The 144,179-nt window shown below is 35.5% G+C and overlaps 2 protein-coding genes and 2 pseudogenes across 3 annotated transcripts; 3 read left to right on the forward strand and 1 right to left on the reverse strand.

Moving 5' to 3' along the window:
• Nucleotides 1-22,870: 22,870 nt before the first annotated feature.
• On the reverse strand, nucleotides 22,871-24,310 carry LOC149241710 (chaperone protein ClpB1 pseudogene; annotated as a pseudogene). Its single transcript, XR_016245998.1, has 3 exons — nucleotides 23,542-24,310; nucleotides 23,189-23,358; nucleotides 22,871-23,028 (listed from the first exon to the last, which is right to left on the reverse strand). The product of XR_016245998.1 is annotated as a chaperone protein ClpB1 pseudogene (transcript).
• A 341-nt stretch (nucleotides 24,311-24,651) lies between these two features.
• LOC149241711 (putative histone H2A.1) lies at nucleotides 24,652-52,694 on the forward strand. Its single transcript, XM_089370631.1, has 3 exons — nucleotides 24,652-24,721; nucleotides 47,743-47,853; nucleotides 52,423-52,694. Exons 1-3 carry the CDS (start codon nucleotides 24,652-24,654, stop codon nucleotides 52,692-52,694), a joined length of 453 nt encoding a protein of 150 aa, XP_089226757.1.
• A 3,352-nt stretch (nucleotides 52,695-56,046) lies between these two features.
• On the forward strand, nucleotides 56,047-57,477 carry LOC149241712 (cysteine-rich repeat secretory protein 38-like). Its single transcript, XM_089370633.1, has 3 exons — nucleotides 56,047-56,881; nucleotides 57,043-57,183; nucleotides 57,284-57,477. The coding sequence occupies exons 1-3, from the start codon at nucleotides 56,047-56,049 to the stop codon at nucleotides 57,475-57,477; spliced, it is 1,170 nt and encodes a 389-aa protein (XP_089226759.1).
• A 761-nt stretch (nucleotides 57,478-58,238) lies between these two features.
• On the forward strand, nucleotides 58,239-58,888 carry LOC149241713 (cold-responsive protein kinase 1 pseudogene; annotated as a pseudogene).
• The last annotated feature ends 85,291 nt before the right edge of the window (nucleotides 58,889-144,179 follow it).

Here is a 144,179-nt window from a genome sequence, read left to right on the forward strand (position 1 = left end):
TTATGCTTTCATACAAGGAAAAAATAATTCTGCTTTATTACATGAAATTATCAACATGTATGTTAGTATCCTTGAAAAATCAAATATACAGAATCATTTTGTTGTATGTCTTCAAAATTATCAGTTATTGTTGTTTTGATAACTTGTCTTTACACTTAAAATACCATGACTGTATTTGTACTTGGAAAACTATTGTCGGTTTCCACCTTCTTCTGGTACTATGAGAAGATATGGTAGTAACTGTTGTTTGAATTAATTTGTTTAGACTCTTGTTTGTTATCACAATTGAATTCATTCACGGCCTCCGTTGTCTCACCATGTGGACTTGCATAATGCCTTCCAGGTCTCATCTAGGTATGTTCTTTGATCTTCAAGAAGACTCTTTGCAGGTTCACAAAATACACAGAGAGACTCTTTGTTGTTACTAACTCCTTGATTAGGATTTCAGCTTTCATGCCCAACATTTGATTTAATGTCTCAAGGAGCTTGGTCCCTGGAATGATTATGATTTTTGAAGAAATGAAGCCAAAGTAGGACTTCTCCTTGATTAGGATTTCAGCTTTCATGCCTCGCATTTAATTTAATGTCTCAAGGAGCTTGGTCCTAGGAATGCATATGATTTTTGAAGAAATGAAGCCAAAGCAGGACTTCTCCTTGATTAGGATTTTGACTTTCATGCGCAACATTTGATTTAATGTCTCAAGGAGCTTGGTCCTAGGAATGCTTATGATTTTTGAAGAAATGAAGCTAAAGCAAGACTTATTTTCAGAAGATTAGGCTATTTTTTTTATCAGTCCCTTACGGGTTGCACCTATTCATTTAGGAGAATTCTTGAGCTTTTTTATGAAAATAATGTGGGGTTTTAGTGGGTCCCCAAAGGCTATTAGTAAGGTAGAAAGGTAAGAACATTGTATCATGCCTTCCATGTAATTGAATCAATTTGCTTGGGTCTTTAGCTGTACTAGGTTTGTTTACAAGTTCTAATTTCCAGTTATAAGAGTGTTTTGATTAACAACATGTTTCTAATGCGTCGGCGTCTCGATTTGATATTGGACCCTCATCAATGGGTGTAATAGTGACTAGCTCTCGATCTCGCTTTCAATAGAGCCTATAGTTCCCAAGGGAGCTTCTATCCATAGGATTCAGTTATGACAACCAAGTGTCTTCACCAACAGTGTGATGTCAGAGTGAGAGGACCGAGTGCTTCTTCTAATGAGGATGCTTTTAGTGCATAAGTGGATGATAGAGATCCTATGGGTATTGTGGATTATCGCAAATATGTGATGAGGATATATGATTTTCAATTGACTGAGAAATGGCTTGCAAAGATGAGTTGTTCGAAGACAAGATTGAAGGAGTGTGGATATACACGAGGAAAAGACTTTCATTAGATACCTTAGTTTCCTCGAGTCTATATAAAATCTTTTGTGTGAGGGATGACTGACTTCCTTAGCATAGAAGTTTCTCTTGCAAGATTTGATCCAGTATTTCTAGTGTCAATATTGTAGGCTTGTCTTGGTGTTTTCATATATTATAGCCTCTGCCAACAGTAATGGTTTGAGTTACCATAACCAACTTGAGAACATATTGAAGGGAATGATGAGCACATTAATTGACCAAGTTCAATCTAATTGTAATACATCATAATTTTTTGAGGAATACATAACATTTCATTCAAATATTTAGCACAAGATTAATTTCTCATAGGTTCTGTTATTTTTCAGAATATAGAAAAATAGAAAAAATATATATTTTCATGAAAATGAAAGTGTAAGAACTGAAATAAAAAATTGTGAGAAATGAAAATAGAACTATAAGAAAAATGTGTTGTAATTGAAATAACTAACCTAGATATATTGCCAATTGTTCTATGATGTTTTGTCTCCAAGGTTGGTGAATAGTTTGAAAGCATAACATGCAACTTCAGTAGTGGTTGAACTTCTTTGATAGTTTTTGGCACTTGAATTTAATTGGTGGTAAGGATGGACATGGATTGCAATGGCCTCATTTTGAATGTGTGATATAGATTTAATTTGATGTGATCCAATGGTTGGGAATTTGTTATTTGTTGATCCATGTGCTTTGATCTGTTTTAACGAGAAATAGAATTGGTTGGGTGTCATTTATTGAAGTAATTGGGTTGGGTGTTATTTATTGAACATGTGCTTTGATATGTTTTAATGAGAAATAGAATGGGTTGGGTATCATTTATTGAAGTTTTGGGTTGGGTGTCATTTATTGAACAAAGTGGGTTTAAATGTGCATTCTTTTTTTTGTCTTTCTTCCATTGTTCCCTCTCTTCATTACTGAGGGTTTGTTTAGTTGTTTCATCTTTAGGTTCTGCAAATCTATCTGTGACATAATCCTAAACATCATGATCCTTCAACGTGGTCTCCATCTTAATGGCCCACACATCATAATCCTTCCTTGTGAATGTTAAAAACTGCGACTAAAAACTAGATGAAACATCTCTAAAAATTATCTCTTCTTCAAATATCAAAATCCCTTCCCTTTTCATAAAAAAATCTTTAAAAACCCTTTTAAAAACTTTTCTTAATAAGGCTCTTTCTTAAAAACTACCTTTAAGGCTTTAAAATTTCAAAAACCCTTTTAGAAAATCCTTATTGAAAAAAAAAACTTTCAAAACACTATAATCCTTTTTATTCCTTTTGCATATAAAAAAAAAATATATCCTAAAAGGATGGTTACGTAATTTCATATAAGACAAAAAAAACACAACCCATGTGACCTTTCAAAGCACATTTTATGAATTTTGTACTTGGTCACCAGCTTGTTTATGGAGTTGTCTACAGAGGCAGAAGAATTGCCCAGACGGCTAAAAGTGGTCGGAATCTGCGCAAAGAAAAATAAAAAAATCTTGTAGATGCAGTGTTTGAATCATGTTTTTGATGGTGGAAATAGATTCAACACCATGAAAAACCTTTAGGCCACCTAAAGTGATAAAGTTTGACAACTTTTAATTAGATTTACAAAAATCCCCCCTGGTTTTCTCAAAATATGGTGGGAACTTTCAGGGAAAAAAAGCATAATCGTTAGACTACGGCCTTGTTTATGGGCCTTTTAAAATATTTTGAGACAATGATTTTCATGTTTTAACATTTCATGCGGCTTGCGCACCTAGACGCAGCCAAAACTGTGCAGATATTGCAACAACAAACTATCATATTTTTTGCATTATGAAAGTGTGGATTTCGTTTTTGATTTGCGTACTTTTAATTTTCTAAGGGTGTGACAATTATACAATGCAATTTACAAAAATAAATTTTTGGCCCTCTTCACTTGGCTCTTTTCTTACTGGCTCTGAGGCACCACAAATCTTGTGCTTCTTTCTCGACTATGATACCAATTTGTTGGAAACGAAAAGGAGGAAAGGCGCAAAATAACACAAAAAATCATACACACAATAACACGAGTTGTGGCTCTTCAATTGATCACACAAACTTGATTATTGCAATGAACCTTGTGAGGGTTATTTAAACTTTTTCGTCTAGCGACTCACCCAAAATAACTAAACATACAAACACATACTAAATTCCTTGTTGGATAAGCTACAAGACCCGATTCATGAAAGAATCGATGTCCTTTGTTTCCTTCATCTACAAACTTTCAAAATATCTTCTAATATTCTGCAACCTAACAATATTGACTTTGGTCATACCTTTATAGCTTGTCGCCAATGTCTCCCATGTTGTCTTTGCTGAAGACATGATCATAATTTTTTGGAACACTGCTCGGTCCACTCCTTGCTAGATAAGCTATAATGCTCGTGCATTCTTCTTTTTGTCTTTCTTCCATTGTTCCCTCTCTTCATTACTGAGGGTTCATTTAGTTGCTTCATCTTTAGGTTCTGCAAATCCATCTGTGACATATTCCTAAACATCATGATCCTTCAACGTGGTCTCCATCTTAAGGGCCCACACATCATAATCCTTCCTTGTGAATGATAAAAACTACGACTAAAAACTAGATGAAGCGATCTCTAAAAAGTATCTCTTCTTCAAATATCAAAATCCCTTCCTTTTCATAAAAAAACCCTTTAAAAACCCTTTAAATTTTTTTTTTAATAAGGCTCTTTCTTAAAAAATACCTTTAAGGCTTGAAAATTTCAAAAACCCCTTTTAGAAAATCCTTATTAAAAAAAAACTTTCAAAACACTTTAAGCCTTTTTATTCCTTTTGGATATAAAAATAAAAATAAAAATTCCTAAAAGGATGGTTACGTACTTTCATATAAGACAAAAAAACACAACCCACGTGACCTTTCAAAGCACGTTTTATGAATTTCATACTTGGTCACTGGCTTGTTTATGTAGTTGTCTATGGAGACGGAGGAATTGCTCGGACGGCCAAAAGTGGTTGGAATCTAGGCAAAAAAATTCAAAAAAACCTTTAGATGCGTTGTTTGAATCATGTTTTTGATGGAGGAAATAGATTCAGCACTATCAAAAACCTTTAGGGCACCTAAAATTATAAAGTTTGACAACTTTTAATTAGATTTACAAAAATTCCTCTTGGATTTTTTCAAAATATGGCTGAAAATTCCATAACTTTCAGGGCAAAAAAGCATAATTGTTAGACTACGGCCTTGTTTATGGGCCTTTTAAAATATTTTGGAACAATGATTTTCATGTTTTAATATATCATGGGGCTTGCGCACCTAGACGCAGCCAAAACTGTGTAGATATTGCACCGACAAACTGTCATATTTTTTGCATTAAGAAATGTGAATTTCGTTTTCGATTTGCGTACTTTTAATTTTCTAAGAGTGTGACAATTATACAATGCAATTTATAAAATAAAAAAATTGTTGGCCTTCTTCACTTGGCTCTTTTCTTACTGGTTCTGAGGCACCACAGATCTTGTTCTTCTTCCTCGGCTCTGATACCAATTTGTTGGAAACAAAGAGCAAGAAAGGCGCAAAATAACACAAAAAATCATACACACAATAACACGAGTTGTGGCTCTTCAATTGATCACACAAACTTGATTATTGCAATGAACCTTGTAAGGGTTATTTAAACTTTTTCGTTTAGCGACTCGCCCAAAATAACTAAACATACAAACACATATTAAATTCACCTTTACCCAAAATATGACTTAACTCGATTTGACTCAACTTGACTCAACTAAGTGACTCTCTAATTTTAGCCAACACTTTATTTGGGAATAATTAACCATCTTTAACAGAATGTTCGACTCTCAAACGTACCAATTATTTTAAATATCAATTATACATATCAATTATATTTATATATATATATATATATATAATTTGAAAAGTGTTATTATTTTTTGATATATACATATTATTATAACACTTTTCCAAATTATTTATAAATTACCATAATTACAAATAGTGAAAATGTGTAAACGGGCGTCAATTTTAAAACATGACGGAGAGATTTGACGCAACAAAAAGTGTTGAATTTCATATAAGCCCAACCACCTAGACCACAAAGCTCCGAGCTTCATACAAGCCTGGTCACGTACAACATAAAACTCTGACCTTCAACAAGCCTTTATTCAATGCATTCTATTTGTATAATTCTACATATATGTAGTAATCAAAGGAAGAAAGTAGTAGTGCCAGAAATGTACTGAATGGAAAAGATTTGAATCAAAGACCATTCACTATCAAAGTAATAACATGGAAATCAGCAAATTGTACAATACAAAATATCTACAATTTTTATCTAAATTTTATTATTTTTTATAATGCTATTCAAATTATTCCAATAAAATCTTAGAACAAAGAATATCACACTTATAAGTATAAATTTTCATATTTTAAATTTATACGCGTAAATTATAATATTTTTATAATAATAAATTATTAAAATTATTATAAATCTTAAAATCATAAGCATAAATTTTATATCGCATCAACACTGATGACTCGACTTGCTTGAGCGTTTTACACGTAAAGAGATGTCAAATTGGAGGGGAGTGCTATTGCTGAACTTTAATCAGAGCATGTGCTTGACCTTAAAATACGTTAAAGAAAACTTCTTTCCCATTTTTCTTTCCATGTGGTTTATAATATAGAAAAAACTAACACTGATGATGGCTTGACTTGCTTTACCGGTCAACACGTAATTGAGGGAACTCACGGAAGTACATTATCGAGAAGTATGAAAATAGACCAAGGATGACTTGACTTGCTACTTTCTTTACTAGTGCACTTTTCAAACTAGACGACGACTGACTTGACTTGCTTGAGTGTTTTACCCGTAAAGAGGTGTCAAATTGGAGGGGAATGCTATTTGCTGAACTTTAATCAGAACATGTGCTTGACGTTAAAATACGTTTTCAAAGTACGTTAAAGAAAACTTCTTTCCCATTTTTCTTTCCATGTGGTTTATAATATAGAAAAAACTGACACTCATGATGGCTTGACTTGCTTTACCGGTCAACACGTAATTGAGGGAACTCACGGAAGTACATTATAGAGAAGTATGAAAAGAGACCAAGGATGACTTGACTTTCTACTTGCTTTACTAGTGCACTTTTCAAACTAGGCGACTGACTTGACTTGCTTGAGTGTTTTACACGTAAAGAGGTGTCAAATTGGAGGGGCATGCTATTGCTGAACTTTAATCAGAACATGTGCTTGACGTTAAAATACGTTTTCAAAGTACGTTATAGATGATGACTTGACTTGCTACTTGATTTACCAGTCAACACGTGGAAAAGTCGAGAGTGAGGGACGTGCGTTATAGAAAAGTATCTGCTTGAAGTTTCCATTTGTCTTCCTATTCGAAAGAAAGGCGACTCGCAAATATTATTCAGATTGGAAAATGAAAACTGAAATCAAATACTTTATTGTATATGTATCCCATACTAAATAGCATTAACTTTTTTTTTTAAATACATTGATAATTTAGGTTAATAGGTTAATATTGCGATGAGACTTACTTTGATTCAGCTACATAGTTGTCATAGTTGTTTTTCGAAGTTAGTTCTTGTAACTTTTGTTTTGCAGCATGGTGTTTTCGCTCAAGAGTATGTGGATGACCATCCACAAAAGGTCGAGGAGTGCTAAAGGTGACTTATAATATAGAAAAAACTAACACTCATGATGGCTTGACTTGCTTTACCGGTCAACACGTAATTGAGGGAACTCACGGAAGTACATTATAGAGAAGTATGAAAATAGACCAAGGATGACTTGACTTTCTATTTGCTTTACCAGTCAACACGTAGAAAAGTCGAGAGTGAGGGAACTGCGTTATAGAAAAGTATATGTGCTTGAAGTTTCCATTTGTCTTCCTATGCGAAAGAAAGGCGACTCGCAAATATTATTCAGATTGGGAAATGAAAACTGAAATCAAATACTTTATTGTATATGTATCCCATACTAAATAGCATTAACTTTTTTTTTTTTGGTAAAATACATTGATAATATAGGTTAATATTGTGACGAGACCTACTTTAATTCAGCTACATAGTTGTCATAGTTGTTTTTCGCAATTAGTTCTTGTAACCTTTGTTTTGCAGCGTGGTGTTTTCACTCAATAGTATGTGGATGACCATCCACAAAAGGTCGAGGAGTGCGAAAGGTGACGGTGACTTATAGTGGGCTTTGTCTATAAAAACTAAAATTTATTACATTTGAATTTTCAATTAGTGTACATTAATATAATGTGTCACCTAACTACCCTATCTACGATAAGGAGCTCTATGCCATGGTGCAAGTTGTGAAGAAATGGAAGCACTATCTGATGGGAAAAGAGACGGTAATCCACACAGATCACCAGGCGTTAAAGTACTTGCAGGCCCAGAGTAAGCTATAATAGACTATGCATTACAAGTGGATGGGGTTTTTACAACAGTTTCATTTGGTGATTAAGTATAAGAAGGGCAACACAAACAAGTTGGCCAACATGCTTGCAAGACCACCCACATCAAAGATCACAGCTTTAGGGACTCTTATGCACATGGATCAATTCAATCATGATGCATACAGAGAGGCATATTCAGAGGATGAGGACTTCAAGGAGGTGTACCAACAATTGCAGAGTCCGAGTCATGTGAATGATGGCGACAACACAACTGACTAGCATCTCTAGGATGGTTTCCTGTACATGTTGGATAAGTTATGTGTTCCTAAAGGTGAGCAATTACAGCTGATCAGAGAGGCTCACACCTCCAAGGTTGCAGGGCACTTTGTCGTGGGGAAGACCATGCCTAACTTGCACATGTATGTGTATTGGCCCAAGATGAAAGAGCGGGTAGCTAGGTTCATAAGAGGATGCATGCTTTGTTGTACCAACAAGCCTAGCAACATGAAACATGGTCTATATCATCCCTTACCTATACCTACTCATCCTTATGAAGGCATTTCCGTGGACTTTGTGGGAGGTTTACTCACAACTAGGAAGAGGAACATGTCCTACCTTCTGTGGAGGATTTGGCACCAGACGCTCAGGCAAAATTGACAGAAGATACAATTTGGCAGAAGAGGTCCAGAACTACAAGATAGGGGTAGCATGACCTTTGGAAGATTGGGTTGAAGGGATAACCTCCAGGCAAACCTAAATATCACAATAGAGAGAAGGTGGATGAATTTTTTATCATCTCATTCAATTTAAGATTTTGGGGACCAAAAGCCTCCCAGAATGGGGAGGTGTGATCAAAATTGGATCATTATATTGGTTTTCATCCATCTTGATGCATTCATAGTGAAAAAAGCTCACGGGACCGTTCCTACTAGCAGGACCCAGTTTGGAAAAATGGGATTTGAAACTTTCCAAGAGTGTTTTGAGGCATCAAACAATTTTTTCAGAGCTAAAACTTTGTCGCTTTGGTGCACACCTTTTCGTGCTATTCTACACACAAATATATTTCCAACGACGACATAATCGCGTCAATTGAAGTCCGTATGCAAAAATTATGCCACTTAGAAGCTGACTTTCCTGTTTTCACACCTATAGTTCGAGAGGATGTCGTATCAGCCCCCATTATTCACAAAATTATTTATCACAATGACAAACTTCAATCGATGATTCATGTTTCATTCTTCCCTTTCAAGCCTCACTAACCTATACTTGTTGAGATTCTAGCCTCTATTTACTTACAAAGAACTGAGAAAACAAAGCTTTGTATGTGGGTGATGGAAGTTGCATAAATCTTGGAGTGGCATAGAATTTAGCTAAAAGAAGCATTATTTATTATGCTCCAATACACGTGTAGTGAAGATGGAAATAAGACAGTCAAAATATGAACCAATGGGAGGATTAAAAATTAGTTTTTCTAATAATTTTAAAAATATGTATAAAGTTAAACATTAGAGAATATATTGGTCAAAGCTGAAATAGTGGATAACCAAAAGCAAATCCTTGCTAGAGTCCTACCGTGCAAGGACTGATAGCACTTCAAATAATATTATTAGTGGCATTTTCTAATGTAAGGGAATCTTGAATTTTAGACAGTATAACACAATTCACTCTAAACCGCACTAAGATATTGAAATCATGGAACAATATGGCTTCACACTAATTTGGGAGAAAATTTAAGATTTTCATTATGTTAAATTTAAAACATTATCAATGGTAACAAGTTACCTTACTAAAGATGAAAAATATTAGAGATGCAAAATAGGTATACTTTTTATGGAAATAAAACAATATAGTAAATATAAAAGGTAGATTAACATTATGTGGTGAAAGTTGCATACCTTCACTCTAGTATTCCAACACGTGTGTTTTATGAATTCAATGTGTTTGAGAATCAAAGAAATGTATTGCAAACTTTCTTTCATTGAACCAAAACTATATAGTGGAAAACGAGCTTTAACAATTTAAAATTGTAGTACTCAATATCTTCTCTTCTTTCAATTTTTATCAATGACTCATGTTGATCTATGTTTTCCTTTCGACCTCTTAGGAAATTAGGGATATATTTAGTGACATAGAACCATTAAGGACGGTGTTTGGCTTGAAATTCTAAATTAGAAATCTTTTCTCCCAGGCCTCTATTTGTTATTATTGCATTTTTCAATAAATCTCTTTTCCAATTCCATTTCTTACCGCATAGATCAAAATGTCAAAAATATATTTTTCAATGCAAGTTCATCAATCATGATGTATATCATTGTATCCTAGCTTCAATGTATAAGAAATATAGACTTTTATATAATTATTTTTAATAATTTTGATGACATTATTGGGTTATTCTGATTGAAGATGATTTTCTTAATTTTAAAGAAATACTTGTATTCTTTCTTTTCTAATGTTTTAAATGATGTTATTGAAATGGAAGAGCACTTGCCTTATAAGCAGGATGTAATTGGTTTGATTTTTTTTTGCCCTAACAATATTAGTTACTATGTCAACAATAAAAATTTAAAAATAACGAACACAATTTATGTGACTTTAAATAGGCTTATAGATCACTCTAGTAGTTTAGTAAATACAAACTCCTAATTATTTAGTAAGTGTTAATAGTTAAAATGACTAATAATAAATATTGGACACAATATTATCATTATCATTAAATAGATATGTAGGTAAAAAATTTATTTCACATTGATCTATTGCTAATAAACTAAACATTGATCAACTTAGATTTTAATACAAAATATAAATAATAATAAAATAAATAAATAATATTTATATCCTAATTCATAATTTATTTTAATGGTTAGAATGGTAAGTCTAGACTGATAAAATAATTTCTCTTTTCTTCCAACTTCATATCATAAAATATAGTGCTCAATATGGAAAACGTTAGTTATTATGAAACTAAATAATTTTTTTATAGAAACAACCACATTGGTATTATGCATAGTTGTTATTAGGGATACAAATAATACATGATCAGTAGTCATAACTATTAAATACACAACAACCACACTACATATAAACCAGGCACACCATGATTTCATGTGGAAAACCCTATCTAGAAGAGAAAACCAACCTAATAAAAATTATAGCATTATCATATGGCTTAAATGCAACCATATCTTGACTTAAAAGAAACCAAGGATACCAATATCCTAGCAAGGCCAATTGAACCAGCTTAACTTAGGCACATTACAATGGGGAATCTCCAAGTCATTTAAAGGTTCATCACATGTAACTCATGGACTCTAATACCTCAAGTCACCAAAACCATGTACTCAAAACCACTACTGTGGACCTAACAACTTTAACTCTTTCACATAGTCAAATTTACCCTACCTTAACATTCCTCCCTTTAAACTTGATTGAGGAAACCCTCATACTCTCCTCCCATTTCACATAGGACTACTCCAAGGCTTTACTAGTAAGGGTATGCATGCCTAACCAAGTCTTATGCTCATATGCCCATATAAATGTATTTTATAATTTAGTTATTGCTATCTCACATTCTCACACGTATGCATACTTTCTCCTTCACCTCCTTCTACAGGCCATGTAGCCTTAGCTCTCATACCACTTTGAGGAATGAAAAAGGATATGAGAGAAATAATGATTAAAATCACACACACAACAAAAATACCACATATAAAACATGCACACCATGATTTACCTTGAGAACATCCAACGAGGGAAAGGTCTATTATTATCAAGTAGCTTAAACGCAGCCACGGATGATTTGAAAGTAGCCAAGACTTCCAAAATTTTGGCCCCACCAAGTGAGCCTTTGCTCAACTCAAGCACATTACAATGGAGAATATCTAGGTCTTTTAAAGTCTTCATCTTATGTAACCCATTGGCTCTAATGTCCAAGTCTTTTAAAGTCTTCATCACATGTAACCCATGGGCTCTAATCTCCGAACCTTTCAATGTCTTCATCACATGTAACCCATGGGTTCTAACAGGACAGGCTACGAAAACCATGTAACCAAAGCCACCACTATGAACCTAACAACATTGACTACATTGACTCTTTCGCCAATTCAAAACCACTCATGGAATTTCTTAGACTCTTTCATTCCATTTAGTTTCTGTGACTCTAGGAACGAGAATGAAACATGTGCAATTTGCTGATACTTTGAGTAAACTTCAACTTCAAGAAAAAGGGAGCTTGGGATCGGGTTGTAGAATCAATGATGGATTGTAAGAAGGATTCTGGATCGAGTGCGATGAACAGTTTAAAGCAAACCGTCGATCCTCCAACGAAAACGAAACTGAATAGTCGACATAACAAGTCAAATGCAAACACAGTTTTGTCGTGTTCCATAGCTTCCAAAGCCAATAGGGTCGATCCTCTTAAATGAATGAATGGGATAAGGGAAACTTAGTATAACCTACGAAATTTGATTAAATTAATGTGAAGTTAAATTTATTTTTAATTGCAGAAAGGGACTGGACGAAATGTGAAACATCTTGATTGACTCACTCAGCAATCCATAAGTATGATAGCATTGGTACCTCACACTTTACCGACATACAACTGCTACTTTTCTCTAACTCCACTTTAAACTAGCATTTGCACCAGATGTTGCAAAGGAATCGCCATAAGGCATAAATTGAAGAACACAAATACAACAAAAGAATACTTTGATAAAGAATAAAAATATATTGAATGCTCAAATCAATGCCCCATTAACTGAAACCAGTTAGTAGACATATCTATCAACATTAGGATTATACACAATGATCAAGAAATTTCCCATATACAAACAACACCTTCCACAACAACCTTTTGTCACATACACATTTTAAAAAATGCCTTGGAACGTGATTGGAATCTCCCATATTGTCTTTTTCATTATGCAAATAAATCTTCCATATTGCTATTTTCATCATGAATATTGTTAGTTCATTGTTGTAAAGTGTTAGTGTATTAAATTCAATACTATAAGTTTGACAAGCGAAAAACATTCCTCAATTAGCATAATATGCATTTTTCTCTCACCGTGTATTTTTCAGTCATGCATTACAAAACTTCCATCAAAGAGCACAAGTAACAGATTAACATGTATTTTCCCTTCACTATTTTCATCATAGAGCCAAAAAATCTACGCCTTATCTATAGAGTAACAAAAACATTTTGAAATAAGTTTAATATTTCAAGCCAGTGTCTAACCTATAAAGTAACAAAAACTTTTTGAAATAAATTTAATAGTTTAAGCAATTGACTAACCTAATTTAATAATTGAAAAATTCTCAAAGATGAATTATACTCCATAATAAGAGAGCCAACATTGGAGCCCATACTTTCATTGAAACGAAAAGAAACACAACCACTTGTTAAGAAGAAATTCAAGTAATAATAATGAAACAAAAATAATAAACATTAAAGTATAAAATGGTATGAATTTCTAAAATAAAAATACTTGTGCCATTTTGACTTCTTTTGAAGTTGAAAATTCTTCGGAGAAAGACGAATTTCAAGATTTTTTCAATTTTAGGACTCGAGCTCAGACAGTCAAATTGCTGCCACTCCTCCTTCCATATTTCCCTGCAGATTTGATTGAATGAGGCCTTCAAGCATCAATGTACCATTACAAGGCACCATGGCCCGCTGGCAGAGAAAGTAAGTTGTGAGCTAAACATCCCATGGCTAAACACCGTGGCAACACCTATCTCCTATGTAGCGTGTGCATTACACTGCAACCCTTGAAAGCACGTTGGCTCCTAAGGAGTAGGGTTACTGACTAATGATTGATCCACATACATGGTGGACCAATTTTTGTTGAAATTTATGATTAAATGGATGGAAATTGTACAGCCTGATTGGCACTGATGGACTCAGTAACAAATATCTACTTCACCCTGATTATGCATTGTGGGTTTCATATACAATTTCATGGAACAAATAAAAAATTTGGTTAAAACTGTAGATTGTGATGGTATAGCTGGATTCAACAATAAACATATAATGCATCCTTATTTCTGCAAGATCATGAAAATAAACAAATAATTTGGCTGTAATTGTATTTGTCAATTTTGATAGCATAGAAGGATTTAGTAACAAACAACTTACTGCACCTGAATTATGCCAGTTGTGACATACAATTTTCTTAATCAAAGAAACAAGAATATTTTTAGAAATGAGGGCCAAGGTCGCTATTAAATGCACATTCTACATAACAGATAGGTAGAGCCAATTTCTTTAAATGAGATTTTTTTGAGTTTCCTAGTGAAAAAATTTGTGGCCAAATCTTGATTTGTGTTGTTTAAACTAGTTTTTTAAGTGCATATATAGATTCAACACCCTCAAAAATCTCTGGGGCACTTTCTTTGTGAAGAGTTCACCTCGACAGCATGTGATTTCAATGAATCCCTAGCAGATTTTAGACAAATTTAATCAGAAAACTTTCCAAAAAATCACATTTAAAAACTATTAGAATCTAAAAATATCTTGCAATCCTAAAAATAAGAGCAAGTTCAAACCATTAACCTTGTTGTTATCTGCCATATTCCTGAATATATAAAAATGCCCATGGTTGCCCCTATAAGCCCCTATAAACAACATTTGCTCACCTAAAAACAAAGCACTGTTATGAAAGAGAGGGGAGACTGCAGGAATCACAAACAAATGAAAGAGATTATTAAAAATTGTTGCTTGTTGCAGATTCTGTTTCTTTCTTGCTTGCAGTTATAGTATATGTCCTTACCTTTGAGTATATTGGTTGTCAGATAAGAAGTGAAGAGAAGCTGAGGACACCATTAAAGCAGCAGTAGCAAAGGAGGTTTCGACTGGGGCGACCTGGGAACACATCCACATTACTCTAAACTCTTGATTTCTCCATTAGTCCTGTGAATGTGTTGCAAGGTCACCCCAGTCGAGCTTGCTCTGTCTCATTTATTCAAGTGAGCCCGATATACAGGGGAAACCCTTTCTGAAACTGACTCAATGAATCTCTGTAATTTATAATTTATTGAAATGAGATTGATAGAGAAGGAGAAAGGAACCAGAATCTAGTAGTACAAGCAGTACACGTGAAGTGCATATATGACCCTAAGATTTATGTTGAGTTAGGTCGAAATTAGATGGTTTCACACACTGTCGGTGGAAGCAATGAAAGGGCTTAATCTCCTCCATATTTAGGTTGAAAGGACAGCGCCACGATGGGAGGTCAATATGCAATTGCAATGTATGGAATGTACTCCAGTACTATTTTTACCAGAAAGAAATTGAATAGTACACACAATAATACTTTATTATAATAATAGAACAAATTGAAGTATAGTAAGGTTTGAAGGTGTCAAAGCCAGTGTGAATGCTGACGTGTCTATGAGACTCAGTTAATACAGTGACTATTGAGACTATGACATTAGCCAGGGACTTGTACACCAAAACCAGTTTCTGGCCTGATAAATCTTTTGTTCATGGATGATATGTTATAAATCATATACATTTCACAACTTGCTTGACCACGGTAAGATAAGCACCGTACATACCTAATGTATAAAAGAAGACTGATAAGCAGGAGGAGGGGCAGGCAGTCCACTGCCAAACTGATGGTTGCTGCAATTAGTAGAGGAATTGTAAGAACCGTGCTCTAATATGTCTGATTTTGAGTCTGAGTCAGTAAAGAAAAATTCTCAAATGTAACTATGTGCTCCTTCAGCAACCATGATGTCATGGTGACTTGGGAGCTCCACAGGCAATTTGTGAATTTCTAACCATTACATTAACCCACTTGCAACTTCTCTTGGTAATTATTTCCTCGCATCTCTATTAGATACTTAATAGACATTTTAACATAGGATAATGTCTAAAACACAGGGAGAATATCAAGGTCTACAATGGAATTTATTGTGAGTATTAAAATGTTTAGATATTTGTTTTCAAATTTCTAATATAATCCCACTGCAACAGAGTGAGGTACAAATGTTGGATAATTCCTAAAACAAAAAATACTTGTGCCATTTTGACTTCTTTTGAAGTTGAAAATTCTTCATAGAAATAATCCCAACAGCAATGTTAAGATACACACAATAATCCCAAAATAGGGACATCCAGTTATGCCACTGCAGTAAGATCACCTGAAATATCACATAGAAAACAGCCACAAACCAAAGATCGCCCATGTGGCATGGCACTGAAACTGTTGACAATGTTAGTAACAAAGTGAGGAAGGATACTATGACATTAGCCAGGGACTTGCACACCAAAACCAGTTTCTGGCCTGATAAATCTTTTGTTCATGGATGATATGTTATAAACCATATACATTTCACACTTTGCATATGTATAGAAGTTTAGTTCGGCTAAACTTAACAGAAAGGAAGTATATCTCTAGGTGATAATGACAACTCTTCCATGTTACACTTAAGCTCAGTACCTTGCAAGGATTTTGTGCTAGAGGGTGCAGATTTGTGTAATAGTAAATAAAAATCAACTCTCTAATACCATTTTTAAATATTTCTAATAAAATTTTATATTTCTAAATCAAAATTCCATGAATTTGCTAGAATTCTTAATTCCATTGCTAATTTGTAAATAGCTGCACACAAATGTTATTGCAGTTTAGGGTGGGATAATTGTGTACACTGTTCCAGGTGGGAGAAATCTGTGCATACATTTATAAAGGAAAAAAAAAACCACTTGCTATTCAGAAAAATACCAAAAAAAGTCGTGTAAATAAATTAATATAAATACATACTGGCCTTGATTTTTTAACCATTAAAAAAAATTAGCATTTTTTTTTTCAATATAATATAAAATAACAAACAAACATCTTCAATGAAACGAGAATCGATAGAAGGAAAATCTTGAAACTGAAACCATGTGGCATGTAAGTTGTCTGATATTTGAATATACAAACTAAAATTAATGAACATCAGTGACATTATTTCGCCAAAGCTCTACTCATTGGAGCCAATGCACAATATATTCATTCACAAATTCCAAATACAGTCAAAGGACACACAATAGACAGACCAAACGCGGAAGATAGTCTTCCACAATTTTCAAGTATTGATATCATTATCTGATTGGATACTCAATCAAAGTAGAAAAATAGACAGATGCATTCAGACTATTCACGTTTAGTGCAAATATGTAAAATGCAAAAGGGCAACCCTTACACTACAAGGTGGGTCAGTGCATCTCAAGAACTGAACCAATAAGAAGCAACCCTTGCAGCCACCAAGGAAAAGACATTGTTTTCAAACAAAAGATCAAGCAGTGTACGCATATTGCCTCATGATCTCAATAGAACAGGAGCTCCAGTAAAGCACATGTCCACATAATAGACTATCATTTCAACACATTATCAAAAATAATATTCTTTCGTATTGTTCTGTTGATGAAAATTTCCATATAACGAAGTTCTGAATAGGATAAATTTACTTTCTAATTTAAAAATGGTTTATGAATGGAGCCTTCCATAACTTATTACTTAAATAGGAAAATGAAAAAAACAATGGCATCTCATCAATGACCCACTATATCAATTTGTACTCTGCCAAGTGAATGAAACAACACTAAAAATTATGGGCGTATGCTTTCTTCTTAATGAACCCGATTACAGAGGGCATTATGCATTAAAAAGATGTGAAATTTAAACAATATAGAAAGGTAGAAACGATTTACAGTGTGCCACAACAGAAAAGCTAAGATTAGTGACATGAACATGTCATCAGATTAAATACTTCAGAATGTGAAGAACACATAAGTCAACTGCTTTTGTCAAAGCTCTACTCATTGGAGCCAATGCACAATATATTCGTTCACAAATTCCAAATACAGTCAAAGGACACACAATAGACAGACCAAACGCAGAAGATAGTCTTCCACAATTTTCAAGTATTGATATCATTATCTGATTGGATACTCAATCAAAGTAGAAAAATAGACAGATACATTCAAACTATTCACGTTTAGTGCAAATATGTAAAATGCAAAAGGGCAACCCTTACACTACAAGTTGGGTCAGTGCATCTCAAGAACTGAACCAATAAGAAGCAACCCTCGCAACCACCAAGGAAAAGACATTGTTTTCAAACAAAAGATCAAGCAGTGTACGCATATTGCCTCATGATCTCAATAGAACAGGAGCTCCAGTAAAGCACATGTCCACACAATAGACTATCATTACAACACATTATCAAAAATAATATTCTTTCGTATTGTTCTGTTGATGAAAATTTCCATATAACGAAGTTCTGAATAGGATAACTTTACTTTCTGATTTAAAAATGGTTTATGAATGGAGCCTTCCATAACTTATTACTTAAATAGGAAAATGAAAAAAGCAATGGCATCTCATCAATGACCCACTATATCAATTTGTACTCTGCCAAGTGAATGAAACAACACTAAAAATTATGGGCGTATGCTTTCTTCTCAATGAACCCGATTACAGAGGGCATTATGCATTAAAAAGATGTGAAATTTAAACAATATAGAAAGGCAGAAATGATTTACAGTGTGCCACAACAGAAAAGCTAAGATTAGTGACATGAACATGTCATCAGATTAAATACTTCAGAATGTGAAGAACACATAAGTCAACTGCCATACTTTGTTATTAACAGCATAAAAACAACAAACCAACGAGGCTGCAAGTACTTGAAGTTTGATCATAACACTTTCGGATCCTTTGTATTGACATATATTGACTCTCTTTTATTAGGAATTCCTGTGTATTGCCATATATTTACTTTCTCATCTACCAATACACCATCAGATGAGGAATCCCAAGCACAATCAGAGAGAGGGCCTTTCATCTACAAGGATGCCACAAGATAAGGAATTCCAAGCACAATCAAGGAGATGGCAAGCAGGCATGAACACCTCATAATACCTCTTGGGATGACAAGTTGGCCGAAGAATCATAGTATATTGAATCTTATATTTTACCATCGACTAATCTTCACAACTAATGTGGAATTGTGGAATTGTAGAAACTCTTCCAAGAAACCACAAAATAAGTATCTGTCACACATCGATTAAAAAGGGTACACTGAACAAAAAGACATAATCCAGTTTAGTGCATCCAGTGTCCACATATATAATAGACAAATTTGGTGTATCGAGGTGGTGTATAGTTGGAAAATATAATAATTCAAGTCATTTTGCAACTATCAAGTATCATACAACATCAATATAACAGTAAGGTAAGCTAGTAAATATAACATTAAAATGGGTTGACTGGTATGTTTTAATCAATACCACCATCCATAGTAAGAACCATTTTAATCAAAACCATGGCTTTTCTCTTGGATCAACGCTTTTCTCTCAACTTTCAATTAAAAATAGATTTCATGTTGAAAATAGATTTTCAAAAAGTGGTTGACCAAATTGCAACTTATCCAAAATCAGTGTTAAGAATAAATTCAATACAAGATGCATGTGTGTCCTCGGAGGGTAGAGATCCTAACAAGGTCTCCCACGAATCTATAAACATGATATTATTTTAGTCTCTGTCATGCATCTCCATTAAAGAAAAAAAGAAATTACTAAGCAGAAACAATATAAATAGAATAATAGTGATGTACTTCAGTATGGTCTCAACTGGTAACTAAATGTAACGTAGTTGCACCTCGGCTATTTTTTCACCAAATAACCACATTGAGAGGATAGTGGTTGACTTCCTTAACAGCTCTGTTAAGATCTGCGAGCATCTTCCTTTTAATTCCTTGGGTTTTTAGCTCTATAAAGATCTGCTTGCTTTTTCCTCTTGATCCCCTAGATTTCAGGTGAAAATAGAAAACAGAGATCACATTTCCTTCTTAGCACCCCTTCTAAGTGACTCTTCTCTTCTCCCATTCCTCCAAATTCTCCTTGCCAATGGAAAACTAGATCTTAGTAGAGTTTGAGCATTGGAAACAAGAGGATGGACCAATATTCGTCTATCCAATGGGAAAAGTGCCTGGGCTGGGATTCAAACCCTCGGACGTGATTCCAGGATTCTCAGGTTCCCTCCAATTTCTCCTTCCTAATGGAAAAGTAGGGCTAATTAAAGTTTGGGCATTGCCCAGATTGGTCTATCCAACGGGCAAAGTGGCTGAAGTGGAATTGAAAACCTGCAAAGTAGCTGAAGTGGAATTGAAAACCTGGGATGTTTGCTTCTCCTTCTTGATCCCCTGGTTTTCAGGTGAAAACAGAAAACATAGATGATGCCCACATTTCCTTCTTAGCACCCCTTCTTAGTGACCCTCTTCTCTTCTTCTCCCATTCTTCCAAATTTCTGCTTGATAATGGAAAACTAGGGCTTGGTTGGGTTTGAGCAATGGACACAAGAGGATGGGCCAATATCGGTCTATCCAAAAGACAAAATGTCTGGGGTGAATATCAAACCAAAGACGTGACTCCAAGATTTTCAGGTTTCCTCCAAATTCCTCACTGCTAATGGAATACTTAGGTTTCACATTGCTAATGTCAGGATTCTCAGGTGATTCTCAGGTTTCCTCCAAATTTCTCCTTGCCAGGATTGCAGCATAGGCCCAGATTGGTCATTCAAGCGGGCAAAGTGACTGGAGTGGAATTGAAACCCTAGAACATTGTCCCAGGATTCTCAGGCAAAGCATATATACTGGAATGGGGGACGAGATTTGAACCTCAACTAATTGTGATGCTTATACACTGGAATGCGAGAGGAGATCTGAACCTGAGCTAATTGTCATGCTTAATATACTGGAATAGGGGAGGACATTTGAACCTGAGCTAACTGAGATAAACTGTCACATATCTACCACAAAATCACAGCCTAATCTTGCCCAATAAAACCAATCGTCTAGATAAGTAGCCTAATTACATAATCTTTGTTTATAAAAAGATTTCTAAAAAATAAATAAAAGATAATGACATTTCTCTACGTAGCAAAATTGCTTTGTCACCAAAGTCCGGAACAAAGATTAAGAGGTCAGGAAATCCACAATACATTTTGTTAAAAAGACATTTTCCATTCAGCCAGCAAAATATCCATAAAAAGCTAAAGAAAGAAGAAATGAGAACCAATCCAACTGTCTATTATACATAATTAATTTACTGTAAATTTCTCACATAGATTCTATCCTGTTAGACTTAAATTAACAACTAACAGCAATCAGTAGACTTCTAATCATTGATAATGATGATTCCAACCTGTGTCTAGAAGAGGGGAGATCTACACAGAGGGCAACTGTAGTTCTCATAGTCGATCCACTTATCCAAACACTCCATATGGAAAACATGGCCACATTTAGCTAGCCGGCTAGAAGAGGGGAGATCTACATAGAGGGCAACTGAGTAACCATCTCACTCATTTTTTAACGATTCGAGAATGAACCGTATGAGGGTTTACCCTCCGGAACAGAGCACAACATATTTTCTGAACATCTCCCCTCGAGCTCCGTGACCCCGCTCGTTGATGTGCTCTAGCTGGTAATAGCCCTAGGCTATTTCTCTGTCTCTGGCTTTGTCACCAAAGTCCAGAACAAAGATTAAGAGGTCAGGAAATCCACAATACATTTTATTAAAAAGACATTTTCCATTCGGCCAGCAAAATGTCCATAAAAACCTATAGAAAGAAGAAATGAGAACCAATCCAACTGTCTATTATACATAATTAATTTACTGTAAATTTCTCACATAGAATCTATCATGGTAGACTTAAATTAACAACTAACAACAATCAGTAGACTTCTAATCATTGATAATGATGATTCCAACCTGTGTCTAGAAGAGGGGAGATCTACACAGAGGGCAACTGTAGTTCTCATAGTCGATCCACTTATCCAAACACTCCATATGGAAAACATGGCCACATTTAGCTAGCCGGCTAGAAGAGGGGAGATCTACATAGAGGGCAACAGAGTAACCATCTCACTCATTTTTTAACGATTCGAGAACGAACCGTACGAGGGTTTACCCTCTGGAACAAAGCACAACATATTTTCCGAATATCTCCCCTTGAGCTCCGTGACCCCGCTGGTTGATGTGCTCTGGCTGGTAACGGCCCTGGGTTATTTCTCTGTCTCTGGCTGTGTCCATGGATCCCTGGAGGATCAAATTTGTGCTGCTCAGGGACTTAGGGAGTTGCAACTACCTCAACATAATCGAACGACTCAACATGGCTCAATCGTCTAACATATCATCTAATGGTGCAAAGTAATGACACGTAGGCGGAGAGCATAGTTGATTTCAGAGGGAATGCCTTACGGTGTAATAATTAGACCTGTTACCCACCAATGTGTAGAATAACTTTGGAAAAGGATGAGGGATGTACAGAGCAAAGTTGTTCAACTTTGGTAGAAAATGGGAAGACAAACTATGAGAGTTAGAAGCTACAAGCATTGCACCTCATATCATGGTAGTTCAATGAGGGCATGGGTCGAGGTAAAAGTGTGTATTTTAGTTTACACATAATCCTCATTCACTGCCCAAGCTGTAAAACATTGACATCTCACTTCTCTCTGTGCAGAAACTCTAAGCTACCCAGCTGGTAGGTAATTCTAAAAGTATGCACTACAAAATTCTTGGGCATTGAACATTCATACACATTTCACATTCTAACATACAAAACATATGACCATAACTTTCAAAACTGGTTAAAGGACAATCCCAGGAAATAAGATAAGAGGAAACAGGTAATAACAGAAAAAACAAGATAACAAAACAACCCAAATAAACACATACCATCAGAGATCCAGAACTAATATAGAATCCATAGTTGATTGAAAACTTGCTCCTCAGATGTCTCTTCATCAGAGGAAACAGGTAATAACAGAAAAAATAGGATAACAAAACAACCCAAACAAACACATACCATCAGAGATCCAACACTAATATAGAATCCATAGTTGATTGAAAACTTGCTCCTCAGATGTCTCTTCATTTCTACATTCTGCATTCAGTAATTGGAACGATTAATCTAAAGCATACACAGTTTCCATCATCACTGGAGCATTGAATCATGACGCATCTTCCAAAAATACAATAATACCCGAAGAAGCTTATTCCATCTAATACGTCTAACAACTCGACTAAGCACTCACTTGCTGGAATCGTCGCTCAAACGCAGCATCTTTCTCCACATACTTCCGGTACTCTTCCAGAGTAGTTGCTCCAATGCACCTAAGTTGGCCCCGAGCAAGCATCGGTTTAAATAAATTGGCAGCATCCATTGATCCCTCAGTACGCCCTGGAAACAAAACAAAATTCAATTCGACACGATTACTTCACAACCAAAGCTTAAAACCAATCACTTAAAAGGACCTTTAATCAATCAAGGCTAATAACATATATAATATTTGCTAGATCAAAAAATTGAATCGTAGGTAACCAAGATAGGTTTCTCTTACCGGCACCCAGAACCAAATGTATTTCGTCAATAAAGAGAATAAGTTTTCCTTGAGCTTCTTCTACCTCTTTCAATACAGATTTAAGTCGCTCTTCGAATTCGCCTCTGTATTTGGCACCAGCCACTATAGCTCCCATATCCAAGGCTATCAATCTCACTTCTAGCAAATTGCTGTTTAAAACCATTTGAAAAACAAAATGAATTAGCGGCTCTACCAAGCTTGCATTCTGAAGATAATCCCGCCCAACACACTGTACCAGTGCGGACCCACAAAAGTCCCCAAATTTGGGGAAGGCAACCTACAAACCAAAATTTGCAAACAATATATATTTGTGTGCTTGCAAAAGAGCTTACCTTGGTACATCCCCTCGAACAATTCTTTGTGCCAGCCCTTCCACCACAACAGTCTTTCCAACACCAGGCTCTCCAATGAGCACAGGATTGTTCTTGGTCCTCCGAGACAAAATTATAACTACTCTCTGAATTTCTTCATCTCTACCAATGACAGGATCAAGCTTCCCAGCATCTTCAACCAAATCGCGGCCATATGTTTTCAAGGCCTGAAAATTAGTATCACCAGACGCAGTATCTACCTTTTTTCCCTCTCCTCTGAGCTTCTCCACTTCAGATTTCACTCTCTCTATCCTCACACCTGCCTCTGTAAAGCAATCTGAAACCTGGGAGTGTTTTAGCACTCCAAGAATAAGATGATCTACTGCCAAATGAGTGTCCCCCTTGCTCTTTTGTAAATACCGAGCACGGTTGATGCAGTATCTTATTTCAATGTTAGGAGGAATACTGTCGGGGGCAGGATCTTGGGATGGGAGTTTCTTCAGGGCCTGGGATGGGAGTTTCTTCAGGGCCTGTCGAAGGACTCTCTGTACTGCTTCCACAGTTTCCTCTCCAGCTGTAGCAGCAGATGAAATCGCTTGATGGAGAATACCCCCTTCGTCCTCGGTAAGAGCTATGGCCAAATGTACAGGAGTGTACTTGGCGTGACCAGATTCTGTAGCGATCTCTCGAGCCGCGGCTAGAGCCTCATTTGTTTTGTGTGTAAATTTCTCGGGATTCATTTTATATTGCGCTCTGTGAAATCGGTTTTGTGCGGTATTATGGAGATCCTTTTCTCTTCCTTGCACCTACAGCATCATCAGCCAGAAATTGATCAGCATTACAAACAGGTTGTGATATCCCCATCCTAGAGTGGGATGCCTAGAGACGCGGCCTGCTCGGGGAGATTTGAAGCAGCAAAAAAAACTGTGCTGAAAGAATATAAGAAACTAACTTAAACTATATCCAGTTTCTTAAACTATATCCAACGGTCTGGAACGTTTCAATTGTCTAGCATCTGATCTAATGGCTCAAACAAGTACACGGTGGCAATTGAGGGAGTTGATTTCAAAGGGGAACGCCTTACGGCGTAAATATTAGAGGAGCACCTTACCTCATCAAATTAAAAAAGAAATGGAGAAGGGCGTTGAGCTCGTGTCCTGCCTTGCGATGGCGCTGAAGCCGAAAACATTAACGATCAAGTGTATGTTGCTTGCGATGGCGCTGAAGACGAAAATCAGAAAAACACTAAATTATACATAATTAGATTTACTTATAAAATTTAACTAAAACTAAATATTTTTTTCACCTACATAAATTGTTTTACGTGTCATCTTATACTCCCTTTTTTTTCTCTGTAACACAAATTATTTTATGTATCATTTTATTCTTTTCTCTGTAACATGCCTAAACATAATATAAACCGCACTTAATTGACATGTTAAGTTCGTTACCCACTTTCCAGCGAACTCCAAGTTGTAACGATGATCGTAATAACAAAACTCCTCACACTTTCTTCAAGTTTTAGTTTTGATTCTCGTTACTCTTCTTTTTATTTTTATCATTCTTCAATTTAAGAACTTTCGAAACCTCCCAAACTTTCAAGAATTCCAAACATAAATCTTATTTATTTTTATTAAATATTACATTTTCTAAGTGATATTTTAAAATATTCCCTCTGAAATATTTTATAGGACTCATTTTAATAATTATATTACTTACATATAACTTTTATTTAAAGCTTCAATGTCATAGTTTTCACCATACGAGGCTGCCACAATTGATTACAAATTGTGACTCTTGAAACCTTCAGAGTAGTTATCCTTTATTGTCAGTTTGATATAGATTGCATTATGAGGGATGGCATAATAATAGATTGCATTATGAGGGATGGCATCTGATACTAGTATATTTTCAGCCATAACAAACAATGTGAGGGGCAATCATTAATAGTATGTTTTTTCAACCATGGTGAACATTGTGAGGGGCAACCGTCATTCTGGTTATAAACATCCTTTTTTTGTTTGTTTTATTATTTTGTATACCTCTTGTGCATCAAAGGGTGCTATTTGGTACCTGTCCGATGTACTCGATAGATTATATTTTTCTTGCAACGTTATGATTTATATCATGAGATCATGTAACTTCATTGATCCTTAGGTTAAACCGTACAAAATAAGATGAAAATGGTAGTTTGATAAGTTGTGATAGACTCCCAACATATAGAGAACCATCATATTAACTGATAGAAAGAATAATGCAGTATGATAAAGCAATATGTTCTAACTCAACAATTACGGATTAACACACTGAGAAGATAGAACGAAAACACCATGACTTCAAAAATCCAAAATAACAACTTGTAAATAGCTTGACAATTCATCAATTGAGAGCTAAGATGTGAGGCCCCAAAACAATATTCATTATTACATATTATTGTTAGAAAGAGAAACAACATTGTCAAACAACTACAAAACAAAAAGCATTCTATCAACGACGACAAATACACAAGTATATACTTGGGAGGCTGGGACTAGTGAACTCATGGAGATTCCGCCTTGTACGAGAAAACTATAAGCCTGATTTCTTCATTTCAAAGCATAATGTGGGGATAACCACTCTTCAAGAATCCATTGCTATGTTTGGAAAATGTAACCCGCCTACAACAATCCATTCACCCGCTTGGGAGACGTAACATGCCCACTCATGGTGTTCTCGAACCTCTTCTGGATATTTTCCTCTCACCATTCATGTCTCTCCTCTTTCCTTTTCCCTTCAAATAACAACTCACTAACTCAAAGAGCGGGGTTAACAAAACTGCTAGAAAAGGAGAGGGGGCCTATATTGAGATCCAATAATGAATTGCAAAGATCACAGAAATATCCTCAAACTTGGGGAGAAAGAACAAGATATCAAAAACCAAAAAAATACCAACATACTTATACTCCAATTTGAAAATGAAAAACGATAAATACATCAACGTACTTCTATTCTATCTAAATATAAGCCATGCATGCGGCTTAATCAATTTTTACTACAGTCTCACAAGTCCCACATGATCTGGGCATACTTTTCTATCTGTCATTGTATCGAGATATTTCATTCAATAAAATATCTTAACCTGTACTAGATGCAATTAAACTAGACAAAAAATAACTAGCCTACTATTGGGTAGTTAATTCGAGGGGTTGTATATGCTTACCGTTGGATAATATACTTGCTTAAATCCAACGGTGGGCATATACAACCCCATGCATTTACTGCCCAATGGCATGTCAATTATTTTCTGCCTACGTGTTGTCGACCAAAATATGAGTGGTGAATGATTTCACGCGATCAAGTACCACACCTATTTAAAGGGTTAATACGGTCAGCATAATGGTGAATCTATTGGAAAGGCAGATTAGGAAAGGCACAAAATAACACAAAAATTCACACTCTTCAATTGATCACAAAAACTTTATCATTACAATGAACTCGGTGAGGGGTATTTAAACTTTTTTGACTAGCGAGTCAACCAAAATAACTCAACATGCAAACACATACTAAATTCAACTTTACCCAAAATATGACTTAACTCAACTTGACTCAGTTAACTGATTTTCTAATTTTAGCCAACTCTTCATGTGGGAGTAATTATCCATCTTTAACGCTCCCCCTTAATTATGACTACTAAACTAGGACATGACTCAGCTCAAACATGCATGTTGGTCTGAGTCTCAGCTAGGCTTATAACACCTAAGTTTCCTTTATGAAACTCAAATACATCTTTTTCTAATGGCTTAGTGAATATATCATCTAATGTGGTTCAAGTAGACTTCTCCATTGCTCACGAGTTCTTTAATGAAGTGATACATTGTATCAATATGCTTGCTCTTTTGGTGAAACATAATATTCTTGGATAATGCAATGGTTGATGTGTTGTCACAATATATTATTTTTGATCCTTGTTGTTTATGCTTGATTCCATCCAATACTCATCTTAACCACACTTCTTGACATATTGTTGATGTTGTTGCTACATATTTTATTTTCGCTGGCGAAAGTGTCACAATAGGCTACTTCTTATATGCACATGATCTCACACTTGAACCAAGATGGAACACATAACCAGAAATGCCCTTCCTATCACCCAAACTGCCTACAGAATCACTATATGTATATCAAATCCTTCTTCTATGTGCTTGCATACATTGTGCCAGACTCTGTAGTTCCTGCTATGTATCTCAATATTCTTTTTCCTACTCTCCAATGTGATTTTTTTGGAGTATCCATAAATCTGGAAATCAAAATAACTCCCTACATAATTTCTGGTTTATAGTTGTGAGACACATGAGGTTTCCAACCAATAGAGTTTGCAATTTTCCATCCTGAATCTTTTCAACAAATCTTTAGCATATTTATTTTGACAAATAAAAATTCCCTTCTCGGATTGCTCAACTTATATTCCAAGAAAATATTTCATGAGGCCAAGGTCTATCATCTCAAATTATTTATTCATGGCTACTTTAAATTCATCCAATTCAAGATCACCCATATAAATCATGTCATCAACATATAAGCAAACAATCAAAATTTTTCCATGCTCATTTACCTTTGTGTACAAGGTAGGCTTAATGCTACTTCTACAAAATCCATTATTGATCATGTAGCTATCAATTCTTCTATACCAAGCTCTAGGTGCTTGCTTGAGTCCATAGAGTGCTTTCTTCGACCTGTAAACTTTATCTTCTTGTCCTTCAACTTCATATCCTGGAGGTTGCTGCAAATAAATTTCTTTTTCTAGAATTCCATTCACATCCATCTGATATACTTTCCACTTTTTTTGCGTTGATATGGCTAAGACTGCTCTTACAAAATCTAATATGGCTACCAGAGAAAAGGTTTCTCCGAAATTTATTCTCGGTTTCTACGAGAATACTTTTGCTACAAGTCTTGTTTTAAATTTGTCAATTTCTCCTTTCTCATTCAACTTTGTCTTATACATTCATTTCACACCAATGAAATTTTTATCCATTAGTAAATCAACCAAATCCCATGTATTATTCTTTTTAATAGCTTCAATTTCTTTATCCATGGCTTGCACCCAATTTTCATATATGATTGTTTCTTCAAACAAAGAGGATTGGAATGAAAACAATGCAAAGTTTGAGCTAACATCCAAATCATCATAAATATCTTTCAGACTTCTCATTTTTCTCTTACCGTTTCCTGATTAGGGAAAATTTTAAGGATGGAAATTTATTTAAAGTTTAGAAACCTTGGTGAATCTCACTAGTACATAATAAGTTATTTGTAAATTTTTTGGTAATGTTTTTGTAAAATTATTCAAATTTCTAATAATTTTATATAGTCTCTATATAATTTTTTTTGTGATTTTTAAGGTAAAACAATTTTATACTATAAAATTTGGGTGAATAAGTTTTAGAAAAAATGGAAATTAATGAATCATTTTTTAAGAAAAATATGGAAAATTAGCCCACTTGCGAGCATTAGCCCCTAAAATTTTCACTGTTCCTCATTCATTAGTTGATTGACTGCTAGGAGAATTTCGCTATGTTTGCCTGCTTGAAGATCCATGTTGTTCAGAATATCTTGGAGTTCTTGATGGCATGGCTATGTGTGGTGTCTTCACCTGTGAAACTGGCTACTCCTTTTCTGATACATCCTCTTCTTCCATCAGTGGAACTCTTGCATCAACTGTCTTATATATACTTCCTTTACATGACTCTTGTTCTTTGCACACAACATCTCTATTGATTATGGTCTTCTTGGTGAGAGGGTTATACAGTTTGTAATCCTTTGACTCCTCACTATGACCATTAAATATGTCATTTTCACTTTTATAGTTCAGCGTACCTCTTAGCTCTTTAGGCACTTGTCCATAAGCTACACATCTAAACACTCTGAGATGAGATACAATTCAAGACATAATTGACCATTATTCTTCTGGTACTCTATTCATCACACTCTTTGTAGGAGAATTGTTTATCACATTAACAACACATGCAATTGCTTCTTCCCAATACTCATTAGACAAGTTTCTTCCTTTCAACATTCTCCTTGCCATGTTCATAATTGTCTCCTTCTTTCTCTTTGCTACACCATTATGTTGTGTTTTGTATCTAGTCGTAAAGTGTCTTATGATTCCATGTTGTGTGCAGTAATCATGGAATGCCTTTGAGTCATATTATCCACCACGATCTAACCTCAATACCTTGATCTGCCAATAAATTTGGTTGTTTGCTAAGACTTTGAATTCTTTGAACTTTGAAAAAGTTTCAGACCTCTACTTCAGGAAATAAACCCAAGTCTTTCTGTTATAATCATCAATGAAAGTGAGGAAGTAACAACTTCCACCAATCGAATGTGTCCTCATAGGTCCACACAATTCTGTATGAACCAACTCTAATGGTTGCTTTTCTCTATATGCAAATCCCTTTAGAAAACTCTCATGGTGTTGCTTTCCGAAGATGCAACACTCACATGTACTAGAAGGTTCGTTGATGGGAGGTAATCCTCTAACCATTTGTTTCTATTGCAACAATCTTAAACCAGATAAGTGCAAGTGTCCAAATCGAAAGTGTCATAACCAATAATCATTAGAACGTGCAACTATAAACGAACTGACCTGATCAATGTAATTCATAATTAGAGGAAAGAGTTTTTTCCTCATCATTTACACCTTTGCTATCAACTGCTTGCTTGGGGACTTGTCCTATATAACACACTCTTGTCCTTGAAAGATAACTCTGTATCCTTTTTGAATTAATTTACAAACAGTTATCAAATTATGTTTGAGACCAGGGACATAATATACCTCTGAAATTGTCTTCGGCTCCCCTTGTTTGGTTAGAATGTTGACCACTCCTTCTCCATCTACATCTATAGCCTTTTGAGTCCCCAACTTTAACTTTGTCTTCATATATTGATCCAAGTTTTCATCCAAATTCTTGTTGCTTGTCATGTGATTACTGAAACCACTGTCTAATTGCCACACATTATCTAAAGGTTCATGCATGGTATGGAAAGCTAGGAACATGGAGTCGGTATTCTCTATAGTGGCATTAGCTCTTTGCTTTCCTTGATCAACTATCTTCTCCCTACAATCAAGGAAATAGTGACCAAATTTATTACAATAATAACACCTTACCTTGGATTTATCAACGCTTAGATTTTTGTTGCTTCCACTTTCATGTTCCTCCTCTTCTCTTCCATCTCTCTAACCATCATGTCTTCTCCCTCATGCTCTACATATTGATCTACCTCTGCGTTGACCTCTATCTCTTGAAATAAAAACTTGACTTTTGAAAGTGGTTTTAAAGTGGAATCCATATTTTTGTCTATCCTTACCTCATGGGATAGAAGTGATCCCATTAACTCATCAACTGTTAGCTTTTCCAAATCCTTGGCTTCTTCTATGGATGCTACCACAACATCAAATTTGGTAGAAAAAGATATTAGGACCTTCTCAACCATTGTTTGATCTTTAATATCATCACCATAATTTTTTAATTGATTTATGATAGTCAAGACCCGGTTCATGAAGGAATCGCTATCCTTTGTTTCCTTCATCTGCAAACTTTCAAAATCTCTTCTAATATTCTGCAACTTAACAATATTGACTTTGGTCATACCTTTATAGCTTGTCGCCAAAGTCTCCCATGTTTTATTTGCTGAAGACGTGATCATAATTTTTTGGAACACTGCTCGGTCCACTCCTTGTTGGATAAGCTGCAATGCTTGTGCATTCTTCTTTTTTTCTTTCTTCCATTGTTCCCTCTCTGCATTACTGAGGGTTTGCTTAGATGTTTCAGCTTTAGCTTCTACAAGTCCATCTGTGACATATTCCTAAACATCATGATCCTTCAACGTGGTCTCCATCTTAATGGCCCACACATCATAATCCTTCCTTGTGAATGATAAAAACTACAACTAAAAACTAGATGAAGCGATCTCTAAAAATTATCTCTTCTTCAAATATCAAAATCCCTTCCCTTTTCATAAAAAAATCTTTAAAAACCCTTTTAAAAACTTTTTTTAATAGGGCTCTTTCTTAAAAACTACCTTTAAGGCTTTAAAATTTCAAAAACCCTTTTAGAAAATCCTTATTAAAAAAAAAAACTTTCAAAACACTATAATCCTTTTTATTCCTTTTACATATAAAAAAAAAAAAAATTCCTAAAAGGATGGTTACGTACTTTTATATAAGACAAAAAGACACAACCCATGTGACCTTTCAAAGTATGTTTTATGAATTTTGTACTTGGTCACCGGCTTGTTTATGGAGTTGCCTACAGAGGCGGAAGAATTTCCCAGACGGCTAAAAGTGGTCGGAATCTGGGCAAAAAAAATTCAAAAAATCTTGTAGATGCAGCATTTGAATCATGTTTTTGATGGTGGAAATAGATTCAACACCATCAAAAACCTTTAGGCCACCTAAAATGATAAAGTTTGACAACTTTTAATTAGATTTACAAAAATCCCCCATGGATTTTTCAAAATATGGTCGGAACTTTCAGGGAAAAAAAGCATAATCGCTAGACTACAGCCTTGTTTATGGGCCTTTTAAAATATTTTGGGACAATGATTTTCATGTTTTAACATTTCATGCATCTTGCGCACCTAGATGCAACCAAAACAGTGCAGATATTGCGACAACAAACTGTCATATTTTTTGCATTATGAAAGTGTGAATTTCATTTTCGATTTGCGTACTTTTAATTTTCTAAGGGTGTGACAATTATGCAATGCAATTTAAAAAAATAAATTGTTGGCCCTCTTCACTTGGATCTTTTCTTATTGGCTCTTGGGCACCACAGATCTTGTGCTTCTTTCTCCGCTCTGATACCAATTTGTTGGAAACGAAAAGGAGGAAAGGTGCAAAATAACACAAAAAATCATACACACAATAACATGAGTTGTGGCTCTTCAATTGATCACACAAACTTGATTATTGCAATGAACCTTGTGAGGGTTATTTAAACTTTTTCGTCTAGCGACTCGCTCAAAATAACTAAACATACAAACACATACTAAATTCCTTGCTGGATAAGCTGCAAGACCCGATTCATGAAAGAATCAATGTCCTTTGTTTCCTTCATCTGCAAACTTAACAATATTGACTTTGGTCATACCTTTATAGCTTGTCGCCAAAGTCTCCCATGTTGTCTTTGCTGAAGACGTGATCATAATTTTCTGGAACACTGCTTAGTCCACTCCTTGCTAGTTAAGCTGCAATGCTCGTGCATTCTTCTTTTTGTCTTTCTTCCATTGTTCCCTCTCTTCATTACTGAGGGTTCGTTTAGTTGCTTCATCTTTAGGTTCTGCAAATCCATTTGTGACATATTCCTAAACATCATGATCCTTCAATGTGGCCTCCATCTTAATGGCCCACACATCATAATCCTTCCTTGTGAATGATAAACACTGCGACTAAAAACTAGATGAAGCGATCTCTAAAAAATATCTCTTCTTCAAATATCAAAATGCCTTCCCTTTTCATAAAAAAAGATTTAAAAACCCTTTAAAAAACTTTTTTAATAAGGCTCTTTCTTAAAAAATACCTTTTAAGGCTTGAAAATTTCGAAAAACCCTTTTAGAAAATCCTTATTAAAAAAAAAGGCTAGTGATAATGCCTATCAACTCAATTTACCACCATATATGTGCATTTACTCAATTGTGAACGTAATAATTTGAAACTCTATGAGCCTTTCATTCTAGATAAGGAAGAGGAATAGGTCGTAACTTCTGTGGAGGATTTGGCACCAGACGCTCAGGCAGAGTTGACAGAAGATACAATTTGGCAAAAGAGGTCTAGAACTACAAGATAGGGGTAGCATGACCTTTGGAAGCTTGGGTTGAAGGGACAACTTCCAAGCAAAACTAAATTTCACAACAAAGAGAAGGTGGAGGAAAATTTGTATCATCTCATTCAGTAAAAGATTTTGGGGACCAAAAGCGTCACAAAATGGGGAGGTGTGATCCAAATTGGATCATTATATTGGTTTTCATAAATCTTGATGCATTCATAGTGGAAAAATCTCATGGGATTGTTTCTACCAGCAGGACCCAGTTTGGAAAAATGGAATCTCAAACCTTTCGGGAGAGTTTTGAGGCATCAAACAATTTTTTTGGAGGTAAAACCTTGATTATTTAGCGTGCACCTTTTCATGCTATTCTACACACAAATATCTTTCGAACTGCGCAAGAATCGCATCAATCGGAGTCTGCCTGCAAAAATTATGCCACTTAGAAGTTGACCTTCTTGTTTTCGCACCTATAGTTCGAGAGGGTGTCGTGTTAGCCCCCATCATTGACAAAAATATTGATCACAATGACAGAATTTAATCGATGATTCATATTTAATTATTCCCTTTCAAGCCTCACTAACCTATACTTGTTGAGATTCTACTGTCTCTATTTACTTACAGAGAATTGAGAAAACGAAGCTTTGTATGCTGGCGATTGAAGTTGCATAAATCTCAGAGTGGCATAGAATTCGGCTAAAACAACCATTATTTATTATGCTCCAATACATGTGTAGTGAAGATGGAAATAAGATATTCAAAATATGAACCAATGGGAGGATTAAAAATTAGTTTTTTTAATAATATTAAAAAATATATAAACTTAAACATTAGAGAATATATTGGTCAAGGCTCAAGTAATGGATAATCAAAATCAAATCCTTGCTAGAGTCCTACCTTGCAAGGACTAATAACACTTCAAATAATATTATTAGTGGCATTTTCTAATGTAAGGGAAATGTTGAATTTTAGACATTATAACATAATTCACTCTAAACCACACTAAGATATTGAAATCATGGAATAATATGGCTTCACACTAATTTGGGAGAAAATTTAATATTTTCATTCTCTTAAATTTAAAGCATTATCAATGGCAACAAGTTACCTTAATAAAGATGAAAAATATTAGAGATCCAAAATAGGTATACTTTTTATGGAAATAAAACCATATAGTAAATATAAGAGGTAGATTAACTTTATGGTGTGAAAGTTGCATAACTTCACTCCAGTATTCCAACAGGTGTGTTTTATGAATTCAATGTGTTTGAGAAGCAATGAAATGTATTGCAAACCTTCTTTTGTTGAACCCAAACTATATAGTAGAAAATGAGCTTTTACAATTTAAAATTGTAGTGCTCAATAGCTTCTCTTCTTTCAAGTTTTATCAATGACTCATGTTGATCTATGTTTTCCTTTCAACCACTTTGGAAATTAGGGATATATTTAGTGACATAGAACCATTAAGAATGATGTTTGGCTTGAAATTCTTAATAAGAAATCTCTTCTCCGAGGCCTCTACTTGTTATTAGTGCATTTTTTCAATATATCTCTTTTCCAATTCCATTTCTTATTGCATAAATCAAAATGTCAATGCAAGTTCATCAATCATAGTGTATATCATTGTATCCTAGCTTCAATGTATAAGAAATATGGATTTTTATTATAATTATTTTTAATCATTTTGATGACATTATTGGGTTATTATGATTGAAGATGATTTTCTTAATTTTGAAGAAATGATTGTATTCCTTCTTTTATATTGTTTTAAAATATGTTATCGAAATGGAAGAGCACTTTCCTTACAAGCAGGATGTAATTGGTTTGATTTTTTTATGCCCTAACAATATTAGTTACTATGTCGACAATCAAAAATGTAAAAATAATGAACACAATTTATATGACTTTAAATGGGATTATAGATCACTCTAAAATACTCTCAATAGTTTAGTAAATAAAAACTCCTAATAATTTAGTAAGTGTTAATAGTTAAAATGACTAATAATAATATTGGATACAATATTCTCATTATCATTATCATTAAATAGATATGTAGGTAAGAGAGTTGTTTCACATTGATCTACTGCTAATAAAGTAAACATTGATCAACATAGCTTTTAATACAAAATATAAATAATAGTAATAATAATAATAAAATAATATGCCTATCCTAATTCATAATTTATTTTAATGGTTAGAATGGTAAGTCTAGACTTATAAAATAATTTCTATTTTCTTCCAACTTCATATCATAAAATATGGTGCTCAATATGGAAAATGTTAGTTATTATGAAACAATTTTTTTTTTATTATAGAAACAACCACATTGGTATTATGCATAGTTGTTATTAGGGATACAAATAATACATGATCAATAGTCATAACTATAAAATACACAACAACCACACTACATATAAACCATGCATACCATGATTTAATGTGGAAAACCCTATCTGGAAGAGAAAACCAACCTAATAAAAATTATATCATTATCATATGGCTTAAATGCAACCATATCTTGACTTAAAAGCAACCAAGCATACCAACATCCTAGCAAGGCCAAGTGAACCAGCTTAACTTAGGCACATTACAATGGGGAATCTCCCAGGCATTTAAAGGTTCATCACATGTAACTCATGGCCTCTAATACCTCAAGTCACCAAAACCATATACTCAAAACCACTATTGTGGACCTAATAACTTTAACTCTTTCACATAGTCGAATCTACCCTACCTTAACATTCCTCCCTTTAAACTTGATTGAGGAAACCCTCATGCTCTCCTCCCATTTCACTTAGTACTACTCCAAGGCTTTAGTAGTAAGGGTATGCATGCCTAACCAAGTCTTACGCTCATATGCCCATGTATATATACTTTATAATTTAGTTATTGCTATCTCACATTTTCACATGTATACACACTTTCTCCTTCACCTCCTTCTATAGGCCATGTCTCCTTAGCTCTCATACCACTTTGAGGAGTGAAAAAGAATACGAGAGAAATAATCATAAAAATCACATACACAACAAAAATACCACATATAGAACATGCACACAATGATTTACCTTGAAAACCACCAACTAGGGAAAGATTTATTATTATCAAGTAGCTTAAACGCATCACAAACGCAGCCATGGATCCATGTGAGGCTCTGCTCGACTCAAGCACAATACAATGGAGAATCTTCAAGCCCTTTAAAATCTTCATCACATGTAACCCATGGGCTCTAATCTCCAAGCCTTTTAAAGTCTTCATCACATGTAACCCATGGGCTCTAATCCTAGGATTATGATTTTTGTGGAGAACAAGATCTACGATAGATTGTAAGAAAACTACTGTTTGGAAGACAGGACATTTTACTTCGAGAGTGGAAAAATGTAATAACTGAGCGAGTTCAAATAAATCAACGTGTGAGCAGCTTACAAATGGAGTATTTATAGATGTGGAAGTAGATGGATGACATGAAATATGATCTGAGATTATATGGTATTTTGTGGCTTGACAGGCTTCTTGTATTCTTTTGCAATCCAAAGTAGATATTCTAGGGAAGAAAAAAGTAGCTTTAGTTGGTCCTTCTTGTATCTAAGAAGTCGTAATACTTTGAACTTTAGGTGATTGAGGTAGATCTACTACCCAATTTTCAGGAAAGTTGAGATCTTCCCATTTGATGGTCTGATGCTCAATTTTTGTATTGTGAGCATCAGTGATTACCAAGGTGCTGGATTTTGACTCTTGACTGGGTGCATGCAGAATGACTGGATATAATGTGTTGGTGTGCATGAAACACCCTTTAATATGATCTGCAATGTTTGTCCTTTTTCTTTTCATATCAAAACCACTAGTTTTGATTTGCAATTGGAGGATGTCCTTAATGTGTTCATCATACACATATATTGAGAAATTTCGGTGGTAATCAAACCATACATGACCATTTGAGCCACGATACCACCAATTAATGAATCTATATATCTGTTATGCGTGAGATCTCTGATAGTAGCCAACACATATGTATTAATCCCTCTGTGGGTTAAAGAATTTATGCCCACTCGGATACAACCAAGATGTAGATAAGAAGTACCATGCCTTCGAGCTCCTTCCTGAATCTTTTTAGGATCTAAAAGGGAAATGGTTTGAATGGATTTGACATTTTCTTGGATTTGAGAGACACATTCTTTAACAGTGACTCTAGTTATAGCTTTGAAATGAAACACAGATAAATCACCATAAACTTCTGATGGGATTATGGAAGGGGGAGCCCATCGGGCTAATGGATGAATTTCTATTGACTCTATTTCTACAGAGTTAATCATTGAAGATGATGCATTATGAAACAAATTTGCTATATCAAAATTATTTTCTTGTGTTTCTTCTTTCTGAAGTTCTCTGAATGAAACAGATCTTCTTCTTGGTTCCATGTTATCTTTTGAGGGAGTTTAAAAGATAAATACCCGTATGAACCAGAAGTTACTGGATATGATACCAATTTGAAGAAGAGGATTCCTCCGAAAGAGAAAATGAAGCTTCTTGTGCAATTTATGTGTTTTCAATAATTCTCTTCAACAATCTCTTCCCAACACAAGCAAAACATCTCTCCATCCTCAGTGAACCTCCAACAAACCTCAAATGAACCTCAAGGCATTTAAAAATAATCCAGGCCTACCGTGACCATTTTTATTACTTTAAACCCATAACAATTCCACTCCCATGTTACAATTCAAGTGAATGTTATGATACATCATTCACAGGTAAATTTGAACCTATTTCGTTGTTATGCATATCACGAAACAATAAAACATATTTATGGGAAAAAAAAATCTCGTATTAGTACAAGTATGGGAAGAAATTTAATTAATTAAAAATTATAATTTGAAAAATAATAAAAGTGGTAAAAGTTTAGAAAATGATATGGCAAGTTTGAAATTATATCATTAGATATTAGTGGTAAATTTTATCTTTTGGCTCGAATTTGTGTGTTTTGAACATTTACTTTTATAATTTAGTTTAGGTTTAAGTGAAAATACGTTTTCATTCTTAATAAAATAATGTTCTAGTTTGAATTGTTGTATATTTTTATTTTGAAAATTTAGGTTTTGGTGAAAAGATTTTTCTATTTAGTTTTTGGTAAAAATATTTTCATTTTTATTTTGAATGGGGTATTGTGTTATTGATTATGCATGATGTTTTAGTTTGAATAGTTAGATATTTTGATTGTTTATACAATAAATTTGTAAAATTTATATCATTTCATCAAATGTTAATAAATTTTTTGTTTTTTTTTATTATTAATAATCTATTTCACGTTATTCAATAATAACAAAGTCTTTGCTTTCTTTATTAATAGTCTATTACGTTCTATCAATTGAAAGTAAAATCTTTGTTTCCTTTATCAAAAGTCTATATCATTTTATTAAATGACAATTCTTTTTGTTTTGTTTCTTTTATCAATTTGACAATTGCACATTGTGTGGTTGATTGCAAATGATGTTATAATTTAAATTGTCATATACTTTGAATTTTTTACATTATCATTGGAAAGTCTATCCCCTTTAGGAAAGATTTGAAGAATGAAAATTTATATTAACATTTAGAAATATTGGTGAATCTTACTAGCCCCTAATATACCAAATGTAAACTTATTGGCAATATTTTTGGAGTCATGTTCATATTTCTAATGATTTTGAATGGTCTCTATAAAATTTTGGTGATTTTTAAGGTAAAATAATTTTATAATATAACACTTGGGCAAATCATTTTTAGAAAAGATGGAAATTTATGAATCATATTTTTAGAAAAACCATGCAAAATTATACCACCTGGGAATATTAGCCCCTAAAATTTCCCCTAATCCCATTACATCAAGTGACAATAAAGTATTTAGAGTGTGTGGAGTTTAAAACTAATTAGAGGTTCTGGTGTTATATGTGGAGTTAATGTTATTAAGGATTCTAGGGGTTATAAGCATTTAGGGTTCATGTTAATTATGACACTAGTCAAACTTATAGGGTTAGTGTGTTATATGGGTTATCGGTTAGGATGTTATTGACTTCATATTACTTAAGGGTGGGTTAGTAATAATGGTTAGATGTTAAGTAGTATAAGGTGTAAAGGGGTGTGTTTGTCATGGACCTTGAAGGAACAAGAGAAACCTCATTGACATGTAGACTTGGAATTTTTTCCAATGATCAAGTAGAAGCTCATGCTCTATAGAATGACATGAGAATAGCTAAAAGCTCTTGCATCCAATTGTTGGTTGTGTTGGGAGAAAAAGGAAATCATCAACCATATAGTTCTTAACTTCATGCTAGTAGATAATATTTTAACATCTATTGTGTTTAAGCAAAACAAGAGGCAAGTAATTTCATTAAAACTCATCGTATGATATTTTGTAGAAGAACAACTATGAAGCAAATCAATTTGCAAATATGGCATCAACCTTAAAGAAGGGGTTTCAATGTCAATGTAACAATTAATCAACATTTCATTCATTACTCTAGGTACAATGACAAGTATCAGGCATTAAATCCATCGCATAACTTGCAACACTTGACTCATTCTCATTGTCAATCTAGTTGTGAGAAGAAGTGTGATACCCGTATTTACACATTAATTATAAACATGAATGTGCATGAGGTTGATATTCCCTGCTTAGAATGGGATTATTGTCATGTTGAATGGAAAACATTGGTAGGAAGCTATAATTTCAAGTCTACTTAAACTTGTAAGGTTTCACATTGGTTTAATTCTAATTGTGTTTGGTTTGTTGTTTATGATATAGTGTAAGTTACCAAGCTAGCCCCCTCATTGGATTCATTAAATAAAGGGTGATTTTTGAGTCTTAAATTTTTCCCTAGTTTGAGTATCATAGGCATAAGATACTCCTTGGCCATTCCTCTAGATATATTGCATTCATCTAGTTTTTACTTGAATACTTGGATTCATCCTCTATTATGGAATTCAAGTATTATAAGCATTGTTTGGTACCTAAATGTTTGGCAAGGGATTTAGAATTTAAGTAGAATTAGGAATTTGGAACTCGGTGAGGATATTGGTTTATGTGCAAACCTGATGGACTTCAAAGAGTTTCAAGAAATTAGAAGAATCCTAGAAGCCATAAGAAGCATATCCAATGCAATAGGACTTCTATATTTACAATCACCTCAAAATTGCATGAGAGTGAACTCTAGGTAACTTCACAAATAGTAGCAAGTATGGGGACTCCTATGAAGTTGAACTAGAGATAGGAATACTGGTAGCATAGTGCAATCTTCTCATAAATTTGGCCCTAGATTTGAGAAAGGGGGATCAATTAAGGGATTCTAACCAAAGATTGTCTATTAATTCAACCTAGGGGGAACCAAACAAGAAAAAATAGTGCACTACCTTGTCAAAGATATGGAAATGATAAAGAAAGACCATAAGCCTCTAATTATAAGGAAATAATAAGCAATTAGTCATCATCCCTTCTATTAGGCATCACGTGTTCCAAGGTTATTAGAATTCTAGGTTTATATTATAGAATATATAGCATCAAAAAATACTAGGATGTTTTGTACAAATAGATAGACATACTCTACTATCATAATGTACTTGTCAAAGTTTTGGTGTACCTCGTTAATTGAAACAAACATTATGATGTAATTTAACTATATGCTCAGCTATAATTTTATAAATATAAATTCCCCTAGTCATGGTTAAAAAAAGTAATGGTTATAGGTTAAGAAAAACAAAGGATATGATAGGTTATAATGGTAAGGGTTTAAGGTTAGTTAGGGGATAGTGGTTTCATAAAAAATAATGGTTATAGGTTAAGAAAAACAAAGGATATGCTAGGTCATAATGGTAAGGGTTTAAGGTTAGTTAGGGGATAGTGGTTTCATAAAAAAATCTTCTTGTCTTGTAATCATCTTTTTATAGTTGCACCACGTGCAAAGGAAAGTAAATAATAAATTAAAAAACTGCTTGGTATGCATGGAGGAACAAAATCATTAATATATAACATACAATAGACATTATATTCTAGAGAGCTCAACCTGTGCCCCAAATTATCCTTTCATGTAGGATTTAGAGAACAACCTTACACTATCTCTACTATCCCTCTAGACTCTTACTCATCTTTATCCTATCATGTTTGGCACATATGTGTGGATCTCTTACTTTTTGGCTTTGTTTCTTTCTTGAAGGATTGTTATTTTATCATTAAAAACCTCCATTTTCTTAGTCCCATTTCACACCTTGTACGATTAAATTCCTCTACCTCAAGGGAAATTCTATTATAGCGAGACTAATGTTTTTATCGCTATTCTAAGGGCAATTCAGGTCATTATAGAGCACTTCATTCTTACATTATTTATATCATAGATCTAGGATGTTTTTTGATTTTTTTGGAGATTAAAATTAAGTATGTTTTTCAACCAAAACAAGATGATAATAAATTTAATATTAATTTTTATTTATTTATTTATTTTTTTAGTGTGGTTCACGAACACCTTGGTCAGTGAGTGGTCACTATGTCCATGGAAAAATATGGGCTAATCGCCCCTTAGCCTACTGGCAAGACCTAACCCCAAGGGCTTTGGGTAGAATTGACCTTGTGACCTCCCAATGGCGAGGCACAGTTTTTGACCAACTGAGCTAACCCTTGGGGCTAATTTAATATTAATTATATTATAATCATTAAAAAATATTTGTAAATTTAAAAATAACACTATTTATAATAATTAATAACATTCACATTCACACATTGTTTTATATAATGAAATTACATTAGAAAAATAGAATTATAACAATTAAGGAAAAACAAATTTATTTCACTCTTTTGTTTATTATATTCCAATACGTATGTCAATGTCAAATTACATAAACAAACTTATTTAATATTTTTTTATTATATTTTAATATACATGTCAAAATTGAATCACATGATCCAAAGTTTATGTACATACAACAAAACAAGAGGAAATTGCATATGAAATAATTTCTTTAATCTAATGTAAAATCAAATTGAATCTAATTTACCTGACATTTAATAGTCTTTTCTTACATTACATTGCAAGAGATTCAAGACAACTCAATCCCAGATTTTAAATATATGTTTATGTGTTATTTCCTTCCTATATCAAATATATATATATATATATATATATATATATATATATATATATATATATATTAGAAATCAAAGATCGACAACAATGTTTTATTAAATTTTAATATATAGATGACACATGGTCATTTCCACAATTTCACCATCTTTTTTTAATCCTCCATCAATGCAACTAAAGGGCTTCACTTCCTACATTTCCTAATAGGAATGGCGTCTCTTCCTTTCTCAATTTTCAGATTCCAATCCGAGGGTGATTTGCTAGCTTTTCAATTTTTACATCTCAATCCAAGGTAATTTGCATGTTTCCAACATAATTAATAGATATAATTGGATCTAAAGTGCGACATTTGGGGTTATAAATCTTTGGGTGCCTTAAATTTTGATGGAAGAGACATTGACAACTTCGAGAGGTTGGTGCTAATGCATGTATCATCATCAATTTTTAAATGTAGGAGACCAATAAATATTCAACAATCCAATCCTTATCATATGGTCTAACATCATCTACGATTAATAAAGAAATCATATGAATGGCATCGATATGATGTACCTATGAAAATGTATTTTAAATTTTTATGGTTGCTTTGACCAAACTGTGTGATAGGCACCCTACCAAGTCTTTGAAATCCAAATGCATCCAACTCCTGTATTAACTGCTCTCATGGAAGCATGTTCTCAGAGGGAACAAGAAGAGCGATAATCACTGACAACCATAGAAACAAATTCAACCTGAGTGTAAAAGTTTAGGATGCACTCTGTTTATATCATCAACTTCTTGCCCACTAGAACTTGAAAAAAAAAACATTGAACACACTATTTTGCACCATAAAACCAATTGTTTTTTGGTTGCAAAAGATATTATCATGCATGTAGAATTACATTAGCTATGCCAGAAAATAGTTGAGTATTGTATAGCATGACAAAGGACGCTAAATAGTTTATATTGGTAAATGCCATAGTTTCTCTCAATTCTTAGAAGCAGTTGGGATAACCTGTGCGGCCAATGACAGAAACACAAGCATTTAGAAGAATGCCTTGCATAAAAATCAACTTCTCAAACAACAAACAAACCATATAATAAAATGAACATACATTCCATTTTTTAACAGATTAGGTGAAGGGGTATATTAATATTATTGGGCTTACTTAGGCTGACATCTATGGCCCATTTCAACACCCTTGAAATCACAGGAACCTTGTGCCTTCATGTTCTTTCAGTAAAATTGTTGAATGCAAATGAGGCATGGGCAAAAAACGTTTTGGGCGCATAACAAGACCCGCCAGGTTGTATAGGGACACAATCTGCATAACCAGGTGCACAGGCCCAGTCCAGAGCTTCTTGCAAATTAATGGGGTGAAAATTTGAATTGTGAAGTATTAGCAGGACACAAGAGTTAGAGGGTGGCAGAGCAGCATTAATGTACGTCACCTATTTTATTCATGGCTAGTCTAGCTGAAGATATGGGATAAACAATAGTAGGGGGACTTCGGAGGGCTAGATGACTGCTAGTAAGATATCAACAGGAATCAGGCCAGCCAACATTAAAAAATTAACAGGTATAACTTACTCTTATTTATTTTCTTGTTAAGTTTTTATAGTGCCTCGAACCCACGATGAAATGAAATCTCATTGAAAGATGTAACACCCCCTGGTAACATAAATTACTAGTAGATATTTGTTTTTTTATTAATTACATGAGACCATGAGTAAGTGTGCTCGAGAAGCCTAGTGGACTTTGTGAATTATTTAATTTTACATAAATTTTATGTGAATAAAAATTGTTCGAGTTCAAGAGGAATGACCTATAACGAATTCCAAGTGTTAGACAGTGATGACAGTTGCCAATAAGATCAACCCCATATATTTAAAAAGAAAATGTGTTAACCCAAGTCACACATCGGTAATACCCATTCAGATGTTTCAAAGGTGAACGTCATGTTTTAAATAATTACACAATTGATATTTTCACAGATTATTAAGTTTATCAGTGACCTTGGTTTGCCGATACTCTGACCTTAATTTGTCAATATATATATAGACCATTACACAACACAACATTCTGAAAGGGCTTCCAACTGGAAACTACCAGTCTGTGATGGAACATGTGGATTAGTCATAGCCGTTGATGGCTTGCTCCTTGATCTGACAGTTGAGGTTTACCTGGGAAGGGTTAAGGTAAATAACCCCTACCTCGACTGCCTCCTTTCTCCACCATTTCACACCTGCAAGTTGGGCAGATCGACTCAATGAATCCGGGCATATCCAACCAAATGTTCACTAAATTTACCCATCCTGCACACAGGTAATCAGTTGGCACAATCTTCAGGTACTATATATATATATATATATATATATATATATATATATATATATATATATATATATATATATATATATATATATATATATATATGCTTGGTTAAATTATGTGTTAAGTGGTAAGTATGTGACAAGTGGTATCAGAGCCACAGGTTGCAGCACTGTGACCTTGTGGGAAATTGAAAATAACCTAAGTGTTCATAATGCACAGAGAGGAAGTGAGGAGTAGCTGAAGCAACATGAGGAGGGGAGTTGGAGCTACCCCATGTAGGGGACTCGTAGCGGGAGCTGGGACCAATCCAGAGGTGTGGGTCCAATTAGGGGAAGGCACTACAAATGTGAATGCTATGTTGTTAGAGACTGTCCAACAATTGTGAGTTGAGATGACTAATTTAAGTGTCGATAATGGGAGATTAAGGCTGGAACAAGAAAGGACCTTGAAAAGTCTCGCAGATAGAAAAAATCAGAGGAATCCAGATCCTAGTACAGATAATGGAAATAGGGAGGAGGGACAACGACAATAGAGAGAACATGTAGAAAGTGAAGGAGATTCAATGGATAATGAGGAAGGGTCTGGTAACACCTCTAGTGATAGGGGTGCTAAAAGGCCAAAGATAGAATTATAGGGGGAATTTAAAAAAATAAAGCCCCCACAGTTTGATGGACAAGTAGAAGAGGCTACAAAGGCTTGGCTCATTAATATGAATAAGTATTTTCAGATTTATGAGTATGATGATAACTTAAAATCTAGGATAACGGTTTATCAGTTGTAAGGTAAAGCCACCTTATGGTGGGAGGAAATCAAAATAATGTGTAGCATTGATGAGCAATAAGTGACTTGGGACACCTTCCAAGAATATTGTAAGGATAAATATCTAGCAAAAAGATTCTACGATGAGAAGGAGAAAGAGTTTCATGATCTAAAATTGGGGCAACATTCCATGGATGAGTTTGTAACCAACTTTACCTGAGTCTTTGTTATGTTATGTCCCTTATATACGAGAGGAGAAAGCAAAGGTGCAACTTTTTATAAGAAGACTGTTGTCATACATGAAGGAGAGGTTGGAGTTCGATAATCCTAAGACAATGGACGAGACCATAAGGAAAGCTCATATTTATTATTAGAAAATGCGGAAAAAGGAGAAAACAACAAAGTCTATACGGGTAAAAAAGGACAGAAAATTTTTCTGAATCATCATAAGACCACCAAGCTTCCTAGTAATAAATATGTACCCAGGAAGAAAGTGGGAGGATCCTTAGGGAAAATCCAACAAAAAACTAGATCGCCTGATGAATTCAAACAGACAGAAGTACCAAATAAATTAGAATCGAGACAACCACAGAAGCCGCCCCCATTAGCCTGCAGTGCTGGGGTTGTGGGGAACCGCACTATTACAAGAACTTTCCCCACCGGGCTAGGACAAAACCAACTATGAGTGTTCAAGAAGCCTCTATTGTGGGAGATGTGGCTAGAAATATACCAAGAATTAATGCATCCCTGGAAGACCGTCAAGCAGAGTATCAACCTGTGATGTTAGAATTTGAAGGTAAAATAGTTAACCATCCTATCTCTATTTTAGTTGATCCAGGGGAAAGTCTTAGTTATGTCAATTTGAAAATAGTTGAGTTATGTCAATTTCCAAGTATTAAGTTTAAAATCTCTTGGTTAGTACAACTAGCCACTGGGGCCAAACAGAAGGTAACCGCCAAGGTGGAAAGTTGTCTTGTAGAAATGGGAGGACAAAAAATCATGGTAGATTTAAATGTGTTACCTCTAGGATCTTATGACGTGCCGATTGGGATGGATTGGTTGGAGGGGCATTGGACCCTGATAAATTGTAAATATAAAACACTTAATTTCCTCACAGAAGGAGGGAATAGACAAGAAATTCAGGGTATTAAAAGAAATATTAAGTTGCGATCTATTACTACAAATCAATTGAAGAAATGTGCCCGGAAAGGTTGTCAATTTTTTGTAGTACAGGTGGGTTATACCAACAACAAGGATAATATGACCTCTATGGAAAGCATACCTATAGTTCAAGAATTTGTAGATGTATTCCTAGAAGAGATTTTGGGGTTACCACCAAGAAGGAGCATTGATTTTACCATAGAACTTGTTCCTGGAGCAACCCTAGTGTCAAAAGCCCCATACCGTATGAGCATCCTTGAGTTAACCGAACTTAAGATGCAATTACAAGAGCTACTCGATAAGGGATACATTCACCCGAGTGTATCACCCTTGGGAGCACTAGTGTTGTTCGTGAAGAAAAAAGATGGCACCTTGCGATTATGTATCAATTATAGACAGTTGAATAAATTAAATGTCAAAAATAAGTAGCCTTTGCAGAGAATCGATGATTTGTTTGACCAAGTTAAGGGTGCCTTGGTCTTCCTTAAGATTGAAGTGCGATCTGGGTATCGTCAAATTAGAATTAAGGATGAGGACATTTGTAAAACAACATTCATAACACGTTACAGTTACTATGAGTTTATTGTGTTTCCCTTTGGGCTTACAAATGCTCCTGCAACCTTCATGAGTTTGATGAATGGAAATCTTCACCCCTATTTAGACAAGTTTGTTCTTATTTTTATTGATGATATCCTGATCGACTCAAAGAATGAAGATGAGCATAAGGAACATTTGCAAATAGTTCTACAAACCTTAAGACAAAGCCAACTCTATGACAAATTCAGTAAATGTGACTTTTTCAAGCAACAGATACAATATTTGGGAATTGTAGTATCTTCTGAAGGTTTTGTTGTTGATCCAGAAAAAGATTAGAACTATCCTGGATTGGCCTATTCCTAGAAATGTTGCGGACATTTAGTCTTTCGTGGGATTAACCGGATATTATCGTCATTTCATTGATTGGTTTTCCAAAATTTCTTACCCCATAACATCTATACAAAAGAAAGGGAGAAATTTCAAGTGGACATTGAATGCCAACGCAGTTTTGAACAATTGAAACATTTATTGACATCAACGACAGTGTTAAAAGTTACTGATCCAGAGAAGGAGTTTATAGTATGCACGAATGCATTTCGAGAAGGAGTGGGAGGAGTATTGATGCAGGAGGGAAACGTAATAGATTACGAGTCACGTAAGTTGAAGGATCATGAGCAATGGTATTCGGCGTATGATTTAGAGATTAGTGTAGTAGTGCATGCTTTAAGAGTGTGGCGACAATATTTACTGGGGAAGAAATTTCTATTAATGACAAATGATAGTAGTTTAACCAGTTTCTTCAAACAACCTAATTTGAAAGCACGACATGTCAAGTGGACTGCATTTCTGAGTGAGTTCGATTTTGATATAAGACACCTTAAAGGAAAGGAGAACCGAGTAGTGAACGCTTTAAGTAGTAAGGTGTAGTGTGTTTTTGAAATTCGGTACCACCGCATTGAATTAGATGTATATGAACAACTTAAATAAGCTGCTCTTAAGGATCCAAAATATGAATTTTTATGGTAGAAGACCAAGCAAATGCAGAACTCTAGTAAGCAATTTGAATATAGTATAAATGGTAAAAATCAGTTGACTTAAAGAGGAAGGATATATGTTCCTAATCAAATGGTTATTAAGCATATGTTTTTGGATAAATATCACTGTAGTCCCTATGCTGCTCATCCAGGGTACCAAAAATTATTCTTTTCCATAAAGAGGGAGTATTTTTGGCTTGGTATGAGGAAAGACATCACTAAGTATCTGACTAAATGTTTTGAATGCCAGTGGTAAAAGCTAAGCATCAACACACCATAGGATTTCTCAATCTTGTCCTTATTCTTGAATGGAAATGGGACATGATTATGCTAGATTTTATAATTGGTATACCGAAAGAAAAAAACAATATGACTCTATCATGGTGGTGGTAGAAAAATTAAGTAAAACAACCCACTTTATTCCTATTAAATCTACCTATAAGACATTGGAAATTGCAGACATCTTTATGAGAGAAATATTTCGACTGCATGGCAGTCGAATGTGGTGATTTCGGATAGGGATGTGAAGTTCACGTCTGCGTTTTGGAAGGATCTTTTTATGGGGCTAGGTACACAAATGCAATTTAGCATCACATACCATTCTCAAATCGATGGTCAACCCGAACGAGTGAACCAAGTACTATAAGGCATGTTACAAATGTATGTAATGCAACAACAAACCAAGTGGAAAGAATACCTCCACTTGGTTGAATTTGCCTATAATAACAAATGCCATGAACATTAAAAATGAGTCTATATGAGGTACTATATGGAAAAATATGTAAAACACCTACAAAAGGAAGTAGTCTAGAAGACAAGATGATGTTAGGACCTGATATGCTCAAGGAAATAGAGAAAGGGGTTAAAAGAGTTCGGTAGAATTTGAAAGTTGCCCAAGATAGGTAGAAAATGTATGCAGGTAGGAAAAGAACTCATAAAGAGTTCCAGGTGGGGGACCACGTTTATGTACTAATTAAACCCATGAAAAGTACCCTACAGTGGCGTGGTTGTGCTAAACTAGCACCTCGCTACTCTGGACCTTTCCAGATTTTGGAAAGAATAGGGTCAGTAGCTTATCAACTTGCTCTCCCAAGCTATGTAAAGGTTCATAATGTCTTCCATGTTTCCCTGTTAAAAAAATATGAATATGACTCCAGACACATTGTTAACAAGAAAGACATACAGGTAAGTGATGAATTAAATTAAAAAAAAATATGTACACAATGAATTGAGGATATATGAACTAATGTCAGCTAATGGTAGTTTGACAGGTTGAACTGGATGGAGAGTTCTTGGTAGAACTGTTCTGTATCCTCGATCGGAGAGAAGCAACGTTGCGGAAGCGAGTTTTCACCTAGGTTAAGGTGCAATGGAAGCACTTTAGCCCTGAGAATGCCACCTGGGAAGATGAAAATCTTATGCAGCAAGCCTATCCTGATTTGTTCCGTTGGCTAGAGTAAACATCGAGGATGATGTTACGCCAAGGGGGGAAGATGTAACACCCCCTGGTAACATAAATTACTGTTAGTTATTTTTTTTCGTTTTTATTAATTACATGAGACCATGAGTAAGTGGGCTCGGGAATCTTAGTGGACTTTGTGAATTATTTAATTTTACATAAATATTATGCGAATAAAAATTGTTGGAGTTCAAGAGTGTTGACTTGTAACAAATTTCAAGAGTTAGACAGTTATGAAAATTACCACTCTCTCCCTGGTATAAAGGAGAAATCTCTTGGGAGAGAGGGATTCTGCTTTCTTGGAGTCTTGGGGGATAAAAAAGAAAGGGTATGTGATGTTGGAATTATGTTGCCTAGAGTTAATCTTGAGATGGACCTCGGCCAGTTAGTCATGATGTCTATTGCTGGATTCTGATAATATTTTTCATACTTCACTAAAGTAGAAGCTAGGGGGGTAGAAGTGGATGTAATTGCCCTTCCAATTGTCGAGAGGATCAACTCAGCCTTGTTGAATTCTTGGAAGACCGTGAATCAGATAAGTGATTACTAGTAAATTTGTATGCTTGTCTGTATTCTGTCAGTAAAAAATAGTTGGTTTAATTACTCTTATTCATTCTGTTACAGTGTCAAAAAATGAATATGTGGAAAGAAAAGAAACCCTGTACTGCATAATAGTGGATTTGTGTAAACTTTACCTCTTTATATTAATATGACAGGTTTGCAAACTATAAAAACAGTGTGTATAAGTGTCATTGGAAAGTTACAGAAAATATTACATGCATACACAATGCTCTTATGTTTATATTTAGTGAAAAAAATGAAAGTAACAAAAATCCACACATGCGTACACAATATTATTTTCTTTATATTTAATTAACAGAATGAGTATATTTGTGACTGTATGTTATCCCTGAGACTAAGCCGTAACTGGATAGTGGGAGTGGGTACCTGAGTGGGACTTGAGAGGTAACCAAGAGTAGCCTCTTTTTTTATGACTAACCTGAAAGAAGGTTGGAAATTTAATAGGAAACAACCAGGCTAGGGGGAAATAAACAAAATAAACTATTATTATTAATTTTCCTAAGGAATATTTATTAAGGGTTGTTGATGGTCCTGGAGAGGGTTGAGACCCAACCACGGTAGAGGAATTGGCAGCCAAGTCCTGTCCCTCTTTGGAACCAAAGAATGAAACTATTAACCAAACTTGACAATAAAATCGGGTGGAAAATACTTGTAACCATGTGTACATAACCAATAGAAAGAAACCCAGTACAAAACATATAAAAAGACAAGTATTCGAATTGGCAAGGAAATACAAGAAGCCAAAATTAAACATAGAATTAACCAAGAATTGTTTGGCAATAATATTTGCAATTTCCTAATCACTGAAGTCCATTGTTCAAAAAATTCATAGGAAAAAGACAAACTATATCATGCTCGAGCACCAGTCTCGCTGGCCGAGACCCTCGTCGAGAGGTTGGGCTACAAGGTTTAATTTATAAATAGAAGCATAATGTTATATACACATAACAAAAATTAAATCCATCATAGTAACAATTTAAGGACTGTATAATGTGAAAATATAACTAGAACCCTTGCACAGGTCTGCTTATTTCGTTAATATTTCAGAACTGACCCTATAATGGAGAAATAGTAAAAATCCAAATAGGAAATCCATAAGATATGGTCTCTTAGACTCTGCTAGGAAAGATTCATTGCAAGGAATCTGTTGTGGGTACTTGCAAAGAGACAAAATTTGGGGCTTGGTCTTGAACGCTGAAGAGAAGGCACTAGAACAGAAACTATTAAGTATTTGGAGGCATACCTTGAAAATTTTGCTGGGTTCATGGGTGAGCCTGAAAACTTAATTCGTGAAGCCAGAGGACTTGGTGGGCAACGAAGTTCAACTTGCCAAATTCATTCAATAACATTAGAAGAAACCCTAGAAAAACATTTAGTGTAAACAAACAATTATGGGTTTTCCCTGCAACGGGCATGTTACCTTGGGAACTGGCATTCGATGAGTAAATTCATTCTCATGCTGAGAGAAACCCTCCATTGAAACTTGTCAGAATGCCATAAGGTTGAAATCTGGTTGAAACCACGATGGTGTAATCCCTACGAGGTAAAAGAGTCGCAAAGTTTAGCCAAGTTTTAAATGGATTAAGTAAACTCATTCTCAGAAAGAATGTAAGTCCCTGAAGACTGTGCCAAGTGATTACTTGTGTGGAGGCTGGGTAAATTTAGTGAACATCTAGTTGGATCTGCCCGAAATTGCTGAGTCGCTCTGCCCATCTTGCAAGTGCAAAATGGTAGAGAAAGGAAGAAGTGAAGGTAGGGGTTAGTTACCCTAACCCTTCATGGGGAAAAGCTTAACTATAAGATCAAGGAGCAAGCCATCAACGACTATGACTAATCCACTTAGGCCATCACGGACAGGTGGTTGGAAGCCCTTCCATAATGTTTCTTTGTGTAATGGTCTATATCACAGTTATTGAATTCGGGCGTATTGGTAAAAAAAAATTGAAAATTCCATGATGCAGTTTGGTACGATTAAGAATTTGGCCAAATCGAATTCAGTACAATGCATGAAGTATTTTTTTTTCCAGCGAGAGGGAAATCAATTAATGGTAAGAAATTTGTTCCCGGAGCTCGAACACTGGTCTTCACTTCCCCGTTGGGCGTATTGCTAGGTTTCTCAAAGCATGAAAGTATGTTGAGCGTGTCGGAGGAGGAGCTCTGATTTACCTAGCTATTGTTCTTGAATATCTCGTGGCCGAGGTGTTCGAGTTGTCTGGAAATGCCGCAAGAGATAATAAGAAGACGAGGATTATTCCACACCACATTCTGTTGGCAGTGAGAAACGATGAAGAGCTTAGCAAGCTTCTGAGCATGGTGACCATAGCCAATGGTGGTGTGTTGCTGAATATTCACAATGCTCTGCTACCGAAGAAGACCAGTAGTGGTAAGGCAGGGGCTAGTGAGCTCGAGGCTTCAGTTTGAAATGCACATGTATAATTTTATGGCCACTTGGTTTCATCATGTAACCTGACCGAAAATCCTTATAAAAGTTTATTTTTTCTCCTTGCTTTATTTAAATGTAGGAGACAGAAATAACTTGACTTAAAGTGTTGGGTTTGCCTATAATATGAATCTGGAGGCATGAATCACTTTCTTTTAGATGTTGGGCATAGCGGAGAAGGAAAGGTTGAGGTTTGTTAGAGGGTTACATTGTTGAGAGTAGAGTGCTTATCTTTTGTTATAATGTACACGAGAAACAAGTTCGATTCATCTGGTGGAAGTGCGTGCTGGAATTTTGACCTGAGGACAAACTCAAAGGGTCCAAATGGAGCGCTAGTTAGTACACTATGATTGTTTAGATTGCTTTGCTTTTTAGTTTGAAATCAATTTTTTCGCTGTTATTTTGTGGTTACTTTACCTTTGTCGTTTCAATGATCTTATTGAATTTAAGGGGTAGCTTGGTATTGTAGCGTTGAACTGAGTTAGTTGACTGATGGTTAAAGATTCTTATTATTTGAATCGGTTTTTTTTTTTTTCCAGTTAATATCTCTCTCTCTCTCTCTCTCTCTCTCTCTCTCTCTCTCTCTATATATATATATATATATATATATATATATATGTTACTTTGGTTTGTGATGGTATTATGTACATTATGTCTTATTGTGAAAATTAATTTAATTTGTCAATTTAATTGGAACCACTTAAACTTTTTGTTTTTGAATTAATAGATAAATTAATATAAAAGAGAAAGTGTCCTAAGATTCGAAGTAATTAAAATCAAATTAGCAGAAGCGAAAAACAAGTAATTCTGAAGTACTAAAACTCACATCTATTTTTCTACAACAATGCCAAACTTAATTTATTGGTGAATTAAATGACTCTACTCTTTTTTGGACGAACAAGCCTAGACTCTTTTACTTGATCTTGTCACTAGGAATTTTGCATTTAATTAGACAACTAAAATTCGTGTTGTGAATTCATTTCAAAGTTCATTCTCTATGTCCCAAATTACTCACATTTTGCATCAAACAGTACACAACCCTTTAGTTCATGTATTTGTTTCAGAAATTTTGCATTTAATTAACAATTGAAGCTCTACTTGGTGTTACTATGCGTGGAGTCAAAGATATGGTCGCTGTATTAAATCATCTTCTTTCAATTGTTTTACCTGTTGAATAGTATATTTCTCTTACCATAAAATCAATTGCCACGTTTAAACATCAATATGGCGTTTTTAATCGTGAATTTCACCTTTAACTACACAATTGTCTTAACTGACAGACCAATACATAGAGTTGAGGATTGCCAAGGTGAAGTCTCACAAATCTTAAATAGATGTGAATACCAATGATTATTGTTGAACATGAAGTATTGTGTTGATCAATCCACTTTGCACTCATCAATTATAATAAATAAATGTAGAGTTTACTTGAACCTGAGAAAATCCATGGCAAAGAAAATAGCGTAATATTAAAAGTCTTTGTCAAGATGTTTTAAGAAATCAATTATAATAAAAAATGTAAATTTTACTTCATCCTCGGAAATCCATGGCAACAAAACAGATTAGTATCAAAAGTCTTTCTCAAGTTGCTTTAAGAAATTTCTTTGTAGATAATTTTATTGGCAAGAAAATATGCTTTAAGAAATCAATTATAATAAATAAATGTAGAAATTACTTCATCCTCAAAAAGATGCTTTAAGAAATCAATTATAATAACTAAATGTAGAAGTTACTTCATCCTCAGAAATCAATGGCAAAGAAAACAGATTAGTATTAAAAGTCTTTGTCAAGTTGTTTTAAGAAATTTCGTTGTAGATTTTATTGGCAAGAAAAAATAAAACATTTATGAATCAAACAAAACAATCTGGCAAGATGCTCTTATGATAGAGATAATTGATTTCTGCTTTTAATTTTGGATTTCTACCGATCTATGTTAACTTATATCTTAGTAAATGTTTTTGGATTTCAATATATTTCTGTTACTGTAAACTTGCTACCAATACTAAACAAAATGCCACCTGTATATATAGAATTGAGTGTTTGATTGTTTATTGAAAATTTCAGTGTTTGCTATTATTAAATTAAGTGTTAAATAAAATTGATGTTTTTTATTGATTATGTTTTATATGAAAATATGAAAAATATTGTGCAGGGTAAAAATAAATACAAAAAGTCATATGAAATGCAATTTAAAAGTAAAACTGTTATTGAAAATTTTTCTGATAGGTAAGGGGACCCGTCAAATTTAACCCCTAACTTCCACATAAATGCGCTTAAAATCTATACTTAATTTTTTTAAAATAATTAATTTCATTTTTTTTTCATTAGAAGGCAATCGGGTAGGAAGGAGACACGGTTATTGTTACAGCTAGAGTTGTTCGGTAGACTGCACGTCTCTCAACATGGGAATCACATATGCCTTGGTGTTTGTATATGGAAAATTTGTATTCATATTTACTTCAAATTTCCAAAAACTTGTGAAATAAACTTCCGTGACTTTCATTAATTCATTTTAATTTAAAATATAATTAAATTATTTTAATGTTTTGATTTTTATTTATAAATTTTAAATATATTTTAATGGTCCGATGTTTTTATTTTTATTATATTTTGATATAATTTTAAAGTATCATAATTTTTAATAGATTAATTTTAAATATATAAAAAAACCAATGAAATTTATAATTTTTTTGTTAAATCTTAAGATGGGTTACTTAGCAACTCTAATCTCATACGTATAGATGGGTTACTTAGCAACTCTAATCTCATACTTATAACTTCTGTTTCAGAGTTAAAAACATACTAAAATTTATTCGACTTAAAGTAATAAATCAAATTTAGAGAAATACAAACAAAATAATTACAGGTCACATGTTCAAAATTAGAGAGATAGAATATGCAAACTTTAATAGATTTGATAGTTAAAATGACTACGCCAAAATTACTTTCTTATTCCATAAACAAAAAAATCATATAAATCATATAAAACAATTTGATGTATAACTTAACTGTGAACTTGAAATTAAATAATAATAATAATAATAATAAAAAAAAAAATTTTCTTACAAAATTTCAAACAAACAAATGAACGAACGAATTTTCAAAAATATAATGCGAACTCTGCTTTAATATTGTGGTTGACTCGCACCGAAGCGTCAGCATCACCGTATCCTTCAAAGAAACGCAGAACCGCGGGGACTTGGAGTCATGAGGGGGTGCTGTGCTTGCAGAATCAGTCACAAAGGTCTTCTGAATTGCAGAGAAAGTAATTACTAACATAGTCTTCCGCGCCTTAACCCAGAGAAAGGAGTTGAGCTCTTGCCCTTCCCTGCAATGGCGATGAAGGTGAAAACATCAATAATCAACTGTATGTTGCTTATCGTCAGTGCATGGACGCCTCTGCACCTCTTAGCAGCTGAGGATTTTAATAATTCCTATTGGGGTGATTGCGGGACCAACGAATATAGAGAAGGTAGCGATTTCCAGCATAATTTAGACCGGGTACTTGAATCATTGGTGGGGAACGTTTCTATAACCGGATTCAAAACTAGTGTTGAGGGCCAAAACAGCAATAGTGCTGCTTATGGGCTTCTCCAGTGCAGGGGGGATTTAAATTCCTCGGACTGCCAACAGTGCGCATCGGCGACGAAAGCGTTTCTTGTTGATAAATGTCACAACAACACATCTGGATTCGTTTTGCTAAACGACTGCTTCTTACGTTACGAGAATCGTAACTTTTACAACGATTATAATGAGAGAAGCGAGGTTATGAATCTTGTTTGCGACAGCAAAAAAAGCTGGATCCCAGAGGTGTTCGGAAATACTACTGAGAAAGTTCTCTTAACTACTATCGAGAAAGCTGTGCAGAATCCCCAACTTTTTGCTACCGATAAAGTCGGTACTACTTTTTCAGATTCGCAGGAAATCTATATATTAGCCCAGTGTTGGAGAGATCTGACCCCAACAAATTGCCGGTCGTGCTTAGCTGCCGGTCGGTCAAAGATATCCGGTGCGGGTCGATCGAATAATTCGGCCACGGCATGCGCAACAGGAGCTAATGGAGCACGCTACCGAAGTAGGAACTGCGATTTGCATTACGAAATTTATAGCTTTTTCAATACTTCAATCATTTCGCCGTCATCTCCAGGCCAGAGTACTCCAGAATCCGGTATTTCTGTCGCAGATCTTATCATGGTTGTGGTTTTGTTCATTTGGAGAAATAAAACATATAGCCAATTTACAATATCGAGATAAGCTCTGGCGGATTATAGTGGTCCTGTTAAGATTTTATTCGGTAAGTAAACATAGGCTATATGTGTAAATTTGCAGGACGGAAAGGCTCTAAGGTGCTTCCGATGGTTCTAGGGGTGTTAGCTGCTCTGGCTGGATTAATTGTATCTATAGGCCTCTGCAAGTGGATTCGACGGAAACGTTGGCAACGGATTCGTCTAACCAGAGGTCCGGATATTGGTAGGTCATTCAGTGTGCGCCTTATTAGCAGGTATCTTATGAACTGCTCGCCTACTGAAAAACCTCAACATAAATAGATGCGATGCAATTGTATTTGCAGGTGAGGACAGAGAAATCGGCTTAACGATTCCTGAGGTGAATCCGGAACTAGTTTTTAAGTACCATATTCTGAGAGACGCTACTTCCAATTTTAAAGCAGAGAACAAACTCGGCCAGGGAGGTTTTGGGTCCGTCTATAAAGTGAGTGTTAAATCATTGCTTTCAATTGAATTAGGGGTTTGTTCAGCAATCTAGAGTTGCTGATGGAGAATAGAAATAATTTAAAGCTGATTGATGTACAGGGGGTTCTACCTGATGGACGCGAGGTTGCAGTTAAACGGCTGAACATAGGTTCATCGCAAGGAGACGCTGAATTCTTGAATGAAGCAAATCTTGTCAGTCGTGTTAAACACAGAAATCTAGTCAAATTGCTTGGCTGCTGCGTTGAAAGCTCAGAAAGGCTACTAGTTTACGAATACCTCCAAAACCGTAGTCTCGACAAGTTTATATTCGGTTGCTTCTCGCTCTTTAACGGCTTAATGGTTCCATGGATATTGATTTATTTCAGTTTGTGTATGTAACTTGCTAATTTTCTTACTTCTGGATATGTATTAATTACAGATACAACAAAAGGTCATTCGCTTAAATGGAGAGAGAGGTATGAAATCATGGTTGGAACTGCGCGTGGTCTGGCCTATCTTCACGAAGAGTCTCAAATTCGCATCATTCACAGAGATATTAAAGCAAGCAATATTTTACTTGACCATAAACACAGACCCAAAATAGCCGACTTTGGCTTAGCCAAACTCCTGGGAGAAGATCAGAGCCACGTCAGCACTAGAGTTGCTGGAACTTTGTAAGAATTATCTCTCGAGTTCAACCTTTTGATGTCACTGTTGATTTAATAAATTATAATATATGAGTAAACTACAACTCATATATCTGAAAATTTTATATCTTTTTAATATGGTTAAGATATAGAGAGCTCACTGTAAATGACATTATGCAGTGGCTACATGGCGCCTGAGTACGCCCTACGCGGACAACTGACAGAGAAAGCAGATGTATTCAGCTTTGGAGTTCTTCTACTTGAGATTGTGAGCGGAAGAAAGAATCACAGTTTGGCTCAAGGCACAGAGTTTCTCATCGAAGGGGTATGGCTCACATGGATCTCATCTTTCAGGTGGAAATTTTCTAAAATCTTCATATATAGCATTGGGATACCTTGCTAATAAATGTTTTATGTTCTTTTTGTGTGTGGGGCAACCAGACATGGAGACTGTATAAAGCAGAAAGAGCTTTAGAAATTATAGATTCCACATTGGAGGGCAGTTATTCGTCGGAGGAAGGGAATAGAGTGATTAAAATTGGTTTGCTCTGCACGCAAGCAGCTTCGTTTTTGAGGCCTTCAATGTCGCAGGTAGTGTCGATGCTGACAAGCGAGCGAGAAAATGTTCCATCGCCAAGAAAACCTGCTTTCGTAGATCTGCCTGGTGTGGGAATACGTGACCGAGTTAGACGTGGTGGAGCTATTGAGCCTGACAGAACATCGAGCAGTGCAGCAACACCTTACCCTGACAGAACATCGAGCAGTGCAGCGACTTCTTCCACGACACATTCCGAAATCCATTCTGCAGTTGCTGATCCTTCCGGAAGTGCCTGTTAGGATTACTTTATCTCCGTTGATTATATGTACTCTGGAGCTGAGATGAAAATCAGGCAGTGCCTCTAGTAACGCCCTAGGGCATCATTAGTGGTTACCTCAAAACTGTGGATCCACTGTGTACCCAAACAATTTCGGCTAGACAACCCTAGTTCATCATTAGTGGTTACGCAATTAGGTGCGTCAAATTGTGTATCCAAACAATTTCGGGTAGACAATCTTAACCCGGTTAGAAAAGGAAGATTATGCAGTCATACTAAATTTAAAATCATAGATAAAGTTAGACTAAGTGGTGTAACTTATTGGAAATTTAAAAATAAAAAAAACAATCTTATTGTGCAATCATTTAATGTTAAAGTAAATGAAGATGTTTCTACGTGGATTCCAATCCTCCCATTGAAGTTCCATGTACTGTAAATGTCCTTTTCCAATATTACTCTTGTAAATGCCCTTAACTCTTCTTCATGTTTGTCTTTTACCTAAATAATTTTCCCTTGAGGAAGCAGTAGTTTATATGTAAGTAATCAGTTAAAAATGGTATGGGTATGGTTTTATAAGTTCAATATACATGGTTTCTTTTAAGAACATCAAATAGAAAAAAATAAAAAAATAAAAATTTATAAATAGAATGCAAATTAAAATAGAAAAATTGGTATTTTTTTTACTAGAGGCTATCTTGTGATTCTTCCTCGACTATGATATTAATTTGCTGGAGAGGAAGAAAAGGTTGGTACAAAATACTACAAATTTCACACACACAATAATAAGAGTTGTGGCTTTTCAATTGATTGTATAAATTTGATTCCACTCGATTACAATAAAGTCGCTAAGGGGTATTTAAACTTTTTCATCTAGTGACCCACCCAAAATACCTTAGGATGCACACACTCTAAATTTGGCTTTACCCAATTGCGACCTACTTTGCCGTTGGGTGAAGACTCCGTCATTTTAAATTATTTTACTTTATTTGTAGGGTGTGTAGGATTTAATTTAATTTAAAAAATGTTACATGAACTAGTATTATATGAAGCCTAAAGTGAGTTATGATTTTTTGGACATGTAGTATTGATAAATTATGGTATTACCCATGTTATCATAATAAAGTCTATTTACAAACTCAAATGGAGCCATAACAAAGTTTATTTACAAACAAATAATCTCTCTCATAAAATAAGAGTAAGTATTTTGATGCTTATTATAAATTGATGAATATCCAAACTTACCAACCATATATAACTATACTAGTGTAAATTTATATAATAAACTTATCTATAAAACTAAAATAGCATTTAAAAACAAAAAATAAAACTATACATACATTTTGTTAATAGTATTGAATAAGGATATCATATTTTTTTTTTTTAATTAAACATTAAAATTAAAATCGAAATTTATTTGATTTTAAAATTGTTTTTTATTTAAAATTTTATTATTTAGTATTATTTTATTTTTATTTTAATAAGAAATAAAAATCGACTATATATTAGAATCTAATATATATACCGTTGACAGATTGTGATTTGCATAAAATAATATTTTTATAAAAAAAATTAAAATGCATATATTATTGGTTTGTGTTTGACACATGATGTGGATGCCTTTTGTATGAGAATTTCAATTTTTGACATGGTATGTAATCCATAATATAAATGGGTTACTGAATTGAAATATATTGATTATAGAATATATTTTTAAAATATTTAAAATATATAAATAAATAAATTGTTAAATTAATTTCTAAATAAAATATTAAATTTATTTTTAATTTTATATATTAAAGAAAATGAGATGAAAAAAATAATAATTTAACATTATTTTTTTTAATAATTATCTAAATTATTAAATATGATTAAATTTGAGTATTGGTGAGTTTGTAGTTTTTTTTCAATTCTCTCATTACTGAAGTAAGTTTATATAATGAGGTTAGGATTTTTTCATTACTGAAGTAAGTTTATACAATGAGGTCAGAATTTTTTAATATTTCTATTTGAAGGTGTTTATTTAAAGATTATTTAAAGGTTTTTTAATCATTTTTATATTTATAAATTTAATTTTAAGAATCTAATATGATTATTCACTGATTTTAATAACTGATTTATTCTCTTTTTTTTCAAATAGAAATAATAGAATTATTTTTTCACAATGGATGATATGTTTTATTTTTCAAATCTTTGTCAAGATAGTGATGTACGTAATTGTTGTGACATTTTTAATATCATATTTTTTTATGAAATTAAAGTTGTTTTATATAATGCAAAGAATTTAATTGTAAGTAGTTTATCAATCTATGAGAAAAAAAATATATGAGTTTCTTAAGTTATGTTTAAGATTTGATTTTCATAGTTACTCAAAATATATTGCAAAAGTTTACTATACTTTTATTGTTATAGATGATAATGTAATTGTATTATAACATGAATTATAGTTACCATGATTTCATAAACATAATTCAGGTTGGCCAAATACTTTAAATTATTCTTTCAAAATAATAATTAAAAACTTATATATATATATATATATATATATATATATATATATATATATATATATATATAAGTTAGTGCATTGATGTGTCTAATAAATATGTTTATTGGTTTGGTTTGTGGACTAAAGGGTTTTTCAGGTTTCCAAAAACAATCGAAACACAATATTTGAAAGGTTAAGCTAGCCTTCCCTTATAGAAGTCCCTTTAAAGTAGCTTTGAATTGCATATTTAAATTATAACAATTGGAAATCTAATTTAAATTAACTTTATTCGCCTCATCTACTTCAAATAGACATTATTCATTTCATCTAATTAAATATAAATACAACAAAAACATCATTATTATTATTATTTTTTTCAATTTTCTTGTGGATTATATATTCCTAGTTTTCTTTAGATACCCTTTTACTCTTCTTTTTAGTTAATTTCATATTAAATGTGACATTTTGAAAATATATTTTACACTAAATTATCACTGTAATACTAATATGATAATTTCCTAAAATTATCACTTTGTTTCGGTGTTGAAATTATGTTTATCAACAAGTTTAATATCGAAATCACCATAAAAATAATTGTTGGCCATAATTTTTAAATATTTCTTGATTATAATGTGGTTGGCATAACTTATTAAATTTTTACAAGCTTCATTAATTACTAGCAGAAACACATTAATAAATATGGTTGATATACACCAATAGGCGTATATCAAACACATATACAACCAAAATAGTAAATGTTGTTGATATACGCCGATAAGCATATATCAACCACATTAATAATTATGAAGTGTATGGTAATGATTTATAAATCCTAATTAAATTTAAAGTTTATAATATAGGTTTAACATTAGGATTTATATTATTAGGGTTTAATATTAATAGGGTTTTTATATTAATAGGGTTTAACATATTGTGTTTATAATACAAGGTGCTTGATACATAAGGTTTATAATATTGGGTTTAATATATACGAAATCCTAATACAAACCCTTATATTTTAGACCCACATTAGTAAATATGCTTGACTAATTCTGTATTGTTATAATATGATATTGGATAAATTGCAATGTAACATGACATTATGACAATGATTGTCACATTGCAACAAAGTTTGATCATCGTCAACAATTTAAATAATGATTATAAAGTTTGACTTTGTTGACTAATGTGGATGACTAATTATAATAGGAAATTATGTTTGACCGAAGTTGAAGATTGTTGATTGTTAAACATAGTCAACAAATATAGTGAGCCACATTAGTAAATGTGGTTGACTAATTTTGTAATGTCATAACAAAATGTTGGAGAAATTGCAATGCAATGTAAGATTATGAAAATGATTGTCACATTGCAATAATTGTTGTCATAATGTGATGTTGGATAAATTAATGTACTATTATAACATCACATGTTTGAATATGAATATTAATCAATAATATTAATAGGAGATTATGTTTAACCAAACTTGAAAATTATGGTTAGTTATTTAAACATTGGTTATAAAGGTTGACTCTCTCTAATTATGTTTGACTAATGTCAATGATTATGTTTGACTGTAAATATTCGTCAATAATAATAATAGGTAATTATCTTTGATCATAGTTGAAGAGTGTTGATTGTCAAACATAATCAAGCATAGTCAACCACATTACTAAACGTGGTTGAATAATTTTGTAATCATGCGTTATGACATTGGTTAAATTGCAATGTAATGTCACATTGCAACAATTATAAATCTTAATATCAAAATCAATATTATAAACCCAATATTACAAAGCCTATATTATAAATTCAATATGAAACATAATATGATAAACCCTAATATTAAAGCCATAACATCTCTCATAAATTTAAGATCTATGCTATGAACATAAAAATGAGGTAATGTTTTCTCATTATTCCCCATACCTATTTGTGACTTCATCATTTGATCAGGAAATCAAATTGTGGGATTTACGACAAAAGCCTACACATCCCTTATATACAATGACCATCTTAAGAGGGACTGTGATGGTGTGTTTTACTCGTGATGATGATTATATCCTTTACTCAACTATTGATATTGAGGTCAAACAACATTTAGTTGTGGATGGGGGGCTACATATGAAATTTGATATTGTTCCTACATGAAGTGCTCAAAACTATACTCGGTCATATTACATGAATGGAACGGATTGCATTATTCGTGGGATTTTATCATTGCCTTGTTCCCTGGTTTAAAGGTTCTTGACATTTTAACTCTAACTTGGTCGGAGAGAGAGTGTAACAGCCCTGGTGAAAAGTTCGTGCAATAAAATTTAATAAAGGCAAAATAAGACCACAGTTAAGGGACACTTATTCCAAGTTGACTGTTGGGAAAATATATCCTAGTGGGCATGACTAGATGTGTGTTTTGGCTAAGGAAAATTTGCAAAGGCTAAGGAAAAGGCATTAAAAGGAAAAAAAAGGCATTTTTAGCACATTTATTTATGAAAATAAAGGAAATTAGGAGAAAAGTAAGGTGAAAGGTCATAGGTTGCATGTGAGGGGGAAAATGAAGGAAAATAATGGAAAATGAAGAAATTAGAGGCCTAATTCATAAAAAGGATTTTGAGGATTAGTTGGTAACCTTTTGTCAATTGAAGTTTGGATCTCTCTCAATATTCTCTCTCTCTCTTGGTCAATTAGAGTTCTTGGAGCACTCTAGTGTGGAGCAAGGAAAGGAAAAGCAAGCAAGTGTCAAGGAAGGAAAGCAGGATCAACCAAATTCAATAGGAATACTTGCAGGTAACCTTTTCCATGTGTGATTTCCTAGCTGGTTTGGACATGCATGGCTTTGCATGTTGGTGTATGTTTCACTTGATGTTGGTGGCATGGTTTTGTTGGGTAATAACAATATTTTTTAGCCTAGCCTTGCCTTTTTCCGGATGCCATGGTATGTTCGGATGTTTATCTCAGGTTTTGAAGCTTTAGTTTGTTAGATGGGTTTCATAATCTGGGGCAAAGGTGGTCTCAAGGTTTGTTCGCAAAAGGCCTAGGAATCCCTTAACCAGTTTTGGTGGGATACACGGTAAATCATGAGGGGGAAATCTCGGTTTAGGGCCTAGTGATCCGGGTTTGGATTGCGATAAAGCTTAAGAGACAAGGATACAAAAAATTCCTGAAGGATAGTGATTACTTTTGGATGGAATTCCAAGTTCTGTTCGGTTGTGATCGGAGCACCAGTTTTGGAGTGATCACGGTTTGATGAGGGTGGAAGTGGTTTAACCTTTGGATTCCCTTGGTTTTTCTTGGATTGGTTGTTCTATGAGATCCCACATTCATGCTTGGAATATGGCATGGAGGAGATTGACTGAAAGAGAGATTTGGTTCATCCACGTCTATGGTCGGGTGGTATGTGGAAGTCTCAAACCTGGTCGGATTTGCGTATGATTAATAAAAGCTAAGTTCTCTTACTTTTTCACTCATTTATATGTGGATTTAATGGTTGTCATATATCTGATATTTACATGGTTTTATGTTGGTTAAAGCATGGTTGAATGACTAGTTTATGTCATGGTTATTTCATATATTTACTTGTAAGTGTTAAATGGATGGATGCACGACCTAGTTGATGATGTAGTAGCTCAATGGAGAAGGAGGTGATCCTTCTAGTTATGTATCGTAAGTTTTTCAGTTATTTATGGTTTGTCTTGTCTCCTAGACCTTTAGGTTGCATTGATGCCAGGTGTTTGACAGAATGTCAGTCCCAGTTAGGGATGCTTAGGCCTAGTCTTGAGGGTGATTTTTTATTGATCAACATTTCTATCATGTTTTTAATGAGTTCAAGAAGTTACAACATGTTCTAGGTAGAGGCCAGGATTCTGGGGTAGAAAAGTGGCTTAAATCTTGGGGTGGTTGGAATAGAACTCGCAATTTTGGCCCATAGTCACTGCTAGGCAAGCCTATGAGAGCGACTTTGGGTTGTTGGTTGCTCCCTTGCACATAGCATGAGAGAGACTATGGAATAAGAGCTGCAGAATAGTAGTGGGACATAGGGACAGGTTGTCTGAGTGGATGACTTGTCTCCTGAGGGGTTTGTTGATGATGTTGGATGACTGTATGTGATGTTCCATCAATTCCACTTCCTTAAGGTGACATGGGAGGTCAAATATGATCATAGTAGTGTCTCTTCTCATGTTTACCCCGATAGAGCATGGTTACTCCGGGTCGACTTGGGAGGGGGTGTTACAGATTGGTATTAGAGCATGGTTGTAGGCTCTTTGGGCCATATTTGGTGCTATAGATATGGATGAATGTGTTGGTAATGCATGCATGTCAATTGCGTGTGCGGCTCGTACACTAGTGTTCCATGTGCTTATTGCACTACATCATATTGATCATGGAAGAAGTAAGGTTATCATGAGTAACTTGATGTTGATTTTATGGAATGCATCGTCATGAGTATATGATTGGTTATACAATTATATGCATCTTGATTACATCCTTTTATCTTGGGTTGCATTCTTGGTTATTTGATTGCATGCATCAGCCTTCTAGGTTGATTACAAGAATTGATCGCTTATGCTCGACTACATTCGGTTATGTGTATGTGTAGTTGATTAGGTATTGCTTGTGTAGGTTGATAGTTGCATGAGGCAATGCGTATACTGGAGTAATGGTTGTTGTCATGCATGAGGTAATATCATGCATTGTTGATATGGCCTTGTATTCATGACTGGACCCTAGCTATTATGACGGTTATGCATTGATGCACTTATTGATATATGTCTATATGTTATTATGGATATGTTGTACATGCATCAAGATGATTTGATGATCTTGCATATAAGGTATCCTACCCGAATTATGATAAAGTACGTTGATTTATGGTGATTTGGTTTAGTTGACATAATATGCCTTGTAGGAAAGAGATCAAATGGCTAGCAAGGTGGTAGACTACATAGAATCTCCCATTGAATCAGATGGGCAGAATGGTGTGGGGAACTCTTATGATTTGGAAGACACATTGAGAAGCTTGTAGGAAGAAACAAGGAGTTCCAAGGCAGACAATGACAAAATCATGCAGGCACGAGAAACAAGCAGAGGTGAATGTGATATTACTTTAGAGTTTGTCAGATTTGTAGTGACAAGGACCTCCTCGGATCATCCATGGACATGAATAAAGAACTAATGGGGCATATGGAAACAGGTCTCATAATAGATATAGGTCAAATAGATTTGACACTATCAGAGATGACAAGAGGTTAGACACTTCGAATAGGAGGGGTGAAAGACACATGTATTACTCTAGTTTTGGTTTTGATAGACATCATGATCGTCATCATTATCATCCATACAGGAGGAATGATAAGGGATACTTGTCGGATGAGTTCAAGAAGGAAAATACACCTACGTTTTATGGAGGAAGAAATATAAATATGAAGAGGCTTGGTTAGTTGGCATGCGAAAATCCTTTAGATTGCATGATTAATTAGAAAACATGAAAGGAAGGATAACCCTTTTCAGTCTCAAATGTAAAGCATAAATTTGGTGGGAAGACATGAAGAATGTCAATGACATACATGATGATGATTTGAATTGGCATGAATTTGAAAGGCTCTTCAAGAAGAACTACTTGTCTGAGAGGTATTATGATGATAGAGCTAAGGAGTTTTATGATTTGCAGATGGGTTCTATGACGAATGAACAATATACTAGTAGATTTTTGGAGCTGTTGAGATATGTACCTTACCTTAGAGAGGAGAAGGCCAAGGTTCAGAGATTCATCAGTGGATTTCCAGTAGCATACAGAGATCAGATTGAGTTTGATGGCCCTAGATCATTGGACGAGGCCATCCGAAAGTTGAAGCATTGTGATGAGCATTCAAAGGGAAAAGTTGATCCTAGACATGACTTGAAGATAAATGAGAAAGCTAAAGGAAAATGGCCACCAAAGCGAGGAATACCTCAAGATGAAAGTGAGAAAGATAATGAAGTTCCTTACAAGAGATTCAATATAGATAAGAAAGGACATGGAGAGTAGTAGGCTAGAGGTGGTGGTAAGGAACCATTGCAGTGTTGGATATGTGGTAAGGATCATTGTAAGAGGGATTTTTAGTAGTATCAAAGTGGTGGTAGACCCCATATTTATAGTTATCAGGAGGCACATACAGTTGGCAATGTTGGTCATATCATTCCTCGAATTTATGCCGCCGTGGACAACAACAGGAAAATCATCAGGCATCAATCATTGAGATGGATGGTAAGCTTTGTTATCAAGTTGTTTCTATTTTGATTAATCTTAGATCCAAATATAGTTATATTAATCCTGACGTCGTGGATAAGTTTGGTTTGAGAAAAGAAGTGCATGTAGAGTCTTGGTTGGTACAATTGGCTACAGGTACAAAGAAGAGAGTTCACTAAAGGGTAAGAGCTTGTGCATTTGAGTTAAATTGTATGCCTACAAAAGTGCATTTGAGTTAAGTTGTATGCCTACAAAAGTACATTTGAATGTATTTCCATTGGGATCATATAATATGCTTTTGGATTTGGATTGACTATACCTTCACAGAACCAAAGTGGATTGCTTTGACAGGGCCAATGAGTGTGTGGATGATTGTGGGGAAAAGAGGACCTTGCAGGGAAAGAAGAAGCCTACATTAGTGTGGATGGTTATTTCTATGTAGGCTATGCGTAGTTGTAGAAAAGGTCATGCGATGTTTGTAGTACACATTTCCAGTGACAAGGGTAAGGAGGTTGAGGATGCATATGTGTGGAGTAGGTATCCAGTTTTGTAGTAGTTTTAGGATGTATTTCTTCAGGACATTGTAGAGTTTCCACCTCACATGGAGGTAGACTTTTCTATTGAGCTAGTGCCAGGGGAAACTCGAGCATCAAAGGCACATTACAGGATGAGCACACCTAATTTGGTAGAGTTGAAGTTACAACTAAGGGAAATGTTGGACAAAGGATACATTAGACCCATTGTATCACCTTGGGGCGCACCAGTGTTGTTCGTAAAGAAGAAAGATGGTACTCTTATATTGTGCATTGATTACAGGAAGTTGAACAAGGTAACAATAAAGAACAGGTACCTTTTGTTGAGGATTGATGATTTGTTTGATCAGTTAAAGGGAGAAGCAGTGTTCTCTAAGATTGACTTGAGATTGGTATACCATCAGGTACACATCAAGGAATAGGATATCTTCAAGACTCCGCTTAAGAACAGGTATGGGTATTATGATTTTATTGTTGTTCCATTCGGTTTGACTAATGCTCTATTTACATTCATGTGTTTGATGAATAGCATGTTGCTTCCTTATTTGGACAAGTTTTTCATTGTGTTCATTGATGACATACTGGTATATTTTAAGAATGAGGACGAACATGCCAAACATTTAGCAACAGTGTTGCGGTTGCTAAGAGAGCATTACTTGTATGCTAAACTTAGAAAGTGCAAGTTCTTTCAGACAGAGGTGCACTACTTGGTACATCTTGTCTCCAAGGAAGGCATAGTAGTAGATCCAGAAAAGATAAGGGCCGTCATGGAATGGGCAACTCCTAAGAATGCAGATGAGGTGAGATCATTCATGGGATTGGCAAGTTACTACAGGAGGTTCATCAGGAGCTTCTCACACATTACATATCCTATCACATCATTGCAGTGGAAAGGTAACAAGTTTTAATGGATGACGAAATGTGAAGATAGTTTTGAGAAGCTTAAGAAGCCATTGACAAATGCACCAGTGCTAAAGATTGTGGATCCACACAAGGAGTTTTTTGTGTGTACAGATGCTTATAAGAGGGGACATGGTGAATTTCTCATGCAAGAAGGATAGGTAGTGTGCTTTGAGTAACAAGACTGAATGAGAATAAGCATAACTATATGATGCTTAATCTTGAGCTAGCAACGATTATACATGCATTGAAGATGTGGAGACATTATGTTTTGGGTAGGAGGTTTAAATTGATGATAAATCACAGTGGGTTGAGGTATTTGTTCAACCAAGTGAATCTAAATGCCAAGAAATCTAGATGGTTGGCCACCCTTAGTGAGTTTGACTTTGAGATTAGATACATGAAAGGGAAGGAGGACTGGGTTGCAGATGCTCATAGCAGGAAGGTACAGGTAAATCATATAGAATCTATAAGCTCCTATGGGGTAGATTTACAAGATAGGATCTTGCAGGCAGGACATTAGGATGACAAATACATGGAGATCATGCATAGGTTACAATAGAGTATATTCATAGGTGCAGGTATAGGTGTACGTGCAGGTACAGGTGTAGGTACAGCTATAGGGGACTAGGATGCAGACTATCATCTCACGATAGATGGCTTGGTGAGGTTTTGAAACAGGATCTATGTGTTGAATTGCAGTGAGCTCAATAAGATTATCTTGAGGGAGTTTCATGTGAAACCATATTTGGGTCATGCAGGATATGAGAAGACATTGACGATGGTGAAGAAGTTTTATTATTGACCGAATCTAAAGAAGGAAGTGGCTGATTTCGTGGCTAGCTTCTTAGATTGTCAACAGGTTAAGGCGGAGTGCAAGAATCTAGGTGGTTTACTACAACCTATAGAGATTCGCGAATGGAAATGTGAGGTAATTTCCATGGATTTCATTACAGGTCTTCTGAGGATAGTGAAGCAGCATGATTCTATTATGGTCGAGGATAGGTTGAGCAACATAGCTCACTTTATTCTGGTGAAGACTACATATTCATCCAGTGGGGTAGCATAATGTTCATCAGAGAGATAGTGAGACTACATGGTGTTCCAAAGAAAATTGTGTCGGATAATGATGCAAAGTTCAGTTCCATGTTTTGGAAGGAGCTATTTGTAGGCTTGGTGAAAAAATTGGCCTTTAATACATCTTATCATCCACAGACAGTTGGTCAGACACAAAGGGTTAAGAGGATCTTGGAAGATATGTTGAGGATGTACGTGATGCACCAACCGAGGAAATGGGAAGAGTATATTATTTTGGTTAAGTTCATATACAAAAATGGTTATCGGGAGTCCTTGAGGATGAGTCCTTTCGAGGCATTGTATGGGAAAAGTTGTAACACTCCCTTCAATTGGAGTGATCCAATGAATAGAGTACTTATTGGACTGGACATGTTAACATACATGGAGTAGAAAATTTTGGTTATAAAGAAGAATCTAAAGGAATCACATTATAGAAATACGAGTTATACAAATTAACATAGGGTGTCCAAAGAGTTTCAGGATGGGGAGCATGTGTATTTGTGCATCAAGCCCAAGAAAATCTCTTTGATGATTGGTTCATGTACCAAGTTGGCACCACAATATTGCAGGCCTTTTGAGATCCTTGAGAGGATTAGACCAGTGGCATATTGTTGCACTCCCTCCAACAATGAAATTCCATGATGTTTTTCATATTTCATTGCTTAAGAAGTATATAAAGGATGTTGATCATGTTACTGATTGGTATGTATTACAGGTGGAGCAAGAAGGGGAGTTCCAGTCGGAGCCTCAGTGCATATTCTAGCGGAAAGATCTCATCCTCAGGAACAAAGCCATAGAGCAAGTTATAGTGCAGTGGAAGCACTTTGCGCTTGAAGAAGATACATGGGAGATGGTGGATCAGATGTGGGCACTATATCCTTGATTATTTTCCGGTGGAGGCAAAGAAATTTTGGTTTGATGTTGGTTTATGTTGGCATATGTTTTGTTGATGTTTTGTATATGTATATGTATATGGATGTAAATACCATAATGTGTTGTGTTATAAAGCTCCAATATGCGGTATGGTTATTATATTGTCATGTTTTCATGATCTTTTGCTTTTGAGCAGGTCTTTCATTGTAAATACTGCTACGAGCTAAGTTATAAAGCTCCATGGGAAGTATGTTTGATTTTCGATGATTTTGCTGAGGTCATGGTGTGGTTTAACACCGAGGACTGTGTTCCCTAAGGGGGATGGTTCTATAACATCCCTAGTGAAAAGTTCATGTAATAAAAGTTAATATAGGAAAAATAATACCATGATTAAGGGACAATAATTCCAATTTGAATGTTGTGCTAAGATATCCTAGTGGGCATCATTGAATATGTGTTTTGGCTAAGGAAAATTGGAAAAGGCTAAGGCAAAGGCATTAAAGGAAAAAGGCTTTTTTGGCACATTTATTTATCAAAATAAAGGAAATTAGGAGAAAAGTAAGGTGAAATTTCAGAGGTTGCATGTGAGGACGAAAATGAAGGAAAATAATGGAAATGAAGAAATTAGAGGCCTCATTCATAAAAAGGATTTTGAGGATTAGTTAGTAACCTTTTGTCAGTTGAAGTTTGGAGCTCTCTAATTATTCTCATTATTTTTGGGTGCAAGAATCCCGGTTAGGCAGACTCCTTCAACACTTAATTGTCAACCCCCGGGTTTCGTAAACTTAGGTGCGAAGCACAGGAAATGCCAGAAATGATATGAAATTTTCCCTAACTCTATTCCTACCTCCTTAATTACAACTTTGTAGAAACGAAAAGAAAAGATCACCCGACAGTTTACACCAAAGAAATTCTAATGCTAGAATGTGAAAGAAAGAAAGTACTTTTGCTGAGAAATAAATGAAAGGAACTTTCAAACTCTTGTAAGAAATATTGACTAATTGAAATGGAAATCTACATCTATCTTCAGTATAGTTGTATTTCAGATTAATAATTGGACCCTTGAAGATGCCTAACTTCTTTATAGATCTTTCTCCCTGCACTGAGTTGTTATTCCTGTACTCCTGCAATATTCATGCACTAGTACAAGAACAAAGTTTAAATGCTAGAAATATATTTTACACTTGTACTAAAGATTTATGTCCTCATGCTGGGACTCTAGGTCTCAGGACTAGAGAACTCTGTCCCTGTATCAAGATATTGATTCATGTACCAGAAAAGAGATTCCTGCACCAAGTTTTCAAATTTCTTTCATAAAAGAATAAAGAGTGTGTTAACTTAAGGAAAGAATTTGCAAAGGTGAACAAAACTTTGGGATAACTTTCACAAACATAAATATGCTTCAACCCAACCTAACTTCAAAATAACAGTGAACTTCTAAAGTCAAAGCACACTTTTCTTCAATCAAGGAACTCTTTCATGCAACTAAGTAAATCATCTAATCGTGACAACAGGCTTTATTCCTATAATAGCTATTCACACAAATCCGATTTGCCTTTTTAACCTTGTTAATTCAGAAAGGTTCACTTTGAAATAATTAGATATGAAGTTCAATCCTTTCCTTAAAAGTCTAAAGTGCAGTTACAGATTAATGTGTTATAACAACCTTCATTCCTTAATTACCAAAGCATATTTAATTCAGAATATCAAGAATACTTCTAAAAGATTAACACTCACTTGCAAAAATGCATCAAGATTCTTATGATAGAAAAGAACAAAAGAATTTTGCTGTAATGAACCAAAGAAATCAACTTGCAGAACTATAAATGCACTAGTGTAGGAATAACGTGCTTGCACGATCCAGGCATAAATAATACTAAGCTTTGAAGAGAAAGATTACAAGAGGGTAAGATCAAACTTAGGTAAGCATGCACACCACGGATCCGTCACACAATGGTTATAAACGAAATCGAACCTGAACTTTATGAAAGAATGAAAGCATCTATTTAATTCACACCTTACATTAAAATGAAATCAACACACCTTTAACGACAAAGAAAAATGCGAGGGAGAATGAGTTGGGTTGGTTGGGCAATAGCCAACCAGAGCGTTTCCCTGTTTAGGAAACTTGGAAACTCAGCTCATAGCAACGCATGAACATAGAATTAAAACAGAGGATTGAAATAACATGGCGCGGTCCCTTTATATTAAATTTTAGAATCAACAAATGTACATGGTGATATCAAATCGAGCCCAGAACAAGGGCGATACTAGCAAAATTACAAAATACCACAGTTACAGTAGCATTGCTATCTCTATCGCTCGCTACCATTTTCCATCTGAATCCTAGTTATATACATCCCTTCACTCCTGTGGTCGTAACAAAATTACATTTAGCGTTACAATATAAGCCTTTCGGCTGTAACAAAATAATAATAATATTACAAGCTAAGCCTTTCAGTTGTAACAAAACACTATACTTGAGCATTCGGCCAAAGACCTAATATCTGTCATATCCCTGACTTATCTCCTCTCTGAGCCCAACTCGAGATGACCAATTCTGAACAAGATGTCCGTGTTAGGTAGTGAGCTATCACGAAAGTTTAGGATTCACCAGTGGTGCAAGAATTTTACCTGCACTCGACCATGCTAAAGAAATGATCAATACGTTGCTTACCAAATTATTTAGGAAAGAAGATATCAGTTACAAAGAATATTAAAGGTATAAAATATATAAAAAATAATTAATTAAGCACATTTGTAACCCTTAAATATGAAATATAAAGCTGGTGTAGGAAAAGGCACAATTCTTGGAAGAGTGTAGGAATAAGGAGGTTGCGAGGTTATAACAAAGGTCTAAGGTTATGAATTTGAGGTAGGAAAGGGGTTAAAAATGAAGCAATTTAGCCTATCAACATCCTCCCCTCCCTATGCTATTGTGGGTCCTCCCACAACCTTTACCTGTTGCAAAAAAACCAAAACAAAGGAGCCTCCCTTCAATTCTAAACTTGTATGTTGATCCCTACTTTCACTGTTTTTGCCTTCCTTCCTCAATCCTTATTAAGTTTCTTGGTTACCTTTCTAAGATGTTTTATAGCACTTTTAGGCACGTAATTTCCATATCTTGACTTCTCTTTTCTGCTCCTTCACTTCTCCTACCAACTCGTCATTCATTTTCTTCTATATTGTATTCTTCTCTTTCATGTCTTGGTTTAATATCTCCAAGACATAAACATGGTGCTTGAGCTCTTCTATCTGACTTTTTAGACAGAGGGTGAAGTTTTCTACTCCCAATTCCCCTGGTCTAGACTTCTCGGAAGTCGATTCCAAACATGTGCCGACATCATCAGGGTCAAGGTTATCCTGGCTACCCAGTTCCTGCATTTCAACATCGTCAAGGGTTTCAACACCTGGAGTTTCAATGTCACTCAGGGTCTTAGTAGCCCGCACATTCACCTTACCAGGAGTTTCATTACCCAAAACTTCAAAATTATTAAGGGCTTCAGTGCCCGAAACTTTAATATTATGAAGGTCCTCCATGAAACTCCTTAAGAAATTCTTCCCAGGTCACGTTTTTAACCTCCAGTTCCTTCTTGATTAAAATTGTGATTAGCCTGTGGTGGTATAACTTTTATGCAACCTGGCTAACCTTCTCTCTCTGAATGCCTTTTGACAATTTCTCTAAGCTCTTGAGCAAATAATAATGAAAATTAATGAGCTTACCAGACTCAAAATGCAGGAGCGATCCTATGTGATATAGGAAGGTTAGTGAATAACGACCCTCGGAGGTAACAAACTTCTGTAATACGTAAAGGAGATCCTTCCATTTTATGTCATAGAATTATGCTAGAGACCATTCTTCCAGTCCACTTTTTGCTTCGGTTTGACCACGAATCGGTGCCACAACTTCTCCTCTATCTTCTCCTTCTTAAACCGTTGTTCTCCCACTTCTGCTAAACCTGTAGCCTGAGATATGGACTCCTCTGTGACTACAAATTCCAACGAACCCACCTTGGCTCAGCTTCTATTAAAAGTTTGGGCGAATGTTAGTGCCAAGCTGAGTCAAATCCATCAAATTTTTGTAGAAACGGCAGGAACCCAGATTCCTGCAATATTACAAGACTATTTCTATACTCAGCCATTTGCTCCATCTCCTTCACAGATCGTGGTTCAATTCTTACACACACCATTTCTCTGTTTGAATTCACCCAATCTCTGTCTAAAACTTTGGAAGAGCATTACATTATAAAGAACTCAAAATGATGGTCAAGCTATAGACCCACCACTATATTAGCCACTTCCCCAATGGTCATGCTCCATCATTAAAATTACACTCCAAGGATGGATGTGAATACGAATTGGTTCAAGTACAGGTGGACGATGATGATTGGGAAAGGCAATGGTTTATATAATGATTCAATGTAACGATCATGCGAGGTTAGATATGAGGTAAGGCCATCATTGGTAGGTGATGAGTCTTTCAAGAAGAGGTAAGTATTGGATTTCGGGAGAATATTACCATCCCACATTTACTTCATGATCTCACATAAGGCCTATCAGTGCTCATTAAAAAGATAAGATTTCATAACCTAAAATATCTTTGTACTTAAATGATTTCTTCCTAATTTAGAAAATGATAAAAAAAAGTGTTAACCATAATACAAATTATTGAATGCCATGATCTACAAGTGGTACAGTTATTCTGCCTATGCAAAAATTTATGAAACAAAGATAATCTTTCCAATACGCCTTTCTGCACAAGGTGTTCTACACCAGAACATGTCTTTTCATAATTGGGCGCACTCAGTAGTGCAGATTCCTGTACTGAACGTGCATGCACTGAACATGCTTGCACTTAAACATGCATGCACTGAACATGCCTGCACTGAACATGCTTGCACTCGAATAAACATTCCTACACCAGGGATATTTGTAGCATATCTGGAAAGGGAACCAAAAAAATTATGATAGAATATAATTCATAGGATAGATTTGAAAAATTTGTTGGATATTCAAGGGAGTTTTTATTCACCATTATTTGGTGTTGATATATGCCTTTCGATCTGATTTGTGAGTTCACATCAAATCCTGCAATCGATCGATGAGGGAAAAAAGAAGTGGGAAAAAGGGTAAATTTTAGAATGGGGAGGAAATTACGATAGGGAATTCAAGAGTGAGACCACAAAGAGGGAAAAATCGAAAAGGAATTTCGGGGAAAAAATTTCAAGGGAAAAAGAGGGAAATATGAAATCAGATAGGGAAAGTTTCTTTGAAGAAAGGGATGGTAAATTTCATGGGATAAAAAGAAGAAAATAAAGGGGATTTTTTTTATGAAAATGGGAATAGAAGAAGGGCAAAATTTTAGATGAAATCTGCTTGTATAGTGTTGATCCAAAAAGAAAATGCGGTGGGAATTGAGTGTTTCTTGGATAAAAATTTCCGTGCCAGCTATCCCAAACTTGGAGAAGGGCTTGGTTCTTGCACTTGAACCTGCTTCTTCTTGGTGATATTCAACACATATAAAGATCAAGAAACATTCCAATTTTATTAGAATTTGATCTTCCTGCTAGCAAGCTGGTTTTCAAGTTGATCCTTCTGCAATCATGTCATTAAAATTGATTTTCACAATCACAGGAATTTTTTTTTTCTTTACCTCCTTTTTTTTATTATTATTTGTTTTTTTTGGATTTTCTTTAAACTTCATTTCAAGAGAGAAGAAATCAAATCACAATAGGTTGGCATAGCCACCTACCAACTGATGTTTAGACTGCTGCTGCACTTGCTGCATGAAATCTTCCTTTGTGATGGGCTGAAAGTATGCTTTAAGCATATGCCCATTCACAAGGAAAATTGAATTTCGCCCATCGATAATTTTGACTTCTACATCCCCATTGTTGAAAACTTGAATTACCTCATACGGTCCCATCCAACGAGTATGGAACTTCCCTTAAAAATATTTAAATCTAGAGTCATAGAGAAGTACCCAATCACCTGGTTGGAACTATTTCTTCCTGATAAACTTGTCATGCCACTTCTTACGTTGTTTCTGCACCAAAATATTATGTTGAACAACCTCCCTTCGAAATTCATCCAACTCGTTTAACTGCAGTAGGCACTGTTGTTGTTCTTCCGAGAGATCTAGATCCAATTGAACTGCAGTTTTGAAAGTCTTTATTAAAAATCGAATCAACAAAAGGAATTATTTCCCGTACACCAGCTCATATGGTGTATGCCTTGTGCTATTCCTCCAAGTGGTTTGATAAGCGCATAAGGCTTTAGGCAATCGGCTAGCCCAATCCTTCCTATACATGTTTACTATTTTGGTGAGGATGGATTTGATCACCTTGTTTGTAGATTCCACTTGGCCATTTGCTTGTAGGTGGTATGGTGTATATTTCATGTGCCAAATCTTGTATTAATTCATGACTTCCTATACCAAGCTGGAAACAAATTGTTGTCCATTGTCAGAAACAATTTCTCTAGGAACACCAAATCTAGTAAAAATTTCATTAAATAGAAAATCAACAACAACTTTCTCAGTGGCAAAAGAAACAGCTTTAGCCTCTACCCATTTAGTAAAAAAATCAGTACAAACCAAGATATGCTTTTTATTTAAAGATGTGGGGTTTATGGGTCCTACAAAATCAATAGCCCATTTTTCAAAGGGCTCAATCATAACTTGAGGACATAAAGGCATTTCATTGGCTTGAACAGGTTGACCCATCTGTTGACAACTATCACAACGCCTAACATATTTCTTGGCATCCTTAAACAAACAAGGCCAAAAATAGCCAGTGCATAAAATTTTATATGCAGTTCATTTATCAGCGAAGTGGCCACTGCAAGTTTCATCATGGGTAGAGTTTAAGATATCAAACATTTCTTCCTCTCTCACACATCTACGAATAACAAAATCTGGTCCAATGTAAAAGAGGTATCCCTGTATCCAAGAATATGAAGCACTTTTATAAATGATATTCATGTTTTCACAAGGGGATAAGTGAGGTAGTGTTTTTCTGGTGACTAAATAGTTAGTTATGTAAGCAAACCATGGGGATTTTGTTGACATAGCAAAAATATGTTCGTCAGGGAAATCATCATCAACGAGAATTACTGCACCAGGATTATTTAATCTAGAAACATAACCAACTACAACATTAGAATTTGCTGGTCTATCAATAATTGTAACATTGGATTCCTGTAATAAAAGCAACCACCTAGTCACTATACCACTAGTTAAAGGTTTATTCATTAAATATTTTATAGCAGAATGATCAGTATGCACATAAGCTTCATATCCTGTAATGTAATGTCTGAATTTATTAATCGCAAAAATAATGGCTAAAAATTCTTTCTCAGTCATTGTATAGTTAAATTCGGTAGTGACAAATTTTTATTGATGTAATCAATTGTATAGGATTGTTTATTCTCCTCTTGTCCCAAAGCCGCGCCAATGGAACTGTCTGATGCATCAAACGAAATGTGAAATGGCAGGGACTAGTTTGGTCCTCTCAAAACTAGTGCCTGTACTAATTTTTCCTTGAATGTCTCAAACAACTGTTGGCAAGTTGTGGACTAGGTGAATTCACTATCCTTAGCTAATAATCGAAAAACGGGGGTAGAAATCTTGGAAAAATTCTCAATGAATCTTCGGTAATAATCAACATGTCCCAAGAAACCTCTCACTTCCCTTTTTGTTTTTGGTGTAGGTAGACGAATAATAAATTCAACTTTAGCGGGTCTACTTGGATACCTTTGTCAGAAACCAAATGACCAAGAACCACTCCTTCTTTGCACATTAATCTAAATTTTTTTATTACTCAAAGAAAGATGAGCCTCTTGGCAACGTAGAAGCACTTTTTCTAGATTTTTAAGAGCTTCATCAAATGAGTTACCAAACATAGAAAAATCATCCATATAAATCTCAACACATTCAAGATCAACAAAAATAGCTAGCGCAACCCTTTGAAAGGTGGAAGGTGCATTACACAACCCAAAAGGAAGCACTTGATAAGCAAATGTACCCCAAGGGCATGTAAAGGTAGTTTTGTCTTGATCTGAGGGTACGATCTGGATTTGGGTATACCAACTAAAGCCATCTAAAAATGAAAAGCACTTTTACCGGCAAGGGCATCTAGCATGTGATCAATGAAAGGAAGGGGAAAATAATCCTTGAGAGTGATTTTGTTTAATTCTCGGTAATCAATGAAAATACACCATCTCCCATCTTTCTTAGGGACTATCACTAATGGAGAGACCCACTGATTGTCAGAAATGGGATATATGAAATTAGCGTCTAAGAGTTTCTGTAATTCCTCTCTAACAATATCTCTTAACACGATATTCATTCGTCTCTGGGGTTGTCAGACAAGTCAGGCTTCCTCCTGAATATAGATATGATGAGTACAAGTATCAGGAGGAATGGCTTTCATGTCTTCGTAACTCCAAGCGAATGCATCTAGGCGATCTCGTAACAAGGTAACAAGCTTCTCTTGCTGAGATGAATCCAGGACTGAGCTAATGTGTAGATATTTTCCTGGAATAATTTCAACAAGAGTGGTCTCGGGCTCAAGAGTATAGGAAGATGATGCCACAGTATGGGGTAAGGAAGTTGGGAATCACAATTCTCTTGAAAATCCAGACTAAAGATCTTATGAAGTGTGTCAAAGTTAGGCATAGTGTCTAAATTTTTCAATAAATCTCATAATTCACCATCCTGGGTAGACTCGATATGATAATGAATCAAAGAAACAGATCGGGTCTCCCAGAATCAAAGGATGTCCTCCCACTAGATTCTTTGGCTGAAGCACAATGAAATCCATGGGGTATTCTCATGAATCAATAGAGACAACCACATCGTCCAATACTCCATCGGGCTTGATTTTAGATCTATTTGCAAGTTCAAGAACTGTGGGTGTAGAACGAATATGGCCCAACCCAAGTTGTTCGATGGTTTTCTTGCTCATAACATTGATGGCTACCCCCAAGTCTATTAATACATTAGAGACAAGGATATCACCTGTCTGGACAGAAACAACTCAGTTTCTAGGATCTATGTATTTATCCATTGATACGCATCTTGTCATCAACTTAGTTGCTCTACCAACAAATTCAATGGTCTGAGGTTCTACTCTCTTCCTCCCTGTCTTTTTAAGACATAACTCCCTAATGATATTTGTACAGATGATAATTTCTCTAATATCCTAAAGTAAAGGAACCTTTATGCAAGGATTCCTTAACTCTGAAGCTAGAGTGGACTCAAGGTGACTCTTCTCCATAACCAACCTCTCTAGATAGGGGGGCTGGTTTGAAGAAGATGGTGAATCTGAAGGTACACGAATGGGATGATTGGCGACATTATTTTTCAAATGATCAATAGTTGCCTCCTCATTTTTATCCTCAATTATTATCGTGGATTGTTTTTGTTTTTCTGTTTTAACCACCCTTCTTGATCTCAATTGAAGCTCATTTATCCCAACTGGCAGGGTTCGATAGGTAGGAGAAAGGGACTGTCCAACCGAATGAATTAGTTGTACCGCCTTATTATTAGGGTCTAGTATCATTTGAGTAGGTAGTTGAGGTGGTCTAAATTGTGGTGGCAAAGGCAATGGGTGCATTGGTTGAATCTGTTGAGGTAGATAAGGAAAAGATGGTTGTGACATATGGTGCGGTGCATATGAAGGAGGATATGATGGCATCTAAGCATGATAGGAATGATATGAATGGTTTGGCCCTTTCCATCCTTGTTGCCAAGGTTGAGAGGACTGTCCATGGTGAGAATGGTTTCCTTGCTGCCAATGTTGAGACTGATTACTATTACTATGATAGGAATATGGAGGTGCATTATAACTATAAAAATGTGGTTCAAGAACCATACCTACACTTACCTGTGGTAGTTCCTTCGTGCTCCCATAGCATGTAACAGCTCAGTTTCGTAATTCTCTCCTTCAAATAAAGCTTTTAATCCAAGTATGGAGGGGGATTCCTTGGTGGCATGGTTCTCTGCAAAGATCACACATTTATTAGCACTTTTTATATCAGTAGGATACTCTCTTAAAGGATGCTTTTTCCTACATTTTGGACAAAAAATAGACAATGACCCTTGTTATTTTTCTAGTTTTTGTTGAAATTTCAAAGAGTTTATTTGTTTGCTAACAATATTCATTATTCCAATTTTCATATTGTCCATTTTATTCTCTAATCCAATGATCATAGCATCTATAGATCCCAGTTTGTTAGTTTTGCTTCGACATCCTCTAGTGGATCTAGAATGATTTCGTGAGAACTTCCTGCACAAGTCACAAATTTGTTCAAAAGTTTTCTGAGCAATATATCCTTGTCCTAAAAAATTCAAATTATGTCTAGAATCCTCTGTAATCCCTCATAGGAACAAGGTTCAAATGGCACTTAAATCAAATTTGTGTTTGGACCTTTGGAGTATATACAAAAATCTCTCTAAGTAGTCCTCCAAAGTCTCATCATCGCCTTGTACAATGGTGAAGATCTCAGCCTGCATTTCTCTAGTTTTACAATATTCAAAAACACTCTCTTCATTTGTTCCCAAAAACTTACAGTGTTTCCTCCTAGTCCCGTGAACCAGCACAAGGTTGAATCCTTGAGAGTTGCAGGAAACAATTTTAATTTCTGGGCATCGGAAGAATAATCATAACTCCTACATATTATATCAAACTCAAAAAGGAATGAATCAAGGTCTTCATGCACCTTACCATGAAAATGTGGAAGAGTTGAATGTGAAATATTCTTCATTTTCACATTTTCTTCTGAGTTCATTATTGGAAATCCAAAATTGGACTGCTCTTCATTTACCTGATTCTCGCCAGTCCCCTCTGCATGGTATTCATGATCAGCCATTGTAGTGCCTCCAATCGGACCACTTCTAGAAGATGAAGGTTGAGTATTATTGAATTGGACTTTCATATCATTGTTAGCCTCCTTCTTCCCCTTCTCAGGTTGTGTCACACCTAAATCATTGTTTCCAGAATCCAAGTGGACTGCTCTGGCGTGATGAGTTTCGGTCTGCGTGGACTTTCTACCTGCAAAAGAAGGTCTAATAGAAGAGTTTTCAGATTTTTCAATGTTTATTTGACCCTTATTGGGCTTTGGACCCTTACCTTTCTTAGGCATTCATTTTAAAAATCAAATCCAAAAAACAAAATTCAGATGCTCTAAAGAAAGGAATCTGTCAATTGCTGCAAAGAATAAAAAAATCAACATTTGTAAAATCCTTAAAACAATACAAGCATACTACAGAAAAAATAATAGCAGACTTACCCCTATTGGAGAAAACAGAAAGTTCTTACCAATTTCAAATCGCCTCCACGACAACGGTGCCAAAATGTTGGGTGCAGGAATTACGGTTAGGCAGCCTCCTTCAACACTTAATTGTTAACCCGCGGGTTTCGTAAACATAGAGGTGAAGCACAGGAAATGCCAGAAATGATATGAAATTTTCCCTAACTCTATTCCTACTTCCTTAATTACAACTTTTTGAAATCGAAAAGAAAATATCACCCAACAATTTACACCAAAGAAATTCTAGTGCTGGAATGTGAAAGAAAGTACTTTTGCAGAAAAATAAATGAAAGGAACTTTCAAACTCTTGTAAGCAATCCTGACCAATTGAAATGGAAATCTATGTCTATATTCAGTATAGTTGTATGTCAGATTAATAATTGGACGCTTGAAGATGTCTGACTTCTTTATAGATCTTTCTCCCTACACTGAGTTGTTATTCCTATACTCCTGCAATATTCTTGCACTAGTACTAGAACAAATTTTATATGCTGGAAGTATATTTTACACTCGTACTAAAGATTTATGTCCTCATGCATGGGCTCTAAGTCTCAAGACTAGAGCACTCTGTTCCTGTATCAGGATATTGATTCCTGTACCGAAATAGAGATTCCTGCACCAAGTTTTCAAATTTATTTCGTAAAAGAATAAAGATTGTGTCAGCTTAAGGAAAGAATTTGCAAAGGTGAACAAAACTTTAAAATAAATTTCAGAAACATAAAGATACTTCAACCCAACTTAACTTCAAAATAAGAGTTAAATTCTAACGTCAAGACACACTTTTCTTCAATCAAGGAACTCTTTCATGCAACTAAGGAAATCATCTAATTGTGACAACAAGCTTTGTCCCTGTAATAGGTATTCACACAAATCCGATCTGCCTTTTTAACCTTCTTAAGTGAGAAAGGTTCACTTTGAAATAATTAGATATGAAGTTTGATCCTTTACTTAAAATTGTAAAGTGTAGGTATAGATTAATGTATTATAACAACATTCATTCCTTAATTACCAAAGCATATTTAATTCAGAATATCAAGAATACTTCTAAAAGATGAACACTCAGTTGGAGAAATGCATCAAGATTCTTATGACATAAAAGAACGAAAGACTTTTTCTATAATGAACGAAGGAAATCAACTTGCAAACTGTAAATGCACTAGTGTAGGAATAACGTGCTTACACAATCCAGGCAGAAATAATACTAATCTTTGAAGAGAAAAATTACAAGAGGCTAAGATCAAACTTAGGTAAGCATGCACACCACGGATTCGTCACACAATGGTTATATATGAAATCGAACTTGAAATTTGTGAAAGAATGAAAGCATCCATTTAATTCACACCTTGCATTAAAATGAAATCAACACACCTTTAATGAGAAAGAAGAATGTGTGGGAGAATGCACTGGGTTGGCTAGGCCCTAGCCAACCACCACGTTTCCCTGTTTAGGAAACTTGAAACTCATCTCTCAACAACGCATCAACATAGAATTAAAACACAAGATTGAAATAACATGGTGCAATCCCTTTATATTAAATTTCAGAATCAGGAAATGTACATGGTGAAATTGAATCCAACCCAGAACGAGGGCAATACCATAAAAATTACAAAATACCACAGTTGCAGTAACATTGCTATCGCTATCGCTTGCTACCATTTTCCATCTGAATCCTACGTTATATACATCCCTTCAAGCCTACGACCGTAACAATATTACATTTAGTATTACAATGTAAGCCTTCTGGCTGTAATGAAATAAAAACAATATTTCATGCTTAGCCTTTCGACTGTAATAAAACACTAAACTTGAGCATTCGACTGGCGACCTAATCTCTATCATATCCCTGACTTATGATTGCTCCAAGCCCAACTCGAGATGAGCGATTCTGAATGATATGTCCGCATTAGGTAGTGAGTTGTCACGAAAGTTTAGGATTCTCTACCGGTGCAAGAATCATACCTGCACTCGACCATTATAAAGAAAATATTAATACATTGCTTACCAAATACTTTAGGAAAGAAGATATCAGTTGCAAAGAATATTAAAGATATAAAATCTATAAAAAAATAATTGATTAAGCACATTTGTAACCCTTAAATATGAAATATAAAGCTAGTGCAAGAAAAGGCACAATTCTTGGAATAGTGTAGGAATAAGGAGGTTGCGAGGTTATAAAAAATGTCTAAGGTTATGAATTTGAAGTAGGAAAGGAGTTAAAAATGAAGCAATTTAGCCTACCAGCAATTATTTTCTCTCTCTCTCTCTCTCTCTCACTCTCACTCTTGGTCACTTAGAGTTGTTGGAGTACTCTAGTGTGGAGAAAGGAAAGGACAAACAAGAAAAGAAAAGGAAAATCAAGCAAGGATGAAGGAAGGAAAGTAAGATCAAGTAGCCTCAAGAGGAATACTTGCAGGTAACCTTTTTCATGTGTGATTTCCTAGTTTGTTTGGACATGCATGGCTTTGCATGTTAGTGTATGGTTCTCTTGCTGGTGGTGGCATAGTTTTGTTGGGTCATGATAGTGGTTTTCAACCTAGCCTTTCCTTTTTTCAGATGCCATGGTATGTTTGGATGTTTATCTTAGTTTATGAGCTTTGGTTTACTCAAAGACTTAGGAATCTAAGGCAGAGGTGGTATCAAGGTTTATTCCCAAAAGGCGTAGGAATTCCTTGACTAGTTTTGGCAGGATACACAACAAAGCCTGAGGGAGAAGTCACGATTTAGGGCCTAGTGATTTGGGTTTGGATTACGGTAAAGCCTAAGATACAAGGAGATGGAAAATTCGTCAAGGATAGTGATGGATTTCAGATGGCATTCCAAGTTCTATTCAATTGTGATCGGAGCACCATTTTTGGTGTGATCAAAGTTTGATGATGATGGAGGTGGTTTAAACTTTGTATTCCCTTGGTTTTTCTTGGATTGGTTATTCTATGAGATCCCACATTCATGCTTGGAATATGGCATGGGGGTGATTGGCTGAAAGAGAGATTTGGTTCAGCCATGTCTATGGTCGGGTGATACGTGGAAGTCCAGAAACTGGTCGGATTTTCCTATGATTAATAAAAATTTAATTCTCTTACTTTTGCACTGATTTATATGTGGATTTCATGGTTGTCATATCTCTAATATTTATATGGTTTTATGCTAGTTATAAGCATGGTTGAATGACTAGTTTATGTCATGGTTATTTCATATATTTACTTGTAACTGTTAAATGGATGGATGCAAGAACTAATTGATGATGAAGTAGCTCAATGGAGAAGGAGGTGATCCTTATGGTTATGTATCATAATTTGTTTTAGTCGTTTATGCATTGTCTTGTATCCTAGACCTATAGGTTGCATTGATGACAAGTGTTTGACAGAATGTCAATCCCAGTTAGGGATGATTAGGCCTAGTCACGAGGGTAATTTGTGATTGATCAACATTTTTATCACGTTTTTAATGAATTCTGAAAGTTACAACAAGTTCTAGATAGAGGCTAGGATTCTGGGCTAGAAAAGTGGCTTAAATCACGAGGTCGCTAGCATAGAACTAGCAATTTCGGTCCATAGTCACTGGTAGGCAGGCCTATGAGAGCGAATTTGGGTTGCTAATCGCTCCCTTTCCCATAGCATGAGAGCAACCATGGCCTAAGAGTTGCAGAATAGTAGTGGGACCCAGGGATAGTTTGTCTGAGTGGCTAACGTATCTTTTGAGGGTTCTGTTGATGATGTTGGATGACTATATGTTATGTTCCGTCGGTTCCACTTCCTTAAGGTGGCATAGGAGGTTGAATATGATCATAGTAGCCTCTCGTCTCATGTTTACCATAAAAAAGCATGGTTACTTTGGGTAGACCTCGAAGGGGTTGTTACAGAGAGAGAGCACGAACAATATTTGAAAAATATTTTGAACTTCTTCCATATAATTAGAGCAAAAGAGTGTTTTCAACATTTTGAAAGGGCATGAAACTGGAATATACTCTGGAACAATTTTATCGTGCAAGTGAAAGAAAATAGGCACAAGCAATGGTAATGCTATTTCATTTTCTAGTTCTATTTGTGCAGCTAAAATGGCCCCTTGTGCATGCCCAACCACTTACCCTATTTCCAAATTGAAAAGGAACTCTACTTAAAATTCTACAACTATTAAAAGGAAGTGTCATCCTAGATAATTTGAGTATCATCCATTTGATTCTAGTGTATTGTCTTTGGGATTTTGGATGGGGAAGTAGTTTTGATCAACCATGTAAGTGGTAAAATTGTTTGCCATGTTCAGTCAGTTGGAGAAGATCATAGTATTCTAGAATCTGTTGGCTCAACAACAACCCTTCCAAGACAACAATAGTAGAAACCCTGCCACTTACACATATGAAGAGTTTGAGAAATTAACAACTGTCCATATTAGAGTAATAGATAATTATTTCCACTCTAGTGGATATTGAAAACATGTTGCTCTGTATGACGTGTGCAGTGGAAAATGGTTACAAGTTTTTGGATATCTCTACCTTGAACATAAAAATGAGATACTATTTTCTCATCATTTCCCACACTTGTTTGTGGCTTCATCATTTGATCAGGAAATCAAAATGTGGCTTTACAACAAAAGTTTGCACATCCTTGATATATAATGACCAACTTAAGAGGGAATTTGATGGTGTTCTTTTACTCGTGATGATCGTTATTTCCTTTCCTAAGCTATTGATAATGGTGTAAAACAACATTTAGCTATGGATGGGAGGATACATATGAAATTTGACATTTTTCCTATAGGAAGTGCTCAAAACTATACTCAGTCATATCACATGAATGGGAGGGATTGCATTATTAATGAGAGTTGTGAGGAAAACGTTGTTCATATATGTTGTGCTAAAATTGGAATATGAATTAAGGATCTTTCCCTTGAAGAGGAATATTTTGTAAGGAAGAATTCCTATTTCAAGTTTATGAGATAGAACATTTAGAACTAATGTTTATAGATCTAAAAACATGAATTATGTCAACAATCTCCCATGCATTTTCAATGCTAAATTATCAATTTGGCTATCTACAGGGAGAAGAGTTGACAACTTCAATGAAAGAATTGTTTTTTCAATTTTCAAGGCCCATTCGATATTCCTGTATTTGTAGACGGTGGCAAAATGTCAAAGAAATTCCAGATTATACATATAGAAATGATAAAAGGAATTCAAGGACATGGTTACCATGATGAAATTTTTTCCCCAATAATTGAAAACACTACTTCTAAATATGAATTGACAAAATATTCTTTCAGTAGAATCAATTTCCAAATATACATGTGTGAAGGACAAAAAAAAAATTCTTCTAAGTTTGCATACTAGTCATAATTTTAATATACTTAGGAGGACAATTGTACCACCAAAGAGACTTTCATATCATTAGAATATTGAACAGAGACTTAATCTGAGCTTTTAATTAAGAGAAACTTCAAAAGAAAGAGGTGAACACACAAACCCTAAGTATGAGGAATCAAGTGATAGTGGTTACCTTTGACCAGAATGAAAGGTAAAGAAAACTCTAGAACTCAAAAGTAAGTCTATTGCCAGACCGTTCTAAAAGGAAACAAACCCAATTCCTATAGCCATTCACTCAAATTTATCAATAAAATGTAGATAGTAAATGAGGGTAGAACAAAGTAAAAAATAAATACCACTGTTTCGATGAAGTTCATATTTTGTTATCTTATCAACCTATAATCGAAAGGTAGCTGGGTAAAAAAAGGGGTATTGCAGTGTGGTGGTAGATGCAAAGCCCATTTCCTCACCTATGAAAGAGACAACTGAGACCACGCAGCTTGTGGAAGGGGATTCAATTACCCCAAACGACTTGAGTTACACCTCGGTTGTTGGATCAATACCCAAGCTGGCTATAGATCTGGGATCGCCTTTTGATGAGGGTAGTAGCTGCCAACTAGAGGATATGAGAGGTTTCATGGAACCATGTTGATTCTCAAAACTCAAGAGTGATATTTACAACCTTAACAAACACCACGAGGATGAAAATCCAAAGCCCATAAGGCCATTAGCGAACATGTCACATTGATACTAGATAATGGATATATAAGAAACTTTATATACATGTAAAACATGTTCAATATAGAGAAAAATATTAGATTAGAAAAAAATTTCTAAAAGGAATGTATTATGAATATTGTGAGTTAATAATGGTAGAAATATTAGGATTAAAAAAATTATTTTAGGGAGATGTTATAGAAAAATATTTTCTACATGTTAGATATGGCTTTAATTTTTATTTTCTTCTTTTTTTAAGCACAAAATCTGAAGTACTTACCCACATTTTATGGATGGTAAATTGTAAGCCCTCACCTTGCCCCAAGGGAAACATTTCGTGGATGGTTAACGAGGGAAACTATCAACCATGATTAATGAGCTTGAAATGGTTTTAATTTTTTTACTAGTACATACATATAACTTAAATGGTTGGTAAATACTGTGTTGTATTGGCTACAACCACCCTCCAAAATTTTGACTTAGCTTCGTTTTGGAGCCTCCCTACCAACCATCCTCAGCAACATGTCTTTCCCTGTCAAGTACACAAGCTTCAGTGGTTTTCTAGCAGCATGATAGCATGTGCATGATAGATTACTGCATTCCCCTCATAGGTTGCTTCCCTGGACTTGGTCCCGATATAGGTTGAACAACTCCCTCAAGAAATTGTGCAATTCTGCAGGGGAATTAGCCTTCCCTCCAAAAATTGCGCAATCTTGACTAGTAGCCTGTTGGCCTTAGGGATTTCGTAATTCTGCCTGTTAACCTTCCCAAGGAAAACTGCGTAATCTAGCCCAACATGACTACTCAAACCATAAATTGTGCAATCCTGTGTAGCAGTCAGTTGCTCAGCACAGAAATTGTGCAATCCTTCTGGGTAGCTAGCCCAGCTTCCTCCCAAAAACTGTGCAAAGGCTTCTCTCAGTCAGGTAGTCTGTTGCATGTGCCATCAGGTTAACCGGTTCCACCTAAGACCGACAGAACTTAACTTGCATGCATGGGCTACTTTTTCCCCAAATAGAAAAAAGAAACATGAAAAAAGAATCCCTAGATTTTAGGGAGATATTTTTAGCAGCTCGAGGTTACATGCAAAGATCATTTTAGAATCTTTCCTCCAAGTGTCACTTTTTCCTAGATTTGTGGCATGCGCTTCATGAGCCTCAAACTTATTTATTTGATGCTTCAGAGCTCAATTCTTCACATCGATCTTGGAACTCTGACATCCCATAGCACATCCAAGAGTCTTTGACACATCCAACTTAGCTATTTCTGGGTAAGTCCTCTCAATTTGTCTTTTGTAGCATTTCTATCCCCATTGGTGTTTTGGGTTGTGTGAGTGTTGTCTACTTGATTTCTATGAACACTTGTTGTCATTTTCATGCATATTAGCTTGTACTAGCACCATTTTAGTTTTTGATAGCATCTCACTATTGTCTCATGCATGACATTGTTTTGCACGAATAGTCACTGATTCAGCGACTTGCTTCACCCACATGCATGTTGTTTTGTTTTCTAAATCTTTCATTCACTGTTTTCATGCATGATCATTCACTCCTATTTACACTCAATATCACCATGCATTCACATTAACATCTGCCCTCAGTTGCCCGTCAGCAGGTCTAGGAAGCCTTGGCCCGAGCTCTGCCTCACCAAGACAACATTGCATAATCCTGAGAGGGAAGGCTTTGCCTTCCTCTTAGAAAATGCGCATTTTTTCCTATTGACTGTCCTCCAGTCTTGCATTGCATAATTCTGAGAGGCAGTGACTGCTCACCCAAAATATTGCACAATGCAGTCACTGGGCCTGTAACCCTTTCCAGCTGGAATTGTGTATTGCACAATCCCAGCAGCCAACAGGCCAGCCTAGATTGTGCATTGTGCAATTCCAGTAGCCAGCCAGCCTCCCAAAAGCCCGAACTAACTTTTGTGCAGTTCTAGCAAACGGTCTCCCAGCCTCCCAAGAAAAATTGTGCAATCCTTGCCAGTCAATCCCCAGGAATGTTGTATGTTATTCCTTAAGTTTTCTTTGGTTTTAGATGATATGTTTCTTGCCATGCATGTCGCCATGTCTCTAGATCTATCTGGTGTTCATCCGTCTCCTAGAAATTCAAAATCAATGGCTTCCAAGAGAGAAGGATCAAAGGACACTGACAGAAGCACAACTGGAGCAACAAGTGAGTGAGTGTCTACAAGTTTGGTGATCTATGAAGACACTAAGCTGATTGTAGACAAGGACATAAAGATGAAATGGAAAGAGGTCAATGATGCATTTGCAGGCACATTTATGGAAGACCTCGAAGATTGCCAAGTCTATGTGAAAATTCACAAGTTCGTCTTGTATCAGATTGCATGCAGGTATCCCATGCGTGGACTTATTACATTGGATCATCTTGCACACCGATCCTGAGATGATGACATTGAGTAGTGTTAGCAGGATGAAGATTGCAACCTTCACGGCACAGGACTATGAACAGATGTACTATATGTCGAAGCCCATGGTCACCATGGAGACACCCTTCAGCATACCCAGTAGCAATGCCAACTCCAGGGATATCTTGAAGAACTGGGTGAAGGAGGTAGCGAAATTCATGATGACACCCAACCAGATCTACAAGATGAAGATACTATAGAAGGCGTATTAATACGGTCATTTTTTCATGTCGCTTGTATCGCCAAGAGAGCACGAAAACTTTCCCGTAGAGTTACATGATCGCATTAGATCAACTGGCCAGTGAAGGCAAAGCATGCAATTGGTCTGACATGTTGGCTCATTGGCTGAAGGAATAGGTAACAAGAGCTTGACAACTACCCAAATGTCAGCAAGCAGAAATCTACATGTCCTCTTACATCTTGGATGCAATCTGTGCCCGTCAGGAGTTCTCGGGCTTGAAGTGGGCATGGACATCGACGTAGACCTTTGTGAGTACTTATTGTAAAATGTTGTTCGAATGTAGCTTCAGAGGAGTTATCACACAACTGTCCGATCATTTTGTCACCCCCGTGTACAAGATGATATTTGAATAGGATCCACCCTGCATGTCGAAGGCAACAATGGAGGCACTGATCGATATAGCATATTGGTATGTCTCACCATTCGACACCTTCATACAGATGTATAGTGCGGAGAAGCCTCTGCATGTTCTACCTAAGTTTTCCTTGGAAAAGCTCATCATGGAGGAAGTATCATACCACAACTCAGCAAGACTATCATCTAGGTTGCACCGGAAGAAGAAGGCATGTTGGCCCACTCTTCTATTGTAGATCGAGTTATACGAGATAAGGAATTTCAAGCATGTGGATGTCGAAGCAGAGGGGATCAAGAAATATCCATTTGAGGCCCAAAGCTACAATCCGTATGACCCGCATTGTCTTGTAAAGGATCAGTGCACGAGAGTACAGTTTTAGTGGATCCACGGGGCATGTCATTGGGTGGAGGAGGACCCATGGAGATATTTTTATAGCTTCTCCAGGCCCAATGAACTGGTCAGTATCGCTGTGGAATGGTTGGCAAAGCAACATGAAAAAACATTTCGAAGAGCATGAGCAACAACAAAAATAGAGGTAAACATACCAGTGTGCAACAAGGGAAAGAGGAAGATTGTCGACATCATGGAGGAGGAACAAAGTTGCAAGTTCTGAGTAGACCCACTTGTACAAAAAGCATCTTTAGCAAAAGAGGTGAAGAGGCAATAACACGACAAGAGGAACGCATTAAGGCAGAGCGAGAAAACAAGGATGGAGGAAACAAAGAAGGAGTTGCATGAGTTGAAGGAGTAACTCCGAAAGGAACAGGAGCTTCACAAATAGGAGAAGCAAGTACAAAAAGAACTAGTTCAATAGGGGCACAACATGTACAAGCAGATGAAACTGCGCCCGTACAAGTAGTTGAATCATCCGAACAACTGGCACCAAGCAGGGAGTGTGACCCATCGCAGGAGCAGGACTTTCCTCAAGAGATTGAATAAGCACTTGAGCATATGGATATGGACATGGAGCAACAAGAGTTAGAGAAAGACATCGACCTCATGCCTCACCACCAAGAGGTCGACCTGCCAGCTTCACCGGATCCAAAAGTGGAGCAAGTCCCAAGCGACCAAGGAGAAAATGAGATCCTTGGAGATAATCTGGAGGAGGAGATGCACAACATCTCATTCGATGAGTCCCAACATAGAGTTGTGCAATCTCGTAGAGTGTCGACTTTGGATGATCACACATCTTCTACACAGTTTGAGGAATGAGTGATCATGTCTGATATGCACAAGCATCCAGTAGCATTGGCTGATGCTACCAGAGAATATGTCGAACCCATTAGCTCAGGTGCTCGCTTCCTGATAGCAAAAAACGAGCGAATGGCTAAGGAGTTACAAATGGCCAAGAAGGGAGGAGAACTGGTTACAACATCCTCCTGATCAGAATTGAAGAAGGCAATATTAGATGAATTGTTGTCCCTTGAGGTGGTCATGCCGGCATTGTATTCCCATTTTGGTATCGTGCATAAGGTAGTTATCCATCTCAACGGTTGGCAGAAGCAATGTGCGAGGAGAGCACGTATCTTGTTGAATTTTCTTGCTACTATTGATTACATGAAAACATGGACAATGAGATACAAGGGAGCCCTGTTAGACTTGCGTAAGATGATGAAGCATAGAGTGGTGGAGTTGAAGGCATGCATCTGGAGTCAGATCCAGAACTATGAAGATCTCCCACAACTCATCACTAGTCTACAGGCTTCCCATGCACGAGTATTCAAGAGTATGGATGTGTTGTGCATGCACATGCGATCCCATCTATTGGGATGCTCACCTAGGCAAAGACAAAGGCACAGGTCCAACTAGAGCTTGAATAGTACTTTGACGAGTTGATGTGCATAGCCACTAGTCGAGACTTGGTGATTGGTGCAGACACCATGCACAAGTATGTTGTTGTTTGGCCACACTCAATATGATGATCCATATACTATTAGACGAGTTGGACATAGGAGCCCGAGCAATGTACTCAGATGCTATGGAGGCAAGAGTTCGTTTCCAGCATGATGTCACCTTAGAGTACACAAACACCATCGCAAACTACCAATCTTGGCATCAGTTCGCTACTATCGATCACCATGAGGATGTCAAAGAGCCAGTCTTCCCACAACTATATGAGTCATAATGATGTATTGCATGGCTTGCTCAAGCCTATTTTGTCTCATGTGGGCACATGTGAAAATTGTATGTAATGTCTTGTCAAGTGTAAGTTCAAGTGTCGATAGTTGGATGTAACAGTCATAGAGTAGATGAAGAGTCATGAGGGTAGGTGAACTATCTCAAAGGAGAATGTCATGGGTCACCCCACCCTTTGCTATATATAGCCCCTCATAACTCATTATAGAGGGCTTTGGTCAGCCAAGCATCCAATAGGAGTATCTTAGAGAAACCTTGGACAATATTATAATGAGTCTTAGCTTCTCCACTACGCAGAGCTAGTATATCTCTTTGGAGGAGCAGGGGTCAGTGACTGTAACATTCTACTCTCGGAACTAGTTGTTGGTCATGGTTGTATTGTATGACTGGAACTTTCACCTTAATATAACAGAGCCAACACGTTTCATGCATATGTTGTATTGTATTTCAGTTATCTGTTTACTCTAAATGATATATGTATCTATTTGCTTACGCATGCATGTGTAGCTATTTTCTGTATATGTATGTATGAATCTTACTGAAATGTGTTGTTGGTTTAACCATCACTTTGGATTGCTAGCTAACTTGCCTTCCATGTTGTGGTGCCTCTTCGCTCGTGTGGTCCCTTCTTAACTTTGTGCTATCACAAGTTTCCAAGGTGCGCACTCACCTCACCCTTCGTGTGTTAGAACCACTCATGCACCTTCCTTGACTTACTACATATGTCACACCCTTTCTACTAACAGGGATATCTTACATGCCTCTGTGCGAAACCAGGTCAAGGCGATACCATACGATCCACTGTTGGGACTCCTACACCAAACAATTTGAGGTCTAATTGGGAATTCTTACCAGGGAGATCCCCTGACATGTTGGTGGGTCCAACACCGTCAACATTATTGACGCTAGAAGGAGGGCTAGATGACAAGCTGTGTCCTCTCATCCTATTTTGAACCTTTTCACATCTATCATGGATTATGTTACTCTCAGCCCTCCACGATGTTTTTTGCATGTTGAACATCTCAACATCACGAGGGAGTTTCTTGATCTCTTGTCCGAATTCACGTATGATGGTGAAAGTGAAGTGGCCTAGCCTGTATTCTTAAACAGCTTCCTTGCCATGCTTGATGAGTAAGATGGATGTTCTGACGAACAAACTAGTCTGCTACTTGCACACACACTTCGCGAATCCCCACGACGGTGGTGTTGTAGCCTTTCGGCTGATAGCGTGCACTCACTTGAGCATTTCTGTGATCTCATTGAAGATACTTTCCATCATTTTGATCCAAAACATCTTGACCAAAAAATGTTACAACAATGGAAGGCCCCACATGAATAGCATATGGATTTTTGGCAGCGCTTCCGTGTCTTGCATTTTGAAGCTCTGAAGAGCCAAATAAAATTTCCTTACCTTGGGATAGATTCAAGTTCTGTCTTAACAAATCAATCCATTCCAAGAAGAATTTGGAGCCCAAGCCTCACTCAGCATACTTCAGTGATGGAGCTGCACAATCATAGACAAATACAGTCACTGTCACGAATGACTATCTGCCATCTCCTCATCAAACAACTCCACCACTGTAGAGTGGTGCGGGAGAACAGTCACACACATTTGTTCAGTTGTGACATCCTCCCAACATCACTTCACTTAATTTTTGTGCAGATTTGGTAGTGAGTCCTTTGAGTTGTCACATGCATTTTGTACCACAACCTCCATCTTTGTACTTGGATGATCCTCCGAATGATGTTGTCTTGTCTTCTTCCTTTCTAGACTCTACACTTGTTGTGAATGAGGATGAAGCCATCGATGGAGTTGGTGTTGCACAACCAACATGTGTTGACATTCATGAAGATTATGATTGGGAGCTTGAGCATCAACACTCGGCGAAGGATGACCCCCTTATATCTGAGGCTCATCCATTCTTTCCTGGCATCTTCGGTGAGCCTGCCATCCATGATTTTACATGTGTATCTCCTTCTACAAATGCACCCATTTTTTATCATTCGCAGGACACACCAGATGTCAGTCCATCATCTGACAACATAGAGGATAAACTATTCATTGAAAATCCACTTGAATTTCCATCTACCTTTTCTAGAAACACAAAGGGTGAATTTGTCTGCCTCTCATCTACCCCTCTATTTGATTCATCAGATCATGAGGATGCCGATGAAATCATTGATTTTACTGATCGTAGTTGATGCGATCTATTTACTCCCATATTTGATCATGTTGATGATTCTATCGCAGTTGATTTTTCGAAGCCACCTGTTTATGATGATCTATTTGTCGATGAAGTCAAAACCCCCCAGACTGTCGAGGCACTTCAGCCTGAGCTAATAGTTATGTTAGGCCCTCGGTGTCCTGAGGTTGGTTTCACTTTCGATTAGGAAATTGTTAGAACAACCAAGGCTCCTCATCACTCATATGTATGCATTGAAGATCAATATCACACACAGATCATGCTTCCTCCACTCTAAATGAATGATCCCATCGCTCATGCATTGGAGGAATCTTACATTACAAGCACACGTGCAAGACACAAGGTGTCTTTTTTTCTTTCATTTTCTTGCATGTCATAGTCAAGAGTATGCATATGCTTCACAGTTGCATGTAGTATCGCACACCACCATGACATGTCCACAAATAGTATGTCATTCACTTGCACTCACTTATGTTTTGTGGACACATTTAAACATGGAGTGTGTTTTTCTTCATTGTTATATCTTTCTTGTTTACTGCTTCGAACAACCGAGTTGCTCGCAGACCATGCCTTGACAAACATGGGTCAACCAATGCGTCGGTCGTTGTGTTAGAAGTATCACTTAACGTGATCATACCCATGCAACGTTATCTTAGGAGTAGGACTAGTGATTTCTTCTGGTCGTTTTCTTGCATCCTTGTTTGCTTACTTACCTTGCATGTTTGTTTTTCTGCTTACTTGTTTTCTTACTTGCTTTGATTTCAAATTTACTTCTACTTCTTCTTTGTTTTGTTGTTTGTTTGCTTGCTTTGCGCTCGTAGGTTAGTTTCGCATGAAACCATGTTTGACTCTTGAAACATGATGGGTAAAGCACAAGAGGCATTGTGCAACAATCACTACTTGGTTATCTGTTGTCTTACCTCTGTATGAAGAACTTGTTATCTTCAATCCATGATATGCCAATGGAAAATACGTACTGTTTGAAATGAACCTTGGTGAAAGCACAATGCTTGCACGCTAACTAGTGTCACTTAATCTAGTTGGTTGTTTTTGGGTTAACCCTTGTCAGCTCAGTGAAGTAGAGTAAGGTGGGGGGGAAAACCTGAACAAGCACGTCATGGGTACATATAGAACTACTTATCTGAAGGAACAACCTCTTCTTCTCTCAATAAGTTGGGATCCCTCTTCTTCCTCTGAAATGAATAAGTGTTATGCATAATTATGAAAAAATGAAAAGTGAAAATTTTCAAATGAAAAATGAATAAGGTGAAAGAAGAGAAAGGCTTCCTACACAGAGGGGTGATGAAAATAACTCTGCAGGGGTACTGACCAGGCTCGCTGGTAGTGGAACGATGCTTGTGTTCCTGCATGACTCCATTGGGGTACTGTCCAGGCCTGCCGGCAATGGAGCAACACTAGAGATGAAACTAAAACTCTGATGACTATACTGCTTGTACACCAATCTACCCCTCAACCCCAATCGAAACAACTCTATTGGCTTGGCTTGGAATGTCTGTTGACCGGCCAAGGGCTTGGTAGATGATACATCTTACAATAAAGAAAGTGTGAAAATGAAGATGAACAAAGAACTGAACAATACTTTCGGAGGTGTTAGACTTGATTTTCATGAACAAGGTCCATCCAAACAGCTGGAGTTCTACCAGTGTGTCACCAAGGTTTGTAGCAGCTACAACCACCCTCCAAAATTTTGACTTAGATTCATTTCGGAGCCTTCCTACCAACCATCCTCAGCACCATGTCTTTCCCTGTCAAGTACACAAGCTTCAGTGCTTTTTTAGTAGCATGACAACCTATGCATGATAGCTTGCTGCATTCCACTAACAGGCTGCTTCCCCGGACTTAGTCTCACTACAGGCTGAACAACTCCCTTAAGAAATTACGCAATTCTAGAGGAGAACTAGCCTTCCCTCCAGAAATTGTGCAATCTTGACTGGCAGCATGCTGGCCTCAGCAATTGCGCAATTCTTCCTGTCAACCTTCCCTGGAAAAACTGTTCAATCTAGCTCAGCAGGACTACTCAGTCCATAAATTGTGCAATCCTTCTGGGCAGCCAACCCAGCTTCCTCCCAGAAATTGCACAAAAGCTTCCCTCATTCAAGCAGACTGTTGCATGTGCCAGCGGGTTGATCGGTTCCACCCGAGACTGAGAAAACTTGACTTGCATGCATGAGTTTCTTTTTCCCCAAATAGAAAAAAGAAACATGCAAAAAACATCCCTATATTTTTGGGAGTTATTTGTAGCAGGTGGAGGTTACATGCAAAGATCATTTTAGAATATTTCCTCCAAGTGTCTCTTAATCCAATCTATGAAGACACCAATCTGATTGTAGACAAGGAGATCAAGATGAAATGGCAAGAGGAAATGATGCCTTTGCAGGAAAATTTGGGAAAGACCTCAAAGACCACCAAATCTATGTGAACATTCATAAGTCCAGCTTGTACTAGATTGCATACAGTTATATCATATTCCCAAGCGTGGACATGATACATTGGATCGTCTCGCACACCGACCCTGAGATGATGACATTGAGCAGTGTCAGCGGGATGGGGATTACGACCTTTAGGGCACATGATTATGAACACATGTACCATATGTCGAAGCCCGTGGTCACCATGGAGACACCCTTCAACATACCTAATAGTAATGCCAACTCCAGGGATATCTTGAAGAACTGGGTGAAGAAGCTAGCCAAATTCAGGATGACACCCAACCAGATCTACAAGATGAAGATACTGTGGAAGGCATATCAATACTTGGTCATTTTTGCATGTCCCTTGTATGGCCAAGAGAGCACGGAAACCTTCCTGCAAAGTTGGTTGATCGCATTGGACCAATTGAACAGTGAAGGCAAAGCATGCAACTGGTCCGACATGTTGGCTCATCGGCTAAAGGAACAAGCAACAAGAGCTCGACAACTGCCCAAAGTTCAAAAAGTAGAAATCTACATGTCTGCTTACATCTTGGATGCAATCTGTGCCTGTCTGGAGTTCCTAGGTTTGAAGTGGGCATGGACATCGACAGAGACCTCTGTGAACACTTATTGTAAAATGTTCTCTGAATGCATCTTTAGAGGAGTTATCACACAACTGTCCAATCATTTTGTCACCCCAGTGTGGAAGATGATATTTGAACAGGATCCACCCTGCATGTCGAAGGCAACAATGGAGGCACTGATCGATATAACAAATTGGTATGCTTCACCATCCGACACCTCATACAGATGTATAACGTGGAGAAGCCTCGACATGTTCTACCAAAGTTTTCCTTGGACAAGCTCGTCATGCATGATGTATCATAACACATCTCGGCAAGACTGTCATCTAGGCTACACCGGAAGAAGAAGGCTCCTTGGCGCGCTCTTCGATTATGATTCGGGTTATACAATATAAGGAATTTCAAGCATGTAGATGTTGAAGCAGAGGAGATCAATAAATATCCATTCGATGCCTAAAGCTACAATCCGTATCAACCGCATTGTCTTGTAAAAGATCACTGCACGAGCGTACAGTTTCAGTGGATCCACGGGGCATGTCATTGGGTGGAGGAGGACCCATGGAGATATTGTTATAGCTTCTCTAGGCCTAATGAACCGGTCGACATCGCTGTGGAATGGTTGGTGAAGCAGTGTGAAGTAGCATCTCTGAGAGCAGCAGCAACATAGGTAAACATACTAGTGGACGACAAGAGCAAGAGGAAGATTTTCGACAGCATGGAGGAGGAACAAAGTTGCAAGTTCTGAGTAGACCCACTTGTACAAAAAGTAGCTTTGGTAATAGAGGCAAAGAGGCAACAACGCGACAAGAGGAATGCACAAAGGCAGAGAGTGTTAGGTCCCTATACTAATAGTGTAACCCCTTATTATTATTAGTACAACCCCCTTATTATATTGTTGTGCCCATGTAGTCCCCATATTGTTATTATTGTGCCCCTTAGAAGCCCACTATTGTTATTGTTGTGCCCTTACATTATTATTGTTATGTCGACTCTGATTATATTATGACCCCTTAGACTCATATATATAGGAAGAAGGTCTTGTCATTTGTATCATCCAAGAATTGTTCATTTGTGTAATGTAAAGGAGCTTTCCCCTTCGAAGAGGCTAAATTCGAAGGCGTTAAGCTTTCTTTTCTATATTTTTGTGAGCTGGTTTCATAACATTTGGTATCAGAGCTTTGGATTCTAGGATTTCGCTGCTCCAAATAGGCCATCATGGCATTTTAGCTATAACTTTTATTCCGCAATGTTTCAGAAGCTAGAAAAACCCATTTGATCCGAAATCATTCTAAACCTTGGGTCCCAATTTCATATCTTGTCTCACTATATTTTCGGAGATATGATATGAGGAAGTTAGGGTATTTGCAAGCTCCATAATTCCATTGCAAACAGGTCATCGTGGAATTTGCGCTATAAAGTTTTTTCTACGAAGGTTCAAACTCTAAAATTAAAACCCATTTGCGAAGAAATATTGGTGAAGCACGGACCCAAATTTCAAATCTTGTTTCACAATATTGTCAGAGATATGGTCCAAGACATTTAGGATTACTGCAGGCTCCTGAATTACATCCCAAATAGGTGATCTTGGGAAAATCATCATAACTTTCTCGCTGAGCATGAGATTGAAATTTAGTAAGCAGTTACAAAAACAGGATGGACTGTGGTTTTCCGTGTATCAATTTCAAGTCCTAAGGTCGAAATAGTGACACGTGTCATTTCGTACAATTTCGCTAAACTAAAAACATATAATGAAGGCATCTTGGGAGATTGGGCATAACTCTTTCTTGGAGAATCCAATTTCGATCAGATTTGTGGCATTGGAAATAGGATGTAGAGGGATACCACAGGTCGTAATTTTATAATTTGAAGGTTTGAAACCATAGAGTTACATTCATTTCAAGATTGAGTTCCTAAAAGAAAGAAAAAGAGATATGAGGAAGTTTGATGGAAAGGATTCAAGTACATGGATAATAAAGATGGAACAATATTTTTATCTACATGATGTGAAACTATTACAAAAGGTACGTATTGCATCTTTATATTTAGAACCAAATCAATTTGTATGGTATAGAGGGATTTGTTCTTGTAAAGCACTTGTCACCTAGTCAATTTTCACTGAGGAAATGATAGCACATTATGAGGAGACAAAGAGCAACACCTTCTTGAGCCAATTGATGAATCTCAAAGAAAAGGGTTCAATGGAAGAGCACATTGAGGAATTCCAAAAATTGAATATAAGGGTAAATGATATTCTAGAGAAGAAGAGGATTGATGTCTTCACAGGGAATTTAAAAGATAACATCCAACATGAGGTCCGCCTTTGGGAACCTCATTCATTGTAGAAGGCATGCATGTTGGCAAGAAAAGTGGAAAGAAAAATTATGGCAACAAGGAAGTCTACCACTCACAACTATAAAGATGGAAGTGTTGGTTCTCCTAGCCTTCCATAACCTACAAGGTTGATACCACAACAAGTGGAAGAAAAAAGAGAAAAGGGGATTTGTTACAATTGTGATAGTAAATACATTAAACGTCATAAGTGTGCTGAGAAGAAATTATTTTACATAGAATGTGAACAGGAGGAAGAAAAGGATCAAGAAACGTCAAAAGAAGAGGATATACACTGTGAACCATCCCTAGAGAAAGAAGAAATGAATCTGATCTTTCTTTTCTATCTTTATGTGAGCTGGTTTCATAACAGAGAATGGAGGAAATGGAGTCGGAGTTGCATGAGTTGAAGGAACAACTCCAGAAGGAACAAGAGTTGCGCAAATAAGAGAAGGAAGTGCAACAAGAAAAGGTACAACAGGGGGCGCAACATGTACAGAAAGATGAAATTGCACCCGTACAGGTAGTCAACTCATCTGAATAGCTAACACCAAGCAGGTAGGGTGAGCCATCGCAGGAGTAGGACTTTGCTCAAGAGATTGAGCAAGAACTTGAGCAGGATGTATACGGACATGGAGCAACAAGAGTTAGAGCAAGACATCGACCCCATGCCTCACCACCAAGAGGTCGAGCCACCAGCTTCACTGGATCTAGAAGTGGAGCAAGTCCCAAGCGACCAAGGAGATACTAAGATCCTTGGAGACAATCCAGAGGGGGAGATGCAAAACATCTCATTCGATGAGTCCCAACATAGAGTTATTTAATCTCATAGAGTGTCGACTCCGGATGATCACACATCTCATGTGCAGATTGAGAAACGAGTGATCGTGTCTGATGTGCGCAAGCATCCAGTAGCATTGGCTTATGCTACCAGAGCATATGTCGAAGCCACTAAATTGAGTGTTCGCTTCCTGATAGCAGAAAACAAGCGAATGACTAAGGAGTTACAAATGCCCAAGCAAGGAAGAGAACTGGTTACAACATTCACCCGAGCAGAATTGAAGAAGGCAATACTGGATGAAGTATTGTCCCTTGACATAGTCATGCAAATGTTGTATTCCAAGTTTGGTACCATGCATAAGGTAGTTGTCCATCTCAATGGTTAGCAACAAGGATGTTTGAGGAGAGCACGTATCTTATCGAACGTACATGTTGTTGTTGATTACATGAAAACATGGACAATGAGATACAAGGGAGCCCCATTACACTTGCCTAAGATAATGAAGCCCAGAGTAGTTGAGCTCAATGCATGGATCGAGAGTCAAATCTAGAACTATGAATATCTCCCACTGCTCATCACTAGTCTACATGCTTCCCATGCACGGGTATTCCAGAGTATGGATGTTGTTGTGTGCACACATGCAATCCCATCTATTGGGACATTCACCCAGGCAAAGACAAAGGCACATGTTTGACTGGAGATTAACTCATACTTTGACGTGTTGATGCACATAGCCACCAGCCCAGAGTTGGTGATCGATGCAGACACCATGCACAAGTATGTTACTGGTCCGACCACACTCAAGATAATGATGTGCATGCTATCAGATGAGTTGGACAGAGGAGCCTGAGCGGTGTACCCAGATGCTATGGAGGCAAGAGTTCGTTTCCAGAAAGATTTCACCTTAGAGTACACGAACACCATTGCAGACTACCAAGCTTGGCATCAATTCGCTACTGTCAACCACCATGAGGATGTCGAGGAGCTGGTCTTCCCACAACTGTCCGAGTCATAGTGATATCTTGCATGGCTTGCTCAAGCCTATTTTGTCTCACATGGGTACATGTGCAGATTTTATGTAATGTCTTGTCAAGTGTAATTTCAAGTGTCGATAGTTGGATGTAATAGTCATAGAGTAGATGAAGAGTCATGAGGGTAGGTGAACTGTCACAAAGGAGAATTTCAAGGGTCACCCCACCCATTGTTGTATATAGTCCCTCGTAACTGATTGTAGAGGCTTTTGATCAGACAAGCTTCCAATAGGAGTAACTTAGACAAAGCTTGGACAGTATTGTAACGAGCCTTGTCTTCTCCACTAAGTAGAGATAGTATATCTCTTTGGAGGAGCAAGTGGTAGTGACTGTAACGTTTTGCTGTCGGAACTAGTGGTTGGTATTGGTTGTATTGTATGACTGGAACTTATACTTCTTAATATAACAGAGCCAAAACTTTTCATGCATATGTTGTATTTTATTTCAGCTATCTGTTTACTCTAAATGATATATGTATCTATTTGCTTACGCATGCATGTATAGCTATTTTCTGTATATGTATGTATGAATCTTACTGAAATGTGTTGTTGGTTTAACTCTAAAATCTCTCCAAACACTCTCCAACTAGCTCTCCTTCAAAGAGTACATAAGATGGATTTATAGCTTTCAAAGATCCCTAAACAAAGGAGAAAATAACTCTCTAGATCCACTAAGAAAAGATGCATGATATTCTTGAGGAATAAATATCTCAACTCCACCAAACTTGGACCTTATCCAAAACTTAAGGGATATGAAGAAATCCCATGAGATTCTCAATTACACATTGGATTTATAAACTGATTTTGAGGAAGATTCTCTCATAAATCAATTTATACTTTACGAATTAAAATTAAAATTTATGAGCATATGCTCATTAAATATTTTACATTTTCAAATTTAAAATGCTCATAGCCTAGGATTCAATGAACTTTCCTTAGTCACGGCACTGTTTGGAAAATTGTGTCAAGATCCTCCTAGATCATACCTCCCCATGGAAGAAAGCTTTTGGCCCACCAATAACCCTAGGAGTTGAAATTGATTTTGATATAACAAACACTGATTTTCTGCATAATTAGGTACAATTCAATTCTAGAGACGAAGAATCTTCTCTTCCTGCTTACAACTACATGAACAATGACCTGCAACTTTGTTCTTTGTTTGCAACTTTCTCCAATAAAAATGTCACTATGTTTGAAATTGAATTAAATTCAGCTATCTGATAACTCCCAGGATAATTTGATTGATGCATCATATACATCTGAAAGCTCCATAATGATGTGGCACAACATAAGCCTAGATTCTTTTTGTCCACTACTTTGTGGAAAGATGAAGGGTAGGAGTGAGTCTTGCCAATCTTGGCTTCGGTCTCCATAAACAATAATATATGAGTATTCATAATTCCAAACTCCAAACCCAAATCAATTGTTTCCGATGTTGGCCTCAGAACGGGTTGTAATGTGTCGATTCATCCAAAACATGATACACACCATCCAAAACAAAGCCTCAATAAATTTTGCTTTTGGCATGGAAAAATTGGAAAGCTGGTGATTTTCCGTGCTTGAAACGAAGCACTTGTATGATTCTTACCTCCAATAATTTTCTCACAAACCTAATAAAATGAATTTCCTCCATCACATGGACCCTTACGAAAGGTAATCTAAACAAAATATTGTTCATTGTACAATTCTACTTACAACACTGTTGCGGAATGTAAAAGGTATTGCTACGATTAAAATGCATAACTAGTTTGTCTAGCTTTGATATGCCACCCAAATTACAAAATTAGTGGAAGCGTTGTTACTGGCTCGAAAATAACCATATTAAAAGTAGAGGGATCCTTGAAACAACTATCAATACCCCACACATGCCGCACCAATTATTTTGGGCCTATCAACTTCCAAATGTAATTTGAAAAGCATAGACAACAGAGTTTTGTGCAATGTTGCACTTACGTGTTGGATTGGCCTGGAGGAGAAGCTCTCTAGAGTTTTTAAATATACAAAAATAATACGTATCTGACTTCATTTCTCTACCTAGAAATTTTAACTCAGCTTGTTTCTTCTCTCATCCAGGCACCTTGTTGCTCAATGCAGATTTGATTTTTGTAGTTATCCAATGACAAATATGAGTGAGAAATGAGGCCATTCCACAAAAGATCAGCTGCAAATTTGATTGTTGTGGACTGATGCCAACGCTGTTGACCGAGCAACACAAACACCATATAGGATTATGTGCATTACTATCCATATTTCTACTTGCTGGATTGTTGGAGTTGATGTGTATGAAAATCATCTATCTTCTGCACATTGATATCAACTTCAACCATGAGAATGAAAAGATAGCCATCTGAGTCTACTTAATGCCTACGCATGTAAGATCAACGATCTAGATTTAAGTTGACTTTGATAAACATGATTACCCACTTTCCAAATGAAAGTAGTTGGTGAGGTCAAAATTGTTTTTAATAGAAACCCCACAAGAGAAAACAGAGATGACAGCTCCAGAATTTGTTTGCATGGGTCACATATTTATTGTTTTTTCTTTTGTGTGATCCAGTCCAAACCAAGTTGTGGGTATCCGACAATTTAACTTAATGATGACTGCGCTATACAGCCAAAACTCCAACCAACAATGTCGTCAGAAAATCGAAGGAAAAAAAGATACGATACCTTCACGATTCGTGGCAACATTCAACATATTATGTTGTATGTATTTTTTCATTTTCTTTAAATTGTAAAATAGACGTGGTTGGATCCAAATTAATTCTCCACGTTGAGGGTAACAAAATTAGTTTGGACTGCCACCATTGTTTTATCACCACATATAACATGAGATATAACTAATTTTGTAACACGTGTCGTTGTCATGCCAAAACGTGATTGGTCGACCGTATTACGTGGTTGACCATCTACATTAAAATAAACTTCACTACTCCAATCTCTCTCAAATCCGCAGATCAAAGTTCCCACATTCGACATAGATGCTACTTATCGGTTGGAAACGTGTCAGAAGGATCTTGAAAACTTGATTTTCGATAAATGCCAAGATGCTTCCCACAATATCTACCAAAAAGACACTTTATAGATTAGAACAAAAAGTTGAGAACATCCCATGACTGTCCGTATAATAAACTCCAATGGAATACGTGGGTTATGTGGATATGAGTTGAACCGTAGGATATAACGGAACTGTGGAATATGAACCAACAAAAACTCAATCGTTTGGGTAATATCGTTGACTATGGAATGGGCCATGTAATAGCTTGGCCATATGCCGCCAAATCTGCATCGAAGTCGAATTATTAACCTCCCCACAGAAGAGTCGATCCTCTTTTCACGTGGAAACAAATTTTCTGCACGAGTTGGCACTCATCTTCATAGATATTCGATACCCATCAACTTATTTACTGCATTGAATCATAATTATACATTAAAAAAGTGATAGGTATTTTAACAAACCTGATTTATGGTATTTGACTTGATAATAATTACAACAATGAGGCCGCATAATAGAATCAATATGTCTCTTGTTTATCAACGGAATGGATGTAGGTATTGGATGGAGGATATTTCCTCATGATTATAAAGGTATGGTAGGTGTTCTATTCATTACAAAAGTGTGTTGATGATTGAATATGGGTTGCACAATATTCTCAAGAAACACTCTTGTACAATACATTTTTGGGAAATACTCTTTCACAATATTCTTAGGAAATAAGTGTACAAATGTATCATGCACAATTGCGCGTGTGGCATGCTAAGGGGTTCACTTATGGATGGATAGATAGTTTGGGGTGAACATATAATGTGTCTAATCATGACGAGGACGCAAGGACACACATTGTGTGATAGATTGAAACACACTTCATGGATACGCATATCATATGACACACCTGGATGAGGATTTCTAACACACATGATGTAATAGATGAATATGGGCTCATGGCATTGAGTTTCCACTTAATCGACCTATAGGATAGTTTGTGGGATACTAAAGAATAAGCCTAATTTCAATAGACATTGATAAATACCTCCTAAAATCCTTTCACTAAATGCTCCTTCTTAATACAACAAACAAATAAAATAATTCCTATTTTAGTATATTAAAATAAAAATGTGTTTACATAATCATGCATATAACATATGTGCTAGAATAAGCCCCAATGTACATATGACTAATAACAAGTTATGGGGCATGCAATCTCGTCCAAAAAACCCCTTAGGGAAACACTATATATATCCCAAACAATAGGTATCCACTCATCAATCGAGAAAACTACACATGCAAGCCTACGTAAAGGAACGCTTAGAAAAGGGTGCATCTCTCAAATTCCCAAACAACGAGAAACCACTTATCAATCAAGCAATCTAGGCACATAGGCCTACGTAAAAGAACCCTTAGAAAAGGGTGCATCTCTCAAATGCCCAAAGATAGGCATCAAACCGTTACAAAACAAGTGTAAAACCCAACATATAACCATGAAGAAAATGGCACAAGGCAACCAAAAGAGTTGCCATGGAATAACCTAGAGTAGATCTTATAGGAACCAAAACGATCGTGAAGCCCCAACCATGACCACCCCGATGCAAGACAACAACCCACACTAGAAGATAAGCAAAGAAAAAGGACCTCACGATCCATGGCATCATGCAGTCCTTCACACCGGAGTACCCCATCCCTGATTGTCTCCATCATATTGTGTCATAGCATGAGCTAACCAACACAACAACCCAGTGAGTAGAAATTATCATCGACGATGGTGTTGAAAGGAATAAATGCATTTTATAGTGCCCCCTTGTTGTGTATAGCTCTCACCAAAGAAGAGGAGTCTAATATTCTCTTTCTCAGTGAAGAACAATTGTCATTATCCTCACAAGTCACCACAATGAACCTCGCAACCTTTGGCATCTTCAAAACGGCCAAAGCTACAACTGAATCCATGTCATCTGACCACATTGTGTTTGATAACGCCTCCTCATGCCACCATTCTAATAAAATATCAAAGCCTAGAAACCCTTGACGCTCACATAAAACCCTCGTAAAGTCCTCTCCATTCACATCTCATTTGAAATGCTGTAAAAAAATATTGCTAGCATATAATATGCTCCCTTGTGTGGTCTTTTGAACTTGTAACATCATTTCAAGTGGTGATATAAACAACCATCATTGTGTTCGTGATTTATATTACCCTTTTCTTTTTATTACTAAATAGTCAATACTACTCCATGCTTATTTTAATAGATATCCCCTTGTTTTACCAAATACTCATTTTAATACCTCCAAAACATATAACCCTCTACAAAAAATCCCCACCCCGTATTTTAAAACCCCCTTTATGAATGAACATGATAATTAATAAAGTGAATCCCATATGGCTTACAAGTGTGCTCATGCAACTAGGAAATAAATAGAAAAACTTCAAATTGGAAATGTTGACACCTAATCTTTGGGATTAGGAAAAATGATTTAAATATTGTTAATAGAAAAAAATAAAGGAAGTAAAAGACAAAGATAATTGGGAGATGAAACCCAATAGTCTCCTTCTCCTTTTATATAGTTATATTTTGTGTTAATGAAAAATACAATTTGATTTGGAGTTACAAACCTAACCTGACATGGTATCAAAGCAACAAGTCCCAATTCAACTCTCTACTCCTCTAACTCCTATTCACTTCCCATATTCCCTACCATTATTTCCTGCCATATTTTTTTCCTTCATTCTCTATATAGATATGCACTTATTTCAAGCTTGTTCCCCTTATTCCTTGCAACTTCATTTGAAGTCTTGAGAAGACCATCGAATTGTGCCTGGAATTCCTACAAATTGTGGCTTTCTTTCAACGCTGTGTGCTCTCATGCAACAACGTTGATTTGTTTGTAGAAAATTTTGTGGATTCACAAGATCATGTAATCTACTAAAACAAGAAACAAGAATCTACTTCTACTCTTTACATCGGAAGCCCATAAACATCGAGCAAACAATAATCAATAGAGGAAGAGAATCGAAGGCACATAACATAATAAATATCCGAGGAAAGCCACAGATCAAAACCCCACTATCTGTTTTGTATTAATCTGGAAAATCAAGATGAAATTACAATGCTTGTTCTCTCAAGAACAATCCCAACACTCAACAAATTCAATCTCCAACTCATAAGCAAACTCAAGGCCAAAGCTTAGCCAATTCACAAGCTCTCCAAGTCTCTGTTCCAATGTGTAATTCCTATGAAGGATAGCTTGTATTTAAAGGGAAATAAAGCCTCTAAAAATAGTGCAATCCCTCAAGGATCAATTCCTGAATGCATGCACTATCAGTGCAACTCGAAAAAATCTAAAATAATTAGTACACTGTGTCTGCACTCTAGTCTCAATTGGGTCTTTCTCAGAATCGACATGCATGAGTTTTTGATGGTGGAATCTTCAGTTAACTAGAGTAGCACTAATTAGGTCACTAGTGTCCCAACTGACTGTTTACTCACTATTAGTTCCTGAAACTAATGGGAACTAATTTAACTGGACTTAACTCAATAAATTGAGTTAACTAATTACAGCTCATTCATAACTTATCCTTAACTCCTATAAGTTAGGGAGAACATATACATGTCTTCTAAAAGACTTCCAATTCGAATTTCCTAAATTAATTAAGTTAATTATCCTTAATTAATTATTTTTGAATTGCTATGAGAAAAGAATTCTATTTTAATTCACAGTTTAATTCGAGGACAAATTAAACTGGAATTTCTTGTTACCATTTCTCAACACTCCTGTGAAACTCGAATTTACTCCCTGGAAATGCCTTTGTCAAGATGTCAACTTCTTGCTCCTCCGTGGGAATGTAATCTAGCAACATTATCTGCCTCAATACACAATCTCTGAGATGATGATACCTGATATCTATATGCTTGGACTGATCATGAAAATTGGATTTTTAGAGAATTTGATACAACTCTGATTATAAAAAAAAATCATTGTCGGATCCATCTGCTGACCAAACAAACCAACCAGGATCTTCCTCATCTAGATAGCCTCAGATGCTGCTTGACTTGCAGCCATGTAATCTATCTCTGTCGAATTGAGTGCAACCGAACTCTGTTTCCTGTTGTACCAAGAAATTGTCGCTCACCCAATACTAAAGATCCCTCCTGATGTGCTCTTCCTGTCGGATGGACTCCCTTCCCAATCTACATCGGTGAAGCCTTGAAGCTTCACTCCCTCTATCTATCTATACCACAACCCAAATAGAGTAGTGCCTCTGAGGTATCTCAATACATTCTTTGTCGCTTTCCAATACAGCTTGGTAGGCCTAACCATCGCTTGACTAAGCTGGCTAACTGCATAACACATATCTGGTCGTGTGTTCACCAAACACATGAGTGAACCCACAAGCTGCTTGTAAATAGTAGCTTCTACTATTCTCCTGAAGTAGCATCCTCCTTCCTCCAGTTACCAGTTAGAGGAGTCTCCATGGGTTTACTGCTCTCCACGCGGAATATCCTGAGTATCTCATTAGCATACTTTCCTTGAGAAACAAACAACTCCCCATCTCCCTACCATACCTCCATGCCAAGAAAGTAATGCATGAGCCCCATGTCCTTCATCTCAAACTCTCTTGCAAGGTCCTCCTTGCAATATTTGATGAGCTTCTCATCACTTGTCAGTATGAGATCATCTACATAAAGTACAATGATCAAGAACTTACCTTCCATCACTATTTGATACAGGTTCACATTCACTTCACTCTTCGTGAAGCCCAACCCAACAAAGTAGCTATCTATCTTGGTGTACCAAGCATGGGGTGCTTCAACCCATACAATGCTCTCTTGAGTCGGCACACATGAGACTCATGGTCCAAGGTTTCAAAACCTTCAGGTTGCTCTATGTACACCTCTTCCTCAATCATGCCATTGAGGAAGGCAGTCTTCACATCCATCTGATGGATACTCCAACCCATCTGTGCAAATAGTGCAAAAATTGATCTGATAGATGATTACCTCACAACAAGAGCAAAGGTCTCATCATAGTCAATCCCCTCTACCTGTGAAAATCCACGGGCCACAAATCTGGCCTTATGCTTCTCAACATTACCATATGTAGCTTGCTTTACCTTGTAAATCCAATGGGAGCTCACAACTGACTTGTCCTTCGGTCTCGAGACCACATCCCAAACACTGTTTCAAATTATGGAGTCATACTTCTCCACCATCGCATCAACCCAGACTAGTTGTTTCACTCCTTCTTGAAAGGAAGATGGCTCTATCACAACACATGCACCCATAAGTCCCATTTATCCAGTGTACCTCTCTAGTAACCTCCTCTGTTTGCGCTGAGAAGAGGGTTCTCCCACATTCTCCCATGCATCATCCAACAATTTGTCAGCCTCTCTTGTGCGCTTTCTTCCCTCTCTGGAAGACTCTATCTGAGTGGATTTCAACACTCCTAGAACCTCTGCATGTGGCTGCTCCACATCAATCTGAGGCTCCTCAACCTTAGGAACTAAGAGTTCCTCCTCCCCATGTAGCTCAATCTCCCTCTCAAGGGATACTTGCATGGTCTTCTCCTCATCAAACATAACATCCCTGTGAACCACTGTCATTTGACTGGTTTGCATGTACACCCGATAGTTGTGGGGAGTATTAGTGTACCCCACAAAGATCCCCAACTCTGTTGTTGGCTCAAGCTCCTTTCGTGCATATTTGGTCACATGGCAATAAACCGATGACCCAAAAATCCTGAAGTGACCAACATCTGGCACCTTACTGGAATGATCTTCCTCTGGTGTTTTACTCTCAAGTATTCGATGTGGACTACGGTTATGAACATAAACCATTGTGTTGCATGCCTCAGTCCACAAGTGTAGTGGTAGGCCCTGATCATGCAACATCTCCCTTTCTGCTCCTACAATGCTCCTATTCTTTCTCTTGAAAACCCCATTTTGTTGAGGTTTATGAGGTGTCGTCAACTCTCGTTTAACCCCTTCCACTGCACAGAAGTTCTTAAACTCATTAGAGACATATTTTCCACCGTTATCACTCCGTAGATATTTAACCTTCTTACCTGACACTTTCTTAACCAATGCTTTGAATTCACAAAACTTTGTGAATGATCCTTTCTCTGCATGAAAAATATCTAGCATTTACGAGAATAGTCATCTACAAATATAACACAATACCTATGTTTGGCAGTGGATAATGTCAAGAATAGTCCACACAGATCCGAATGGACTCTCTCCAGAATATACTTTGCTCGACTGTCTCTATATCCAAAGGAATATTTGGTGTATTTTCCCAAAGTACAACCCTTGCATGTATCAACTTGCTCAAGCGTACCTTTGGGAAGACCGGTAGAGATTTGTTGCAATAGCTTCAAAGCACCATGATGCAAGTGGCCCAATCGCCTGTGCCACAACTCCCCGACGTCTCAGTCAACATCTTTTCTTCTTTTGAACTCAAATCAGCACAATCCTCTAACTCTATCTTATAGAGATTCTAAACTCAAATCCCTATCTTTACTTGACCCATGGTTATGTGTCGAAGGAACACCTTTCCTTTCGAAAAGATCACATCATAGCCTCTATCTTCAAGCATGACAACATATGCCAAGTTCTTCGTCAGTCTGGGTACATGCATAACATTCTTCAAGGTGAGCGGAGCCGCATGCTCCCTCTAAAAGGTAATAGTGCCCACACCAGTAACACTATACTTACCGTCATCACCCATCTCGATATGCATCTTGAGATCTTTCTTCTCCAGTTCATTGAAAAAACACCTTGTCTTCAGTCATGTGGAAATAAGCTCCACTATCTAAGTACCAGAAACTTCCCATCATTGAAGAAACCATGCAGGCAATGAGGTAAAAGTCCAATTTGAATTGGGAGGCCAAAGCCTCACCCACCGCTCCTCCTCAGGACTTATCCTTGGACTTCTTCAATGGACAATTTGTAGCAAAGTGACCCATCTTGTGACAATGAAAGCATTTAGCTTTCATCATGTCCTTCTTACCTCCATGATAAGAATGAGATTTGGAACGAGAAATGTTACCTTTCCCCTTCCTTGCCTTAATCACTAAGGCACAATTCTCTTCAGGTCACAATTCCTTCTTCATCACTGGTCTTTGATGAAGAGCCATCCTTGGTGTTCCTCCTGATCTCATCCTGCATCAAATTCGACCATAATCATTCCCAATCTGGTAGCTTCTCCCGACCATTAACAGAGTCCTGATAATTATGTCAACTCTTTGGGAGTCCAAGAAGAGAAAGGCTCACCATATCCTCCTCGGAAACTGTGATTCCAACACTTCGAAGTTCATCCCGACATTGAGTGAACTTGGTCAAGTACTTTGGAATCATCTCACCTTTCTCCATCTTGATTTTATGAAGTTTATCCTTCAGTGCCAACTTCCTTTGATCACTACTATTCTGATACAAGTCTGTCAATGTTTTCCACATAGCATGCGAAGTTTCCTTACCATGGATACTTGAGACAATGTGGTCTCAAACTCCCTCAAGTATTATCTGCCTTGCCTTTGCCACACACTTCTTCCATTTGACCACGTTTTGTGCATCCATAGCTGCTGGCTTTGGGACTTCTTGATCAAGGAATTCCTTCAAGCCATTATATTCTAGCACAACCTCCATCCTGTCCCTCCAGGCTATAAAATTAAAGTTGACTTCCAAGGCATACTCAAGCCTCAACCCATGGAACACCATCTTCCGATCTTGAAGTATGTATGCAAATTCAACTTTCAATTGTAACCCAGAAACTCAAAACTTTGAGATCGCCTCTAGAAAGATGATTTTAAATCAGCAGTATCTCCCTCATCCGAAATCCGATTCGTCCGATTATTTTTTTAATTTGGGTATATTTTCCCAAGGAATCCAAATGTGCAATTTGTTTCTAAAAATATTCCACATAAATTCTCAGAATATCTTTACAAACTCTTGGCCCAAAAACCAATATTTCTCTGATACCATGTAGAAAAACATGTAGATGCAGAAGCTCATGTAATCTACTAAAACAAGAGGCAATAATCTATTTCTACTTTTTAGAGTGGAAGCCCATAAACATTGAGAAAAAAATAATCAATAGATGAAGAGAATCAAAGGCACATAACACAATAAATATCTGGGGAAAGCCATAGCTCAAAACCCCACTACCTGTTTTGTATTAATATGGAAAATCAAGATGAAATTACAATGCTTGTTCTCTCAAGAACAATCCCAACACTCAAAAAATTCAATCTCCAACTCATAAGCAAGCTCAAGGCCAAAGCTTAGTCAATTCACAAGCTCTCCAAGTCTTTATTCCAATGTGTAATTCCTATGAAGGATAGCTTGTATTTAAAGGGAAAATAAGCCTCTAAAAATAGCGCAATCCCTCAAGGATCAGTTCCTGAATGCATGCACTATCAGTGCAACTCAGAAAAATCTAAAATAATTAGTACATTGTCCCTGCACTTTAGTCTCAACTGGGTTTTTCTCAGAATCGACATGCATGAGTTTCTGATGGTGGAATCTTCAGTTAACTAGAGTAGCACTAATTAGGTCACTAGTGTCCCAACTGACTGTTTACTCACTATTAGTTCCTAAAACTCATTGGAACTAATTTAACTGGACTTAACTCAATAAATTGAGTTAACTAATTAAGACTCATTCATAACTCATCCTTAACTCCTATAAGTTAGGGAGAACATATACATGTCTTCTAAAAGATTTCCAATTCAAATTTCCTAAATTAATTAAGTTAATTAAACTTAATTAATTATTTTCAAATTGCTATGAGAAAGGAATTCTATTTTACTTCAAAATTTAATCGAAGGACAAATTAAACTGAAATTTCTTGTTTCCATTTCTTAACATTGTTTCATTCAAATCGTGCATTGAAATGTGTTGGATTGGTATGCATTGGAATACGAGCTATTAAAAATGAAAGTAGTTATAAAAGAGTCTTGGCATATACATTACTTTGTTCATAACCCCTATTAATCCTGAGCATTATTTAATTTCTAACTAGGCTTGCAAGTCGTGTGTATGGATGGTTGGATGGTTGTTTAAATGTTGCGGTGAATCCTTTTTAATGACCATGAACCATGTTGTTTGGTGCATTTAATGCTCTATGTGTTGGAACTATGTTATTGTGTGTTGAATGCGATTGTGAAGTGCTGGGATGTGTTTGATGTTGGATTGAACACTTCCTACTTGGTATCATTGCAACTATTTTAAGGACTGAACGTTGCCTAATGTCGTGAGCTAATGCATAGGCATCAAGCATGTGTGACCAAGGACCCTGTAGAGTCTGTGGTGCGTTGATTTGAGCAAGATCTAAATTGAATGGTGCATTTGACTCTGTATATGATGTGTTGAATTTTCTGGAGGATTGAACACTGCATTGAGTTGGAGACTCTTCATATCGATGCTAGTGAATACTGGCTCGTTGGAATGCTACCCCTATAATATAATTTGATGTCCAGTTGTTTTGTTGGTTCATCAATGTGTGTTGTTTGGTATCATAAGTTTATTGTAGCGGTGCGCTACCTATGGTAGTAGCATTGAACAATCCTTCATTGTACATGGTAAAACACCTAGTAAAGGGAAAGGTAAAGAAACTAAATCCTCTCATTATGTTGCGGCATATTGAAACATTGGAGTAACTAAAGACTTATTTGATGCTTCACTTGATTCATGGAAAGATGCTTGGTTATTTGATTCAAGACTAACACACCACATGAATTTCAGAAGAGATTTCTTTGAATAATTCACTAAAAATGTTGATGGAGTAATATACTTTGTAGACAATTCAAAAATTAACCCATTAGGCTCAAATTACTTGCACGTCCATACTTTCTTCTACATGATGTTCTATGCCTCCCAAAGTTGAGGAGAAACTTTTTTGCTTTGGTCCACATCTTCCAAAAAGGACACTGGATTCATATATTTGATGGAAAGGTTGAGGCCAGACAGACGGGTGAAACAAAGTATAGACAACTCGTAGGAAGTCTCATCTACTTGACTACTATCGGACGAAGCATTTCATTTTATGTTTTATTCCTCTTCAATTTTATGAAAAAGCCTTTTGAGGTTCATTGGTCTGCTCCAGAAAGAGTTCTAAAGTACTTGAAGGCAACTCAATACTTTCGACTCAAGTATACAAAGGTGGGTGCCTTGAGCTTGATTGGATACTCTGATTCAAATTTTGATGGAGATAAGGAAATTAGAGCATTTACTTCAGGTTATGTTATGAGTCTTGGATCACGATTTGTATCCTAGAGATCATGCAAACAACAAGTTCTAATAGATTCCACAATTGAGGCAGAATATGTAGTAACAACTAAAGCAACACAAGGAATTGTGTAGCTCAGGAAACTTCTGGAAGATTTGCAGGAGAAGAAAGTACATTCAACTCCTCTTTTGATTGAAAACACTTCTGAAATAAAGTTGGCTAAGAACCCAAACTTCCATGATTGAACAAAGCACATAAATACAAAATACCATATGGTTTGACATCATGTTGAGGCCAAAACAATCCACTTATGACATTGTTCCACAAATGAGAAAATTACAGACATCTTCAACAAAGCGTTTGGAAGGAAAAAGTTTGAAAGATTCAGAATGATGCTTGGACTCACCAACATCCCTTCAGATTAAGGGGTGGAATGTTGACACCTAATATTTGGCAGAGGTCATCATTAACTATAATCATATGAACTAGATCACACATGTTATTCACTTCTTTATTGGAAACTTCACCATCATCAATGAGGTTTATTGTTGGATTCACCAATTCACAATTCAATTTACATTAACCATCCACATGTGTCTCATCACAGTGGGATTCACCATCATCTTCACCATCCACGTTACAGTGGGGTTATCGAGCATTTATATGTTCTTTCTCTACTTCACACATAGAGGGTTCAACTTCTTGCTCTCCAATCTTTTACGTGTCTTCTTCATTGTTAGGTCCCTATATTACTAGTGTAGCCCCTTATTGTTATTAGTGCAACTCACTTATTGTTTTTTTGTGCCCATGTAGTCACCATATTGTTATCATTGTGCCCCATAGAATCCCACTATTGTTATTATCGTGCCCTTACAATATTATTGTTATGTAGGCTCTGATTATATTGTGACCCCTTAGACTCCTATATATAGAAAGGATATCTTGTCATTTTTATCATCCAAGAATTGTTCATTTGTGTAATGTAAAGGAGGTTTCCCCCTCAAAGAGGCTAATTTTGAAGTCATCGATCTATCTCTTCTTCTATTTTGTGAGTTGGTTGCATAACATTTGGTATCAGAGCTTTGGAATCTAGGGTTTCACTGCTTCAAACATGTCATTCTGAAATTTTCACTATAACATTTTTTCTACGAAGCTTCAGAAGTGGAAATTAAAACTCATTTGACCTAAAATATTGATGAACTTTGTGTATGAATTTAAGGCCTTGGTTCTCAATATTTTCGAAGATACGATCCAAGGAAGTTAGGGATTTTGCAGGCTCCCGAATCCCATCTCAAACATGTGACCTTGGGAAAATCGTCGTAATGTTCTCTCTGAATAAAATTTTGTTTAAAGTGACAGAAACAAGATGGAATTTAGTTTTTTGGGTATCATTTTTAGGGCTGAAGGTCAAAATAGTGACACATGTAACTTCGTACATGTTCTCTATACTGAACTAGTCTATAATGAGGTCATCGGGGGAGGTTGGTAATAACACTTTCTTGGATAATCAAATCACAGTAAAACTTGTGGGGTTCGAAGGAGGGCTCAAAGGGCTACTACAAGACGAAATTTCAGACCTTAGAGATTCGAAATTATAAAGTTATAGTTGTTTCAAGATGGAGCTCATAAAAACAAGAAAATAATGACTCGAGTCAAGAAATTGGAAACACCTAGTAAGAAAAAATGGATGGATGATTTGAAGAATGCGATTGAAGATAAGATAAATCTTTTTATCTATGGCATGGAAGCTAAGATGGATGGTATAAAAGAAAAATTGAAACGGAACATGGAAGATTTGAAGAAAGATAGGGAAGGTTTGAAGGAAGGTTGGACAAAGTTGCTACAAGAAAGGCTTCCTAATGATCAAAAGGTAGTAAAGGAAATTCATGATGAGAACAAAAGAAATGTTAATCATGATTTCATAGAATCTAATGTTGGATTGAAGACCCACCATATTCCAAAGATAGATATGAGGAAGTTTGATGGCAAGGACCCAGTAACTTGAATACTAGAGATGGAGCAATATTTTGATCTACATGATGTGCAACCGCCATAAAAGGTAAGTATTTCATATTTATATTTTGAACTGAATAAATTTTTATGGTATAGAGGGATTTTTTCTCATAAACCACTTGTCACCTAGTCAATTTTCACAGAGGAAATGATAGCACATTATCAAGATACAAAGAGAGACACCTTCTTTAGCCTATTGGTAAATCTCAAACAAAAGGGTTCAATGGCAGAGCACATTGAGGAACTCCAAAAAATGAATATAAGGGTAAATGATATTTTAGAGAAGCATAGGATTGAAGTCTTCACAGGGACTTTAAAGGATTACATTGAACATGAGGTTATCCTTTAGGAACCTGATTCATTGGACAAGGAATACAAGTTGGAAAAAAATATTGAAAGAAAAATTATGGCAACAAGGAAGCCTACCACTCATAACTATAAAGATTGAAGTGTTGTTTCTCCTAGCATTCCACAACCTACAAGGTTGACACCACAACAATTGGAAGAAAAAAGAGAAAAGGGGCTTTGTTACAGTTGTGATAGAAAATACACTCTAAGTCATAAGTGTGCTAAGAACAAATTAATTTACATATATGGGGAATAGGAGGAAGAAAAGGAATAAGAAATGTCAAAAGAAGAGGATATACTTCAGGAACCAGTCACAGAGAAAGAATAAATGAGTCTAACCATATCTTGTAAGGCATTGATAGAAATTACTACTCCTCAAACTCTCAAGATAGATGGACATATGAAGAAGAAAAATGTAATAGTGTTAATTGATTCAGGTAGTACCCATAATTTTATTCGTTGTAAGATAACCAAGGAATTGAATTGCTTCCTATATCCAACACCAGAGTTTCAAGTAATGGTTGCAAATGGAGGAACAATAAATTGCTCTGTAAAGTGCCATAATATCAAGCTATCCATGGGAGAATATGTATTGAATATTATAATGCTTTCCATTCCAATGGGTGGGGTTGATGTTGTACTTAGAGTCTAATGGTTACAATCTTTGGGGATGATAGCTTTCCATTTTCAAGAACTTTTCTTGAATTTTTTGGGAAGGAAAGGAAGTTGAATTAAGGGGTATCGCAGGGGAACCACGAAGGATAATCATCTCTAATGGCATGAAAAATCTTCTAAAGAAAGAACAAATGAGCATAATTGCACAATTATGTTCACTAGGAGTTCAAATAATGAAATCATCTATTTCTCCTGATCTCCAAAATGTCTTGGACAATCATTCTAAGGTTCAAACAGTGGAATCGAATGAAACAATAGGCATATCAACATCGCAACGAAAGAAGTTTTGTTGTAGGTGACTAGGTATTTTTACAGCTACAACCGTACAAACAAATGTCCCTCAAGAAAGCTAAGAAGCATAATAAATTATCACGAAAATATTATGGTCCTTACAAGGTGTTGCAAAAGGTTGGAACTATGGAATACAGATTGGAGCTTCCTACATCATCCTGAGTGCACCCAGTTCTCCATGTTTCATGCTTAAAGAAGGTTATAGGTGACAAGCTCCCAGTTCAAACAATATTGCCGAAACTTGACGAAGAAGGAAAAATCATATTGGAACCTAAAGCAATCACAGAAACAAGAACCCAACAACTACGAAATCAAGAAATTTCAAAGTATCTCATCAAGTGGAAGAACGTACCCGCCGAAGATTCCCATGGGAGGATGAGAATTTTATATAGAAGCATCCATAACTACTCAAGCATTAAGGAAAACACATTCTTTGAAGGAGAGGGGCATGTTAGGTCCCTATACTACTACTGTAGCCCATTATTTTTATTAGTACAATCCCCTTATTATATTGTTGTGCCCTTATAATATTATTTTTATGTAGGCTCTGATTATACTGTGACCCCTTATACTCCTATATATAGAAAGGGGTATTTTATTTTGTATCATCCAAGAAATGTTCATTTATGTAATGTAAAGGAGGTTTCCCCCTCGAAGAGGCTAATTTTGAAGTCGTTGATCTATCTCTTCTATTTTGTGAGTTGGTTGCATAGCATTCATCTATATGCATGTCTGCATTATGGATTGCACTTTTCTAGTGTTTATGACCATCATCTACATCTGAGTGGGATTCTCCAAGCTCTGTTCTCCTCCTAGAGTCTTGGTCATTTACTCTCAGACCTGTAGTTTACTTTCTATTGATTCTTCAATAGAGTGTAATAAAATTTGTTGCTTTATGTCACTTTCCTTTATACCAAATTCTACTTCCAAGGTCTTCCATACTTCCTAGTAAAATGTAGCTTTTTCTACCTTGCACAATGACTTCTCATCTAATGCATGTTTTAAAAGATCCAATACTAAGGAATCACATACTTCATCATATGGGATATTATACCAATACTCAATCAACTCTTTACATTGAAGAAAAGTTTTCAGTTTGATAGTTCCAAAAAATTAAAAATTTTACTAGTAAATTTTGGAAGTGTTACTAGATCTTTCATGATCCATTCATCCTCAAATTGCTATGGTTCATCTACTTGTCTTTTAGATGCCCCAACTTTGCCAATAACCTCTATTAACTCGTTGAAATACTTTGGCTCTTCCTTTCGATTCCTTTTCTCAGTTTTCTTCAGTGTTGTTTTCTGACCCATGACTTTCATCTTTCTTTTGTCTTCTATCTTATTTCCTTATTGTGTCATCCTTCTAGAAATTAATGTTGCATACACTTAATTATCTTTAAACTAAACATTTTAACCTTCACTTTAATGGTGGCTCCTAACAACTACCAGCAACTTTTCTAAGCTCTTCTATGCATATTTTTATGGAGGCTCATGGCTACAAATTACAATGGAGACTCCTTTGGTTAGTGGGGGTGACTCTTTCCTCTTGACACAGTGGTGGCTATGTAGGGTAGTCACCCTAATATTTTAGTAGTTGGGTTTACAAACTCTCAATGAGCTCTAGTTTCTACTTATGGACCAATGGATGAAAATTTTGATTTGCGGGCTACTCATAATAGCCAAGGCTCTTAGTGGAAGTAGCTCATGAGCTTCTTAAGTCCTTTGGTTATTTGAAACCTTGCTAAACGTTTCTCTGATACCACTTGTTATTTAGAGGTAGAGATAAATATGCATACACAAGACAAATAAGTACACAAGCTTCTGCTTAAATAAATAAGTTATATTTATTAATTATTCTCTCACATAAATCCACTGAGTTGTTGTTATTATCTATTCTTACTTCACATTACAATGACCCATATATAAGCACTAAACTTTCTAACTATGGAATCATGCAAACTCTAACTTTATTTTCCTCATGCAAACTATGACTTGACGTCATAATTAAACTTTTCTAACTTCACTTTAATATAAATCAACATTTTTCTTTTCCTTAACTTAGATTTTCTTGACAAGGCATTAACTTTTTAACTCTGACTCACTTGACTTCTAATATTATACTTAACTTGCTTTCCTTCACTTAACTTAACTCTTCATACATTGCATGCATATGAGAGTACTTACTATTTCTATCAAGTGAAATGATTTTGATCTATGACAAAGTTGTGATCGATGGAAGTAAATCAAATAGGAAATTTGGGGATAGGTTTGTATGAATTGTGTGCTCTTATAATTTTTAAATTTCTATACGAGACTAGAGTTCACTTGGTTGTAACACATTTGAATATTTGACAATTGTTAGGCCAGTTGGGTTGTTGATTCTATAAGATTACTTTCATTCATATCATTTGCATATTGGTTATGTTAAGGCATAATTGTATGGAATGATTATCTACATACTTTAATAAGTATTAAACTTATGAATTTTAATAATCGCGAAATATAAAAGGTCAGGTGTAGTATAGAATTATGTAGTTTCATATTGAGAAAATCGATGAGATTAAATGAGTCACAATCCACCACAAACCTATAGTGATGAGTCATCTGGTTGCGCTAAGTCAGCCTCCGATGTAGGTGATTATAGGGGCATGACAATGATTTTTTAGGTTAAATTAATGTTTATGCTAGAGGTACTCTTTCAACCTCCTTCATAATTTATTTATATATATGTGTATTAAATGAAGAAGCTAAATCACATAGTCGTTATTCCCTTGTTTGAAATGATATCAATTATTAATATTACTTGGTTTCTTAATAATGCATTCAGGGTTTTCTAATTACTATATGAAAATCTTTACCAAAATCTTAATCTTAATACCTAAAAATAAATTAATATATATAATATATATATATATATATATATATATATATATATATATATATATATATATATATATATATATATATATATATATATATTACAATATTAGTAGAATGTTTATTTACAATAAGAAAAAAATTAAATACTAAAATGTTATCTAACAAATAATTAATTTATTGTTATTTATCTCTTTGATATATTTGTTCAATAGTGAAGATAAAATTGAGATGTGAATATAAGGCATATGCAAGAATCAAATTTCTGACTTTTTGTTTAAAACAAAAAATGAAAGTTTAAAATGCATATGTTGACGAATTTGTATTTTTTTTTTTTTGAATTTCTTTATGTATAGTTTTGAAATATATATGTATAGTTTTGAAAGATATATATATAACAACTCATATTTTTTTATTTTTCTCTTTTATCATTATATTGTATCTAATTTATTGCAAATTTATATCAAAGTTTTAGTTAAAGTAATTTAAAAATTTTCACATAGTTAAAAATAAATAAATTATCTCAAGGAGTGTAACTTAATTCACAATCATCTTGTTATGAAGTATTATATAAAAACATGATATTCAAAGTTCAAATCCCCATGAGTTAAACCAACCAAAAAATAATATTTTTTTATCTATTTTTTTATTATATTTTTATAACATGGTATGTATAATGTAATTGTTTTGAAATCATTTTATATTTAATTTATTAATTTTATGTAATTTTTAATAGAATTTTCAAATAAATATACATTAAATTAAATACTTTAAAATTAGTTAAAAATATTCTAACTTTTCAAAATTTTATATTTTAATTTTATAATTAATCAAAAAATTAATATAATTAACATATTCTAATTTTATTTTTAATTAAAAAAGATTAATTAAAAGGAAAAATATAATATAAAAGAAAGAAATTGATATGATTAAATTTTATATGGTTTGAATATCTATTTTTAAAAATAAAAAATATAATTATCTCTTAACCACTCACGGAGTGTCTATGCAAAGTTCCTGAATGTAACAACATACAAGTTATCTCTAATTGTATCAGTAGAGATTGAAGGGACAAAAGAGGAATTGATGTTCGAGAAATCATGTAAAGAAAAGTTATAGCGTTCTTCAAAGTCACTTGAAGGGACAAAAGAGGAATTGACGTTCGAGAAATCATGTAAAGAAAAGTTATCGCTTCCTTCAAAGTCACTTACCCCACAAAATTAAGAGCCCAGAAATTATTGTTTTTATATAAGATAATGTGAATGGTAATTGAAATAGTAGTCTTCAAGTTGACATACTTAAGTTGCATTGTCAAAGTTTATTTTGCAGGTGTTAGATAATATTGTCTTAAATTGATATGGTTTCATCTTAATTGTTATTGTCATAAGTGGTCATTATATTAAATATAAAGTTTTGTCTTAAAATATTTTTGTCTTCAACTATTTTTATCTTAAATATAAAATTGTGTCTTAAAATATTTTTGTCTTGAACTGTTTTTTTTGTCTTAAATATAAAATTTTGTTTTTTGTCTTAAATATAAAATTTGGTTTTAAACTATTTTTATCTCAAACTATTTTTGTCTTAAATATAAAATTGTGTCTTAAAATATTTTTGTCGCAACTTATTTTTGTTTTAAATTTAAGACAATTCAATCGATATTAAATTTTAATGTAAAATCACTAAAATAAAAAATATTTTTTAAAGCAAAATAATTATTTTGTATTAATAGTGCAGACAGAGACTGTATAGAGCAAAACAGGGTTTAGAAATTATAGATTCCACCTTAGAGGAAAGTTATTACTGAGATGAAAGGAATATGGTGGAGCTGAGAGGAGTATGACTAAAAACATACCTAATTGCTTGCAAGGAGAAGGGACGGATCCACATCCACGCCGAGAGCCTCTCTAAAGTACCGCACCTTGCTTCCTTCGACTTCCTGCAGTGTTGACACCAAGAACTACCGATTAACCACACCAAGTTACTTAGCCAAAACAAAAAATTGAAATGACTGTCACTGCCACCTTCCTTGGGTGGCTTAATCACTTGCATACGGTTGTCCACCGCACCATGTGCCTCGATCGTATGAGGGATGGTGGGTGTACATCCTGAGACAATCATCATAAATTAATGGTATCCTGATCCCACCCTGATCGGAGGGTCTATAATCCATAATATAAGTGGGTTACTAGATTGAAATATATTGATTATAGAATAAATTTTTAAATTATTTAAAATATATAATTAAATAAATTAGGAAATTATTAAATTTATTTTTAAATTTTATATATTAAGAAAAATGAAACAAAAATGAAAAAAATTAATAATCTAACAGTATTTATTCTTTAATAATTATCCAAATCGTTAAATATGATTAGATTTGAGTATTGGTGAGTTTGTAAATTCCTTTGCAATCCTCTCATTGCTAAAGTTTCAATACTAAAGTTTATGCAATGAGATGAGAATTTTTTAATATATTATTCAATATGTTTATTTGAAGTTTTTTTTAGAGATTGTTTAATATTTTATTATTATTTTTATACTTATAAATTTAGTTTTAAGAATATGGCATGATTTTTAATCTATTTTATTCATCTATTCACACATTTTTTAAATAGAGATAATAAAATTAGTTTTAGATAATGGATGGTGTGTGTTTTTTCTCAAACCCTTGCCAAGATAGTGATGTACATAATTGTTGCGAAATTTTCAATATCATTTTTTTTTCGTTCGAATCTTTTCCAAGATGATGATGTATGTAATTGTTTTGACATTTTTAATACTATAATTTTTTATGAAATTAAAATTGTTCTATCCAAATATGAGTGTCATTAATTTAATTCCATGGTAAGTAGTTTTTCAATCTTTTAGGAAAAAAAAAAAATATACTAGTTTCTTAAGTTATGTTTAAGATTTGATTTTCATAGTTGCTCAAAATCTATTGAAAAAGTTTACTATATTTTTATTGTTATAGATGATAATGTAATTGTATTATAATATGTATTATAGTTACCATGATTTGATAAAAATAACTGAGGTTGGCCAAACACTTTAAATTATTTCTTCAAAATAATAATTAAAAACTTTTATATATATATATATATAAGTTAGTGCATCTATATGTCTCATAAATACATTTATTGGCTTGGTTTGTTGACTAAAGAGATTTTAAGTTTTCCAAAAACAATCCAAACACCATATTTGAAAGGTTAAGCTAGCCTTCTCTAATAAAAGTCCCTTTAAGGTAGGTTTGAATTGCATATTTAAATTATAACAATTGGCAATCCAATTTAAATTAACTTTATTGTCCTCATCTAGTTCAAATGGACATTATTCACTTCATCTAAATAAATATAAATACAATAAAAACATCATTATTAAATTTCCTTTTTCAAGTCTCCTATGGATTATATATTCCTACTTTTCTTTAGCATACCCTTTTATTCTTCTTTTTAACCAATTTCATATTAAATGTGACATTTTGAAAATATATTTTACGCTAAATTCTCTCTATTTTATTAAGATGATAATTTCCTAAAATTATCACTTTGTTTTGGTGTTGAAACTAAGTTGATCAAAAACCAAGATTATTTTCTCCCCAAATACTTTAGTTTAATATTGAAATCTCCATAAAAATAATTGTTGGCCATAAATTTAAACATTTCTTGATTATAATGTGGCTCGCATAATATATTGAATTTTTACAAGCTTCATTAATTACTAGCACAACCACATAATAAATATGATTGATATACACCAATAAGTGTACATAAAGCATATATACAACCAAAATAGTAAATGTGTTTGATATATGTCGATAAGGGTGTATCAGCCACATTAATAATTATTACATGTATGGTAATGATTTATAAATCCTAATTATATATAAAGTTTATAATATAGGTTTAACATTAGAATGTATATTATTAAGGTTTAATATTAATAGAGTTTTTATATTAATAAGGTTTAACATATTGGGTTTATAACACAAGGTGTTTAAAACATATGGTTTATAATATTGGATTCAATATCAAGGTTTATAATATTGGGTTTAATATTAGGGTTTATAATATTGAGTTCATAGTAAAGGGTTCAAAATTTTACGGATTATACTTTAAGTTTTAAATATTAGGTTTTATAATATTAGGTTTAAAGTATTTTGTTTTAATATTAGGGTATATAAAGCCATACCATACATCTAACAATTATTAATGTGGTTGATATATGCCTATCAATATATATTAATTACATTTGCTATGGTTTTGCGAGCATTAAAGCCTAATATTATAAACTATAATATTAAAACACAATATTTTAAACCTAATATTTTAAACTAAATATTAAAATTTAAAATTATAAACCCTAAATTATATACCTGATATTATAAACCATAATTTTCAACCCAATATATAAATCATGATTTTATAAACCCTATATATAATAAACCTTATATTTATTAAATGGTAACATATTAAATCCTAATATTATAAACCCTATATATGGAATCCTAATATAAAACCCTATATTATAGACCCACATTAGTAAATATGGTTGACTAATTTTGTACTGTCGTAATGTGATATTCGATAAATTACAATGTAATGTGGCATTGTGACAATGATTGCCACATTGCGACAAAGTTTGATCATCGTCAACAATTTAAATAATGACTATAAAGTTTCACTTTGATTGAATTTTTTGACTAATGCGGTTGACTAACTATAATAGGAAATTATGTTTGATTGAAGTTGAAGATTGTTGATTGTTAAACATAGTCAACAACATTAGTAAATGTGGTTGAATAATTTTGTAATGTGGCAATAAAATGTTGCAGAAATTGCTATGTAATATAACGTTACGATAATGATTGTCACATTGCAATAATGATTGTCATAATGTGATGTTGGATAGATTAATGTATTATTCCAACATCACATGTTTGAATATGAATATTAATCAATAATATTAATAGGATATTATGTTTGACCAAACTTGAAAATATGGTTAGCTGTTTAAACATTGGTTATAAAGGTTCACTCTCTTTTATTATGTTTGACTAATGTGGTTGATTATGTTTTACTATACATATTCATCAATAATTATAATAATAAGTGAATATGTTTACCAAATTTGAAGAGTGTTGATTGTCAAACATAGTCAAGCACAGTCAACCACATTAGTAAACGTGGTTCAATAATTTTGTAATCCTGCATTGCGATGTTGGTTAAATTGCAATTTAATTTAGAGTTTCAACAATTCTAAACCCTAATATCAAACTCAATATTATACACCCAATATTACAAGTCCTACATTATAAATTCAATATTAAACCCAATATGATAAACCATAATATTAAACCCTTAACATCTCTCATAATGAAAGACTGATTGCAATTGCATTTTCACTTTATGATTTTTTTTGACACTATAGATAATTACTTAGAGTAAAATCTATTGTTCGAGTGATAAATAATCTTGATCATTTAAAGTCCCCCATGATAATTTTTGACTTCATATTATTCGTGAGTTTATCTTGAATTTATGGGATGGCCCTTGCTAAGGGTGTTTAGCTTAACCTAATAAGAGTTGTATTTTTAAACCTCCCTTTATCTCACTTGTTGACTATATTTTCCAACTATGAAAATAATTTTATAGTCCTTCGAAAATATTTACGCATGCCTTGCTTACTTGAAACTATGACCATATATCAATTATTTTAGTTCTAGCAACAAGGGTCTCCTTTATTAAATGTATGTTAAATGATGTTGAAACATTGGATTTCTAACAACCATAACCTATACATTAATGACATGGACATATTGATATAGCAAGCATAGTTACTTGAGGTATGGATCCACCTTACATATTTCAAAGGCATCTGGTTAGCATGGGCTTGATATTTTGTGTTAGTTATAAGGTTTCTCTTTAATGTATAAAACCATGGTTCTCAACACATAACCTGATGATATAAGTTTGGCAACGTTTTTTTTGCATGTTGTAAGTCCCACCACCATGTTAGTTTACTACTTGGCAGGAACTAGAACTAACCAGGTTGTATCTTGTGTTGACTCCATGTCACAAATAATGGGAATCAATAAAATTTATGGTACAACAACGTCTCAACTTATCCACGGCTCATGATCTCTAGGGTTTTTGGATCGACGATTGGGAGTAGTTGGGGTTATTTTGGTGGTAACTACCCAACTCCAGGTTGATGTTCAATTCTCATTTGCCTCTCTAACCGCTCGGAAGCATATTTGAAACTTAGATTTCTAGGTAAACACCTAGTTCTTTCCTTTAATATTATGGATATGGTATTCCTTTCTTGTATCATGAGGCTTGTAGTCTCCTAGAAGGGAATTCTGGTCGGTGACTTATAGTATGCCATATTTCCAGTTAATTTCTTATATCTCTTACTCTTGAGGGTTACACCAAACTGTTTTATCACCATTGGTTTTCTTTCTCCTTTCAATGCATAATATTTTCTTCCATGAAGGTGTTGTTTTTACTCATGTTTATTCTTGGAGGGGTCATTCATGGATTTACCAAAATGGTTTGCACTAATCTTGAAAGAGTTCTCCCGTCGAATTCTTTGTGCATAATAACACCCATGCCTATTAATTGGTGTACTTTTTCTTAGGTTATTCCACTGTCAAACCATAAGAGGGTTCCTTATATTATTCATACTCATTTGGCTTCCTTTCAATTTTAATGTTTCTTCCTGTTCTCATAGGATGGAGAAATGCTCTTTAGACTGCTAACTGTCCTTAGGTAATTGTTGATTCCTTCTACCCACACTCTTAAAATATTAATGTAAGTTTTATTTGGCCTTTTTATTTAATTCATGAACCCTTTCCTTGTGTTCAAGTTCAACTCTTTCCAAAAGCTTAGGGTTATAGTTATTTGGATGGATTTTTTATTTCAATGGATTATTACGACTAGCCACTCTCAGGTTCTTAAAATTTTACTATTTTCTATCTAGGGTTCTTGACCATAATGTCATGACCCTTTTATAGGGTTTTCATGCACCCTTAGGATTTATAAAACTTGCAGTTATTCTCAATTTTACTGGTTAATTTGAGATTCCTTTTCGACTAGCTTCTAAACTAGTTCTTAAATTTTTCCTTATTGTGATGTTAAAATAATACACTATTAAATATTACAACCTATTAGCTATGTATTTTATCCTTTTGTAATGGGTATTCCTTAATTTTTTCACTAAGATTAAATTATCTCCTCATAGGAGAATGGATTATTTATTGTTGTCTTTACACTAGAGCCACTACTAAATCTTTCAACCCAGAAATTATAGCATATGGGTACTCTAATATATGGTTATATGGACATTATCTTTGAAAGGTATTATTTTTTGAAATTATTATGGGACTTATCTCCTTTAGATTATTTCTTGTCATTTAGTGATTATAAATTGTATTAAAACATTGTTTCCTTCTCATTCAAGATGGCATAATTCTTGCACACTATTTCTTGATATATTAGAACTTTTGTTAAACGTTACATGAAATATTTCTCACTTTCTTTGCTTTAAAAGAAAAACTATTATTTTGAGTTTTCGTCTTCTTGAGAAATCTTGAAAATGATTAGTGTTAGTATATGGAATTGCATTACTCTATATTTGTTCCTGTTTTTGTTCCATATCTGTTATATATGACGTTATATTTGTATTTTAGTTTATTTACAACATTCATTTCACTGAAACTATGTGTCATACTTGCATACAATATGGAATTAGTTTATGTCTACTAATATTTTTTACCAGGTGCCTCAGTGAGACTTTTTATAGGATTTTCCCTCTCTACCTATGACCTACCACTATGTGAGAACCTAGGTTTGCTACTAGTCAAGGAATGGGTTATTCTACCCTTTCAATTTGGTAGCTAACATGGTTCCCTTTCAAACTTTTGTACAATACACACACACACACACATAAATATATGCATACTCTTACTTACTGTAATTTCTCTAGTCACATTTCGTATATTAAACCAAATAACTCAACCAAGATTTCAACCAGAGAAAAAATTGATTCAAAGCTCTTCTTAATACAACCCTTTACCACTATGGGTAAAAAACCCAATGCTTACTACAACCACTTACCCTACTCATTGAAATTGATGTTCACTGATTCAATTTACCTATCATAGGTTAGTACTAGCAGATTATAAACATTCATTAAGAATAGCTCTCACATTCAACATAAAATCATTGTCAAATATATCATCTTGTTTTTTATTCTTTGTTGTCTAAGACATAATCAGTCACTCATCTATTTTTTTGTGGAGAATCAGTTAAGATTTTTCATGTTCCTCCCAACTATATGTTTATTCTTTCTCAAAACGTACCCCTGACCTCTACCCCTTGTTGCCAGAGAAACAACTTCGGAACTTTATTTATAAAAGTTTGATTCTCCTAAACCCTTTAAGAAACATCCTTCTTTCCTTCTGGGTTTCTACCATTCTTTCTCTCGCATTGGTTATAACTTGAAAATAATTGTATTTCTCTCTCATGGGATTTTCCTGAATAAATCGATTTTTCATGGCATTTATCTCCATCCATGATGAAATTTTTAACTTTTTCAAGTCTCTTTTTTTTTTTTTCCGGAATGAATCAAAATGGAGAAAGTTCCTTCCTTTCTTGTTTTTGGCCATTCATGGGCATAATTATTTCCTTGATATTTAGGGGTTAATTCCACCTAACATCTCTTAACACATTCTTAGGTGTTAGCAATACACATAATTTTTCTTTTACTAGCATTTTAGTTTTATAGTCATAAAAAAAGAAATAAAGACATGAGTCATTTAGCCAATGGTGTTACACTTCCCCTTCCCTAAAAGGGACACTATCCTCGATGTTTTTAGATTCTACTCTTCTTTTGAATAACATAAGGGAAGCTTCTCTCACATCCTTTCAAAATTCCCAGGTGGCCTCTTCAGGGCTAAGGTGCTACCATTGCACCTTGACCTGAGAAATGGTTCTATTTTGAAAAGTAGTTTCCCTCCAATCTAAAATCTACACAGGTTCAACTTGGAATTCTCCTTCCACCTCGACCTATATCAAAATCCAATTAATTATATAATTAGGCTCAGATATATATTTCTTTAGAAATGATACACGAAACACATTGTGAGTTTTAACATGAGATGATAAAGATAATTGATAGGCTATTGGCCCAACTCTGGCCAATATTTCCAATGGATTGTAATATTAGGGAGCCAATTTAGAACAACCCCCAAGTTTCAGTGGGTCTTTCTTTGATTTGAAAATCCTTGTCTGCTAGGGACAAATGGTTAGTGTCTAAATGAGGGGTTGTCACTGGTCTGACATCCAGAGAGGTTGAGGCTACCATTTCAGTGATAAAATGTGGAAAATTGGGCTTTATATGGCTTCGGGAGTGAAATTTGAGTAATTGAATAACCAGGGTAGGGTATGAGCAGTTTGCAGGTTGGGGTTCTGGTACTTTGGGAATGGGATACTCTTAATTAAATTGAAATTAATCAAATTCTTCCAGTTATTTTAAGAATTTAATGTTATTTCTTTAAAGAGAGGGTAATTCTTGGTTCTTATTCAAATACCTAGAATTTACAATCGGGGTTGCAACTGGTTTTCAATTGGGGTTTACAGAGGGCTTTGGGAGCTAGGATGGTGTACAATGGTTGCATTGGAAGGCTCTGAAAGTTGATAGCTGGTCACAAGAGTTCAAAAGGTGCAGGTGCTTCAGAGGTTCCGCAGTGCAATTTGAGAGAAAAAAAGGTGAAAATGGGGGTTAGAAGGCTTTTAACCACGAACGGTTGGAAAAATGGCAGGGAAAAAATGTTTTATGAGTAGTGCAGGTTTTTATTTTGGCGAGCAGGTGGTTTTGGAGGTCATTTCACTGCTTATGGGGGTCGGGCGTTATTTTGCTGAGGGAACGCGATCTATGCTAGAGGCCAACACGTAGGCAAATGGGCTCCAAGCAAAACCACCCATATCGCATGCTCTCGGGCCGTTAAAGGTCAGACATCGCGCGAGAGTGATATGAGCAATGGCCATTGGATACGGTGGTGGATGATCCAACGGCCGTCGCGCAATAGAGTTGCACAGTTGGGTGATGGGGCGGACGTCAGCGGGACCCATGGGATTACTTACAGTTAAGCGTAATTAACCCATGATTAACTACGGGCTTATGAAATAATGTGGGTTTATGGAATATAACGGGCGAAAATAAATTTTCGGAGTTAATAAAGTAATACGGGGGTGAAAATAAAGTTAGGATAAGAAGTTTAGTGGGGTTTTCAGGGGTTTTAGGGAATTTAATACATGGAAAGTGATTTTTCCAAGGGGAAAAAGGGTTTCACACTAGGGTAAAGGAATTTTTGGGAAGGGGGATGAATGTAGAAGGTAAATTGGCTAGGGAATGTGTGAAACCAACGGGTATAAGGTAAGTATATAGTGGGGTGAAATGCAATGAAGGGGAAGTTAGGCAAATGAGCTTATGAACACACTTTTCACTTTGATAACTGCTCCTGCACACTTGAAACGCATAGTAAAGTATGATGGTAGTGCTTATGCTCCAAATGATTTGTATTTCTGCAACCTTTCTTTACTTACCCTTTTACCTACCCTAACATTTTTTCTTCACTTTGGTGGGTGCACTTAAGCTCGCAAACCCTTTTCTTTCCTTTTCTTTTATAAAACAAACTATCTACTTCTAACCTTATATCTTCCAAGGGCTCAGATTAAACTGATGAGCTCCTTTTATTTCTCTACCTATCTAATGATCTTCCAAGATTGAACTATTTGGTCAGATTTTTATCTCTAACTATAAACATAAAATTCAAAGAAAGAAATAGTCAAGATTAAACAGTTTGACTATCATGGGTTGTGGCATATAGGACAAGCTACACACAACCATTATTTAAGGCATTAATAGTAAAAAGTAGTGGCACTTGGACTTGCACACTTTCATTATCTGTTTTTTGTTTGGGGTTCATGATTTTTCATTCTTTTTTTTGATATTTTCTTATTTCTCTTATCCTTTGATATTTCTTTTAGGACATACCCTCTTTACATTTTTTAATTTTAATATGGAAAACTTTTGCATAAATCAAAGGTATCCACAATATTACAAGAGTTAACCTCAACCAATTCAAAATTATGAATCCTATCACTATAGGACTCTAACACCCCTCACTATCAAGGTTGAAAGAAGTTTACCAATAGGACAATGGAGCATGTCAATTGCTAATGCAACTATGTTATGTAGCTCCAAGAGGACCATGACAACCTCATCAACCTAGTATGATGCAAGAACCTAATTCACAATTTCAAGCTTATGCACATCCATCTCAAAGTAATTGGAACACACCCTTTCCTTGGCAACATTGGCCATCTCAACCACAAAACCAATCTTGGCAACAAGGTTGGGAAGGAACTTATGGGAGCCATCCACAATATCCTCAATATTTTCCTCAATATCTTGCATACCGAACTCCATGTTATCCCTACCATTCACCTCCGCCAAAACCACAACCCCAACCACATCCATCTCAAATATCCACTCCCACTCAACTACATGTACCACCATTTCCAAACCCACACAATGAAGTAGCTCAACCCACTTACAATGTTGAGGTACAAAACTTCCAAATATCTCCTTTCGATCTCCATGGTATTCATCTCAGCTCAGGAACAATATTAAAAAAAAGAGATTATCTCGATGCCATTGAAGGAAAAAAATGCGGAAAAAGAAGATTCAAAAGAGAAGGTCAAAGAATTATGGAATGTACTTGATGAAAAGCATACATCAAAATCAGAGATTCACAAATCTCCCTCATGGTTACCATCAAATCCTCCATGTGTTCAAGAGAACAGTGAACAAAAAGAGGAAGATTTGAAGGTCATGGAAGAAGAAGACATCCAAGATGATGCAAATCAGTAAGTGGACCAGGGGCATCACGATTATAATGAAATGTGGTTCCAGATAGTCATTAAGTTGTAGCAACACTCTCTTCTTCAACTGTGCTTGATCCTTTCAAAGTCAAATCATTTGGTCTCCAAAATACAGGTACATGTAAAATCATATATTTCAATCCTACACATCAGTTTATCTGTCATATTGATGTGCACATGGATCCATTAGGAGTATTCTTATACATGAAAGTAATTTTGTTTTTTAAGTAGGGTAGGGTAGAAAAAAAATGATAAATAAGAGGAAAGAAAATCTCAAGTGAAAACCTCCTTTGAGGTGCCTGAGATTGATTCATTGATTGAAAGCCTTCATGAGGCAGTCAATGGGTTGGGAAAAAGAGAAAAAAGAGAGAAAAAGAAAAGATCCTAGGTGAAAACCTCTTTTGAGGCGCCTAAGCAGACCTACTAGTTGAAAACCTCATTGAGACGACTAGTAGGCCTAGAAGAAAAAAGAGAAAAAATAAAAAAAATATGTGCTCCATGTATCTCTTTGATGAATGTAGGTGTCCTCCAACATCTGCAAGCAACAAAAACAAGTTAGCACCAACAAAGGAAAAAGTATGTCAAACCTAGTCAAAAGAAGTCAAATTTTGACTTTCTCCTTCTTTTCTCAAATGCTCCAACATGACCAATGCCATGCAAATCCATTACCCTCATCTACTTCCACCATCCACTCATCATTTCCAAGCTTCTACCACTCATTTTCCTTGCTTTCCTAAAAAACTATAGGAATGCTTTGTTTTACTATAGGAAGCAGAAATACATAGAGAAAAAAACTATTTTTTCCATATATTGCAAACCATCCATCCATTTGCCAATATATTTCAATGGGAGATGCATATGGATGATGGTAACATGCTCAAGCAATTTCAACAAATTCTAGTGCACATTTTTTGAGAAATCAGCCTCCATCACCTATAGTCATTTTTGAATTTTCTCAATATCCATGCATCCATTTAAAAATATGTTTCATGGGGAGATGCATATGGATGATGTTAACATGCCCAAGCAATTTTAGCAAATCCCAGTGCACGGTTTCCAAGAAATCGGCCTCCATCACCTTCAGCCATTTTTAGTTTTTGTCGAGATTCGGGCATCCATTAGGAAATATTTGTTTATGGGGAGGTGCATAATAATGATTGAAACATGCTCAGCAAATTTCAGGTCAATCCATTCTAATATTTGGAAGATATGGATAAAACAAGTCTACTACAAGAGGTTGTCCTGAATTACTACAGGATCTCTACGGGAAGGCCTATAAGAAGCTACAAGGGGCAATATGATGGAGAAATGGGTCAAAAGATCAGGTATTCTTTAGGGAAGGTTGATATAGGTCCCCCAACACCTTCACATCAACAAGAAGACAACCCATCAGCAAAATGAGATTAAAAAAGGGCAGTCAAGAAGATGTACCTAAGTCATTAGCAGCACAACAACACCAACTCAACAACAGAATGCATGTCTCTCCAACAACCATCAGGTAGGTACACGTATGAAATATTTTTGACCTCTTCTATTGAACATATTATAGTTAGAAATTTTTTGTCAATGCATGAGAGATGAGGTTTTATAAGCTAAGGATGGGTCAATAGTCTCAGCCACCTTCACCAAGTTAATTTCAACTCACTCATGCAATATGGAAAAGTCAAATTATGAAGGGTGATGATTTCAAGGAATGGCAACAATAGTTAAAAGAAGAAATTTTTTGTAAAGGCAAAGTCACCACAACACTCCAAGCCCTCCATCCACTTCATATTTACTATCTATCCATCATTCGTCCATCTCATTTCATAATTTCAAGAAAAAACCCTACACTCTGTCTCACCCTTAAAGTTTCTTGAAAAAAAACAAATAGAGCATCCTCTCCATTTTCACGAACCTACACTACTACCTATGAGCCCTAGCATCATCCTCCAAACCCTCTACATCATTTCTCATCACTCCAATACAGTTAGAAGACTCTGAAAAAGAAGGAATGGTTGCTACAGGAAAACAAAATGTTGCTACAAGAAAGAAGAAAGGAACAAATGGTGCTAAAAGAAAGAAGAAAAAGGCAGTGCCTAGCAGATACTTAATCAAGACAGAAAACTCCAAGGGCATTAGGCAATCATCTAGGGCACAAAAAAAGAAGAAGAAGGCAAGCTAATGGTCTCAAGAAACAATGATTTTTCTATGCACAAATATATTTTTGGGCTTGTCCTTGCAAAACTTACAACCAAGATTCTTAAGAGAAAGGACTGAGGAATGCACAAGAGAGAGGCCACCGGGCCATGAATGAGGCACAATGAGGTCACTAACTTGCTTAGAGGATGAGCAACACTTTTAGCAGGGGGTGTGATGGGCCTTTAAATTAGACATAAATTAAGGCCAAGGCCTCTAAATTAAATATAAATTAAGGCCAAGGCCTCTAAATTAAACATAAATTAAGGTCCATATAACCATCCTTCAACATATTAAACCTCTGTTTTTACATTAGATAATGTATTTTAAGCTTTAATATGTTCATTATGAAGGTTTATCAATAATTTCATATTTGTGCCTAATATTATTTATTTTTGTGGAATATTATGAGAATATTGGGCAAATTACGAGGATTTGGATGAGGAGATAATTTAGAGAATTTATCCTTACTACAAGAGGATCAATATTAAATAATAATTAACAAGATATTATGGAATTGTGACACAGATTGTGGAACTCCAATGATTGAGAAAATCTAGGAATGTGTTCCCTGTCATTTAATGCAAATTCCTAGTATTAGGAACCAGATCCACTGATCAAGGGATTTTGGTGGGGAAAGCTTCCTCCTTTCATGGGGAATGATTCCTAATAATTTTGTATAAGTACCAAGTCGAATTTTCGTCTAGGGAGGATTTTTATTAGTCTTATTGTGGAGAGAACTCATATTTTTGCAGCTCCACTATCATTTCTTGCAGGGATGTAATTGTATTGATGAAAATAATGAAGATTGGTGTCATTTTCAGCTTCTAAATCTTGTTCTCCTCCATAAGACTATGATTTTCCTTGGGCTTGGCCAACCCATGAGCCTTAGATCCCTTTTTTATCATCTGTTTTTATTATTTTCACTTCTTATTCACATGCATTTCTTGTTCTTGCTTCTTTCTATTTCTGCATTTAGTATTAATGATTTCTTGTTGTAGGATTGGGTTAAATGGTTAATGTAAGTTCTTTTGTAGGGTCAAAAGCATCATTTCATCCTTCGAAAATACTTGGAAGGTCATAGTAATCATTGAGTTGCTTTGATTAGTTTTCTTATTCCCAAATCTATATTTCTCGAACTCCTTTGTGGCAAATAACAACAAATTTCTGCTATTTTTTAGATCATTCTAATGAGATTCAATCAAGTTGATTCCACTTGCATTAGATCACAAAAACATTCTAGTTAATAACAAAATTCACCCCATTGCATTTTCTCTTGATTAGGTTAGGCATTTGATAGATTTACTAGCTCACTAGTTCTCGAATTTCTGGATTTTAGACTAATAATTTTCCATTATTTAATAAATCTTTCCCATGTAGAGATGGATTTGTGGATAGATGGAGATAATAATGTGTGTTGTTGTATGAGCTTCTACATTTTAGGGAGACCTCATCTCGTTCACTTCATCGAAGCCTCATCCACCCATGTCACCAAAATCCACTAAAACCTCAATCTGAATTCTTGTTTAATAAGCAAAAATTTCCATTTACATTGCGCAAATCCACCCATCTTGAAGCCCTTGCTTGATTTCTGGGTTGTTTCCACCACATGCATGCCTTATTATTCCATTATCCACCTTTCCCAAGCTCCATTCCACCTTTTAGACAACTTTCTAAGCTTTCATCCTGTTCTTGTAATAAAACACGGGATCCTTTAGGAACTAGTACATCCTGTAGGAAATCTTGTAGCAGCCTGTTTTGAGCTTGAATTGAAAAAAATCATTATTTAAGTTAGGATTAGGCCTATAATTGACCTCCAAGCCATCAAAACCATTGTACCCCTCTTCCTCCACACATGTCTCCCCTGCCAAAGAATAAGGAAAGATTAGCATTTCCATTTATAAAATGAAAAGATAAAGAAAAATTTTTTTTTTATTTCTTAATTAGCACATGCATGCAACAGTTAATACTCCCTAGATCATATTTCATGCTCAGTTAACTTAAATCATGATATGTGATAAATAGGGTTGAGTTAGGTTTCTTTTACATTTAGTTCATGATCTTTATGCAATTAGAATATGTTTCTTTCCTTGTACTTTATTTCATGCAATAGGTTAGGGTTTCCATTTTAAGCAGTTCATTTTCTGCAATTAGTTTAGGACTTGATTTTATTACATGCACTCCATTACATCATGAAAACAAAGGAAGGACACATTGTATGCTACACATATAGTGTCGATACTTCTTAAGTTTGTACGAACCCGGGTTGATAATTAAAGTTGATAACTTTAGGAGTTGTAGCATTCTTGTTGCAATACCGAGGCTCATTAGTTTCTCTCTCTTTGCATCATATCTGGTGCTAGAGATATGGGTGAATGTGTTGGTAATGCATGCATGTACATTGCATGTGTGGCTCTTACATTGGCGTTCCATGTTCTTATTGCACTGCATCATATTGATCATGGTAGAAGGAAGGCTATCATGAGTAACTTGATGTCGATTTTATGGAATGCATCGTCATGAGTATATGATTGGTTATACAATTCTATGAAGCTTGATTACATCCTTGTACGTTGAGTTTCATTCTTGGTTATTTAATTACATGTATCAGTCTTGTAGGTTGATTACAAGAATTGATCTCTTATGCTCGATTACATGCAGTTATACATATGTGTAGTTGATTAGGCATTGCTTATATAGGCTAATAGTTGCAGGAGGAAATGTGTATAATGGAGTAATGGTTGTTGTCATGCATGAGGTCATAGCATGCATTGTTGATATGGCCTTGCATAGATGGCTAGAACTAGCTAATATCATGGTTATTCGTTGATGCACTTGTTGATATATGTCTATATGTTATTATGGTTATGTTGTACATGCACAATGCTAATTTGATGATCTTGTAGACAAGGTATCCTCCCCGAGTTATGCTAAGGTACGTTGATTTATGGTGATTTGGTTTAGTTGACATAGTATGCCTTACAAGAAAGAGATCAGATGGTCACTAAGGTGGTAGACTACATAGATTCTCCCTATGAATCATATGGGCAGTGTTTTGTGGGGCATTCTTCTGACATGGCAAACACATTGAGAAGCCTGAAGGAATAAATAAGGAGTTTCAAAGGAGACAATGACAAAATCATGAAGGCACAAGATAAATAAGAAGAGGTGAATGTGATATTACTTCTGAGTTTTTCAGATTTGCAGTGACAAGGACCTCTTCGAATCAATCATGAACATGATGACAAAACTAATGGGGCATATGGAACTAGGTCTCATATTAGACATAGGTTAGATAGATATGAGACTGTCAGATATGGTGGGATGTCAGACACTATGGATAGGATGGGTGACAGATACATGTATTACTCTAGTTCTAGTTCTGAGAGACATCATGATCATCATCATTATCATCCGTATGGGAGGAATGATAGGGGATACTTGCCGGATTAGTTGAAGAAGGCATAGCCACCTACCTTAGATGGAGAAATGAAGAAATGGAAAGATGCATAGGCTTGGTTGCTTGGCATGTAGAAATTATTTAGATTGCAAGGTTACTTAGAAAACATGAAAGCAAGGATAGCCCTTTTCAGTCTCAAAGGTAAAGCAGATATTTGGTGGGAAGACATGAATAATGTCAAGGAAATAGATGAGCATGATTTGACTTGGAATGTGTTTGAAAGGCTCTTTAAGAACTACCTATCTGAGAGGTATTAAGATGATAGAGCTAAGGAGTTTTATGAGTTACGAATGGGTTCTATCATGGATGAGGAGTATACTAGTAGATTTTTGGAGTTGTTCAGATATGTGCCTTACCTCAGAGAGGAGAAGGCCAAGGTTCAAAGATACATCAATGAATTTCTAGTTGTATACAGAGACCAGATTGAGTTTTATGACCCTAGATCATTGGAGTAGGCCATCCAAAATTTGAAGCATTGTTATGAGTATTCGAAGCGTAAAGTTGAGCCGAAACATGACTTGAAGAGAAATGGCAAAATTGAATGGAAATGGCTAGGAAAGCGAGGAAAACCTCAAAATGCAAGTGAGAAAGACAATGTGTTAGAAAATTATATATTACAGAGTAATGGAACACATAAAATATTGTAGAAACACAAACACATAAAGTCATAAAACAAGAGAGAGACACATATATACTTGGTTCACCCAATTTGGGCTACGTCCACAGAGAAACAACCAGTCCTTCCTTTTATATTATGCAGCAAAATGAAGATATACAACCTACAGCTGATTCGATGTAATTTCCTCTTCGCTCTCACACAATCTCCTCTCTCTTTCTTGCTCAAAATACACATATATTCAGCTGCAATAAAATTCCATCATATATAGCAAGGGGTTTCCTTATAGGGAAAAAACCATAAATTAAACATAACTTCTACCGTCAAATCATCCACCTAATGAATGACCCAGATTGACTTCAAAATTACAATATTTTACAAGGCAACATCCGTCCTAGACCCCCTGGCGGTGAACAAGCGAGCGTTGTTTCTGCCCCATTGCGAACTGGGCTCCAATGTGGCAATACCTCTAAATAAAGAAGATAATCAAGCTCCACACCCAACAATCTCCCTCTTGGAGACTAATTATAGAAACTCCACCACTGCTTCATTTGCTAGACAATGAATCCACTTTGGACCTGGCTGTTTCTCATCTTCAACATCATACTTGAAGACCAATTTAAACCAAGCAGAATCTCAGTTTCTCCCTGGTTACAACTTTTGATGACATATCTGCAAGATTCTAGCTAGTGTGTGTCTTTTCCATATTCAACTATCCATCTTCTAACACTGACCGTATGAAGTGGTACTTGAGCTGTATATGTTTTGTCTTGGAATGAAATGGTTAATTCTTTGTAAGATGAATGACACTTTGGTTGTCACCGTATAACCTGCTCAACTCCTGCTTCTTACCCAATTCATCCAAAAACCTTTGTAACCAAATCATTTCCTTACTAGCCTCTGTAGTAGCAACATACTCTTCTTTCGTCATTGAGATTGCAACAACACTTTGTAATTTTGATACCCAACTTATAGTTGTTCCACCTACAATAAACACATATCCTATGGTTCTCCTCCTGTTATCTCTATCACATGCCATATATGCATCAACATATCACTATAGAGCAATATTTGAACCACCAAATCATAATGCTTGATATGTGGTACCTTTCAAATACTTGAGAATCTGCTTCATTGCCATCCAATTTTCTTGTCCTGGATTGTTCATGTACCTTCTTACAACTCCCAATGCATGTGCAATATCTGGTCTTGTGCAGACCATTGCATACATTAATCTTCCAACTGTTAATGCATATGGAACTTTAATAATATAATCCATCTCTTCCCGAGTCTTGGGACACATCTCCTTACTTACTTTGAAGTGGCTAGCCAAAGGTGTGGTAGCTAGTTTTGTGTTATACATATTAAATATTTCCAACACCTTTTGTATGTACTCACTCTGAGACAATGTTAATTTGTGATTTTTCTTGTCTCTAGTTATTCCCATACCAAGGATTTATTTTGTAGCACCTAAATCCTTCATTGCAAATGAATTTGCCAATTTTCTCTTGAACACATTTATTTCCTGCATGTTAAACCTACAACAAGCATGTCATCTACATACAATAATAATATAATATAGTTTCCATCATTTTTCCTTTTGAGATGAGCACAACGATTAGAGTGACATCTAATATTACCTTGTTCATAAATAAACCTGTCAAATTTTAGATAACACTACCTTGGAGCCTGTTTTAAGCCATACAAGCTATTCTTCAACCTGTACACTAGTTTCTCCTTCCATTTGACCTCATATCCTTGTGGCTAGTTCATATAGATCTCTTCCTCCAAATCCCCATGGAGAAAGTTCGTCTTTACATCTAACTGCTCAAGATGTAAATCTTTTGTTGCTACTAGAATTAAAATAGTTCTGATTGAAGTCATTTTAACAATAGGAGAAAATATTTCATCAAAATCTATACCTTTCTTCTGTGAAAACCCCTTCACCACAAGTCTAGCTTTATAACTTTTTCTACCTCCATCTTCTTCCTTCAACTTGTAAACCCATTTATTCTGCAATGTTATTTTACCTACAGGAAACCTAACTAAGTCCCAATTATGTTTATGTACCAAGGAGTCCATCTCTTCTTTCATGGCTAGCTCCCACTTTTTCACAGTTTCTACCTGCACTACATCTTCATAACATTCTAGTTCACCAGAATCAGTCAACAATACATAATATAATGAAAGAGAGTATTGTTCAGGGGGTCTACTTATCCTGGTAGATCTTCTAACCCCACTTTTAGGTGTTTGAGGTGCTTGCTTGTTGTTGTTGTTCTGGATGTTGGTCATTATGGTTTTCATGCACCTTTACTTCTTCTGTGATCTCATCAAGCATTGTGTATTATTTTTTTTCTTTTTCCTATTTATTTTCCTGCATCTGATCCTTATACAAAACTTTTTCATTGAATGTGAAATCTGTGCTCCTAATGATTTTGTGATTTTCATAATCATATAAGTGATAACCAAAATCATTAACACCATATCCAATAAAGGTACATTTCTTTGATTTTTCCTCAAGCTTTGTTTTCTTTTCTTTATTAATCCGGACAAAGGCTTGACAACCAAAAGTCCCTAAAAATGAGTAGTTTACATTTTTACCTATCCATGCCTCCTTTGGAATACCTCCATCCAAGGAACTTGAAGGCTCTCTATTTTTTGGATAAAAAACAATATGTACAACATCTGCCCAAAATTGTAAAGGCAATCATGCATGCAATAGCATGCACCTTGCACGTTCCATGATTGTCCTGTTCATCCTTTCCAACACACAATTTTCTTGTGGTGTTCGTGGAACTGTCTTCTCTCCACGAATTCCATGCTTTGAACAATAATTATAAAACTATTTTCTACAATATTCACTTACATTATCAGATCTGATACACTTCAACCTTTTTCCTGTCTCATTTTCAACCAAATATTTCCATTTCATGAAAGTATCAAATACATAAGATTTATTTCGGATACAATAAATCTAGTTTTTTCTGATTGTATCATCAACAAAGGTAACATAATAGTCAGAGCCACCGAGAGATGATACCTGAGCAGGTCCCCATACATCTATATGCACAAGATCTATTTTTTTCTCTTCTTTTCTTTCCCAACTCTAAGGAATCTGACTCTCTTTTGTTTTCCATAAACACAATTCTCACATAACTCCAAATCAACATTCTTAAAACCTGGGAAAAAATTTCATGAGTCAAGAATCTACATCCCCTTCTCACTCATGTGCCCAAGCCTATGATGCCACAATGTTGTATCTGCTCCTGTAGAGTTTAAATAATTAACATAATTATAAATACCATTGCATAAATACAATGTACCAACCTTTTCTCACTTTTCTATTACCAAGGCTCCTTTAGTGACCTTCCAGGTTTTATTTGTAAAATTAGTTACGTAGGTTTCACCTCCCAACTACCCTTTTGAAATTAGATTTTTCTTCAGATATGGGACATGCCTTACCTCCTTCAATATCCATTGGTTTCCATTTTGGTGTTTTATGAAAATCTTACCCATTCCAATGATTTTACAGGGCTTATCATCACCTAAACAAGTCAGTCCAAAATCTCTATGAACATAATCATGAAAAATTTTCCTATCAGGCGTGGCATGGAATTAGACCCCTGAATATACCACCCAAGAATCAATAATATTTTCTAAAGAAAGAATCAAAGCATCTTTCAATACATCACCTATCACTTTCACTTCATGATTGTTTTCTTGTTGCACGTCTCCTTCTTTTCCCTTCCGAGACTTAC

This window comes from Pinus tabuliformis, chromosome 8, assembly GCF_031772625.1.
Source record: "Pinus tabuliformis cultivar Carrire ecotype Pingquan chromosome 8, CPIR1, whole genome shotgun sequence".
Classification (NCBI taxonomy): Eukaryota; Viridiplantae; Streptophyta; class Pinopsida; order Pinales; family Pinaceae; genus Pinus; species Pinus tabuliformis.

Coding starts and splice junctions, on each gene's coding strand:
- LOC149241711 (XM_089370631.1), top strand. CDS start 24,652: ATGGAGAAGGGCGTTGAGCTCGTGTCCTGCCTTGCGATGGCGCTGAAG. Junction 24,722..47,742: donor GAAAACATTAACGATCAAGT/GTATGTTGCTTG, acceptor CATCAACGACAG/TGTTAAAAGTTACTGATCCA. Junction 47,854..52,422: donor CGTAATAGATTACGAGTCAC/GTAAGTTGAAGG, acceptor AGCGTGTCGGAG/GAGGAGCTCTGATTTACCTA.
- LOC149241712 (XM_089370633.1), top strand. CDS start 56,047: ATGGCGATGAAGGTGAAAACATCAATAATCAACTGTATGTTGCTTATC. Junction 56,882..57,042: donor CCAGAGTACTCCAGAATCCG/GTATTTCTGTCG, acceptor GTAAATTTGCAG/GACGGAAAGGCTCTAAGGTG. Junction 57,184..57,283: donor AACCAGAGGTCCGGATATTG/GTAGGTCATTCA, acceptor TTGTATTTGCAG/GTGAGGACAGAGAAATCGGC.